The following is a 144,179-nucleotide window of genomic DNA, read 5'->3' as shown; positions in this document are numbered from 1 at the left end:
ACGTAGTCATGTGTGAACAGGGAGTTCAGGGGGGGACTAAGCACGTACCCCTGAGAGGCCCCCGTGTTGAGGGTCAGCAAGGCGGATGTGTTGTTGCCTACCCTCACCACCTTGGGCATATATAGCTGAACCAACATACAGTGTTACCTTCCAAAGGTAAATATGAATTTGTAATTCGACTCAACAAGTTTTTATACGTTTAGCTCACTGTGAGCAAAGTTTGTTGAGTGAACAAACGTTCACACATTAGTTACATTTCTTGTCCTTCTGACGTCTACCTAACTCACAGAATAATGCTGAATAAGCAATTGGTTAAGTTGGCTTTTTTACAGTGTGAGTGTTAGGCTGTTGTGCTGTAGGGGGATCCATTTCTCTAGCGCCTGTTGGGTGTTTGCTCATAACCCCTTGCCTTGTTGAGTGGACAGACGGCTTTCATGGCTGAATTTGCACCGCACCGTACGCTCCCGTGAGGCTATAATAGGGCTCTCTCTCTGCCCCCCACCCATAAAATACACCAATCAAACGACCACTACAACACAGTAGAACTCTGAGAAATCTAATGTCTCTTTGTGAGGTTATTGATCCTTCCTAATTTACAGTTCCAGAACCACCAGTTCCAGAACCATCTACTCATTGTTCTGAGGCTGTAGCAACAGAGAAGTAGGGGCCATATAGGACCAACAATAAAAACACTATTGATTTGGATTGAACGGCTGCACTCTTAAGTAGTGTAAATCGCTAACTGATTAGTGGGCCTATGTGGGGCTAGCCAGGCCAGGCTTGAACATATGGAGAGCAGAGCAGATCTTGCCAAGGTACCACTCACTCTCTGTCGTCGGAGAGTCTCTATCTGTCTCTTTTCTGGAAAGGTAACCTCACTGCCAGGGGTGTACCCATAGCCTTGTTCTAGCTAACACAGTCTCTGTAACTACAGATCACCAGGCAACGGTGTGGACAGCAGATAAACAATGTCACAATGTTTTCATGTGATAACGGCAAATTGGAATTGCAGGGAACATGTTGTTTTTTGCCCGGGCTCCACTGCGAATATCCATTTGCATGAAATGAATATGTGAATGGGGAAGAAAATGGCTGCGCACTCAAGTTAAACTAATTAGCAAGCCCAGCAGGGGGATTTGTTCCACAGCTATCAAGGAAACCTGAGCTGAGCTTTTCATTATGCATTCAATTCCACCACTCCCAGTCTCTATTTGGTTGGATAAAAAACATTTAAGTACTTGAGATGGGGAGAAAAAACAATGCTTGGTGCATTACGTTATAAGTGGTTGTTACATTTAAAAAGAGCCTTGCTTGTTTGTTTTTAATTTTGTCTAAAAGGACACATAATTCAGATGTCACTGACTGTGTTAATGGAGTTTTTCGAAACTGCCAAAATTGAATTACTGTACAGTACTTTGCTATGGTTGTTGCTTAAATTTTTGTTAATGGTGCTTTAATTCTCTGTAATTAGTTTTTAAATAGTGGAATACTCAAACTAGGGCTGCACAATATGGCATGTTCTTAACTCCATTACACAACCCTAACTTAAATTCAATTATTACTACAAAGAAATAAGGACCACGGTCATGAATGCTTTCCTTTATTATGTCTTATGATATTATGTTAACTTAAATTCCCTGAACCACCCACTCATACAGGATCGTACCGATTTAGCACAGTACTGTGTAGATGCAGAAGTGCAATTCCATGGTAACAGAATTAAGCTGAGACTCCGATTCTTCACTTTAAAATGTACACAGTAAATAAATAAATAAATACATTTACTGGAAAAACTGCAGATGCAAAGATTTGGTAATAGCATTATGGTAAAATATCCCTCAGTTTTATTCTGTTACCAAACGTTGTATGTGCACAGTTATTCCTGTAAATGTGTTTTTGTAAAATGTTCAGTGGAAATTGTTAAAGGTTGTCCTTGTGCATAGAGTTATATGGTTTGTTAAACTTTTCAATCAATGGTTTTTGTTTGGTATGCATTTTAAAGAGAAAAATTGTCTCATTGAATTACCCAGAACTACAGTGGCTTGCGAAAGTATTCACCCCCCCAGGAACCTCCAGCGAGACTGAGCCCATGGAGGGGGGCACGACGCACCTTCCCCCAGAGGAACGTCAACGCCGCCGTCAACAGGATCTCTGCTCCTACTGCGGAGAGTCGGACCACCCCTGGAACACCTGTCCCAGAAGGAGAACCAGAGGAGGAAGCGACAGGCCGAGGAGCGCTCCTGCACCTTCCCAGGTAGGCATGGACGTGCCTTGATCCTCTCTGTCCACCCAGCCCGTCCTCCTCCCTGTCACCTTCCCGGACTATCTTGGTCCCCCACTGAGTAGAATCAATGCTACAGTTCCTAATCTGTGCACTTAACTTGGTCTGATCCCTATCAATAACTGAAATCAACGACCTTAGCCAATAGTTTAATATTATTCCCATAGGGGGAAACAACCCTGCCTCTGGCTACTGAGTTTTTATTTTGTCAGTCCCAATACAAAAATCTTGATTGGCTGTCTGAAATCTAGAAATGGTTCTCTAATCAAATGAAAAACCAGCTTTATTTAATTATGTTGCCATTAGTCACTGAAATGTATTGCAGGAGGTTTGGTCTGCCTGGCAAAACAGCATCCTTTAAATCATGTTAAAAACAACTCAGGACTATCTGGTGTGTGACACTAAAAATGTATTGTATGTATTTGCCCTGAAGTGTACAGAGTCAGACAGAGTCTGGAGGAATCCTTCCCTCATGTCACCAACCCCTCCATGTTTAGCGTCCACCTATTTATTGACACACTTAATCATACATTTATATCCCGATTTATTACCCGATTTGTAAATGGGGCACAGACCACAAATTGTATTCTATTGCAATTGGGATTGGCTGTACAGAGTGAGAACCTTGTGTGCCAATAACTATTACCATGTCCTGCAGCGATTTGAAGTAATTGCCCATTTTTCAGTTGTTTATTGTCCAACAATAACATGCCAATGGATTAAGACGAGGCCCAATTAGATTTGGAGGACATTTAAAATGCTCAGTCTTCTTATATTACATGGCTTTGCAAAGAGATGCAGCTCCTGTGCATTGTGCAATAATTTGTTCCAGTGCTGCTCAGTCAGTGATTTGGACAATGTGCCCTCATTTTGTCTTTGACTCTGTGTGATATTGGTTAATGTGTGGGTTTAAATATTCCATAGATTAGTGAACCAGTCAGTATGGTTGCAGTGGCCGTTTCACTGGCATCCCAAATGGCACCCAACTTCCTATAGTGCACTACTTTTGACCAGGACCCATAGGGCTAGTAGTAGTGCACTGTACAGTATAGGGAATAGGGTGCCATTTGGGATGCAACCACTGTATCTAATATTATCTAATATCATCTAACACTATCTAATATTTCAATGAGGTCATTTCTCACCTAAACAACAGTAAAGTGTGTTATTTACATTTACATCATTTAGCAGACGCGCTTATCCAGAGCCACTTACAAATTGGTGCATTCAACTTATGATAGCCAGTGGGACAACCACTTTTTTTTTATGGGGGTTGGGGGATGGAGGGGTAGAAGGATTACTTTTATACTATTCCAGGTATTCCTTAAAGAGGTAGTGTTTCAAGTGTCTCCGGAAGGTGGTCAGTGACTCCGCTGTCCTGGTGTCGTGGGGGAGCTTGTTCCACCATTGGGGTGCCAGAGCAGCAAATAGCTTTGACTGGGCTGAGCGGGACTGTGCTTCCGTAGAGGTAGGGGGGCTAGCAGGCCAGAGGTGGATGAACGTAGTGCCCTCGTTTGGGTGTAGGGTCTGATCAGAGCCTGAAGGTAAGGAGGTGCCGTTCCCCTCACAGCTCCGTAGGCAAGCACCATGGTCTTGTAGTAGATGCAAGCCTCAACTGGAAGCCAGTGGAGTGTGCGGAGGAGCGGGGTGACATGAGAGAACTTGGGAAGGTTGAACACCAGACGGGCTGCAGCATTCTGGATAAGTTGTAGGGGTTTAATGGTACAGGCAGGGAGCCCAGCCAACAGCGAGTTGCAGAAATCCAGACGGGAGATGACAAGTGCATGGATTAGGACCTGTGCCGCTTTCTGTGTGAGGTAGGGTCGTACTCTGCGAATGTTGTAGAGCATGAACCTGCAGGATCGGGTCACCGCTTTGATGTTAGCGGAGAACAACAGGGTGTTGTCCAGGGTCACGCCAAGGTTCTTTGCACTCTGGGAGGAGGACACAATGGAGTTGTCAACACAATGGTGTTATCATCAACTCTTTCAGTATAGAAATAACTGACATGAGGGTTATCAGCATCTCTCCTCTGCTGAAGAGGCACTATCCTCTGCTGGATAATCATCTATCTGGGTTTAAGCTTCTTGTTAACAGGCTTATAGGACAGTGTTGTGATCTAAGCAGTGCATAACAAATGCCAGATCTCTACTTACTATTAGTGCAACTTTAGATTCACAGACAGATCCTCTCTGATCTGTGTATTCATGTTTTGGGCCAGAATTTTTAAAACAAGTATAGTTGTTTATCAATAATCATCAATACATACAGTGCATTCGGAAAGTATTCAGACCCCTTGACTTTTTCCAAATGTTGTTACGTTACAGCCTTATTCAAAAAAAATGTTTTTATCCCCTCATTAATCTACACACAATACCCCATAATGACAAAGAAAAAACATTTATATATGTATTCAGACCCTTTACTCAGTACTTTGTTGAAGCACCTTTGGCAGCGATTTCAGCCTCGAGTCTTCTTGGTTAGGACGCTACAAGCTTGGCACACCTGTATTTGGGGAGTTTCACCCATTCCTCTCTGCAGATCCTCTCAAGCACTGTCAGGTTGGATGCTCAGCTATTTTCAGGTCTCTCCAGAGATGTTTGATTGGATTCAAGTCCGGACTCTGGCTGGGCCACTCAAGGACATTCAGAGACTTGTCCCGAAGCCACTCCTGCATTGTCTTGGCTGTGTGCTTAGGGTTGTTGTGCTGTTGGAAGGTGAACCTTCGCCCCAGTCTGGGGTCTTGAGCTCTCTGGAGCAGGTTTTCATCAAGGATCTCTCTGTACTTCAGGCTCCATTCATCTTTGCCTCAATCCTGACTAGTCTCCCAGTCCCTGCCACTGAAAAACATCCCCACAGCATAATGCTGTTCTTGGTCACCTCCCTGACCAAGGCCCTTCTCCCCCGATTGCTCAGTTTGGCCAGGCGGCCAGCTCTAGGAAGAGTCTTGGTGGTTCAAAACTTCTTCCATTTAAGAATGATGGAGGCCACTGTTCTTGGGGACCTTCTATGCTGCAGAATAATTTTTGTACCCTTCCCCAGATCTGTGCCTCGACACAATCCGTCTCGGAGCTCTACGGACAATTCCCACAGGTGGACACCAATCAAGTTGTAGAAACATCTCAAGGATGATTAATGGAAACAGGATGCACCTGAGCTTAATTTCTAGTCTTATAGAAAAGGGTCTGAATACTTAGGTAAATAAGGTACTTCCTGTTTTATTTTAAATACATTTGCAAAAAAAAAATTAAACCCGTTTTCACTTTGTCATTATGGGGTAGTGTGTGTGGAATGCAGAGGATTGTTTATTTATTTAATCCATTTTAGAATAAGGCTGTAACGTAACAAAATGTGAAAAAAGTCAAGGGGACTAAATACTTTCCGAAGGCACTGTACGTAGTGCATGCCAAATGTAAAAGTTTCAACTTCAGTTGCATTAAGATGATAAGGTTCCTGTTGTATCTAAATGTAATTGTGGTCCTCTGTACCTCGGTCCCAGGAATCGAACGCCAGGGTAGTGGGTTCGATTCCTGGGACCACCCATACACAAAAATGTATGCCCGCATGACTGTAAGTCGCTTTGGATAAAAGCGTCTGCTAAATGGCATATTATTATTTATTATTAATTAAAATGCTGGATCATGTAAGAGTATTATAAAGTTGCCTGCCCTTCATGCACTGTCCTCCCCAGCTCACCTCTCTGTCCTCTGACTGATTGACCCTGTAGTGTGTCACAGTCTCCTGCCCATTGCTGTCTGATATAACGTCTTGTCATGGTGTTGTGGGAACAAAGTTAAATCTCTTAGATAGGTAACTCTTGGTGCCACAGAGTCTGAATGCCAAGGATTCCATTATGTTGAGGGAGCTTACTGGGGTTTATCTTAGAATGATTGATAGATGGAATATACTGACTTGGGGTACAAGGTAATAACATCAGAGTGGGGAGTGCCCACTGATGGTTACCAGATGTTGTTGAAGAAACGTGTAACATGAAGTATATAAACTGAGAGATTTCCTTTGTCCAGTGTTCGGATGACAAGAGGCAAAGCACCTGCCATTTGTTATACGAACCCGGTACGTAAATCAATTAAATACTTTGCATCACCTCTCCATCTAAGTGTTAAATAACTTCTTGCATCATGAATAACTTGATACCAGAGAAACTCGTCATAACACTGTCCTAAAACAGATAGGCTGAGCTGAGCAGAGCTGAGTGTTTGTCATCAGTAATCAGTAATGAGTAATCCAGGCTCTGTCGTAGCCGGCCACGACCGGGAGACCTATGGGGCGGCGCACAATTAGCCCAGCGTCGTCCAGGGTAGGGGAGGGAATGGCCGGCAGGGATGTAGCTCAGTTGGTAGAGCATTGTGTTTGCAACGCAAGGGTTGTGGGTTCGATTCCCAAAGGGGGGTATGAAAAAAAATAAAAAATACTCTAACAATAATGTATGCACTCACTAACTGTAAGTCGCTCTGGATAAGAGCGTCTGCTAAAATGTAAATGTAATGCATGTCACTCCTGGTTTCATCCTGAGTTATCGGAGGTGATGAGATGGCATGGACGTTCCAGCTGCAGCACTAGATATGACTCATATCTATAATGCCCAATTGAAGAGTTTCATTTAAAAAAACTATATACAGTGGGGGAAAAAAGTATTTAGTCAGCCACCAATTGTGCAAGTTCTCCCACTTAAAAAGATGAGAGAGGCCTGTAATTTTCATCATAGGTACACGTCAACTATGACAGACAAAATGAGAAAAAAAAATCCAGGAAATCACCTTGTAGGATTTTTAATGAATTTATTTGCAAATTATGGTGGAAAATAAGTATTTGGTCAATAACAAAAGTTTCTCAATACTTTGTTATATACCCTTTGTTGGCAATGACACAGGTCAAACATTTCTGTAAGTCTTCACAATGTTTTCACACACTGTTGCTGGTATTTTGGCCCATTCCTCCATGCAGATCTCCTCTAGAGCAGTGATGTTATGGGGCTGTCGCTGGGCAACACAGACTTTCAACTCCCTCCAAAGATTTTCTATGGGGTTGAGATCTGGAGATTGGCTAGGCCACTCCAGGACCTTGAAATGCTTCTTACGAAGCCACTCCTTCGTTGCCCGGGCGGTGTGTTTGGGATCATTGTCATGCTGAAAGACCCAGCCACGTTTCATCTTCAATGCCCTTGCTGATGGAAGGAGGTTTTCACTCAAAATCTCACAATACATGGCCCCATTCATTCTTTCCTTTACACGGATCAGTCGTCCTGGTCCCTTTGCAGAAAAACAGCCCCAAAGCATGATGTTTCCACCCCCATGCTTCACAGTAGGTATGGTGTTCTTTGGATGCAACTCAGCATTCTTTGTCCTCCAAACACGACGAGTTTAGTTTTTACCAAAAAGTTCTATTTTGGTTTCATCTGACCATATGACATTCTCCCAATCCTCTTCTGGATCATCCAAATGCACTCTAGCAAACTTCAGACGGGCCTGGACATGTACTGGCTTAAGCAGGGGGACACGTCTGGCACTGCAGGATTTGAGTCCCTGGCGGCGTAGTGTGTTACTGATGGTAGGCTTTGTTACTTTGGTCCCAGCTCTCTGCAGGTCATTCACTAGGTCCCCCCGTGTGGTTCTGGGATTTTTGCTCACCGTTCTTGTGATCATTTTGACCCCACGGGGTGAGATCTTGCATGGAGCCCCAGATCGAGGAAGATTATCAGTGGTCTTGTGTGTCTTCCATTTCCTAATAATTGCTCCCACAGTTGATTTCTTCAAACCAAGCTGCTTACCTATTGCAGATTCAGTCTTCCCAGCCTGGTGCAGGTCTACAATTTTGTTTCTGGTGTCCTTTGACAGCTCTTTGGTCTTGGCCATAGTGGAGTTTGGAGTGTGACTGTTTGAGGTTGTGGACAGGTGTCTTTTATACTGATAACAAGTTCAAACAGGTGCCATTAATACAGGTAACGAGTGGAGGACAGAGGAGCCTCTTAAAGAAGAAGTTACAGGTCTGTGAGAGCCAGAAATCTTGCTTGTTTGTAGGTGACCAAATACTTTTTTTCCACCATAATTTGCAAATAAATTCATAAAAAATCCTACAATGTGATTTTCTGGATTTTTTTTCTCAATTTGTCTGTCATAGTTGACATGTACCTATGATGAAAATTACAGGCCTCTCTCATCTTTTTAAGTGGGAGAACTTGCACAATTGGTGGCTGACTAAATACTTTTTTCCCCCACTGTATACATTTTCTGAAATGTTGGTAAATTAGCTTTAGGTTTTACACTGTCAAATGTATCAAATAACTACATTTTTAATTAAGAAATGAACAAATGATACATTTATGACATCAATATTTAAAAAAATCTATACAGTAAAATGAGATCTATAATGGCTTGCGAAAGTATTCAACCCCCCCCAAAATCAATACTTTGTAGAGCCACCTTTTGTAGAAATTACAGCTGCAAGTCTCTTGGGGTACAGTATGTCTCTATAAGCTTGGCACATCTAGCCACTGGGATTTTTGTCCATTCTTCAAGGCAAAACTGCTCCAGCTCCTTCAAGTTGGATGGGTTCCGTTGGTGTACAGCAATCTTTAAGTCCTACCACAGATTCTCAATTGGATTGAGGTCTAGGCTTTGACTAGGACATTCCAAGACATTTAAATGTTTCCCCTCAAACCACTCGAGTGTTGCTTTAGCAGTATGCTTAGGGTCATTGTCCTGCTGGAAGGTGAACCTCCATCCCAGTCTCAAATCTCTGGAAGACTGAAACAGGTTTCACTCAAGAATTTCCCTGTATTTAGCGCCATCCATCATTCCTTCAATTCTGACTAATTTCCCAGTCCCTGCCGATGAAAAACATCCCCACATCATGATGCTGCCACCACCATGCTTCACTGTGGGGATGTTGTTCTCGGGGTGATGAGAGGTGTTGGGTTTGCACCAGACATAGCGTTTTCCTTGATGGCCAAAAAGCTCAATTTTAGTCTCATCTGACCAGAGTACCTTCTTCCATATGTTTGGGGAGTCTCCCACATGGCTTTTGGCGAACCCCAAACGTGTTTGCTTATGTTTTTCTTTAAGCAATGGCTTTTTTTCTGGCCACTCTTCCGTAAAGCCCAGCTGTGTGGAGTTTATGGCTTAAAGTGGTCCTATGGACAGATACTCCAATCTCCGCTGTGTAGCTTTGCAGCTCCTTCAGGGTTATCTTTGGGCTCTTTGTTGCCTCTCTGATTAATGCCCCCCTTGCCTTTTCCGTGAGTTTTGGTGGTTGGCCTTCTCTTGGCAGGTTTGTTGTGGAGACATATTCTTTCAATTTTTTTTTACAATGGATTTAGTGGTGCTCCGTGGGATGTTCAATGTTTCAGATATTTATTTATAACCCAACCCTGATCTGTACTTCTCCACAACTTTGTCCCTGACCTGTTTGGAGAGCTCCTTGGTCTTCATGGTGCCGCTTGCTTGGTGATGCCCCTTGCTTAGTGGTGTTGCAGACTCTGGGGCCTTTCAGAACAGGTGTATATATACTGAGATCATGTGACAGATCATGTGACACTTAGATTGCACACAGGTGGACTTTATTTAACTAATTATGTGACTTCTGAAGGTAGTTGGTTGCACCAGATCTTATTTAGGGGCTTCATAGCAAAGGGGGTGAATACATATGCACGCACCACTTTCCCATTATTTTTTTCCAGAATTTTTTTAAACAAGTTCTTTTTTTCATTTCACTTCACCAATTTGGACTATTTTGTGTATGTCCATTATATGAAATCCAAATAAAAATCTTTTAAAAATACAGGTTGTAATGCAACAAAATAGGAAAAATGCCAAGGGGGATGAATACTTTTGCAAGGCACTGTACCGTTAGCTGAGTCACTCCTTCGAGTGGTTTCTCCTTCTCTTCTCTCTGTATCATTGAGACTTGTAAAGAAGCTTAAAATGAGAATTGTGTTCCGAGAAATTCTCTAACTCGTCATTTCTATTCACAATATACCCATGGGCTCTCATTCCTTATTGCTCCCTTAACTAGCCATGCGTTTTCAGTGTTTTACTTCAGTGACTAACAATGTCATAGTGAAATTATCCAAATTGTTAAAGACCTTGAGATACACAAGTTAATCCAAAATGGATGAGCGGTTGACTCTCAACTTTCCAATATTATTGTCTTCCAGACAGTCGTATTGCAGAATACAATATTCTGTATGATTGGTCCCAGACAGAGCCTTGCTATTAGTAATGTCTCTCCTCTGTAGAAGTGTCAACAGCTCAATATTCTGTCTATGTCCCAAATGGCACCCTATTCCCTATGAAGTGCACTACTTTTTACAAGTTAAAAATGTTCACTCTACATGGGTGTATGGTTGCTTTAGTTTACCTGTAAGGTGAATGACATTGAAACAGCAAATCCATTTTGTAGAAAACCTAGCTATGTTTATAGCACAAATAACATAAAGCTAACCTGCCACTGGAAATACCACAGTGGAATTGTGACGGTTTACAATGCCCTTTATCCAGTGAGAGAAAAGAAAACAACATTGCATGCACTGTATTTGTGATGTGTCACACCTGCCTTCGCTTTAGCTTCCCCTCCTGTCCAGCTCAGGCGTTTGGCGTCGCCGGCCTTCTAGCTGCTGCCGAACCTGCTGCTGGCAAACGCCCTTCACGCATCAACCCCGGACTTGTCTCGTCATCATTACACACACCTTGTTCCAATCCCCACTCTATCATCGTATATATACTGTACTCCCTCTGTCATTTGTCTTTGTCGGTCATTGTATATGTTGCTTATTTTCCTTAGAGGAATCTCTCCTACTATTTCCTGAGTACTTTATATTTTGTACCGTGGGTTTCGTCCCGCTTTAAGCTATGGTGCTTTAATAAATTCAGTAGTTCTAAACCTATGACTCGTGCCTGGAGCACCTCGGGACTGCCATGGACGAGGTGATCCGGACCGTATGCCAACTGCAGTCTACACCTCCACCTTCCCAGCTCCTCACGGTCGTTCCAGCCACCCCACCACCATCTACAGTGGGGAGAACAAGTATTTTATACACTGCCGATTTTGCAGGTTTTCCTACTTACAAAGCATGTAGAGGTCTGTACTTTTTATCATAGGTACACTTCAACTGTGAGAGACGGAATCTAAAACAAAAATCCAGAAAATCACATTGTATGATTTTTAAGTAATGAATTTGCTTTTTATTGCATGACATAAGTATTTATCACCTACCAACCAGTAAGAATTCCGGCTCTCACAGACCTGTTAGTTTTTCTTTAAGAAGCCCTCCTGTTCTCCACTCATTACCTGTATTAACTGCACCTGTTTGAACTCGTTACCTGTATAAAAGACACCTGTCCACACACTCAATCAAACAGACTCCAACCTCTCCACAATGGCCAAGACCAGAGAGCTGTGTAAGGACATCAGGGATAAAATTGTAGACCTGCACAAGGCTGGGATGGGCTACAGGACAATAGGCAAGCAGCTTGGTGAGAAGGAAACAACTGTTGGCGCAATTATTAGAAAATGGAAGAAGTTCAAGATGGCAGTCAATCACCCTCGGTCTGGGGCTCCATGCAAGATCTCACCTCGTGGGGCATCAATGATCATGAGGAAGGTGAGGGATCAGCCCAGAACTACATGGCAGGACATGGTCAATGACCTGAAGAGAGCTGGGATCACAGTCTCAAAGAAAACCATTAGTAACACACTACGCCGTCATGGATTAAAATCCTGCAGCGCACGCAAGGTCCCCCTGCTCAAGCCAGTGCATGTCCAGGCCCGTCTGAAGTTTGCCAATGACCATCTGGATGATCCAGAGGAGGAATGGGAGAAGGTCATGTGGTCTGATGAGACAAAAATAGAGCTTTTTAGTCTAAACTCCACTCGCCGTGTTTGGAGGAAGAAGAAGGATGAGTACAACCCCAAGAACACCATCCCAACCGTGAAGTATGGAGGTGTAAACATAATTCTTTGGGGATGTTTTTCTGCAAAGGGGACAGGACGACTGCACCGTATTGAGGGGAGGATGGATGGGGCCATGTATCACGAGATCTTGGCCAACAACCTCCTTCTCTCAGTAAGAGCATTGAAGATGGGTCGTTCTGGGTCTTCCAGCATGACAACGACCCGAAACACACAGCAAGGGCAACTAAGGAGTGACTCCGTAAGTAGCATCTCAAGGTCCTGGAGTGGCCTAGCCAGTCTCCAGACCTGAACCCAATAGAAAATCTTTGAAGGGAGCTGAAAGTCCGTATTGCCCAGCGACAGCCCTGAAACCTGAAGGATCTGGAGAAAGTCTGTATGGGCCAAAATCCCTGCTGCAGTGTGTGCAAACCTGGTCAAGACCTACAGGAAACATATGATCTCTGTAATTGCAAACAAAGGTTTCTGTACCAAATATTAAGTTCTGCTTTTCTGATGTATCAAATACTTATGTCATGCAATAAAATGCAAATTAATTACTTAAAAATCATACAATGTGATTTTCTGGATTTTTGTTTTAGATTCCGTCTCTCACAGTTGAAGTGTACCTATGATAAAAATTACAGACCCCTAAATGCTTTGTAAGTAGGAAAACCTGCAAAATCGGCAGTGAATCAAATACTTGTTCTCCCCACTGTATATCACTCGGTCCAATCAGCAACGGCACCCCAGCTCACTGTAGGGTATTTCTCCTGCAGTGTGACCTCCACCTTGCACGTCATGCTGGGACGGCCTCCGAGAGGGACAAGGTGGCCTTGGTGATTTCAGTGCTGACAGGCCGGGCTCTGGAGTGGGCGCACGCCGTTTGGGAGAGGGATGGTCCAGAAGTACAGTCCCATGAGCGCTTCAGTCAACTCTTCCATGCCATTTTTGACCACCCAACAGAGGGCCGAGAGGGAGGTGATTGTCTCCTCCGTCTGCGCCAGGGGTCCAGGACAGCATCTGAGTATGTTCTGGAATGTCTGGTGACTGCGTCCAGACGGTGACTGCGTCCGTTGACGGTTTTCCCCAGCGGGCTACAGGCGGACGTCCAGACCGAGCTGGCCTGTTGCGATGAGGACCTCACACTGGACCAGCTCATCGCCATGGCCATCCACCTGGATAATCTCCTTAGTGCCCGTCGTCGCCCATCCCAGGGGTTCGGGTCTCTCCCAGGAACCTCCATCGAGACTGAGCCCATGGAGTTGGGCATGACGCACCTTCCACCAGAGGAACGTCAATGCCGCCATCAACAGGATCTCTGCTCCTACTGCGGGGAGTCGGACCACCCCTGGAACACCTGTCCCAGAAGGAGAACCAGGCGAGGAAGCGACAGGTCGAGGAGCGCTCCTGCACCTTCCCAGGTAGGCATGGACGTGCCTTGCTCCTCTCTGTCCACCCAGCCCGTCCTCCTCCCTGTCACCTTCCCGGACTATCCTGGTCCCCCACTGAGTCCTGCCCTAGTGGACTCAGGTGCTGCAGGCAATTTCCTAGACCGGTCAGTGGCCTTATCTTTACGCATTCCTCCAGTCCCTTTACAACCCCCTTTCCCAGTCCATGCCCTAGACAACCGTCCCCTAGGATCAGGACTGGTGAGCCAGACCACGATTCCCATTTCCCTCACAGTTGATCACAACAACTATGAACGAATCACGTTCCTCATCTTAGAGTCTCCTGCACACCCCGTAGTTTTAGGTCTCCCATGGTTACAGTCGCATAACCCCAGTATATCATGGACAGAGAGGAGGTTGTTGGGTTGGTCGCAGGAGTGTCAGGGGAGGTGTCTCTCGGTGTCTATCTGTGCCACCTCCGTAGAAAGTCCGGACCAGGCCAGCCATGTCCCTATCCCGGAGGAATACCGGGACCTACAGGTGGCTTTTTGAAGACTCGTGCAACGTGTCTGCCCCCTCATCGCCCATGGGACTGCACTATCGACCTACTACCTGGTTCTACCCTCCCGTGGGGCACATCTACCTTCTCGCATGCAGAGACCGAAGCCATGGAGGTCTACATCCAGGAGGGGCTAGCCCTAGGATTCCTCCGTCCATCCACCTCTCCGGGATCTTCCAGCTTCTTTTTCGTGAAGAATAAGGACGGAGGTCTCCTCCCCTGTATCGATTACCGGACACTGAATAAGGCTACGGTTAAATTTAGTTATCCCCTGCCTCTCATACCCAATGTGATCGAACAGATGCACGGTGCAAAGTACTTTACCAAATTAGATTTACGCAGTGCCTACAACCTGGTGCGCATCAGAGAGGGGGATGAATGGAAAACCTCCTTCAGCACCAGCACCGGTAACTATGAATACAGGGTAATGCCCTACAGCCTGACAATGCACCCTCTGTGTTCCAATCCTTCATTAACGAGGTGTTTAGAGACATGTTGGGTCGCTCTGTAGTGGTGTACATAGAAAACATCTTGGTGTACTCCACTACACGCGAGCAACATGTCTCATGTCAGGTCCATTTTGGAGAGGCTGATAGGGCATCACCTGTACGCCAAGGCAGAGAAGTGCCGTTTCTTCCAGCAGGCGGTCTCCTTCCTGGGCTTTCGGATATCCACCGCAGAAGTGGAGATGGAAGAACAGAGGGTCAGTGCAGTACTGTCGTGGCCTGTTCCCTCCAACATCTAGAAAGTGCAGCGCTTCCTAGGTTTTTCCAACTATTTCAGGCGCTTTATTAGGGGTTTCAGCACAGTGGTGACCCCTCTCACCTCCCTCCTGAAGGGAGGTCCTCGACAGCTGCGCTGGACTGGGGATGCCAACGAAGCCTTTTGTGCGCTAAAGGAACGGTTTACGAACGCACCGGTTCTGGCTCAACCTGACCTGTCTCTGCCCTTCATCGAGGAGGTGGATGCCTCCGAGGTTGGAGTAGGGGTTGTTCTCTCCCAATGTACTGGATCACCGCCTAAACTCCATCCATGCACCTTCTACTCACAGAAGCTGTCTCCCGCGGAGTGGAATTACGACTTGGGGGATCGTGAGTTGTTGGCCGTCAAGAAGGCGCTGAAGGCATGGCGGCACTGGCTGGAGGGTGCTCAACACCCATTCCTTGTCTGGACAGACCAACCAGAACCTGGAGTATATTTGAGCAGCGGAGAGGCTGAACCCGCGTCAGGCCAGGTGGACCCTATTCTTCACCAGGTTTGACTTTATCCTCTCTTACCGGCCGGGATCTAAGAGGACGATGCGTTGTCCCGGGTGCATGACACAGAGGATCGGAGGGAGGAAGTGACAACCATTATTCCCCTGTCCCGCATTGTGGCTCCTGTCGTGTGGAATGTGGACGCGGACATCCGTTGAGCCCTCACCTGCCGACTATCCCGAGGGGCATATCTACGTGCCCTCTGATGTGCGGGACCGTCTGCTCGCCTGGGCACACATAGCACCTGTGTCGGGGCACCCGGGTATAGCCCGTACTATCGACTGTCTCTCCGCCAAGTACTGATGGCCCACCTTGGCCCGGAACGTCCGGGTTTACGTCTCCTCCTGCTCCTCCTGCACACAGAGCAAGACACAGAGACACCTCCCCAATGGCAAACTCCACCCACTGCCGGTTCCACAACGACCATGGTCCCATCTCTCCGTGGACTTTGTCACAGACCTTCCCCCCTCGGAGGGGCACACCATCATCCTGGTCGTTGTGGACCGGTTTTCCAAAGCCTGTCGTTTGATTCCTCTGCCTGGTCTCCCTACGGCCATGCAGACCGCGGAGGCTCTCTTCTCTCACGTCTTCCGGCACTACGGGATCCCGGAGGACATTGTGTCTGAACGTGGTCCTCAGTTCACCTCCCGTGTCTGGAAGGCCTTCATGGAACGACTGGGGGTCACAGTCAGCCTCACCTCCGGGTACCGTCCCCAATCAAATGGGAAGGTGGAAAGGGTAAATCAGGAACTGGGTAGGTACCTTTGTAGTTACTGTCAGGACCGACCGGGGGAGTGGGCTGCATTTCTGCCTTGGGCAGAATACGCACAAAACTCCATCCGTCACTCATCCACTAACCTCACACCATTTCAGTGTGTTCTAGGCTATCAGCCAGCCCTGGCACCGGAGTCAGATCAAGGCTCCTGCCATGGACGATTGGTTCCGGCAGACGGCGCAGGCCGATCGTCACCACAGTGTGGCCCAGGTCTTTCACCCCGGTGACAGGGTCTGGCTTTCTACGAAGGACCTGCCCCTCTGCCTGCCCTGCCGGAAGCTGAGCCCGTGGTTTTTGGGGCCGTTTAAAGTCCTGAGGAGAATCAGTGAGGTGACGTACAGATTACAGCTCCTTGTCAATTAACGTATCTCACCCTCATTTCATGTATCTCTCCTCAGGCCGGTGGCAGCTGGTCCCTTGGCTAGTGCTGGAACCCACAACGCACTGTCCGCCTCCCTTGGACATCGAGGGAGCCCCGGCGTACTCCTTCGCTTTGGCTCCCCCTCCTGTCCAGCTCAGGCGTTCGGCGTCGCCGGCCTTCTAGCTTCTGCCGAACCTGCTGCTGGCAAACGCCCTTCACTCATCAACCCCGGACTTGTCTCGTCATCATTATACACACCTAGTTCTAATCCCCACGCTATCACTGTGTGTATATATATTTATACTCCCTCTGTCATTTGTCTTTGTCGGTCATGTATATGTTGCTTGTTTTCCTGAGAGGAATCTCTCCTACTATTTCCTGAGCACTTTATATTTTGCACTGTGGGTTTCGTCACGCTTTAAGCTCTGGTGCTTTAATAAATTCAGTAGTTCAAAACCTGCGACTGCCTCCTGCCTACTCCTCTACACTTGTGACAATAAGGTATTGTTCTATCATGCTTTTGTATTTACTTTATGTAATCAGTTAATCAATGTTGCTCCAGCCACCAAGACATAAGTTTCCATGGAAAAAAAAGTAAATCTGCTTAAAAGAGACTCAAGGCTGTCACAGTGATAAAAAGATGAGTCAATTCAATTGGATGAAATGAGTTAAGACCGTTAATACGAGCGCTGCTTGGCTGATGAAATGGATTCAGTGTGACTGCTACAGATAATAAGCTTTACTCAATCAGCTTGAGAGTGCATCCAACTGCCATTTCAATTGCTGCTACCTTGCAATACTGATTGAATAGAGCTCTTAGTGTCTATTAGGGACACATACTGTCAGGGAGAACAGCACTGTAATGTAATGTTGTCAAAAGAGACCGCCATAGAGCTGGGATAGAACATTTGAATCTGTTACAATGAGAAAAATGAACTATTTAATGTGGAAAAAATCCTTCAACTATGGTAATTGATTGGTTGGCACTGTCACAAGGTTGTTACTTACCGTGATCAACATTTCTATAATGTTCATGTTCCTAGAAAAGTTGTCTGCAATTCTCATTTCAAACCACATCCAATCACTTTATTGAAGAAAAAAAAATCTAACTCTCTCCAATGACTGTCAATGTGAGATCTTTCAGCCCCAAGCTCTAGTTTAGTAGTCACTAAAATGTAAATGAGAAATTTCTCAAACACAGAATTTGAGGAAATGTTCCTTTCAGAGATTTTGGGGAAATACACTACCTTTCAAAATGTTTAGAACACCTACTCCTTCATATATAATGCAACTTCCACACTGTGAGGCATTTCACTCAAATGGCCAACTGAAAAAAGTCTGTACATCAAAGAATACATAACTTAACATCATGCTTTTAAAGTGTTCTATTTGCTTCAGGCAGAAGGAATTGTTCTACAATTATCTTCCAAATGCTTTGGGAGTCATGAAAACATCACTTTACACAGACAACAAATCCTTGACTTGGATATCCTTCTGTTGTTTCATCTCAGGAGCTTTTAGGTTATTTAAGGATGTTATATGACAGCCTGAATATGAAGTCTTATGAAGACTTAGTGCACTGGAATCCCTGTCATGTCATTATTGATCATGGAGCAATGAAAAAGCACATGGAAAATGGCTGCAATATCTGCTGTCCATCCAAGAGCAGCCAACTATTCCACCAGCAGCCAAACTGTTACCATACTTACTTATTGTGAAATGCTACACCCAATGACATTGTGCAGTACATTATTTAACACCAAATATACAGTATTGGTGTAGCCTATAGCTTTCATACCAATCCACCACCAGAGCTGGTTGTTGTTAAAAAGCCTTGAATCAAGGCAACTCACAGCAGAGGGGCGAAAGGACAAACATTTACTCTGGGAGAGTTCTCTGAATAATTACCTGTGTGTGTGTGTGTGTGTGGTTTCAAATGAAACAATTGAAAAGTGGACAGATTAAAGGAATCCATCCTCCAGCAACCATTAATCAAAGACATTGGAATTAACTTTCAGTTGACTTTCTTACCCTTGGGGCTAAAATAGATGCCATACTGAAAAATGGGGTAAGCAAGCAAACTTGGTTAGTTTCTGTGCTTGGTCTGCTGGTAGGCCATAACAAAAAGAACTTCAGAAAAATGCATTATCTAAAAGCCTGATGGCTAATACAAATGCCAAGTAGTTAGCATAATAGATCCTAAGCACAAGTTACTCTGTTTTTCTGGCCAATATTTGTATTTGGTTAAGGGCTTGTAAGTAAGCATGTGACAAATATAATTAGATTTGATTTTATTCTTGCTTGGCAATGGTAACACTTTATATCACGTTGCTCCTATGTACCTGTATAGAAACACTGTGCTTTACTTACTGTACTATAGGAATATAATTATACATGTAGAGTGTTACTTATGTATTGACCATTGCTATCTACATCATATAGGCCCTTATATTGAATAGTATATTTTGCTACCACACTTTTTAATTCCATTACCACCTTTCCAGTACCATCTTCCAGACATGACAGTGTCCTCCCAGGGGCTGAGGTGGTAAAATGGGGAGCAGAGAGAGAGTGCCAGTGGGAGAGGAGTAGTACTGACCTATTGTTCCCTCTTCTCCCCTGATCTGAGCCCCTGTTGTCCCCCAATGTGTCACTTCTCCTCTCAGTCGTCCGCCAACCGGTGCCCTGCCTGTAGCCTTTTACAGTCACCAACCACCACCCTCCTGCATCCACCTCTCTCTATCTCTCTCTCTTTCTCCATCGCCACACAATTATTTTCTCTGGAAGAACTGCCCACGTCTCTATCTTTAATTACAATCACACAGACGGGGCCTTTAGCAAGAGGAGAACGAGAGATGCACACAGCTTTGATGTCGGCTGGCTCCTGTGCTGTGCCTCCAGTTTATTTTCTCATGTTTTTCTCCAAATGGCATTACTGCTGTCTGGCTAATTCCCAAAGTATATGTTCTCTGTTAAGTAAAGAAGACGTAAGTTAGGATAGGAGAACCGCGGATGTGATTTGGCCTGACACAGTGGCTCCCCAATGCAATGTTCCAAATGTGGATTTTAGTCTGGCCATCCGGGCTGCTCTGATTCCTGGTGCCAATACCTACTTTGCTCTTTTGGTGGATTGATATGGATGCATGCACTATGTTATGCATACAGTGCAGTCAGAAAGTATTCAGACCCCTTGACTTTTTCCACATTTGGTTACGTTACAGCCTTATTCTAAAATGGATTCAATAAAAACAATTCCTCATCAATCTACACACAATACCCCATAATGACAAAGCAAAAACAGGTTTTTAGAAATACCTTATTTACATAAGTATTCAGACCCTTTGCTATGAGAGTCGAAGTTGAGCTCCGGTGCATCCTGTTTCCATTGATCATCCTTGAGATGTTTCTACAACTTGATTATAGTCCACCTGTGGTAAATTCAATTGATTGGACATGATTTGGAAAGTCACACACCTGTCTATATAAGGTCCCACAGTTGACAGTGCATGTCAGAGCAAAAGCCAAGGCATGAGGTCGAAGGAATAGTCCTTAGAGCTACGAGACAGGATTGTGTCGAGGCACAGATCTGGGGAAGGGTACCAAAAAATGTCAGCAGCATTGAAGGTCCCCAAGAACACAGTGGCCTCCTTCATTCTTAAATGGAATAAGTTTGGAACCACCAAGACTCTTCCTAGATCTGGCCGCCCAGCCAAACTGAGCAATCGGAGGAGAGGGGCCTAAGTCAGGGAGGTGACCATGAACCCGATGGTCACTCTGACAGAGCTCCAGAGTTCCTCTATAGAGATGGGAGAACCTTCCAGAAGGACAACCATCTCTGCAGGGCTTAATGGTAGAGTGGCCAGACGGAAGCCATTCCTCAGTAAAAGGCACATGACAACCTGCTTGGAGTTTGCCAAAAGGCACCTAAAGGACTCTCAGACCATAAGAAACAAGAACATCTGGTCTGATGAAACCAAGATTGACTCTTTGGCCTGAATGCCAAGCGTCACATCTGGAGGAAACCTTGCACCATCCCTCCGGTGAAGCATGGTGGTGGCAGCATCATGCTGTGGGTGTGTTTTTCAGTGGCAGGGACTGGGAGACTAGTCAGGATCGAGGGAAAGATGAACGGAGCAAAGTACAGAGAGATCCTTGATGAAAACCTGCTCCAGAGTGCTTAGGACCTCAGACTGGGGCGAAGGTTCACCTTCCAACAGGACAACGACCCTAAGCACATAGCCAAGACAACACAGGAGTGGCTTCGGGACAAGTCTCTGAATGTCCTTGAGTGGCCCAGCCAGAGGCCGGACTTGAACCTGATCGAACATCTCTGGAGAGACCTGAAAATAGCTGTGCAGCGATGCTCCCCATCCAACCTGACAGAGCTTGAGAGGATCTGCAGAGAAGAATGGGAGAAGCTCCACAAATACAGGTGTGCCAAGAAGACTCAAGGCTTTAATCGCTGTCAAAGGTGCTTCAACAAAGTACTGAGTAAAGGGTCTGAATACTTATGTAAATGTGATATTTCATTTTTTATTTTCTATTTTATTACAAAAATGTCTAAAAACCTGTTTTTGCTTTGTGTAGATTGATGAGGGGAAAAAAACAATTTAATCAATTTTAGAATAAGGCTGTAACGTAACAAAATGTGGAAAAAGTCAAGGGGTCTGAATACTTTCCGAATGCACTGTATATACACTATGTGGCCAGTTTATTAGGTACACCCATCTAGTACCGGGTCGGACCCCCCTTTGCCTCCAGAGCAGCCTAAATTCTTCTGGGAACAGAAACGTTGCTCAATTGGTATCAAGGGACCTAACGTGTGCCAAGAAAACATTCCCCACACCATTAGACCACCGCCACAAGCCTGTACCGTTGACACCAGACAGGATGGGGCAATGGATTCATGCTGCTTACGCCAAATCCTGACCCTGCCATCAGCATGACACAACAGTAACTGGGATTCGTCGGACCAGGCAATGTTTTTCCACTCCTCAATTGTCCAGTGTTGGTGATCGCGTGCCCTCTGGAGCAGCTTCTTCTTGTTTTTAGCTGATAGGAGTGGAACCCAGTGTAGTCGTCTGCTGCAATAGTCCATCTGTGACAAGGACCGGAAAGTTATGAATTCCGAGATGCCGTTCTGCACACCACTGTTGTACTGCGCTGTTATTTGCCTGTTTGTGGCCTGCCTGTTAGCTTGCACGATTCTTGCCATTCTCCTTTGACCTCTCATCGACGAGCTGTTTCTCCCACAGGACTACCGCTGACTGGATGTTTTTTGAATGTTGCACCATTCTCGGTAAACCCTAGACACTGTCAAGCGTGAAAAGCCCAGGAAGCCAGCCGTTTCTGAGATACTGGAACCGGCGCACCTGGCACCGATGATCATGCCACACTCAAAGTTACTTAGGTCACTCGTTTTGCCCATTCTAACATTCAATCAAACAGTAACTGAATGCCTCGATGCCTGTCTGCCTCGATGCCTGTCTGCCTGCGTTATATAGAAACTCTGTAGGAGTAAACCATTTTTGTGAATGGGGTGTTTTACCTAATAAACAGACCACTTTGTGTATATATAGTTGTGTGTGTGTGCGCGCGTGCGTGTGCGCACACTAATGTGTGTCTTTCTGTTAACAACATTTATGTTAAGCATGTCAGAGACAATGGCAGCTGGCATGGTCTTTGAGCCACAGATGGGGAAGGTATTGAACATCAACCAACCTGAGCGTGCCACTCCCTGTTGAGAAATGTTTGAATGGGGTTGTTGATCATATACTGCACATGCGCTCAGCTTTCACTATCTGTCATTTACTGTAGCATTCGTCTCCTAAAGCAAACAATGTAGGCAAGCAGCATAGCAGTACAGCACCTGCCGCCTGGCATTAAAATACCACTGTACAGTACACAGAACATCAGGCCCCTGTAGAGCATCTGTTTGTGTGCATCTGATTCCATATGAAAGTAGCTATGTTACAGAAAACCTAAATTAAAGATTTGTCTGTATCTACACCAAGTGCTCTCACTACTGGTGTCCCCCAGGTCTCGGTTCTAGGCCCTCTCCTCTTTCCTCTATACATCAAGTCACTCAGCTTCGTCATTACCTCACATCGTCTCTCCTATCATTGCAATGCGGATGACAGTCAACTGCTTTTCTCCTTCCCCCCCTTCTGATGCCCAGGTAGCGACACGCATCTCTGCGTGCCTGGCAGACATCTCAGCTTGGATGTCAGCCCACCACCTCAAGCTCAACCTTGACAAGACAGAGCTGCTCTTCCTTCTGGGAAAGGCCTGCTCGTTCTTAGACCTCTCCATCACGGTTGACAACTCCACGGTGTCCCCCTGCCAGAGTACAAAGAACCTTGGTGTGACCCTGCACAACACCCTGTTGTTCTCTGTAAACATCAAAGCAGTGACTCGCTCCTGCAGGTTCATGCTCTACAACATCCGTAGAGTGCTTGCCTATGGAGCAGCAAGGGGGAAATGCCCCTCCCTACTTTCAGGCTATGCTCAAACCCTACACCCCAACCAGAGCACTCTGTTCTACCACCACTTATCTCTTGGCCGTCTCACTCCTGCAGTGGGTAGGCTCCCGCACAGCCCAGTCAAAGCTCTTCTCGGTCCTGGCACCCCAATGGTGGAACGAGATTCTCCCTGATGCTAGGACAGCAGAGTCTCTGCCCATATTCCAAAAAAAATTGCATTTTCCTACTGGCACTGACTTTGCTGGAAAAATGTACTTACTACGACTGTGATATGTGGTTGTCCCACCTAGCCATCTTATCTAGCTAAATGACTCAAATGTAGAGACCTTAGCCACAAACACACACACACACACACAAACACTGTACAATAGACCCACATGTGGAATGCACACAATACATGTGACTGTACATTCCAGCAGCCTGGCCAGGACGTCTACAGTAAATTGTTAACTATAATTAGCATTCAGACAGTAAATCATAAACCATGGGAACGTTCACTGTCTCCAGCGACAAACCTACAGAGACCCAATCAATCTGCATACATACAGGAACGGAGCTGGAGTGGCAGTATAGAATAATGATTAGTGTGCACACAGGGATTTAAAACAACAATCTATCTGGCATAATGATGAGGTAATGTGGATAGTCCATTTATCTTTGATAAGATTTTTGATGCAGTGATTCATTCCCTTGGCCAGCTGTTTCATTATTCTTTCTAATTACCTGGACCAATTCTCCTATCAACGCTCACTACACTGGCAAAACATAATTGCTTCTGCCATAAATCAAGAAACATTTCAGGGGAGTCTGGAGAGTTCCCACCCTAGTCATATGGAAAAAGTCAGGTTTATGTTTGTATTGATAAACCCCATCATTCATTTTTATATTATATCCGATTTGTTTAACTACAAACAACAATCAACTCAGTTTCTTCCTCTCGTGTAATATCAGATCAGCAGAGCTTGTCTGATGTTAAATTAATTCAGTTTGACATCATGTGCCATACCTTTGAGCAGCCGTCCAAACAACCAGCTCAGCTCAGGGCCAATGTGTTGTCTTGTTGTCAAACCTTCCTCAAGAGTGTCTGTTTGGTTGAACTTATAAAACAAAGTGCATCTGAGACCAGAGTGGTTAAGAATTATGAATTATGGGTAACGAGAGACTAGTGTACGAAGCTCAGGGAGCACATTGTCTCTTAATGAGGCTTGTTGCTAATAAACACTCTCGCTGCCTCCTTTCAGCATGACTGCATTAGTCTGAGAAAAACAAAACCACCATCAACCCATTTGAAACTTAACAGTCCACTGGGTTATTAATATTGTAATTGACTTTAAAGCATTAGGCAAATCAACGGTCCCAGTTGTACTGAAGGAGAAGTGGCTTGGGCGAATCAAAATGAGCCAAGTTAAGGCAGATAGAACTGGGTCTTAGTTGTTAGCCTGAGGTCAAAGTGATAATATATGAACTTAGTACTGGCACACTCTCAGGGCAGGCACCACTGTACAGGGAGGTATTTTTAAAGGAGACACAGTTTGTGCCTGTATACTTGTACATCTGAGACAAGCACAGTAATTAACCCTGCATTCACTACCAGTTATTGAAATCCCAGACGCACATTATCTGAGTTGGTTGTTTTTTTTGTATTGTGTTAGTTGCTTTCATATACTGTACTCTGACATGTAAAACTGCAGGCCCATATTGGACATATCTACTGTTATAAGTTCTTAACATTGTAGGATGTTGTATATATGGTGTACATTTCTTTAGCATACTGATACATGGGACGCATGCTCAATTACAGTGTATTAAAACATTCCTAATTGTGCTCAACTTGGAAAATGAGGCTCAGTAGCCTCTCTTCTCCATCCTGTCACTTTCACAGGTTTGAGAGAGACGTGCAGAGACACTGTGAGGTGGATGAGTAAGGTGTGTCTGGCAGCCTCCCAGGCTAATACGGCTAAAAGGCCTCAGAGCTAGCTTGTGTCTGGCTAAGCTGTCTTGGGCTGCGTGCAGAATACACAAAACAGGAACCGGTCACAGAGAAAGTTTAGGAGAGGAGGGGAAAGAAGGGGGACGGTAGTACAATAATATACTATAGACATTTTATTCAAATATATATGTTTTAGCTGCTGTAATAGTAAGAGCTGTAGTAGTAGTAATATTCATAATAGCAGCAGTAGTAGTAGTTACAGTAGTAGTAGTAGTAGTAGTAGTAGTAGTAGTAGTAGTCGTCGTCGTCATAGTAGTTGTTGTTGTTGTTGTTTTAGTAGTAGTAGTAGTTGTAGTAGTAGTAGCAGCAGCAGCAGTAATATTGGTATCATAATCGTAGTCATAATCGTGGTAGTAGTAATACTAATATTAATAGTATGAACAGCAGTGGACCAGTGGGCTACTGAATGATTCCCGAAGCCTGTCTGTTTCAGCAGCAGACTTCTCTCTCCACAAACCAAATCAGCATATTTTGAAATGTGATTCATATTCAACAGGAAACCTCATTAAGTTCTGCAGATAAAGCCAATTATTTCAAAACTAAAGGGATAGATAGACGTGTATGAATAACAACCGAGGAGCCAACATGTTACCTAGCGTGTTACCTACTCTGAGCGTTGCAGCATAGACCATGGCCTATCATTATGCAGTTGTGAAGTTCAATAGAGCAATGTCTTTGTTTCTTGTTCATTAACATTACATGTTAAACAATAGTCCATATGTCTTGTTTTATCTCATCTTACATTTGAATTAAATTGAAAATTCACCATTCAGAATGGTTTCAATTAGAATGGCTTCAATTATGTCCCTTCAGTAAAACATCTGCTTGGTTTAGGGGGAAAGGCTGTATGTACAAAGGATGTTGGCCTTCTTGATTTGGAGATTTAAGAAAGTCATGGGACTAATGAGCACCCGTATCAGTTCAGTGTGTTTTGGGGGTATTACCAATGGTGGTAACAGCATTATAAATGCCATCACAAATGTGGGAAAGTTTGAAATGAGAAAGTTCTCCCTGATAAGTCTAAAGCATAAAGCACAAGAACCATAGTTGTAAAATGAAGAATGCACTATGCTAGTTCTTGAATGACTTGGTTTCAGACTAGTTGCCTGAAGAAATAACATGGATTTTAAAAAAGAAAAGCTATCTGTAAAACATTTATCTTAAAATGTCTCATCAAGGAATTTACTCTAGTGCGAGAAAACATTTACAAGCCTTGAGCTCTCCGTACCCATACCATTCAATAAACATTTTACAGTTATAGCCCATATCTAATTGTTTTGGATAGTCAAACAAATCATAAATCTGTACTTGGCTCCTCTGAGGAGAAAGGCCAGGGATGAAAATGTTTCAGAAGGCCTACTTCTGGGTTACTCTAATCAAGAGAAAGTACACAGGGACTGGCTCTGTTGGCTGTAATTTACTAGAATCGTGATTTATTCGGAATCACTGATCAGGCAACAGTTGGTCTCTGGCAGGCAGGGTACACAGTGCTGAGCTTAGATAAGAGGTTCAACTGGCATCTGGGTAGAGGGAACCTCCATTCTGAGGATAATTGTTATGTGTGGTGTACAGAGATGAGGTAGTCATTCAAAAACCATGTTAAACACTATTATTGCATACAGAGTTATTCAATGCAACTTATTATCTGACTTGTTAAGCACATTTTTACTCCTGAAGTTATGTAGGCTTGCGATAGCAAAGGGGTTGAATACTTATTGACACAAAACATTTCATCTTTTCATTTTTTATTAATCTGTAAAAATGTCTAGGAACACAATTCCACTTTGACATTGTGGGGTATTGTGTGTAGATCCATAACACAAAATCACAATTTTATCCATTTGAAATTCAGTCTGTAACACAACAAAATGTGGAAAAAGTCAAGGGGTGTGAATACTTTCTGAAGGCACTGTACATGATATTGCATTGATGGGTGAAGTAGATACATGTTTTTACATTGTAGGCTACTTACACCTGTGATACCTGTTTGCATTTTGTGTAGCCTAACTACATTGAGACATCTCTGAAGAGGTTGACATGAAATCAATTAGCAATCAATTAAGTCATATACCAACAATAATTGACAAACCATGTTCTGGCTGTTGTTATGATTATTGGGAGTATAGTAGCTCAATCAACCTGACTATTCTGTGTGTGATTTATTCTGTTGGTATTAGGAGAATACAATCAATCTCGAAGTCAATGCCAGGTCAAACGTGTTTAATTTATTTGATATTGACTGTTACCCTCTAGCAATGTCCTTACAGGGTTGTTTTTATAGTTTCCTGAGACCTAACAAAAATAAGTTTTGGAATTATCATTTTTTACATCACAGCCGTCTTTGGGGTGAAAACAATATGTGTCAATGAAAAACATTTGAAGAAATACGTTTATTTATTTTTTGTTGTATACAGTGCACAGTAGTGGCCATTAGGACTCGGTTGATAGTAAATATAAAACATTTTACAATACAGTAAATGGGGACAGTAAGTAAAAAAGCATCCTGATGTACATTACAGATAACATTTATTAACAAGCTCTTATTTAATGTGAAACACATTATTACACTTCTCTGAAAACACACCAAACTATTCCTGAGATATTTCCATCAGGACGAATCCTGTGACCACAGCGAAACAAGTGTGGTGGTAGTTGTGATGTTAGCCATTTTGAAGAACCAGAAATAAAAAAGTTTCAAGCTGACAAAAGCCTCACAAAGGTACAACAGGACCTAACACCGTGGCATGTAATGGCCTTTGAGATACGGACCAAAAACTAATGTCCATTAGAGAGGACACAAATTAATTGCTGGGTCTCAGTAGGATATGGCAGTTGTCAGGAGCAATTACATTTGCATACACATGTCCTCTAGAATGTGTTGGCTGACTGGACATAACTACTAATGCTGCAATGGGAAAAACAGTAGCTATGAAACTTACAAGCTCATCAACTCGAGGTACAATAGTCAATACACAAATTGGACATAGCCTAGGGTTCTATAACATATTTTCTAATCATATATTATTATTATGTTATGTTATTGTAATTAAGTGGCCGGATACAGTGCACCGTATGAATTCCAAGAAAGTTGCTTTTTATATTCATGTTTCTTTTATCCCTGAGGCAGCACGTGAATATTAATAATTGTGACTCTAAACGTCACAACGCAATAGCGCTTTCCCTGCACTCTTCCTTAAGAGAGAGAGCCTGAACAGAGAGGGAGAGGGTGGGATGCAAGACAGCATGCGAGAGCTGGCAACAGAGAATGGTTGGCTCGCTCACCATGCAGAGAGGCAGCGCGAGCATCGGTACCGTTTGACAGCATTTGAGGACAAACCCGTTCTGAACTTCTGTCACCACCTCAACGTTCTATTGCGACCAATGGTGGATTGATGGAAGAAACTCGCTGCATAATTGAGGGAGGCATGTGCACATTTCGAAACACATCCGAATCTCTTTCAGGATCAGGACGAATCCTGTGACCACAACGCCTTTGAGATAGGAAATGTCAAAGCAGTGATATTTGATGCTGCTTCGCAAATACGGTATTATGCACTGTTAATGATGGACGAGCTGATTTTGTCCTCGTGACTGAGATTTGACGACTTTCCACATTGCAGTGCACGCAGATATGTTTGGCTGCAGTACATATTCGCTCCTATTTTAGACTATGGTTCGTGTCTGACGTAATTTATTTTTAGTGGACACCACAGAAGACATTCTATTTCTCTCCACCAGCAGTGAGTCTGTAAAGGTATAGGCGTACTGCGTTGATATAAAGAGAAAACATTGTTTTGTCTAGCATGCTTGTCAACCTTCAACTTCTTCAGTACAGCATCTGGATACCACAGTCTGGGAGACCCGAAGCTTGAACAGGATTAGCCCCCCACACCAGCCCTAGAGAAGCGTGCCGCCGGTATCTCAGTGGTGCTGAAAGGACAGCTCCTCGTTCCAGGACTCCCAAAGTTGACTTCCACTAAAAGCGTCTGCTTTCATTGCTACAGAGCCGAAAGGTAGTTAAGTACTCCAAATGGATTATTATTTGGCTTGACGGTGTCAGCCCGACTGTTCTCTTAGGTTACATGGCTGTGGCACGCAAAATAAAAACTTTGCTCACGGTAAACATTTTCGTTTTTGTGGGGATCATTTTGTTCTCAGTGTACTGCAGAATACAGGACCGTTCTGAGGAACTCATTCAGATCGGCAGGATATCAGACCAGAGACTGAGAACCAGGAATGGAAAAGTTTCCAACTTAGTGGACAGGCAGTCTATACTTCAGAGGCTGGAGCGGCTCGAAGACGTTGTCTACAACCAATTAAATGGTATGGAGTATGCTTACTTAACAACATTTAGTATAGCCTTTACTCAAGTATGAGATATTTCGAATTTTCAGTATTAATTGAGGAGTCATATCTCTATAGTTATGGCCATCCTGAGTTACTGTCATTTTACTACAGAGAAACTATAAACAGCCTATGCATGTTACTTTCCCAAATACATTGGACTTGATCAGACAATGGTCAACAAGATAATATGCAACTGGTATATCAGCAATTCAGACGGTGTCAGTCAGTAGGTATAGTTATTTTGTGCAGAGTGAGTCATCCAGTAACGGATGGTGGCTCTTCATGGTGTTACAAACCATTGCCAACAAGTGAATATATTTTTCTAAAGTAGAATAAATGCTACAGTTCCTAATCTGTGCATTTAACTTGGTCTGATCCCTATCAATAATTGAAATCAAAGACCTTAGCCAATAGTTTAATATTATACCCATAGGGGGAAACAACCCTGCCTCTGGCTACTAGTTTTGCTTTTGTCATTCCCTTGGTCCCAATACAATCATCTTGATTGGCTGTCTGAAATCTAAAAGAAGTTCCAATAAAATGGTTCTCTAATCAAATGAAAAACCAGCTTTATTTAATTATGTTGCCATTAATCACTGAAATGTATCTGCCTGGCAAAAAACAGCATCCTTTAAATCATGTAAAAAACAACTCAGGACTCTCAGTATGCTCCATGGTCCTACTCTCTCATGAAACATGAGAGATCCATAGACTGAAAAGTCCAACATTTAATTTGAGAGGTCCTTTAACTATTGTAGAGAATATTGAGCATGCATTACTATGTAACATTTTATACAGTCAATTCCACAATTACAGTAAGAATCATCCATATGTTATCAATAGTATATACAAATCCTATACAAATCCTATGATAAGCAGCCTGTGCCATCACTGATTTGTTAATAGTAGCGGATAATTCCCTCAATCTCCCTATTCAGTCGACATCAACAAAACTCAGCTTTAAGGTGAAAATGTTAACATAAAATCAATTCCATAGAGACAGGTTCTTAAATGATAAGTTGTGTACTCACAGTATCAAACCATCATTGTGATATTTGGCCTTGGTGCCCAGCAAAAGCCCTATTCATGCTGGAACTATTGTATTATGAACAGGATTTTGGTCAAAGTGTTTGTGAAGTCATTTTATTCTTATTTTCAAAAGTTTTCAAGGCCTTTGGAGCAAAGCTAGGAGGCACTGCCTCACCAAATATATAATGCATCCTCTCATTCAGGGGGCTTTATCTGGTGTAAGGGGCCGGGGAGCCACCATATATTTATGTATGTAGGGCAGCAGGTAGCCTAGCGGTTAGAGCACTGGGCCAGAAACCGAAAGGTAGCTGGTTCGAATACCTGAGCTGACAAAGTGAAAACTCTGTCGATGTGCCCTTGAGCAAGGCACTTTACCTTAATTTGCTCCAGGGGTGGTGTACTACTATGGCTGACCCTGTAAAAATAACGTTTCACTGCACCTATCTGGTGTGTGACACTAAAAATGTATTGTATGTATTTGCCCTGAAGTGTACAGAGTCAGACAGAGTCTGGAGGAATCCTTCCCTCCTGTCACCAACCCCTCCATGTTTAGCGTCCACCTATTTATTGACACACTTCATCATACATTTATATCCCGATTTATTACCCGATTTGTAAATGGGGCACAGACCACAAATTGTATTCTATTGCAATTGGGATTGGCTGTACAGAGTGAGAACCTTGTGTGCCAATAACTATTACCATGTCCTGCAGCGATTTGAAGTAATTGCCCATTTTTCAGTTGTTTATTGTCCAACAATGACATGCCAATGGATTAAGACAAGGCCCAATTAGATTTGGAGGACATTTAAAATGCTCAGTCTTCTTATATTACATGGCTTTGAAAAGTGATCCAGCTCTTGTGCATTGTGCGAGCATTTGTTCCTGGGATTTTTGTCCATTCTTCAAGGCAAAACTGCTCCAGCTCCTTCAAGTTGGATGGGTTCCGCTGGTGTACAGAAATCTTTAAGTCATACCACAGACTCTCAATTGGATTGAGGTCTGGGCTTTGACTAGGCCATTCCAAGACATTTAAATGTTTCCCCTTAAGCCACTCAAGTATTGCTTTAGCAGTATGCTTAGGGTCATTGTCCTGCTGGAAGGTGAACCTCCATCCCAGTCTCAAATCTCTGGAAGACTGAAACAGGTTTCCCTCAATAATTTCCCTGTATTTAGCGCCATCCATCATTCCTTACATTCTGACCAGTTTCCCAGTCCCTGCCGATGAAAAACATCATCACCATGTGGGGGTGGTGTTCTCGGGGTGATGAGAGGTGTTGGGTTTGCACCAGACATAGCGTTTTCCTTGATGGCCAAAAAGCTCAATTTTAGTCTCATCTGACCAGAGTTCCTTCTTCCATATGTTTGGGGAGTCTCCCAAATGCCTTTTGGCGAACACATTTGCTTATTTTTTTCTTGAAGCAATGGCTTTTTCTGGCCACTCTTCCATAAAGCCAAGCTCTGTGGAGTGTACGGCTTAAAGTGGTCTTGTGGACAGATACTCCAATCTCCACTGTGGAGCTTTACATCTCCTTCAGGGTTATCTTTGCTCTCTTTGTTGCCTCTCTGATTAATGCCCTCCTTAACTGGTCCGTGAGTTTTGGTGGGCGACCCTCTCTTGGCATGTTTGTTGTGGTGCCATATTCTTTCCATTTTTTAATAATGGATTTAATGGTGCTCCGTGGAATGTTCAAAGTTTCTGATATTTTTTTATAACCCTGATCTGTACTTCTCCACAACTTTGTACATGACCTGTTTGGAGAGCTCATTGGTCTTCATGGTGCCGCTTGCTTGTTGGTACCCCTTTCTTAGTGGTGTTGCAGACTCTGGGGCCTTTCAGAACAGGTGTATATATACTGAGATCATGTGACAGATCATGTGACACTTAGATTGCACACAGGTGGACTTTATTTAACTAATTATGTGACTTCTGAAGGTAATTGGTTGCACCAGATGTTATTTAGGGGCTTCATAGCAAAGGGGGTGAATACATATGCACGCACTACTTTTCCGTTATTTATTTTTTTGAATTTTTTGAAACACGTAATTTTTTTCATTTCACTTCACCAACTTGGACTATTTTGTGTATGACCATTACATGAAATCCAAATAAAAATCAATTTCAATTACAGGTTGTAATGCAAGAAAATAGGAAAAACGCCAATGGGGATGAATACTTTTGCAAGGCACTGTATATGTAAAACATTTTTACATTTTAGTCATTTTAGCAGACGCTCTTATCCAGAGCGACTTACAGTTTTTTTTTTTTTCTTCATACTGGCCCTCCGTGGGAAACGAACCCACAACCCTGGCGTTGCAAACGCCATGCTCTACCAACTGAGCTACATCCCTGTAAAACATTTACATTTTACATTTTAGTAATTTGCATGTGCTCTTATCCAGAGTGACTTACAATAAGTGCATTAATCTTAAGATTGCGAGGTGAGACAACCACATATCACAGTCAAATATACAGGATATGAACATTCCATTTCAACTGAACAATGGATATAAAGTGTTTTGCAAAATAATCTATTAATAAAAAAAATTGAGAACAGTAATATTTTACACACCCATAAAGGTACCAATACGCAATTATTTCTGATGAAAAAACACAAATGTGGAAAATTGGTGGATATAGCGTTTTGTAAATAAACCCTTCAATTATGCTGCAGAAAGCAATGTTGTTAATAAAGCCTGGAGAGAGAGAAATCCTGATGAGGAATTAGAAATGTAATTTTGTCTCATCTCCCATACCCCTACCTTAATAGTATTCATCAGTAATTCTACAATTTATTGGAGTGCCCACAGACAACTCCCCAGCAAATTGGAGTGGGGAAATGAAGCCTGTGGTGGAATTAAACATACAGTGGGGAGAACAAGTATTTGATACACTGCCGATTTTGCAGGTTTTCCTACTTACAAAGCATGTAGAGGTCTGTAATTTTTATCTTAGGTACACTTCAACTGTGAGAGACTGAATCTAAAACAAAAATCCAGAAAATCACATTGTATGATTTTAAAGTAATTAATTTGCATTTTATTGCATGACATAAGTATTTGATACATCAGAAAAGCAGAACTTAATATTTGGTACAGAAATCTTTGTTTGCAATTACAGAGATCATACGTTTCCTGTAGGTCTTGACCAGGTTTGCACACACTGCAGCAGGGATTTTGGCTCATCCCTCCATACAGACCTTCTCCAGATCCTTCAGGTTTCAGGGCTGTCGCTGGGCAATACGGACTTTCAGCTCCCTCCAAAGATTTTGTATTGGGTTCAGGGCTGGAGACTGGCTAGGCCACTCCAGGACCTTGAGATGCTTCTTATGGAGCCACTCCTTAGTTGCCCTGGCTGTGTGTTTCGGGTCGTTGTCATGCTGGAAGACCCAGCCACGACCCATCTTCAATGCTCTTACTGAGGGAAGGAGGTTGTTGGCCAAGATCTCGCGATACATGGCCCCATCCATCCTCCCCTCAATACGGTGCAGTCGTCCTGTCCCCTTTGCAGAAAAGCATCCCCAAAGAATGATGTTTCCACCTCCATGCTTCATGGTTGGGATGGTGTTCTTGGGGTTGTACTCATCCTTCTTCTTCCTCCAAACACGGCGAAGTGGAGTTTAGACCAAAAAGCTCTATTTTTGTCTCATCAGACCACATGACCTTCTCCCATTCCTCCTCTGGATCATCCAGATGGTCATTGGCAAACTTCAGACGGACCTAGACATGCACTGGCTTGAGCAGGGGGACCTTGCGTGCGCTGCAGGATTTTAATCCATGACGGCGTAGTGTGTTACTAATGGTTTTCTTTGAGACTGTGGTCCCAGCTCTCTTCAGGTCATTGACCAGGTCCTGCCGTGTAGTTCTGGGATGATCCCTCACCTTCCTCATGATCATTGATGCCCCACGAGGTGAGATCTTGCATGGAGCCCCAGACCGAGGGTGATTGACCGTCATCTTGAACTTCTTCCATTTTCTAATAATTGCGCCAACAGTTGTTTCCTTCTCACCAAGCTGCTTGCCTATTGTCATGTAGCCCATCCCAGCCTTGTGCAGGTCTACAATTGTATCCCTGATGTCCTTACACAGCTCTCTGGTCTTGGCCATTGTGGAGAGGTTGGAGTCTGTTTGATTGAGTGTGTGGACAGGTGTCTTTTATACAGGTAACGAGTTCAAACAGGTGCAGTTAATACAGGTAATGAGTGGAGAACAGGAGGGCTTCTTAAAGAAAAACTAACAGGTCTGTGAGAGCCGGAATTCTTACTGGTTGGTAGGTGATCAAATACTTATGTCATGCAATAAAATGCAAATTAATTACTTAAAAATCATACAATGTGATTTTCTGGATTTTTGTTTTAGATTCCGTCTCTCACAGTTGAAGTGTACCTATGATAAAAATTACAGACCTCTACATGCTTTGTAAGTAGGAAAACCTGCAAAATTGGCAGTGTATCAAATACTTGTTCTCCCCACTGTATTTTCCAGTAATGATATGTAGATAAGCAATCATCTACCAAACATTTTCAGTAACTGATGATAATCAATTAATCAGTTCCAGTATTTAGGAATCTGAATCCCTGTAATAAATTCATTGCCTCTTCTGACAATCTGCATTCTATCTACAGGATAATGCCACTTTGGGAATAGCTAGAGGTTTCATATGGTGGTTATTTTTGAAATTTAATTTGATGATTCCATACAAAGTCCTGACATGAATCTGTCCTTGCCCTCTTAAATGAGAGGTTAGATCCATGTGAATATATTTCCTTTTCATTAGGAAAGTGTCGTATTTCATGATTTATAGACATATATACTTTACTGTAGATTATAAAGAATATTTGCCTTAGAATTGCTAAAAGGTGCTATTGTGCACTTCTTCTTTTGAAACAGTACTTTCCACTTTCAGACCTTTGCATGTGTTGCTATGCAAGCTTGGATTATTGTGATGGCACATTGGGTCTAGAGATATCACATTGATCATTTCCAAATACAAGTAAAAATAAAAATAAAAATAATATGCCATTTAGCTGACACTTTTATCCAAAGCGACTTACAGTCATGTGTGCATACATTTTTACGTATGGGTGATACCCGCGCAATGCTTTACCAATTGAGCTACAAGTCACCCCTATAAGACCTGATGACCCATTGGTTTGCGTTTTTTGACATGAGCAGCAAATCAAGACTTTATGCATTATAAGTTATGCCTTTCCCCTGTTGTCAATGTTTTATGGATCGCCCACATTGTAGCTTTTAAAACCAACCACAGGGAGTTATTTTCCTCTTCTTGAACAACAGATCACTCGACCACATCCAAGACATCAATATTTATATAATCTCAGCTTCACTTTTGACACGCATAACTCCACTTTTCCTTTAAATCATTCACAAAATGGGGGTGTCTTTTAGTTTGACATCTATCGCATAAAGCCCAAGTTAGACACTTTTTGAATGTTGTTACATTATTTATCACTGTTATGACTTTAATGCATCATTTTGCGGGCGCCTCTATAAAAATGGATTCTGAGGTGAGCGACTGAACATCAAGATGGATATGCACTTGGACATAGTGCACCCAGATTGATGTTTAATGGTAGTCAGCCTTTCTCGTCCCCATATCTGCACAAACACAGATCTGTCCATCTGAGTGCATAGGAACAGTACACCATCCTCGTCTGACTCCCAAATGGCACCCTATTCCCTAAATAGTGCATTACTTTTGAACAGGGCCCATAAAGCTCTGGTCAAAAGTAGTGCACTATGTAGGGAATAGGGTGTCATTTTGGATGCAACCTTTATCTCCCCATAGCGTGCTGCTAACTTCTTAATACAGGGAATAGTGCCTGTGTGTTTACAGTGGAACAACCAGATGTTTCCCTGTAATTATAATTAAGGTGTTTTGCTAATGTGCAGTTTGAAGAATGACACTAGAGGAAGTAAAGGATATTGGGTTGAGGATGTGTCAGTGATACAACATAAATCATCACAATAGGATAGGATTACACACATCTGTAGATATGCTTCTGTTTAGGCTAAAAAGCTTGAAGCTCTTTTTGGTGGTTTTGCCATAGTGAATAAGCAATGTACAGTTTTACCCCAGACACGAAAAGTCCTTTAAAAGCGTCTTATCAGTCAATCTAATAAGCCTGGAAAAATCAAGTGTCCTTGATTCCCCTACCCTTCCTTCCCAGATTTATTCTGCTTTATATTCACAGAACTACATCATGGTAGGCATATTGTCTGCCTTGACTGAACAAGTTAATGTTTCTGCTCATTGTATACAGGTCCAACCCAATGGTACAAGCATAGTGCTCAAACACTGTGGTCAACAGTACAGTAACACGATTAGTCATAGAGGTGCACTGACATTCACAGTCCTGGCCAAACACTGTGGTAGCTGGAGCATATGCCATCATCGTGTGCCCCAATAGTTTGCCCAACCTGATTCACAATATTTTTTACCCTGAATGAGAGTCCAATATATTTCAATGATGAATCGCACAACCATATTATTGTTGTATTTTGTTGACTTGTGTGGGACATCTCTCATTGTTGTAGAAAATGACTTACCTACTCATTGGTTTTAGTGAATGCAATCATTTAATGTTCTATTATGTCTGGAATGTGAATTATATTGAATGGCTTGAGGCTTGTCTAATTTAATAGCTCAAGTAGCTTTACACACTTAGCAATATATACTGTACCAATTCAGAGTGGTTTGTAATAAAACACAATTGAATGTAATATTTCCAATAAGTATTCATCCTTGTAGCGGACTTGTCAGTTTTCATCAAAAGCTAAACCCCTCTATTTGCACTAATAAGTTGTGGCATTGTAAGGATTCCTTGCTTTGCTCTAATCAACAGACTATTCAGCCTCAATAAAAAAATAACATGAAAAGATGAATCAGCAGCAGAGTGAGAAATTGTAGCTACAACAAATGATCCTCTGAGGTATTATCAAAGCCCAATTGTATCGGCAGCAGCAAAACAAAGGCAGCTCCAAACCAATCACCACCAAATCCCTGAGCCGGTTCTGTTTGCTATTGCTGGTTTGATCCTGTGTATAAACAACACAGGATCAAACCAGTACTCTGGACCACACTCACATGATGAGCAGTGATGTAGTGGTAAAAAAAATAGGAAGGTAAACTCTGATCGCCGGTCACAGAGAAAAGAGTAACGCTCCCTATGCTTACAATGGATTTTTCTGCAAAGGTGGGTGAACTGTCACGCAAAATAAAAAAAGGTGGGTAAACTGTGTTTACTTGCATTTACCCTTCCACTACACCACTGATGATGAATAACATTGCTTTAGACGTAGAGTTGCATTGGACCACTGACTAAGCTTTAGCTTAGCGGGCTAATGTGCTCTTCTGTTGTGTAAGATACCCAGGTTCAAACCATGTCAGTCGCACGAGGCCTATGTTAAAATATCTCTTCTCCACTCTGTCAGGCAGCAGCAAACAGCGGACAGACTTCCTGGCTCAATGTGAGTGCATCCGCTCATCCTCTAATGGAATTTTCTTCAACCAGCCAGAAGAAGCAGAGAGTGAGGGGAGAAAAATAACTGACGGACTGTGGAAAACTAAACTGCAGGGATGTTAGGCTGTTTCTGAGTCTCACGCAGAGAGGCACTCCAGATTTCACTTTCTGTTGCTTCTTAGATTACCTCAGTGTTATGAGAGTGGGCAATTGGGATTCAGAATGGGTTCATAACACTACTGAACCCCACCCAGGGTGTCAGATGACACCACTGCATTGTCCCTAATGTGATCCCTCTCGTGAGAGGTGACAGCTTGCAACAGCCAACCGTTCAGCTCCAATGGCAAATCTCTCAGAACCTCAAAGCCCTCTCCCCCAAAACGTTTTGCTTGCAATGGCTTGTGGGAGAATGTGTGACCCTAGATCTTCATTAGTATGGCCTGTTAACTTGCTGTTTCTGTCCATCTATTGAGAAGAGGCAACATGGTTTACCTGTGGAGATCACACTGGAAGTATGACAGGAAGATCAAATTAAGCCCATACAATGTCACTGTGCAGCAGGGTTTAAAATATCCAAACCAGAAACGCTATGAGACTTCATACCTAGACAATGTGCAGCAGAGTCTAAAATATCCAGACGAGAGAAAGAGCTATGAGACTCACTCCATACTCGGTCTCCCGAGTGGCGCAGTGGTCTAAGGCACTGCATTGCAGTGCTAGCTGTGCCACTAGAGATCCTGGTTCGAATCCAGGCTCTGTCGTAGCCGGCCATGACCGGGAGACCCATGGGGTTGCGCACAATTTGCCCAGCGTCGTCCAGGGTGTGGTAGGGAATGGCCGGCGTTATGGTATTATTTTATGTATCATTAAGGCAAATGTAGGGAGAGGTCAAAGGTAAAATAATAATATTAGTAATAAACATGACTATGTTTAAATGAATGTATGTGCTCTGTCGCAGGGGCTCTCAAACTGTGGCCCATGGGCTTGTTATGGACACATGGTATGCATTACCGTAGTTCTTTTTTAAGAAGGGGCCTAGGCCACGCAGCCAATAGAATGATAGAATGAGAGGCTTCATATAGAAAAAAGCATTCATTACCTTTTGGAGTGGACATTGTGTGACAGTTGGACGTTGAAAAGAAGGGTGGTGTAGAACTAAAATAAGTTAGGAATTTGCCATAAGGGGGTAACTATATGCCATGTACGCATGTTTGTGCAGTTGTGTGTGGGTGTATAAAAGGTATGTCTAAGCCAGAGAGAGACAGTCGGCTTTTGTTAATAGATAATAAAAGTCTAATTTTTGGATTCACAGGCTCTAGTTTCTTGTGAGATATGTTTGAGTTGACTACTTTCGAGTCATATATATTTCTACGACAGCGTTTGCAACGCCAGGGTTGTGGGTTCGATTCCCATGGGGGGCCAGTATGATTTATTAATTTTTTTATAATAATGTATGCACTCACTAACTGTAAGTCACTCTGTATAAGAGTGTCTGCTAAATGACTAAAATGTAAATGATACTTTAACGTAAAAGGTAAAAAAAAGAACGAGCCAGGAATGTAAATACAAACCAAAAGTATAATTAAGAGCCAGACTTTGATGTCGTTCTGGAAAGTTCTACATTGATAACAGCAAAATATCACTGTCTGTGATTAAAGACTGAAAACTTCCAAGAGCATTCACTTGATGAGACTGCTGAGATCTCTGAAAATCTAATTTCTGATAACCCATTGTACACATTCCTTTCCCCTTTAAAAATGTCACAGAGAGGGGAACTGTGTTCTAGTCTGCTAAATTCATTGTACTGTGTCATTTTAATAAGAGCATCAGGGTGATTTGTCTGAGACATTCAATCAGATGTCAATTACAATAGTTGGAGACTTCACAGACACAGATTTATTTCTGATGTGTGATCCACTGGTCACAGACATCAATTCAACTTCTATTCCACGTTGGTTCCACGTCATTTCATTAAAATGACATCGAAACAACGTTGATTCAACCTGTGTGTGACCAGTGGGATGACTTAAAGTCACTTAGTGAACGGCCATCGATGTGTAGTTGAAAAGCTGTATTTGTTTGTTGATAGATTTTGTATTATTTACCCAGGCGACCCCTTCCTCTGCAGGGAATTATAACAGTCTAGAGAGCTGCTGTTGTGGCCAGTAGTATCTGTAAAGTATCTTTAAACCTGTCAGTCCCAACCAGTTTCAGTCTAATTCTAATTAGGTTAACCGAAAGCGTATCTAATATGCTTTTCCAAATGAGGAGAATTCCAACAGTGATTTTAGACCTGATATCCTGTAAAATGATCAGTACCAGGGAAATGTAGACTGAGTGTACAAAACATTAAGAACACCTGCCCTTTCCATGACATAGAGTGACGACCAGGTGAATCTAGGTGAATGCTATTATCCCTTATTGATGTCAGTAGTTAAATCCACTTCAATCTGTGTAGATGAAGGGGAGGAGACAGGTTAAAGAATAATTTTAAAGCCTTGAGACGATGGAGACATGGATTGTGTATGTGTGCTATTCAGAGGGTGAATTGGAAAGACAAAATATTTAAGTGTCTTTGAACGGGGTATGGTAGTAGGTGCCAGGCGCATCGGTTTATGTCAAGAACTGCAACGCTGCTGGGTTTTTCACATTCAACAGTTCCCCATGTGTATCAAGAATGGTCCCCCACCCAAAGGACATCCAGCCAACTTGACACAACTGTGGGAAGCATTGGAGTCAACATGGGCCAGCATTCCTGTGGAATGCTTTCGACACCTTGTAGAGTCCATGCCCCGACGAATTGAGGGCAAAGGGGGGGGGGAGGGGTGCTACTCAATATTAGGAAGGTGTTCTTAATGTTTTGTACACTCAGTGTACATATCTCTAATGCAATGCTTGTGCCATAGAAATAGAACTCAGACGTTATAATGTATGTGTATCTCTATGTCTTGCACGCCACTGCTTTTTCTCTGCTGGTCATTCTGCTTTGTCACCTTGAGAAATCCATGTCCAGGTTGGTATTTTCAGCACCTTTAAAGACAGACAGTGTAATGATGCACTCCCCATGATCCTCACAGCCCATGAATGCCAATCAGCTGTCCCTCTGCATGGCCTCTCCTCTCACCTACCACTCTCTGTCTCTTTCTCTGTCTGTCCGTCTCTCTCTGTCTCCCTGTGTGTGTGTGTGTGTGTGTGTGTGTGTGTGTGTGTGTGTGTGTGTGTGTGTGAGCATGTGTCTGTGTTCGTGTGCATTTATGTCTGCGTGCGTGTGTGCCTGCATGTGCATGTCTGTGTGTTTGTCCTCTAGGGCTGGCGAAGCCCATGGGGCTGGTGGAGGGGCCTGGGGGTCTGGGCCAGGGAGGAGCAGCTGCCACTCTGGGGGACAACAGCCATGTTGACGGGGAGGGGAAGTACGAGGAGTACGGCTACAACGCCCAGCTCAGTGACCGCATCTCCCTGGACCGCAGCATCCCAGACTACAGACCCAAAAAGTAGGTTTGACTTTATTTATTTATTCATTTAGTATGTTTTATTATATTTATTTGTGCAGAAGAAAAGAACACTGTCTGTAGGTAACTCTCCAACTAAGGAGCAAGAATAAAAGAGCCAACTGAATTGAGGTAAGAAACCACAGATCTTATAAAACAGTGAGAAACCCAAAATAGGTTTTTAGCCTTGCCTTGTCTCCGTAGCTACAAAGGAAATTGCATAAGACACAAGTAATCCTTACATGAAAAGACATTGTCCCAGACAGCCAGAGATGATGTTGATAGTGGGGCGGCAGGCTAGTTAATAATGCAATAAAAGAAAGAGAGTCCAGCAGTATTTCTTCTGAAAGAGACCGTGGAGACCCCAGCGGGAAGATTAATGGTCTTTTTTAACTGAATCTTATATTTAGAATGTGATACAATGACTGTGAGCAAATAACAAGGCAGGGTTCTTCAATTCCGGTCCTGGAGGGCAGAGACACCTCTGTTTTTCATCCTCTCCTTCTAATCAGGGGCTAATTCAGACCTGGAACACCAGGTGAGTGCAATTAACTACCAGGTAGAAATAAAAAACAAAATGTTTCGGCCCTCCAGGACCGGAATTGAAGAACCCTGTAATAAGGCATGCCACTGGAGTTTAGATCAGCCCGTGTCAGAGAACAAAAACAGACAGACAGAGAGAGACGTCCAGAGAATTCTTTGGGCTTTGCTGGGGATAACAATTAATTTGATCCACATCCACTTTGTAATCCCCTTTCCCTTTCTTTCATACTGGAAAATCAACGAGAGGAGAGAGCGAGAGAGGGAAAGAGTGAAAAGACGGGTTACTAATTAATAACCAGCTGAAAACTGCTTGGTGGAAAATTGGATTTGAGGAAATGGTTCTTTATGAGGAGGATAATGTCTACAGGAAGTCAGTGTTAACGGTTTTATCATGTCTACAGGAACTCAGTGTTGACGGTTTGATCGTGTCTACAGGAAGTCAGTGTTGATGGTTTGATCGTGTCTGCAGGAAGTCAGTGTTAACGGTTTGATCATGTCTACAGGAACTCAGTGTTGATGGTTTGATTATGTCTACAAGAACTCAGTGTTGACGGTTTGATCGTGTCTACAGGAAGTCAGTGTTGATGGTTTGATTGTGCCTACAGGAAGTCAGTGTTGACAGTTTGATCGTGTCTAAAGAAAGTTAGTGTTAAAGGTTTGATTGTGTCTACAGGAAGTCAGTGTTGACAGTTTGATCATGTCTAAAGAAAGTTAGTGTTGAAGTTTGATTGTGTCTACAGGAAGTCAGTGTTGACGGTTTGATCGGGTCTACAGGAAGTCAGTGTAACAGTTTGACCATGTTTACAGGAAGTCAGTATTAACGATTTGATAATGTCTACAGGAAGTCAGTGTTAACGGTTTGATCATGTCTATAAGAACTCAGTGTTGACAGTTTGATCATGTCTACAGGAAGTCAGTGTTGACGGTTTAATCATGTCTACAGGAAATCAGTGTTGACGGTTTGATCATGTTTACAGGAAGTCAGTGTTGACGGTTTGATCATGTCTACAGGAAGTCAGTGTTGACGGTTTGATCATGTTTACAGGAAGTCAGTGTTAACGGTTTGGCTAAACCGTTTATCTCCATGTATTGTTTACTCCCTCGTGATAGATATTCATACCGTCAGTCCTGTGTTTGACACTAATTTAAGGGGCAGCTGTATGTTATGTATACCCTGTGGAAATAATGATTCATGCAGTTCTATGCTGTGTGTGTGTGTGTGTATGTGTGTGTGTGCGTGTGTGCGTGTGTGTGTGCGACGTGTATGTGTGTCTACCTCTATTTCAGAAAAACACAATTGTTCACGGTCCCATTAACAAACATGTGCAGCAAGATATGCCGTTTCTTTGGCTGTAAACAGGTCATTCCAGAGGGTGAACCCCTCCCCAAACAAAAGCAGTTCATAATAACCATATAGACACAGTGTTTGGTGAAGATACAGTGGGCTCCCTACGCATAAAGGAAATCAATATGTTTAGCTTAACATATCCGTGTCTTACTGTTCTGCATATTATTGCACCATGGCTCGAATGAAATAAAACAAACATTGTCCCTGCACTTTGAACGACCTTGTTGAATGTCTACTGATAGAAACAAGACAAGGACTTTGTTATCAAAACATGGGTCCTTGGTGCAGGAAAGGAATAGGGCTATTTTCATACTATGTGGGTGCATGGCATTGCAGATTGGACTGAATTGGGCTGTGCAGAAACACACAAGACACATCTTCAATATACTGATACCATTTCCACACTTCTGAGCCGAGCCAAGCTGATCTGTACTGCATTGGCCTGCTTATGCATCCACCTTGGTTTCTGAAACATTGCTTGAAAGGACAATGTGAAATGAAAATACCTGAGCCAGCAAAGTATAGGATTGGGGTCTGTAGGATAGTGTTGGAAGGGTAACACAAGACACCTCTGGTCTAATGCCATAATTGCACAGGAGTCATGGAGCAGAGAGGTGTTTGACAAACACAAGGAGGCTGGGGGGGATTATTGAATGATCTCTACATCCACACTCCTCATCCCCTCTGTCTCTGTATCCATTGGATATGATATAGATTTTTTCATTTTGTAGGGTTTTAAGACCTACCGCCGATCTATTAATTCTAATTACAGCCCACTATCAGCTCATGGTCAAATTAGGATTTGTCAAGACGGAGCATTTCCCTAACCACTTTTATCCCCATTCACTGTCCAGTGGTCTGAGCTTTATGTTGCCAATCCTTCCAGCGGTGACATTTTCTAACAGTGATCCAGAGGAAGTTAACTAGAGGCTTTATTATCCCAACCAGGAACTGCTGTCACACCACAATATGTTGTCCATCCTAGGTGGCCTTTAGCACAATGCAGCAATAATACGTCTTAGAGAAGGGATGGGCAAATAATAATGATGCACTAGCTAGCACCTGAGGTTCACAGAGGGCAGAAGAGAATAGCATCTGAATGAGAAAGAAAATGAAAAACAGTTCAAGCCTATACCTCACAGTCAATGTGAAAATGCAATGTCCATGCTGTTAGCTCTCTGTTGCTCTCTAGTTTGTCTAGTTTGCCTCTTTAGCCCGTGATGAAAAGTTGTACAATATTTTCTATTTCAATTCATCTATAACATCTGTACTCATTCGTAGCAAGACGTGACAATATTGCTCCGATATTCATTGAGATCAAGCAATGCGACAGATGTTGAGGTTCCCCAAAGACTTGTCTTCCTTCAGCATCTGGGACTAGGAGAACTAGACTATAAAGCAAAAGGAAGGGCACGCGGCTGGGCGCTACCTAATTTCTTAAGCCTCTGATACCCTGGAATGGGATTGCAAGGTCACCGCAGTGGCCATTTGTAAGTAAAATGCTTTCAGCTCAAATGTTTCTCCTACGAAAGCTGAGTTTATCTCCTCAACAGGGCAGCGAAATGACAAGGCAAACTAATGTATTTTTGAGAACAACCTTTTCTATAGGGGTAGAGTTGCTTTCAGATTTCCTGTGCGGCACAGGTTATCTCAGGTTAATGTGAAATTTCAAAGCAAATAACATGGCTGTGAAAAGCAGACGGGCCGGCCAGCGTCACAGGCCGAAGAGGGAGTGTGATGGGAATAAGTCTTAATCTGGTGCTCTGTTTCTGTCACAGATCGTTCTAGGTCAAATTATGAGAGCTTGCCAGTGAGCTTAGTTCCATTACAAACAGATGAGTCGATCGCTCATACTGTTATGGACCTACAAGTCTCCCCGTTCCTGCAGACAGGTACAAATTTAAGGTTGAGCGATGACCTACATTGGATTCAGTAACTAGGGCATTGGAACTACAATATCACTTAACAACCTCGACACTGAATTTGCACATAGACACAACTCAACTGAAGTGATCTGGTTTCTTGCCATGGCCCCTTCTGGCCTACATTTTTCTGGTAACCATATTCATTCACATACGCTAGCCATTAGCCATGACAAATTAAACTAAGCCCAAATAAAACATACATAATTTGATTTGGCATGGTTGTCAGCTTGTGGCTGTCCCCCCACTAAAGGAAAACCATTGCACAAAGATTAACTTGTATTCACTGCCAGATATGGCTTTGTGTTTACGTATAATGCCTGTATGGCTGATTGAAAGAGGCAGTAGAAAAGCTGTGGAAGAGAACAAAATAAACTTGTTGAGAGAAAAGTAATCCTTTTGGAAGGATTTCAGGAATACACTGAAAAGCTTATCAATCAAAACAGTCCTATCTGCTATTATTGAGAGGAAACATGGAACATTCTGTATTGAAAAATAAATAAATAGTATACGTATATAAACTGATATATAACCAATTCCGTTTTTCAATCAAAGAATTTAATTGTAACTGATTTTTTTTTATAGAACTTCACTTTGAACTTGAATAGGGGAATATACTGCAAATAATACATTAACAGTATGACCCATTTAGACAAAATAATATACTGTACAGCTTCAGTTTTAAAGTATTTTGTAGCTCGGTCTTGGAGAGTTGTAGGAGAGAAGGATTGTTCCCCCATTTCAGTCCTTGTCCTGAGAGTGGAGGCTGTAGGATTATGATTTTGATGTTAGTGAGGAGCAAAGATATGAGTGATATTGCATAAGTTATGAACCTAAGCACTCCATGATACACTGTGTCCAGTACCCTAAAGGTACTAGTGTCACCATAGTCCAACACAGATAAAAATGTCCCTTGCACAAGTTCCTTTCTAACTGACATAGAAAAACCTGATTTGTTCCTAAAATATAAACCTAATTTCAGTTTAAACCCAAGTTTTCAATGTGCTATTTAAAATTTAGCTTTTCATTTAACCAGATGCCTAGGTACTTATATGAAGATACTCTTTCAATCAGTTGGCCATTTAAAGATAAAATCTGCAAATGACTCCACTTTTCTTCTTTGAAGACAGAACAATGTACTGAGTCTTTCTGGCATTCAGCACAGTTTCTGAATGGAATCAAAAGCCAGTTGCAAATCCTGAAAAGCCTTCTCAATTTTAGAGGCACAGGAGTAAACAATTGTGTCGTCAGCATACAGGGGGAGTTTTAAACATTTCTACCAACATAATTTATGTACAGTTTAAAAAGGACAGGTCCTAAAATGAACCGTTGAGGGATATACCATGTATAACACCCTTACAGTCTCTCCTCTCCATATTATTGTACATTTCACTACTGTCATTTCCCATTGCTGTGAGGTGAGAAACAGTTAGTGCAGGCCAAACACACACGCACACACACACAGGCCTCATCATTGGTTTGTGCAGAACTAACTAACTGCACAATTCCCAAGTTTAGGTGGGTAGAGAGGACAGGACGCAGGGCCACGCTGGGTTCCATCTGGTGCACACACACACACACACACACACACACACACACACACACACACACACACACACACACACACACACACAGTGGGTCTGAAATGATTGATGAATGAGAAAGTTACACATGGTCAAAGATCATACCCCCAAGACATGCTAACATCCCCTATTATTGGTAATGGTGAAAGGTTAGCATGTCTTGGGGGTATGATCTTTCACCCTCAGCATCTTTCTCACTCATCATTATTCACAGTTCATTCAGGATTATCCTTAATCATGGTAGCATCCACGTTAATATATAAGTATTTAGTGACTCCAAAGTGACACGATACATTATTTACAATTAATTTCTATTGGGCACAAAATAATATGAAACACAACCGAAACAAACTGCAAATGCATCCAACAAGTTTGTCACAAGCTTGATGTTGTCATTGTGTGCTAGGAATATGGGAAGAAATACTGAACTTTTGTAGGGAAACAGTAGGGAAAACGGTGCCACTCTCTGCCCCACGGCCGTTGTTATTGTTTTTGTTTTGTTGACGAAGCAGAGCTGGGGATCCTCACTCATCGTGGTAAAAATAATTGCAGTACATATGCTAATGTTCTATTACGCGTGCAAAAAAACTGTGTTTGTTTGCAGTAATGTCTTTGTTGTTGTAATATCGCAAACGGACAGTAGCAATTTCACCATGAAGGATTCCAGCTTTAAATGACTCATTTTGTTTGTGCCCTCTGCTCTCATCTACTTAGAGCCAAGTCAAGTTAAATTTAGAATTTGTTGTGATGACGTTTTGCCAACACATTTCATTTCAACCAAACGTGAGAACATTGTGAAAAAATAAACACATGTTATTGTGACTAAGTGCTTCATTAACACCTAATTGTGGTGCAATATGATTACACCAGACAAATAGAAGATTAAATAACACCCCACGTCAATTCAACGTCTATTCCACGTTGGCTCAACGTAATTTAATAGAAATGACCAGAGTGTGCCCAGTGGGACAGCACTGTTGAGCATAACAAGCAAGGGAAGCATAAAGAGATTGAATTCAGAAGGAATTGCAGTTGAAATATAATTAGGATGCTGGTGGGGGATGGTTTACAAGATGTTCGTGTGTGCTGGTTGTTGCCATAGGAATCCGTTTCAGTATGACCAGCTTTACCTTTAGATTCCTGCAAAGCTTTATGCTACTGTGAAAGCCCTAGGGAAACGCAATGGGAGGAGTCAAACAGACTATGATGAACAGCATAAAAATATATACAAAATCTAAAACCTAATGTATGGTGCCTGTTTGTGTGCTTGTGTACAGCAGCAACCACAACTGTGGGCGTGTGCTATTCATTCCATTAACTGGGTCATTGAAAACAACAACATGAAATTGGATTGCAATCATGAGAATCACTGCTCCACAGTTCCAGTTACCATGCGTTGGTGTGAGAGGCCTAATCAGTGGCAGCAAGAGCATTTTCTCCAGTTGAGATCCTGGGTTGTCGAGAGAGAGTGGTGGGAGAGGGAGGGAGGAGGGATAGGGAGAGACACAGAGAAAAGGAGGGAGAGAGTGTTGGCTGTGGAGACGAGAGAGAGAGAGAGAGAGAGAGAGAGAGAGAGAGAGAGAGAGAGAGAGAGAGAGAGAGAGAGAGAGAGAGAGAGAGAGAGAGAGAGAGAGAGAGAGAGAGAAGCCCTAGCCCATCAGTGTTGGTGTCATTCCCAGCCCTGTTCTCTACACCTCATCTGCCTCTCACCTCCAGCTAATAGACCTAGCTAGCCAGGAAGGGGCTGCATCTTTCATTTACAGCCAGGCTGCAGCTTTCCCTTGCCACAACCCTCACATTAAAGAGTGTTCCTATTTCCCCTACTTTGCTTTGTCAAAAAACGTTTTGGGACCGGGTAAGCTTTTAGGGGACATCGATATAAAACACTATTCATTCACTAAGCATACATACACAAGTCTTCATACATTTAGCATTTAAATATATTCTGCCTTCTACAATGAATGTTCAGAACATTCAAACAAGACTTGGTTTATTCAAATGAAAAAGGGCAGCTCACTTTTACCGGTTCACTGGCCAAATCCTGAATTGTGTTCCATAATTATAAAACCGTATGATTTGTTTCCTAACAGCTGCAAGCAGTTGACCTACCCAGAGGACCTCCCTCAGATCTCAGTGGTTTTCATCTTTGTGAACGAGGCCTTGTCGGTCATCTTGCGGTCCGTCCACAGCGTGGTCAACCATACCCCTGCACACCTTCTCAAGGAGATCATCCTGGTGGACGACAACAGCGACAGTGGTAAGACTTCTAGTTTAGATGCTTCTTTGGTATAACCATCTAACTGTTCATTCCTTTTGACTGTACTCAATCAAGTTATCAATCAAAAGCCCTTTTTACATCAGCATTTGTCACAGTGCTGCTACTGTTACCTGACCTAGTGTTTTGTTTCCCATATCTCATTCGAATAACCACAATCCCTGTATTACTGCATTACTGCATTTTGTTGTGGCTCATTGCTCCACAAACATTACTTCTCCAATTCATTTTTGTCTCTTTAAAAGTGGCGGGGGGAGTCACAAACAAAGGATTGCATCTGTTTGTGTGTGGGAAAAGTGCCAGAGGAGTCAATTCCCTTATAAAACAAATAAACAGCCATGATCTAATAAGTCAAGTTACACAAAACTTGCTAACTTAAGTGTGATTCTCTCTCTCTCTCTCTCTCTCTCTCTCTCTCTCTCTCTCTCTCTCTCTCTCTCTCTCTCTCTCTCTCTCTCTCTCTCTCTCTCTCTCTCTCTCTCTCTCTCTCTGTGTGTGTGTTGTTTGTGCGTGTGTTCAGAGAAGAGAATGAACGAGGGAAAAGTAGAGAGGAATGGAGAACCCTTGAGGGTGTGCTCTTGAACACTGTTAGTGAGTTTAAAAATAACCAGAAAAAAAGAGAGGCCTCTATCCTCTGGTGAACTGATGTGCAGTGCACAGTCTTCACGGTGATTTGGTCTGCATAGGCCTTTGGTTGCTTCCACACACCTGCATGGCCTGTGGCAGCTGGTCCTCTCAGCCATGACTCCCAGAAGCCTGCCTGTTTCAGAGGAGAGGGACAATGAACTAGATTCCAATCGACACTTGGCCTTCCATCACTTGGCATGGAGCTGGGTTTTAGTCCCAGTGTCCCCCCGGCTGGCGCAGAGTGGAGGCACATAAATAACATACTGAAAGAGGACCAAGTAAGAGTCAACATTGGCCTCCCCGTAGAGGCTCTTAAATAGGCATCAATTTAAACCAAACAAGGTAGGCACAAATGGCAGCCGGGGTAAAATACCAAACCACGTACTCCCCCCTATCCGTCTACGCCATTATTTACTGGTTGTGATTGGTGATGGTAATTTGTGCAGATGTTTAAGCTGTTCTCTCCAGTGACATTAGACTATAAACATGCAGGCTTGGCTACTTGACCTTTTCTTGCTGGCTAGGCCTGTCTCCTCTCATTTGACCGCGGCTCTGAGAAATGACTAGAGGTAAGGCACAGAGGCTCGCTGGGTGCACAATGAATCACACACAGGGAACATCCCACTGGGCACAAACTGGTTGAATCAACGTTGTTTCCACGTCATTTTAATGAAATTACATTGAACCAACGCGGAATAGACGTTGAATTGTCTGTGCCCAGTGGGATGTTTGCCTTGTCTTTGTGACACATATCCTTTAGCTGGGACAGAGAGTGACATTTATTGGTTGCTGAAAGGTTTATTTTCATTCAGGGTTGCTCATTTGCCTTAGTGGGCGCCGGGCGGGCAGGGAAACTAAATGCTTGTTCTACTTGATGAAGTTTAGCTAACAGTGTATATCATACAGTAACAGTCCCAAACACTCATTCATTGTTGCAGCTTACATATTATCAGAAGTACAATGTTTAATAGGCCTGTTGGAATTTCAACTCCAAATATGGCAAGTAAATTAATAACTTAATGGTTCATATAATGAAAATAGCATCCCAGCTAGCACATTTGGTTCCTTGGAAGGTGTGGGAACGTCCGTTTTTGGTTTCCCATTGTTTCTGGGAACGAAGCTGCAAGTTTCCTGACTGGTAAAACGTAAAGTTTTTTTTAACATTCTGAGAACGGAAGAGCAAATTTCACCTGTTCTGGGAATGTTTATTTTTAGGTTGCAGGGGGCTCTGAGAACTTTTTACTATGGTTCCTTGAAAGTTTTCCTGGGAGATGTTATTTATGTTTTGAGAACGGAAGATATAGGTTAGTTGAAGATAATTAATTAACATTCTGAGAACATGTTTGAATAAGACTTTTAATAACACTGTTAGCTAAGGTTAACTGTTTTGAACTCCAAGCACAGATAGGACACATGGAAATTAATTTGTTTAGGCATTAATGCAACATTTCTTGGTGAGATTTGAACCTATGATCTTCTGTTCTCTATCCAAGGAATTTGTCCACTGTGCCACCAGGATGGAGCTAGCATGACATGTATTTTTAACTCCTACAAAACTTTCGATTTTAGTCTATTCAAACAGACTCCATTTCAAAGGAAACAAGCACTCATTCATATTAGGCGTGGCCAATTAGTGGGCGCGGCCAACACACCTGAACACACTTCACAAGATAGAAGATGGAGAGAGTTTGGTTGACACTGAGAACAGAATGTGTATGTTTTTAAATAACATTCTTAGAAAGTTCTTAGAACGTTACTAATGTTTTCTTGTGGTTTTTCTTGAACGTTTTTTTAATGTTTTGAGAACATTAATTTAAATAGAACCATGAGGAAACCTGCAGTAAAACGTTATACTAAAGTACTGTAATTCCCACAGAAGAACGTTGTTTCTTAACGTTCTCAGAACAATTTGAGAAGATTACTTTAAATTGAACCATGAAGAAACCTGTCGGAACCGTTATGCTGAAGTACTGAAATTCCCACCTAAGAAACATATGGTTCTCAGTGCGTTATGTGCTAGCTGGGTATCCTGCACCATTCCCAGAATGTTGTGGGAAGGTTGTATGCAAAATAACCATAGGACAACAACACTCTCACCAAGCTCTAGTAAACATATGGTTCTCAGAACGTTATGTGCTAGCTGGGATCTGTTGAACTGAAGCAAAGTTGAGTACAGCTCATAACATGACATGAGAGCTGAATCCAAATACAAGTGGATTGCAGTTGATCATCAAGAAAAAAAAAGACCAATCTCTCATCTATCTCTCTCTGTCAGTGGTATAGGCTATATAAGTTATGTCATATATGACGTAACCCACTGCCAATTGGCCTTAATCAACATGGCTACACACTGGCCTTCGATCTCTGGTGACCACACAGGGATCATTAGGCAATAGGCATAGTATAGAAGTCATACATCAAACTAAACCACATGATATATGCAGATTAAAATGTGTAAGCCTGTAGACTGATCAAATAAAACCAATGCATGTGAGAAAAATCTATCAGACACAGCAAAAGTCCTCCCACAATCGTACCATTTTGACCCTTTCATCCTATGGCTCCCTATACGGTGAAATATGTGTTTATTCCATATTCACAGTATGATGGATAGTTATTTATTCTTTGCTGTGTTGCACTGTCGATCCCTTTAAAACATAGTCAATGGTCCATAATTCTCCAGTGCTGCGGATGCATTCCAACTTTCTATTTGTTTGCTGAGCATCAGAGCCATGCAATTATTGCGCTTTGTTGGGTTTCATCATCTTTTAGCTGCAGCAATGTAGCCACAGTTTGCACACAGCTCACAAACCATTCTAGTAAACTTAAACATAGACAAACAGAAAAAAAGCCCAGGAAAAACTCCCAGAGAGCCTGGAGTTAAACTAGGGTGTAGAGGTCAGGTCACTGTAGTCTATCGCTACGGCCCAGAGTTTTTCCTGGTCAGATCACATGTTCAGAGAAAAACGTTTGGCCGTACTCATTGGTTGTCTGTAGGGTCATATTGTAGTCAAAGGATGCTTAAAGGCGCAATCAGCGGTTGCTACAGACATTTTTGGACTAATAGATTAATGATATGTACCCATTGATTCTTGAAGAATATAACTTATACTATAAATGCCACATGAGCTTAGTTCAACTGTTGTACCCCATCAGAACCCAAAATATAAGCTTGTTTTACTCCAATGTTTTTAAACAAAGAAAATGTAAACAAACACTATGTTGCCTCAAAACATGGTTAAAACAATACTTTTTATATCATGGATGGTCAATCCTTACATCCATAGCTCTGTCTATGAATTTGAGAGTGGTTACATTTCTCCAGCCCCATCCCGCCGCTTTTTACTGAACCAGGGGTGCGGAGCTTTGTTATTGTTTTCACTGCTGATTGCCGCTTTAATGTTTAATGCCTCAAATCTTATAGGCAGACCAGCTTTACTCATTCTGACAAAAAGTACTGAACAAACCTCCAATGACAGCACCACCTCTATCCGACTGAGACCTACAGATTAGATCCGGTGTTCTTTCAGAGGTTGATTTATGTGCTGAGCAGGTGTCAGCTCCGTGCTTCAGCTCCAGGTGTCAGCTCCAGGCGTCAGCTCCAGGCGTCAGCTCCAGGCGTCAGCTCCTCCAAAAACATTACATGGGCTCAGTCAGTCAGACGGGCCATTTATGGAACTGCTTGTTTACCTCACTGATTTTATTTCCAGGTAAGACAGTGACATGGAAAGAAAGCCAGGCTCATCCCTTGGAGTAGAGTCAAGGGAGAGGGAGATAACGTTTTTACAGTACAGAAAGAATAAGGTCATCTGTGTTGTGCTGGGTCGCTCTAGTTTTACTTCTTCTACGTAACTCATGATGCTGAGCTCTGTTGTGTTCTTTTTGGGGCAATTCATAACCCCATTTTTTTTTTCAGACAAATAATGCTAATTGATTGTTGTATACCAGATTCAAACAACACTTTCTGCATTTGCGGTGAAGTCATAACTTTCAGTGTTTCTGTTTTCCAATATAACTGATTCTCTTTTTCTTGTCTCTCCAGTGGAGCTGAAGTTCAACCTAGACCAGTATGTGAACAAGCGTTACCCAGGCCTGGTAAAGATCGTCCGCAACAGTAAGAGGGAGGGCCTGATCCGAGCCAGGATACACGGCTGGAATGCTGCAACCGCCCCAGTCGTAGGCTTCTTTGATGCCCATGTAGAGTTCAACACTGCCTGGTAAGAACTGTGCTTCATCTTCATACACTCTCTTCATTCTCTATTTCCCTCTTGGGGTCCATGTTGGAGTGCAACGGTTGTAGTCCTACATAATCATCGATGAAATATGCGGGTCGCTCCTTAAGCATTTTGATTAAGCGTCAGCTAAACAGTGCTTACGCTACAAGGAATTCTTACTGAGGCAGCACATTCAGGGAATATGACCTCCATTTTGAAAGAGTTAGAGCAGTTAATAAGCTTTCCCTCATCACTCCTGAACTGTGACTAATGGCCAATAGAAAATACACTGTTTGGATTTCAATGATGTTACGGTACTGTACTGTACTGTCCTGTAAGTCGCTGACATAAGCCAAAGGCACGTTTTAACGGTGGTGGGAGGATAAAATAATAGAGAACAGCTCAAATGTTGTGTTTGCCTCACTGTTCCCACCCTCCTCAGGCCTTAGACTTTAGTCTTATAAGCATCATGGAAATTACTTAAGGGGGTCTCAACCCAATGTCTGGCTGACACCCATGCTTACCACCAAACACATCACTCAAGTGCCTTGTAATTGGCACCTAATTTGAGTCTGTCATCTTGTCAGGCTTTTTAAGATGGAGTGTGTGTGGTGTGTTCCTGGGGAAGCTGGGGGAAGCTGGGTGAGTGCTGGAACCGAAGGTTTTGGTAATAAATTGTTTCTCTGCCTCCCTGGCTGTAGCCCAGTAACTTCACCTAACAAGATACAGCCATTGCTTCATAACTCCAACATCAGACAGAACAGGAAGAGAAGATGACAAATATTTGCTGAATATATTTACTTATCACTTCTATAAAAGTGTGGTTAAAGATCTTGTTCAAGAGTATTGAATACTATCATGTGTTATGAATAGGGCCTAGAGTTTCCCTGGACCAGGAAATTCTAGGGCCTGGAGTAAAGTCACAAGTAAGGTCACATGGTCAGGAAAAACTCCTTGTCCCCTTCCTCCCTAGTTATGAATAAACGACCATGTGATTCCTACACACATTTGACTATAATAAATCAACACATAGCATTAAAGTTAAAAAGGCTCAAGGCCCTCTGTGAGTCTAGACTAGTTCTGACAAAACGAATACAAGGTAATGTACAAATATGAGCACAGATAATCAGACAGTCCATCTACTGTGATATGATCCGCTATACATTCATCACTGCTGACCTTTCGACTTCTGGGCGGAGGTGGATCTCACGTACCTTGACCCTGGCCCAGGAGGGCTTTTAGTGGGAACTTAATGGCCACTCCAAACCAAGCTGTCTCTGCCAGCCAGCCAGCTACATGGGGGAGTTGGTTGGTTGGTTTCATCAGGAGTTGGAGTGGGTGATGATAATTGATTCCCTCGTGGTTCCCTCATCTGTTTCCCCATCTGCTCCTGTTAAAAAATGGATGTGCTTTTCCGTCCCCTCACCACCCTTTCACCTCCATGGGAACCACCCTCATTGTTTCTGATTTTCGCTCTCTTGTTTTACATGCAGGGATCAGTAGGAGTTTCCTTTGATTTAGTTCACCTGCTGCCTTCGTGACTCACACACACACTTCACGTTTCACTTTTTTTTCTAGCGTGGCCTCTTTGTTCGGTACAGCAGCCGTTCATTTGTTTTACATGAGAATACATTATATTTGACATCAGCTTATGAAACATACAACTGTGCCCTTGGATCCGACTTATTCTCTCAAAGAAGCTATACTATGTCAAAAAAAAAGAATGCGATAGATGAGATTAAAAACATCAGGCACTACATCTCTCTAGGAAACAAGGCGCTACAGAGGGTAGGGCGTACGGGCCAGTACATCACTGGGGCTGAGCACCCTGCCATCCATGACCTCTATACCTTAAAATTTGTCAAAGACTTCAGCCACCCAAGGCATAAACTGTTCTCTCTGCTACCGCACGGCAAGCGGTACCGATGCAAGTCTGGAACCAACAGGACCCTAAACAGCTTCTACCCCTAAGCCATAAGACTGCTAAATAGTTAGTTAAATAGTTAACCAAATAGCTACCCAGACTATCTGCATTGACCTTTTGCACTAACTACTGTTTATTATCTATCATGTTGCCTAGTCACTTTATTCCTACCTATATGTACATATCTACCTTAATTATCTCGTACCCCTGCACATCGACTTGGTACTGTTACCCCGTGTATATAGCCAAGTTATCATTACTCATTGTGTATTTATTATTACTTTTATTATTTCATGTCATTACTTTTCTATTATTTCTCTATTTTCTTTCTCTCTGCATTGTTGGGAAGGGCCCATAATGTAAGCATTTCACTGTTAGTCTACACCTGTTGTTTACGAAGCATGTGACAAATACAATTTGATTTAAATTGATTTGTGTTGCATACAGCACATTTTTGCCACTTCAACTGTGAGTGTGCTTATGTGTTTGCACAGAGCTGAGTATATAGATTTCAGTGTGAATAGGAAAAAATATGACACATGTTGAATGTACAGTTGAAGTTGGAAGTTTACATACACTTAGGTTGGAGTCATTAAAACCACTCCACAAATTTCTTGTTAACAAACTATAGTTTGGCAAGTCGGTTAGGACATCTACTTTGTGCATGACACAAGTAACTTTTCCAACAATTGTTTACAGACAGATTATTTCACTTATAATTCACTGTATCACAATTCCAGTGGGTCAGAAGTTTACATACACTAGGTTGACTGTGCCTTTAAACAGCTTGGATAATTCTAGAAATTATGTCATGGCTTTAGAAGCTTCTGGTAGGCTAATTGACATCATTTGAGTCAATTGGAGGTGTACCTGTGGATGTATTTTCAAACTCAGTGCCTCTTTGCTTGACAACATGGGAAAATCAAAAGAAATCAGCCAAGACCTCAGAAACAAATGGTAGACCTCCACAAGTCTGGTTAATCATTGGGAGCAATTTCCAAATGCCTGAAGGTACCACGTTCATCTGTACAAACAATAGTACACAAGTATAAACACCATAGGACCACGCAGCCGTCATACCGCTCAGGAAGGAGACGCGTTCTGTCTACTAGAGATGAACGTACTTTGGTGCGAAAAGTGCAAATCAATCCCAGAACAACAGCAAAGGACCTTGTGAAGATGCTGGAGGAAACAGGTACAAAAGTATCTATATCCGCAGTAAAATGAGTCCTATATCGACATAACCTGAAAGGCCATTCAGCAAGGAAGAAGCCACTGCTCCAAAACCGCCATAAAAAAGCCTGACTACGGTTTGCAACTGCACTTTTTGGAGAAATGTCCTCTGGTCTGATGAAACACAAATAGAACTGTTTGGCCATAATGACCATCGTTATGTTTGGAGGAAAAAGGGGGTTGCTTGCAAGCTGAAGAACACCATCCCAACCATGAAGCACGGGGGTGGCAGCGTCATGCTGTGGGGGTGCTTTGCTGCAGGAGGGACTGGTGCACTTCACAAAATAGATGGCATCATGAGGAAGGAAAATTATGTGGATATATTGAAGCAACATCTCAAGACATCAGTCAGGAAGTTAAAGCTTGGTCGCAAATGGGTCTTCCAAATGGACAATGACCCCAAGCATACTTCCAAAGTTGTGGCAAAATGGCTTAAGGACAACAAAGTCAAGGTATTGGAGTGGCCATCAAGAAGCCCTGACCTCAATCCTATAGACAATTTGTTGGCAGAACTGAAAAAGCGTGTGCGAGCAAGGAGGCCTACAAACCTGACTCAGTTACACCAGCTCTGTCAGGAGGAATGGGCCAAAATTCACCCAACTTATTGTGGGAAGCTTGTGGAAGGCTACCCAAAACGTTTCACCCAAGTTAAATAATTTAAAGGCAATGCTACTAAATACTAATTGAGTGTATGTAAACTTCTGACTCACTGGGAATGTGATGAAATAAATAAAAGCTGAAATAAATCATTCTCTCTACTATTATTCTGACATTTCACATTCTTAAAATAAAGTGGTGATCCTAACTGACCTAAAACAGGGAATTCTTACTAGGATTAAATGTCAGGAATTGTGAAAAACTGAGTTTAAATGTATTTGGCTAAGGTGTATGTAAACTTCCGACTTCAACTTTATAGTATGTGGTATATTGTGCTGCTAGCCCTTATTCAAATACTAGCAGCAACCTTAGATGTGTCCATTCGTTGCAATCACAAGCCCCTCTATTCATCATCATATGAATATGCATTATGGCACATACTTCAGTGATAAGTGAGATGGATTGTTCCCCTGCTTTTTGTCACGAGGCATAGTGAATAACCTTGTTAAAACTACTAATGCATGCAGGCATCCAGTTGAGCCAAGTGAACGTGATGGCATTCTGAAGCCAAGAAACTATCCAGTTGATATTGTTTACCCTTAGTATAGAATTGATTATACACATATGGAATTATAGGATTGTTTGATATAATTGCATCATAGATGTACTTTGACACTTTACATTTCCTTGAACCCATGTTGGTTTATTAAGTATGAATAGTTCACGTTTTAATAGTTTTCACCAGTGGAATGGATGGAACATATTTATGTTCAGTTATACATTCACTCGATGGGTAGATGTTATATCAGTGCATTGCATTATTGTTGCGTCATCTAAACGTACACAATCCTTTCCCTCCCTCCAAAGCCATAACAGTACAACTATACATCCAATGCTGAGAAACAGGGTCATCCATTCCGAGGCGAACATTCTAATTCTGCTAACCTCCATTTTTCTGTAAATACAATTAATATGGTGGAAATACGACAGGGTTGTAATGAGCATCCGTGCCTCTTGAACTCTGAGCACACAGGGGGAGCAGCCTCAGATACATTTATATTTTTGCAATCTCAGGTTATTAATGATTAGTCCATGCGTGTGTGTGTGTGCCTGCTGAGTGTGTGGGGGAGATAAAAGGCTGTGGGTGTTGGATGTAGGCTGCATGGCTGTAATGAAATGCACAGGTCACAACCCCACGCTTTGATGGTGCTGTGATGCTGCTACACCTTGTCATCCCACCGTTTCCCAGGATTCAGATTGAGGTCAGAGAATGGAAAATACGAAAAATAAGAGTGAAAGGAGCAATATGACTGTTCCAACCTCTTCCGAGGACCTATCAACTGGTTTGGATTGTGTGCTTTGCATTTATTGTTCAGAAAATGGAAATATATTTGAACAGGATTCAATGAGGTGCTTATCTTGGATACATTTGTGAACTATACACTTGATTTCCAAAAAATTAAAAAAGGGTAGATAACATCCCATAGACCTTATACTGAGCAGTAAACAATTTTATTGTGCGAAACAGTTTAAAAATCAGACATATTTTGACACTTGTGATCTCTTCTCAAAGCTTGAAAATGTATCACTTTTAGTGGACATAATGAGCTCAGTCTACTTGCTATGCTGTGCAAGTGTACTACAAGTAATATTTTTCATTCAACAGTACTGAGCTTTAGAAACCCTGTGGCCTTTTCACAGCTAAAGTGAAACATGCCTTACCTTTCCTCTTGCTCTGACTGACTGGTCTTGGTTGAGTGTTTATCCATCTTGAATGGAGATAGATGGTGTAACGCTTACACAGTGAGTGCTTCACAACCCACACACTAGGCAGGCATCCAAAAATGCAGAATAGACAGAGATTTATGCTGCTAATACTACAGTACTATCAGCTTTTATCCCTAAGCATATATACCTACCACGTCAAGTGAAAATGATCAAAGTAATATCAAGACATAAATGCTAAATTTAGATAGTATTGCAAGCTCTTAACCTTCCACTATCATGATATTGCCAAAACCTTATTCAGTGGACCTGACACTGTAACTTTAAATTCAGTGTGAATAATGATCCCTACAGATGTAGGATCTTAATTTGAGCCTGTTTGCTAGAGCAGGAAAACATTTTTATTGGGGTTGATACATTTTTTGTAACGGGGATTCTAGGCTGAAATTTCAAAGTGGAAATTACAAACTTCAAAAGCCTGTTTAACCCTCAAATTCACTAAAGGTTTTTAATTTCCTGCATTGCAGGAAGGTTATCCTGCAACAGGGTGAACAATTTAATATCCTACATCTGTACCTTTCATTCAGAACAGTCATTTTTACAGGAGTAGTGTTGCCTAATATGAATATTTTTGCTACAGATTCATGCATTATCTATCCAAAACAGCCATGGAGACAACTGTGTGACTGGATAGTCCAAGATCTATGTACAGTGTGCAGTCTTAATGTGCTACAACATGTGTGTCTCTCTCTCTCTCTCTCTCTCTCTCTCTCTCTCTCTCTCTCTCTCTCTCTCTCTCTCTCTCTCTCTCTCTCTCTCTCTCTCTCTCTCTCTCTCTCTCTCTCTCTCTCTCTCTCTCTCTCTCTCTCTCTCTCTCTCTCTCTCTCTCTCTCTCTCTCTCTCTCTCTCTCTCTCACACACACTCACGCACACACACAAACAAATGTGCATGCACACACACACACATAAAATGCGCTCATAAATGGAAGCTACAGTATGTCACAATGAAATCCCCTCAACTTTCTGCATGGGCAACTCACATGTTCTGGTGCATTACAGATTTCTCGATTGCTAAGACACATTTCTTGAAAGCTGCTCTCCTTTTCTCTTAACTGTGAACACAAAACCCAATTTTCAAGCTACATTCACAAAACCTCAGACTCTTCTTGCAAAACCAAACTTTCACCTCAAAACAGTTCAATCTGTGCTCAAAATTGAACTATGTTGTCAAATCGTGCCCCGAGTCAATCAAAATTAAAAACACTACTGAACAGTCACTAAACACTACGTAGAAAAATAGAAAACACAATGCTCAGGACATGAAGCTGGATAAATAAATGTTTATTGTTCACTGTAGGCTAAATGCATGTTGCAAAACAAAAAAAAAACTGTGCATTTAGCACTTGTACAAAAACACAAAACAGAAATCTTGTGCATTTACATGTAGCACTTGTAAAAACAAACAGAAATCTTATGCGTTTGCCACTTGTGTACAGTAAGCCCATGTAAAAATAAAGTACAAAAATATACAAATAAGTGCATTACTCAGCCACAGCATCATGTCTCCGTACTGGGTCAGGCCACAGGACTTCATCCACATCACAGGCCACATTTTGTCTGGCCAGGCAACGGGGGAAAAAAAACCTGGCATGCCGTATCCAGGCTTGGCATGCCTCCACACCTATGTCACCACAGGCAAGTCCCATGGCTTGCAGGAGATTTACCCTGGTGTAAGGTTGGCGTTCATATACCTTCCACCGCCATGAGGAGAAGAATTCCTCAATGGGGTTTAGGAAAGGGGAGTACGGTGGAAGGCAAAGATGATAAAACCTTGGTTCATATTGTACCACTCTCTAACCTGGAGGGCTCTGTGAAAACTCACATTGTCCCAAACAACAACATAGATGGGATGCTCATCCTGCTGCCCTAACAAAGCATCTCGCATGTGATTGAGGAAAATGAGGAGCTGGTGAGTGTTGTAGGGCCCCAGGTTGGCATGATGGTGGACAACCCCATGATTGCTGATGGCAGCACATAATGTGACATTGCCACCACGCTGCCCAGGAACACCAACAATGGCCCGATGGCCAATCACATTACGGCCTCTCCTTCTCCTTTTGGTGAGATTAAACCCAGCTTCATCCATGTAGATGTATTGATGGGGTCTTTCCATTGCATCCAGTTGAAAAACCCTCTGTAGAAATAGATATAGTTTTGTAAGTGATACGGAAAAAGTGATTTAGGCCACTACAGTAAATCACTACTTAGAGTAATCAACATTGAATGAGTCTGGATATATGCCAACCTGTACATACTGGAATCTTTGCTCTTTGACTCTGTCTGAGTTGCGATCAAAGGGCACTCTGTATAGCTGTTTCATGCGCAGTCTGTTGCGCTTGAGGACACGATCAACAGTAGAGAGGCTGACACTGTTGATACCCTCAAAATTTAAATGGTCCTCAATGATCTTCTGTTGAATTTCGCTCAGTTTAATGGCATTGTTCTCACGGACCATATCAACAATTAGGGTCTCTTGGTGTGGGGAGAACATACCTGTCCTCCCACCCCCATGTGGCAGTCTTTCAATTCTACAAAAAGAGAACATGGAGTTACAAAAAATATACATGGAATACTAGGCCTACAAACAGTTAGACCAACCCTCCATTACAATACTACAGTACATTGGTACAGTGATGTACTGAAACATATATTTACTTACAGTATACTGTGGTACAGTATATAGTATGTCACAGTAATTGCTGTCAACATTTACATACTGTACTATAATGTCAAAAAAAGGTTACCTGTTCTCTTCTCTAAATCTTTGGATTATGGTGGACACAGTGAATCTACTGATGTTTGGTTGTACCCTTTGTCCAACCTCCCTCATGCTCATACCATGGACAAGAACATGGTCAATCACAGTAGCTCTGATTTCATCAGATATTACTGTTCTTTGTCTTCGCTGACCACCTCGACCACCTCGACCTCCTCTCACACGAACTCTTCCTCTCAGATTTCTATCCATTGTAGGGCCTCACAAACCAGTGCTCTCTGAACTGGCTTACTGTATATGTTCCCTCACATCATTAGCCACAAGTGTGATCAATTTTGAGTTGTTGTGTTCAAGTGGTGACACCTGTGCTCTAATTGTGTTTGACTTTTGTCACCTGTGCTCACCATTATGCAGCACGGGTGCATCACAATGAAAATGTGTTGGCAAGTTATGTCTAAACAGGTGAAAAGTGCTTATGGTTTTGCCAAAAGAGTGATTGATTCAATCAGTGGGTTCAGGCAACTGAGCATTTGGTTCAGACAATAGGGTTTAGTGTTTTAGCAATTGAGAAAAACTGTAACCTGCAAACGAATGAAACAGATCCTCACTCAGGGCCTGCAGTTCTGTGGCTGCATGGTTGTGAATGAAGCTAGATCCCATTATCTGATAAATCTGTGTTTCAGAAACTTTCCCAATTCAAGATGTGTCACACAGAAATTCCATTAATCTGGAAGAATAGAGTTGTAATCTCAGAGGCCTGCGTTCTGGGCTCTGTGCAGAGGACAAAGGTAGGACAGATAGGGAGAGGAGCCATCCTCAGAAGATGGCATGTCGACTTAAGTACACACAGATTGAGATCAGGGAATTTATATCCTGCCATATGATGCTCCACGAGGTCGGGAAAATCAATGTTGATCGTAATATTAGACATCTTCCATTGGTTTTGAGTGGGTTAAAAACACGCAGGGCTGTTTATTTTGTTACTTGTAGACATCATTAAATTAATCAAACAATGGCCAAGTAAACAACTCACACAATAATCTGTTTGCCCAAAACGTCTGTACATGTATATGTTGAAAAAGGCTTGAGACCAGACCAGGTAGCAATAAAATGAGAGAAGCTCTAGAAAAACAACGAGACCTATTGACACAATGTATTCACAAGATTACATGAGTCATCACTGAGGGAAAAAATGTTATTTGAATATGAAACCAAATTGAATCTGGACAGATGTGGGTGAATAACTGTCACGGAGATGGTGATATGAAATGATAGGAGGAGAAGAGGGGGGAAATGAAAAACCTCATCAGTCAAACCTGATCCCTCATTGTTTCTGGGGTACCACAGGTGCCTAGTGAGGTAGCTAGTGTTGCGCATGCTGCTAGCTAGCTCTGGGCTGCTACTGTACTGTAGACTCTCAAGGACAGGTGAAGATGAATGACTGGTGGAGTATACTGGAGAAGAGTGGGGTTCTGGGTTCTCAAGGTTAGAGAATTCATACAGGATCCACCAAAAGCAAGATCTCAGCATGTGGTACAGCTACTGTATTCATCATTGTCTATCCATGTTAGGCACATGGCAATATGAAGCTTACAGAAGGCCTACTCATTCTAAGTAGAATTAACTCCATGTAAGATGTATTTGCTGGCTGAGAAATAACATATAATTGTCAATAGATATCTCAGAAATAACTGGGGGATTAGGGCTATATAAACATCCTAGTTTTTAATGAATCTAAATGCAGTCATTTACAATTCAAGTGTTCAGTGACAATAAGTTAGCATTGCAATATTTGTTATCACCCTTCAGTTATTACATTTTATTACTTCATCATTCAAGTTTGACTGTTCAAAACACAAACGGTAAATCATGTTTGTCAGACAATTTGGCTCATCAACACCTTTCTTTACCTGGATACAAACCAACTTTACAACAGCAGATGGGGAGGTCAACCCCTCTCCCACGCAGACTTTTATCCTTTCCATTATACCTTAAAGTAAGTAGAGGCCCATGTCTCTCATATGCCAATCTTTGAGATGGGAAGCTTTTACCAATCCCTCTGCTCTTATTAAATGATTGCTTTTACTTAGTAGTGCTTCTGTCAGTCATTTTTACTGCAAACCCACTTATAGCTCCATTTGGATCCACTCCCCTGCACTCTTTCCACTACCTTGATGCGATAAGGAATACTTCTGCTTTTGGAAGATAAATGGGCTTGGTTTTAAAGAAATAGAGAGAGAATGGGATCGAGAGAGAAAATATGGTGAGAGCGATAGAGGCTGAGAATGGAGAGAGAAGAGGGAGAGGATATTCTTAAGAGTTACGGTAATTATGGATCATAATTGCAGCCTGTCAGATTGAAAATCAAGAGAAATGCAGCTTCTAGGTATGGGTAGTTGCTCTTAAGCTGTACTGAAGCAGACCTCCTAACATTAGACAGATGATCAAAGTAACATGTATAGCCAGGGCTAACAGCATGGCAAATTAATTGACAGCGACCTTTATTCCCCTACCATCTACCCAAGGGTATCAACATGCATGCCATAGGCCAAGGGAGTAGGAAATGAAGGGAACAAACACATACTCTGTAGCCAGCCACTTCAATGACTAGGGGACACCAACACCAAGGCTGCTGCACACAGTTTGATGTACTCTGACACAGAACGTGTCAAGCAAAACACCCTAGAGTAAGCCACTGTTGAAGACTTTGGCAGGCTTTTGGAAAAAGGCTTTTATTGAGAATCCCTGGCAACCCTGTTCATGAGAAATAAAGATATCGAGGGAGCCAACACTGCTTTTTTATTGCTGGCCATATGTATTACATTTATTTCTGTAGTGTTTTAAAGGGATGTTGTACAGTGTCACAGTACAGTAGCTCAACCCTGATGTCTGTCTCTTCTCATATCAAAGGGCGGAGCCTATCTTGACCAGAGTGAAGGAGGACCATACCCGGATCATCCTCCCCGCCATCGACAACATCAAGTTCAACACGTTCGAGGTGCAACAGTACGCCAACGCGGCCCACGGCTACAACTGGGGCCTGTGGTGCATGTACATCATCCCCCCTCAGGAGTGGCTGGACAAGGGTGACGAGACAGCCCCCATCAGGTAACACACCTCACCATAGCTGAGCACCCCCTCCATTATAGATGAGGATGTTTGATGAAATATGGATAGCTAGGTCCCATATATGACTTATTCATGTTTAGAGCCATCAACTATATGGCTGTATGGGTCTTCGGTCCAAGTGTACAGGCCAAACAACTAACAGAGTCAACCTCAAACAAACAAACATTTTGATGAGGAAACCTTGATATTGGGTCAGTAGTGTAACTGCATACAGTGAGCAATGGACTTGACTTTAGTCTACACAACTTTGTTCATTGGTGCTGTATTGTATGGAAGAAATGTTGTCACTGTAATCATAGAATGGATTATTATTACAGTAAATATTCACCTAGGGGCCTCAGGTAAATCATGTTTTATATATTTTTTATATGTTCAGCATTAGTATTATATCATATTTCCTAAATCACACAGAAATAGTCATATATTTCTCCGGACGTGTTTGGCTGGGTCAAGGTCATGGCAACACACAAATCAGGTCATAAAATAGATTTAATTAATTATTCATATAGCCCCTAATGATGTGTCTGAACACTGGAGGTGACTTCTGAACCATGTGCTATGGCCATTTGTCTTCTGGTTGAGGCATTCAAGCATAATTTAGCTTATGATTGTAATTTAACACAATGTCAGGAGCCAACCAACAGAGACAGAAGAGACAATATGAGACTGTTCTGACATCATGGCTATGCTACTTTGCTTATTACTATTTAAATTACAACCGAACCATGCTTTGCCAGTTAGAGACAGAAATGTTAAGCGTTGGAAATAATGTTAAGCAGGGCTCTGTTAAGTGGTGTTACTGTTGCTCCTGAGACAGATTAAACAAACATACAGCAGAACAAGCATGAAAAACTCAACTTTTCTTATTAAATATTGTAAGAGGAGTTATTGGGATTCCTTTTCATATGGACTACAGTAACCCAATTGTTTCTGTTGTAAGATCTTTTATGTAGTTCATGAGATGTAGACATTTTGTCAAAAACAGCAGTGGAATGACTGCAAACATTGCAGGTGCTATTTGCAGTCCTGTTATTGACACTCCAAGCCTCAAGAGGCAGGTGGAGTGTGTTGGCTGTGTGGATCCCTATTGGAAATCATTCCTGTACTTGTTTCCTAAAGCCCTCTGTCCATCAACAATAGACGTAGTGTAGGCCTATGGCTATTCAGAGCTGAGACCGATTGCCTTCGCACTCAGGTGTTTGGGCATCCAAAAATGCATATCCACAACAGTGCCTTCAGAAAGTATTCATGCCCCTTGACTTATTCCATTGTGTTACAGCCTGAATTCAAAATGGATTAAATTATGTTTTCTTCTCACCTATTTACTCACAATACCCCATAATGACAAAGTGAAAACATGTTTTTAAAATGTTTGCAAATGTATCGAAAATGAAATACAGAAATATCTTGTTTACATACGTATTCACACCCCTGAGTGAATGTTAGAATCACCTTTGGCAGTGATTACAGCTGTGAGTATTTCTGGGTACGTCTCTAAGAGCTTTGCACAGCTGTATTGTGCAATATTTTCACATTATTCTTTTTTAAATACTTCAAGGTCTGCCAAGTTGGTTTTTGATCATTGCTAGACAGCCATTTTCAAATCTTGCCATAGATTTCAAGCCAATTTAGGTCAAAACGGTAACTAGGCAACTCAAAACATTCAATGTCGTCTTGGAAAGCAACTCCAGTGTATATTTGGCCTTGTGTTTTAAGTCAATGTCCTGCTGAAAGGTGAATTTATCTCCCAGTGTCTGTCGGAAAGCAGACTGAACCAGGTTTTCCTATAGGATTTTGCCTGTGCTTAGCTCTATTCCGTTTCTTTATATCCTAAAAAAACTCCTTAGTCCTTGTTGATGACAAGCATACCCATAACATGATGGCATGTTGAAAATATGAAGAGTGGTACTCAGTGATGCGTTGTGTTGGATTTGCCCCAAACATAACGCTTTGTATGAAGGACATGAAGTTCATTTCTTTGCCACATTCTTTGAAGTTTTACTTTAGTGCCTTATTGCAAACAGGATGCATGTTTTGGAATATTTTTTATTCTGTAGAGGCTTTCTTCTTTTCCCTCTGTCATTTAGGTTAGTATTGTGGAGTAACTACAGTGTTGTTGATCCATCCTCAGTTTTCTCCTGTCACAGTCATTAAAGTCTGTAACTGTTTTAAAGTCACCATTGGTGAAATCCCTGAGCGGTTTCCTTCCTCTCCAGTACCTGAGTTAGGAAGGACGGCTGTATCTTTGTAGTGACTGGGTGTATTGATACACCATCCAAAGTGTAATTAATAACTTCATCATGCTCAAAGGGATACTCAGTGTTTGCTTTTTTCAATAGGTGCCCTTCTTTGCGAGGCATTGGAAAACCTCCTTGGTCTTGGTGGTGGAATCTGTGTTTGACATTCACTGCTTGACTGAGGGACCTTACAGATAATTGTATGTGTGGGGTACAGAGATGAGGTAGTCATTCAAAAATCATGTTAAACACTATTATTGCACACAAAGTGAGTCCGTACAACTTATTATGTGACTTGTTAAGCACATTTTTACTCCTGAAATTATTTAGGCTTGCCATAACAAAGGGGTTGAATACTTATTGACTCAAGACATTTCAGCTTTTCATGTGTTATTAATTTGTTAAATTTTCTAAAAACATAATTCCACTTTGATATTATGGGGTATTGTGTGTAGGCCAGTGACACACAATCTAAATGAAATCATTTTAAATTCAGGTTGTAACACAACAAAATGTGGTAAAAGTAAAGGTGTGTGAATACTTTCTGAAGGCACTGTAAAAGCAAAAACGTCTCTTTTATAAACTTTGACTGACTGCAAACATCATAACATAAGAAAAGGAGGTGGAAACCAGACAGAGGATGAGAGTGTGTAAGCAGTTTGCTCATTGAAAAAGGGAGCTTTTTGCAAGATATCTATAGAGCAGTGATTGTGCAGATGTTGGTTTGTGTTATTGTGTGCGTGTATGTGTGTGTGTGTGTGTGTATGTGTGTGTGTGTGTGTGTGTGTGTGTGTGTGTGTGTGTATCTTTCTTCCTTACCCCACATAATAATTTCATAAAGCACACTCCATGCAGATTATTTTTTGAAAAAGAAACTACTGCAATTATCGCCTAAAAATATAAAGATGCACAGCATCCTTGATATCCTTAAACAACCTTCTTTTGAATATTAATACAGTGTCTATTAATCATTAAAGAGTTCCCTCTTCATCCTTCCTCTCTAATAACCTCCTCCCACTAACATACAGTATGGCCAGCCGTACAGAACGGCATTCTCCACTGCATGTTAATGTATGGTGTACTAGCTACAGGCACCATGCTGCAGTAGACTACAGCCACCCACTGATCAGATTGAAAATAAGCCTTTTGACTCTGTTTGCCATCGCACATCATGGACTGCTATATTTTTTATATAACATTTTTATGAAGTCTATGTCACAGAGCACTAAATGCAATGGCTAAAGCCAGTAAAAGCAAGCCTAGGGTGACAGTGGCCCGGAAATAAAAACGACTTTAGAAACCTAGAGAGAGCAGGCTGGAGTGGAGAGGAGAGGAGAGTGGCCCATCCTATCCTCCTCAGGCCAGCACAGGCGGCTCTCTCATGGAGGTTTGTGTGTGTGTGTGTGTGTGTGTGTCTGACAGTCTATATTTACTAGAGGACCTTGTCCCCATCATAGCTTCCCCCTCATACCACTTTCAAACGTCCCTAAAGCAATGTTCCTTGAACAGATTTATAGACTCAGTTCTATTGTATTATGGAGATGTCTCTGGAAGTTGGTCCTCTTGATGTTTTAACACAGACACTCATGGAAAAATGCATATCTAAAGATATACTAAACCCTGAGCCTGTGTTATTTTCACAGAATGTAGATTTATCAAAACACATTAATGTATGGGTGCACTTGTACCTCACATGTAGATGTACAATTAAGAGAGAACAATGGTGTTCTGTTTTTTTCTCTTAATAGCAACACATGTAAAATGCATTGTTACTCAGGGGTTTTCCAAGGTTAATCATGCATAGATTTTGAAATTAAATCAAGTCAAGTAAATAGTGTATCGGCCTGCAGTGTAGCCCAAGGTGCAAACTGCCTTGTGTGCAGTGATTATTAACATTATTATGAATCCTGTTGTTTTAGTAAAGGGTCTCCTCAACAGAGTGCACTGTGGGTGCACTAAAGGTTAGTCACTGAAGCTGATCAAGAACGCAGTTTTTAAAAGCCTCTCTCCATCTCTGTCTTTTCATCTAGGACACCAGCTATGATCGGCTGCTCCTTTGTGGTGGACAGAGAATACTTTGGCCAGATTGGCCTCCTTGATCCTGGCATGGAAGTCTATGGGGGCGAGAACATTGAGCTTGGCATGCGCGTGAGTACAACAACACTGATTAATTCTGCTTATTAAATACATCCACATTCTTTTGATGGACACATTTACTTTTGAGAAATTACAAAATGAAGGTACAAAATCATAATCACACAAAAAAAGTAGTTAGAAATGCCATTAGAAGTTGAGGTTGTTAATGTGCCTATTCAGCTAAAGCAAGTGGGATTGGAAAGGAAAGACTGGTATGATGGAACACATTACCAGTAATTACAAATCCAATATTAGGTACAGTGCCGGCTCACTTGGAAAGTCCTGTTGAAATGATTTATTAAGTCTATATTCCCGTCTTTGGAATGGCTCACGATTAAGTTTCCTTATGTTTTGTAGCCTAAGGGTTACAGCTTAAAATACAATACCCAAAGGCGTCAACAGAAAGATGTTAGAAATATGTTTCTCAGATGGGAGGGAAAATCCTTAATGCAAATATTCAGTCAACCCTATGGCTTTAAAGCCCTATACTGAAAATGTAAATCTTTTTGCAGCTGCTTTGAGTTGAATTTAACGCTTCATGTGAGCGGAGGCTTGGTTGAAGAATTGGTTACGTTTAAATTCAGAAAATGTTTCTCCTCAGCCAAGTGGAACCACTCTGAATCTAAACTCACTCTGGGCTTATTGGAATGAGACATGCTTGAAAAATTATCCTTCATTAATGTCATCACATCCAGTTTAACATCTTCAGATTGCTTGAACGGTGCTTCAGAAGGGTTTCTGCAGCCTTTGAAAATGCACTTCAGAGGCGAGAGGCGAGAGGATAGATCTTGGTTGGTTTATTGATAACTCAACCCCTCTGAGGAACCTGGAGGGAATGCTATAGTAGCTGATGGCCGTCTCAAAGTCCTCATCATTCCAAATGGACTAGCATGACATATCCTCATCAATAGCAAGGTTTTCCCCCTGAATAGTAAGAGACATTCAGACAACAAATACATGTTTGTTTCAGGTTTGTTACCAGTGAAGAGTCACATTCTTCATTGAGCCTAATAGTCATTTCAGTGTTCAGTATGCCACCCCTGAATTTCAGTCTTCAAGGTTAAACTCTGTTTTGTTATTCACCGGACCTGACTTTATGCAGCAAACCATGCCACTGAGTGGTCGGTTCATAGAGTAGGAGATTGATTCAGATACGTCCACTAAATAGAGTGTTATAAGAAACCCACTGGAGTGTGTGTTTTATACTGATGTACTCCACTTTCTCATTGTGCTCCATTGAATGACTTGCATCAGGTCTGACATTTGCACAATGCTTACATAAAGTAATTGCACTCTCCTTGATTCATGCAATAGTAACACCAATGTCACAGATGTAGGCATAACAGTCTCTCTTTGTCTTTCACCATAATGCCTATGTAAACTCTAGTACCTTTTCTTCTCTAGTTCTGTCATTGTCAGGAAGATTAAACACATTAACATTAAACAAACATGTTATTCTCTGTTGCAGGGAGTAATTATGTATCTGAGGCCATCTCATAGAGAGAGAGAGAGAGAGAGAGAGAGAGAGAGAGAGAGAGAGAGAGAGAGAGAGAGAGAGAGAGAGAGAGAGAGAGAGAGAGAGAGAGAGAGAGAGAGAGAGAGAGAGAGAGAGAGAGAGAGAGAGAGAGAGAGAGAGAGAGAGAGAGAGAGAGAGAGAGAGAGAGAGAGAGAGAGAGAGAGAGAGAGAGAGAGAGAGAGAGAGAGAGAGAGAGAGAGACAAACATTTTTAACAATTAGCCAGGGCGGCTGCCCAGGACCATTTCACCACGGGAGTGGATGAAACGCCCAGTTCACTGCCAAAGGTTATGGAGTATTTATAATTGACTGTCCATTCGTCCTTCCCTATAACACTCTGTTTAAAAGGTATTCTGGGCTGGCACCAAAGAGCTGGCCTTTTTAGAGGAAGAGAGTGGTTAAATTCAGATAGATAGAGAGGGAGAGAGAGAGAGAGAAACAGGCCACATTGGTCTTCTGTGTGGTAGTGGAGATCTTGGTGAGCAGTATGGGAGGGAATGAAGATCAGAAGTGTATGATCTTATTGGATTTTTTCAATGTACGGTCGGTGATGTTTAAGATGAGGGAAGACGATTTTAAAAAAATGAGTATGGCCTTATTTCTATTACAGCATATTGGATGACTGTCATTCATATTCCATTCACCCAGCTCAATGTAACATCGATAGGTTTAGGCTACTACATGATACTAGAATTTTCCATAAACCCATCATGAGGTTGCTACAACCTAGCCTATGAATGAAAGTTTATAATGTATACTGAACAAAAAATATATATATACAGTACCAGCCAAAGGTTTGGACGCACGTACTCATTCAAGTGTTTTTCTTTATTTGTACTATTTTCTACATTGTAGAATAATATTGAAGACATCAAAACTATGAAATAACACATATGGAATCATGAAGTAACCCAAAAAGTGTTAAACAAATCAAAATATATTTTATATTTGAGATTCTGCAAAGTAGCTACCCTTTGCCTTGATGACAGCTTTGCACACTCTTGGCATTCTCTCAACCAGCTTCATGAGGTAGCCACCTGGAATGCATTTCAATTAACAGGTGTGCCTTGTTAAAAGTTAATTTGTGGAATTTATTTCCTTCTTAATGCGTTTGAGCCAATCAGTTGTGTTGTGACAAGGTAGGGGTGGTATACAGAAGATAGCCCTATTTGGTAAAAGACCAAGTCCATATTATGTCAAGAACAGCTCAAATAAGCAAAGAGAAATGACAGTCCATCATTACTTTAAGACATGAAGGTCAGTCAATCCGGAAAATTTCAAGAACTTTGAACGTTTCTTCAAGTGCAGTCGCTAAAACCATCATGGGTCTCCCAGTCGTGGTCGGCTGCGACACAGCCTGGGATCGAACCCGGGACTGTAATGACGCCTCTAGCACTGCAATGCAGTGCCTTAGACCACTGTGCCACTCGGATGGCCACTGAACAAAAATATTAACGTAACATGTAAAGTGTTGGTCCCAATGTTCATGAGCTGAAATAAAAGATCCCATACGTTTTCCATACGCACAATAACCTTATTTCAAATTTGTTTATGTCCCTGTTAGTGAGCATTTCTTCTTTGCCAAGATAATTCATCCAACTGTGTGGCATATCAAAAAGCTGATTAAACTGCATGATCATTACACAGGTGTACTTTGTGCTGGGGACAATAAAAGGCCACTCTAAAATGTGCAGCTTTGTCACACAACACAATGCCACAGATGTCTCAAGTTTTGAGGGTGCTTGTAATTGGCATGCTGACTGTCATGGGCCTCTCACTCCACCGGGTTACCACCTTAATTTTCTTCCACTCTGCTCACCACTCTCTCTACTCAGCCTAACTAGCTCCACCTGTCCCTGCTCTGCTCTGCTCTAATTACTCTGCCAGCTGCGCTGCATTACCCACTACCTCTCCCAGTATTTAAGGCCCTGTCTTTCAGCTCTCCGGTGTCAGATCGTCTGCAAAGCTCACACCCGGAACCTGTTTGCTCGCGCTTCTGGCTCACCCTGGTTTTGTGACCCCGGACCTGCCTGTTTTTTGGATTCTCTTCTGCCTCAGGAGATCCAGACCTGCTTCTGCCATTACGACTCCTGACTACTCTTCAATCCCGGTAACTCTGACCAGCCTTCTGCCTTGCTACTACGTATTTTGGATTTCCCTTGAACTGTACTGCTGCCTGGTTTCATTCCGCCCTGTTGTGTCTGTGTCTCCCCCCCCCAGGACTTCTGGACCACCCACCACCGGCTTCATAGGACGCATCGCTGCCACTGGGGGGGGCACAGACCCAGCGCATTGGACGGGATCCCTGTTACCCCTGGAGCCTTCATTCACTCCCTACTTCCCTTTTCCCTTAAGTTTAATAAACTTTCTGGTGTGACGCAATTGTGGTCCTCTGGTCGTCTGTCTGAACCGTGACAGTACGATCTGACCATTATGGACTCAGCGCACACTTTCCCCGACATGGAAACCGATGAGCATGAGCAGCAGTTCCAGCAGCAGCAACAACAACTCGCCATGATCATTCAACTCCTCACCAACCTTACCCCAGCCAGTCTGCCCACCAGCCCAGCCCCCGAGTTACCTGCCCCGGTCATTGCAGCCGCTGCTCCGGAACCCGAGATTGGAAACCCCGAGCGGTTCAACGGCGATTCAACCCAGGTCCGGCCATTCCTGACTAGCTGCCGACTTCAGTTCTCCTTGCAGCCAAGGACCTTCGCCACGGAGGGGGCTAAAGTTGGGTATGCCATCACTCACCTGACGGGCCGAGCTCGACTCTGGGGAACAGCAGAGTTCGAACGTCAAACCCCCGCATGTGCAACCTTCGACCTGTTTGCTGAGGAGATGCTGAAGGTGTTTGACCTGGATTCACCCACCGCAGAGGCGTCTCGTGAACTGTTCAGTATTCGACAAGGCAGACGTACAGTCGCAGACCATTCCATCGACTTCCGAACCCTGGCTAGACGAAGTTCTTGGAACACACCATCGTTGGTGGACGCGTTCTTCCATAGTTTGGCTGACTATATCAAGGACGAGTTGGTCTCCCATGAACTGCCTTCCACTCTTGATGAAGCCATCGCACTGACTGTCAGGATCGACAGAAGGATACAGACCCGTCGTCGTGAGAGGGGGCGCCAAGGTCCACCTACTACCGGCATTCGGAGAGATCCGACTGGGCTCCTGTCATCTACTGCCACTCACCCAGGTCAGCTTGATCAGTCTGAGCCTATGGAGATTGGGCGAGCCTCCCTCACTCCTGCAGAGCGCCAGCGCCGCTTCACCTCAAACCTCTGCCTCTATTGTGGAGGTGATGGACATCGTGTGGTAACCTGCCCTTTAAAGGGCCGAAGCTCACCGGGCATAGGGGGAGTCCGGTTGAGTTCAATGACCATCCAGTCCTCCGACCGCAAACCCCTGCTGCAAGTTCACCTCCGCCTCTCTGACTCAACTCACACCCTGGCTGCTCTGGTGGATTCTGGCGCCGAAGCCAACATAATGGACATCAAGCTGGCACGCCAACTGGGACTGGAGAACCTCCGTTTGACACCTCCTATTCCTGCCCGGGCACTGGACGGACACTTACTCGGATCGGTCACTCATGTCACGGCCCCGGTCTCGATGGGTCTGTCCGGAAACCATCAAGAAACTATCCAGTTTCACCTGCTCCCCTCTCCAGGCCAACCCCTCATCCTGGGTTACCCATGGCTCCGCCGGCACAACCCTCAGCTCGACTGGGTGACCGGGGTGATCAGGGAGTGGGGAGAGGACTGCCACCGAACCTGCCTGCTTGCTGCCGCACTACCCCCTCGGCCAGTACCTACTAACTCCGCTCCTGACCTCTCCAATGTCCCAGAATGCTACCATGGTCTCAGAGAGGTGTTTAACAAAGCAAGAGCCACATCTCTGCCCCCTCACCGACCGTACGACTGTGCCATCGACCTCCTCCCTGGAACAGCTCCTCCAAAGGGTCGTCTTTATTCGTTGTCTGCTCCTGAAAGAAGGTCCATGGAGGACTACATCAATGGCTCTCTGTCCGCAGGATTAATCCGTTCATCTTCATCTCCTGCTGGTGCTGGCTTCTTCTTTGTGGGGAAGAAGGACGGATCTCTTCGCCCCTGCATCGACTACAGGGGACTCAACGACATCACAGTGAAGAACCGTTACCCTCTGCCTCTGCTCACCTCTGCTTTTGAGTTGCTCCAGGGAGCCACTGTTTTTACCAAGTTGGATCTCAGAAACGCTTACCACCTAGTGCGGATCCGGGAGGGAGATGAATGGAAAACCGCATTCAATACACCAACAGGCCACTACGAGTATCTGGTTATGCCTTTTGGCCTCACCAATGCTCCTGCTGTGTTCCAGGCTCTAGTGAATGATGTACTGCGGGACATGTTAAACAAGTTTGTCTTCGTTTACCTGGATGACATCTTAATCTACTCCAGAAACCTGTCTGAACACACCCGCCATGTCCAGCAAGTCCTTCATCGTCTTCTGGAGAATTCCCTCTACGCCAAGGCAGAGAAATGTGAGTTTCACGTCAAGACAGTGGCCTTCCTGGGGTACATAGTGGCAGAGGGAAGTATCCAAATGGATCCTGCCAAAGTATCAGCAGTCACTTCATGGCCAGTTCCGGAGAACAGAAAGAAGCTGCAACAGTTTCTGGGGTTTGCTAACTTCTATAGGAAGTTTATCCGGAACTACAGTACCGTTGCTGCCCCTCTCACTGCTCTAACCAGCACCAAGCAACCCTTCACCTGGACCCCAGCAGCCGACAAAGCCTTCAGTACCCTCAAGGTGAGGTTCACCTCCGCTCCCATCCTCCAGATGCCGGATGTGGACCGGCAATTCATTGTGGAGGTGGACGCCTCGGATGTGGGAGTTGGTGCTGTGATTTCTCAGTGGGCTGCGGAGGATAGGAAGCTCCATCCCTGTGCCTTTTTCTCACGTCGGTTGTCCCCCTCTGAGTGCAATTACGACATAGGGAACCGTGAGCTGCTGGCTGTGAAGCTTGCCTTGGAGGAGTGGCGTCACTGGCTGGAGGGGTCCACCATTCCATTTCTCGTTTGGACCGATCATAAGAACTTGGAGTACATCCGCACGGCCAAACGGTTGAACTCCAGGCAGTCCCGCTGGGCCCTGTTCTTCACCAGGTTTAATTTCACTCTGTCATACCGGCCTGGATCACGCAACACCAAGCCAGACGCCCTCTCCCGTCAATTCCAGAAGGATGACACCCCCTCCAAGGACCCTGTGTCGATTCTGCCAAGTCCCTGCATCGTTGCAGCTCTGACCTGGGCTGTTGAGGAACAGGTGCTGGAGGCTCTCCGTAACCAGCCAGGTCCCAGCACTTGCCCAGCTGACCGCCTTTTTGTCCCCGAAGACCTGAGGTCCCAGGTCGTTCAGTGGGGACATGACTCCCGCCTAGCTTGTCACCCTGGCTCCACCCGCACTTACAACCTGCTCGCCCAGAGGTTCTGGTGGCCCTCTCTGAGGAAGGATGTACGGGAATTCGTCCAAGCCTGCCCCATCTGCAACCAACACAAGTCGTCCTGCCAGCCCCCAGCCGGATTGCTGCAGCCCCTGCCTGTGCCCAGACGTCCCTGGTCTCACATCGCCCTTGACTTTGTCACGGGGCTGCCCCCTTCAAGTGGCATGACCGTCATTCTCACCATCGTTGACCGTTTCAGCAAGATGGCACACTTCATTCCCCTCCCCAAGCTCCCAACCGCCAAGGAGACCGCCCAGGTGGTCCTGGAACACGTCTTCCGGATCCACGGACTGCCAAAGGATGTAGTTTCTGACCGTGGTCCACAATTCTCCTCCGCTTTTTGGAAGGAGTTCTGTCACCTGCTGGGAGCCACAGTCAGTCTGACTTCCGGATTCCATCCCCAATCCAATGGGCAGTCAGAGCGGGCTAATCAGGAGCTCGAGAAGGCACTGCGATGCATGACTTCACGCAACCCCCACTCCTGGTCGCAGCAATTGACATGGGTGGAGTACGCACACAATTCTCTGACCTGCTCTGCCATCGGTATGTCCCCTTTCCAATGTGTTTATGGATACCAGCCTCCTCTATTTGCCAGCCAGGAAGAGGAGGTTACTTGCCCATCTGCACTTGCTTTTGCCCGTCGATGTCGCCGCACCTGGTCACAAGCCCGAGCCACACTCCTCAGATCCGTTGCCAGCTACACTACCGGGGCCAACCGTCGGAGAATTCCTGCTCCCACCTACCATGTTGGTCAAAGGGTGTGGTTGTCATCGAAGAACCTGCCACTCAGGGTGGAGTCGCAGAAGCTGGCACCTCGGTTCATTGGCCCATTCCCTATCATAAGAGTGATTAGCCCAACTGCTGTCCGGCTCCAACTGCCTAATTCCCTGAGGGTGCACCCCACTTTCCATGTGTCTAAGATTAAGCCCATCCATGAGAGTCCGCTGGTCCCTGCTGCGCCTGGTCCTCCTCCTCCACGGCTCGTCGATGGTGGTCTGGTTTACACCGTCCGCCGCCTGCTTGGGTAGGGGTCTCCAGTACCTCATTGACTGGGAGGGCTATGGACCTGAGGAAAGGACCTGGGTGCCAGCTAGTCGGATTGTGGATAGGACTCTCATCACCGCTTTCCACCAACGGCATCCTGATCAACCTGCAATCCGTAGGGGCCGCCCCAGAGGGGTCCCTAACCGTCCGGCCCGCTCGGCTTCCTGTCCTGTGCCTGATCCTGTCTCGGGACCTGTCCCATCTCCCGACCACGGCCCTCCGGCTTCCTCCGAGGATGAGGACGTTCACTCGGACCGTTCGGAGGAGTTCTAGCCCTCCTCCGGCTCCCCTCCTCCCGCCCGGCGTGGTGTTGCTCTTGGGACTTCTGGGGCCGTCCCTTGGGGGGGGGGTTCTGTCATGGGCCTCTCACTCCACCGGGTTACCACCTTAATTTTCTTCCACTCTGCTCACCACTCTCTCTACTCAGCCTAACTAGCTCCACCTGTCCCTGCTCTGCTCTGCTCTAATTACTCTGCCAGCTGCGCTGCATTACCCACTACCTCTCCCAGTATTTAAGGCCCTGTCTTTCAGCTCTCCGGTGTCAGATCGTCTGCAAAGCTCACACCCGGAACCTGTTTGCTCGCGCTTCTGGCTCACCCTGGTTTTGTGACCCCGGACCTGCCTGTTTTTTGGATTCTCTTCTGCCTCAGGAGATCCAGACCTGCTTCTGCCATTACGACTCCTGACTACTCTTCAATCCCGGTAACTCTGACCAGCCTTCTGCCTTGCTACTACGTATTTTGGATTTCCCTTGAACTGTACTGCTGCCTGGTTTCATTCCGCCCTGTTGTGTCTGTGTCTCCCCCCCCCAGGACTTCTGGACCACCCACCACCGGCTTCATAGGACGCATCGCTGCCACTGGGGGGGGCACAGACCCAGCGCATTGGACGGGATCCCTGTTACCCCTGGAGCCTTCATTCACTCCCTACTTCCCTTTTCCCTTAAGTTTAATAAACTTTCTGGTGTGACGCAATTGTGGTCCTCTGGTCGTCTGTCTGAACCGTGACAGCTGACTGCAGGATTGTCCACCAGAGCTGTTGCCAGAGAATTGAATGTTCATCATGTGGGCGAGCGGTTTGCTGATGTCAACGTTGTGAACAGAGTGCCCCATGGTGGTGGTGGGGTTATCATATGGGCAGGCATAAGCTACGGACAATGAACACAATTGCATTTTATCGATGGCAATTTGAATGCGAGATCCTGAGGCCCATTGTTCTGCCATTCTTCCGCCGCCATCACCTCATGTTTCAGCATGATAATGCAAATGTTGCAAGGATCTGTACACAATTCCTGGAAGCTGAAAATGTCCCAGTTATTCCATGGCCTGCATACTCACCAGACATATCACCCATTGAGCATGTTTGGGATGCTCTGGAGCGACGTGTACGACAGCGTGTTCCAGTTCTCGCCAATATCCAGCAACTTCGCACAGCCGTTGAAGAGGAGTGGGACAACATTTCACAAGCCACAATCAACAGCCTGATCAACTCTATGCAAAGGAGATGTGTATTGCTGCATGAGGCAAAGGGTGGTGACACCAGATCCTGACTGGTTTTCTGATCCACACCCCTACTTTTTTTGTAGGTATCTGTGACCAACGGAGGCATATCTGTATTCCCAGTCATGTGAGATCCATAGATTATGGCCTAATGAATTTATTTAAATTGACTGATTTCCTTATATGAACTGTAACTCAGTAAAATCTTTGAAATTGTTGCATGTTGCGTTTATATTTTTGTTCAGTATAGATGCACAGGTCGAGAGAAACATGTGAGTAATCAAGGGGTAACTGATTAATTGAATAACATGCAACACCATTGAATGTGACGGGTGTCAGTAAACGTCGGCAAAAATACGTAATTACATTGTTGCCAGCAGCACAGTTACAGTCAACGCTCTAGATAACATGAAAGCAGCCTAACCAGCTCTGCTAGGGTGAATAAAATGGTCAGAGTGAGTTGTTCTCTCATTTGTGTCTGGAAGTAGTTAGTAAGCTAGCCAACTTCAGTCAGTTAACTTGGGTCCTTGACTGCTGTTGTGAGGTCAGAATGCTAGCTCGGATCAACCCTATTCCTTGGCCAGAGCATCCAGTGTGTGCTCTGAATGGTCCGGGAGCAAAACGCTCTGAATTTACGAATGGACAATCTGACAACGCCAGAGCGCACTCAAGGTGCAATCACACCTAAGGTGACAGACAGTGACACATTCAATACCACCTTGCACACTCTTGCCTGCATCTAGCGTATCTAAGGTGTAGTCATTAGTCCAACAGTTGCAAACAAGAGTTTCTATTGGACAAATTCCGGTATGTTTATCCCCGTTTCGTTCCATTTGCTTCCGTTTAAGAAACGTTTTTAAACAGAATTGGCGGAATGAATACACCCCTGATCACACTCAAACACAGTTCACTTTCAAAGCAGCCACATACAAACAACAGGAACATTTTGTTTGTTGTGTAATTCCTTCTCGCATCTATGTGCTCTCCTCCTATCACCTTTTCCCTTCCCTTGTGGACTTCAGTGCACAAAAACATCAGCTGTCTGAAGGCGAAAAAACCTTTCCAAGCCTACATCGTTGTCACCATATTAGCATATTAGTAATGTCATAGTCAACATAGCTACTAGAACTAATGCATTAGTAAACCCATTACAGTATACAGTCAAGCAAGCAGTTTAGCAGTTACACCGGCGGGCCCCCGGTGGCAATACATTAATAAAACCAAAAGCTTACCTTGACTTGAAAGTGTTGGATAGCCATAGCCAGCTAGTTAACATAGAATCCCTGTCTGTTTGAGCCGGGTGTTTGAATAGGCTAAACTAGCTAGCTGCATTCGCTAGCTAAGTGAAAGTGAAAAAAATGCAGCTAAATATAGCTATCTCTTTCTCTCTCAATATCTCTTGCCTCTCCTTCATTTTGTTTATTAATTTGTTCAAAACTATTTACCATTTGTCTTTCTCTCTCTTTGAGTCAACTACTCAGCGCATTTTATGCACTGCAGTGCTAGCTATCTGTAGCTTATGCTTTCAGTACTAGATTAATTCTCTGATCCTTTGATTGGGTGAACAACATGTCAGTTCATGCTGCAAGAGCTCTGATAGGTTGGAGGACGTCCTCCGGAAGTTGTCATAATTACTGTGTAAGTCTATGGAAGGCGGTGAGAACCATGAGCCTCCTAGGTTTTGTATTGAAGTCAATGTACCCAGAGGAGGATGGAAACCAGCTATCCTCCGGCTACACCATGGTGCAACCCTACAGAGTGCTGTTGAGGCTACTATAGACCTTCATTGCAAAATAGTGTGTTTTAATCAATTATTTGGTGATGTGAATATATTCAGTATATATATTTTTATGAAATTCACTGAGGATGATGGTCCTCCCCTTCCTCCCCTGAGGAGCCTCCACTGTACAGTATATATATGTATTTACACTACAGGGAATAGGAGGGGCTTTCATGGAAATGTGGGAGAAATCATAAAGAGAGGAAGACCAGGATTAGAGATATGAGAGAGGTAGTCAATGTGTAAAACAATAAGATACATAGACTATTGATGTTAAAGGAAATGTTTCAGCTGTTTCTTGATAACACAGTTTTCCCATTTATACCAGTACTGTATGTGTACAAATGAGTTAATTTAGCCATGATATTTAATTATGTTGATTCTCGATGCCATTGCAGCTCTTCCAAAATATTAGTGTTAAAGTAGTTTATTTTTGCTGCAGTTCACTGTGACTTATAAATAAGTATAATTTGAAACCCATACCCTGGTGTCAGTGATGAAAATATTGCTTAACATGAGGCTGAGTTTGCAAAGAGAAAAAAATATCAAGAAGGAATAGAAATGATGAATTCTGCCAGAGGTGTCAATACACATTTATTGCGTCATGCATTTTCCATCTCTCACTTATTGTTTGCTGATACAGCATCTCATGTGACCAAAACACTGTCCTTCATTTTCAAGTCCCCTCAGGCATATGTAGCTACAGTATACATACATACAGTGGGGAGAACAAGTATTTGATACACTGCCGATTTTGCAGGTTTTCCTACTTACAAAGCATGTAGAGGTCTGTCATTTTTATCATAGGTACACTTCAACTGTGAGAGACGGAATCTAAAACAAAAATCCAGATAATCACATTGTATGATTTTTAAGTAATTAATGTGCATTTTATTGCATGACATAAGTATTTGATACATCAGAAAAGCAGAACTTAATATTTGGTACAGAAACCTTTGTTTGCAATTACAGAGATCATATGTTTCCTGTTGGTGTTGACCAGGTTTGCACACACTGCAGCAGGGATTTTGGCCCACTCCTCCATACAGACCTTCTCCAGATCCTTCAGGTTTCGGGGCTGTCGCTGGGCAATACGGACTTTCAGCTCCCTCCAAAGATTTTCTATTGGGTTCAGGTCTGGAGACTGGCTAGGTCACTCCAGGACCTTGAGATGCTTCTTACGGAGCCACTCCTTAGTTGCCCTGGCTGTGTGTTTCGAGTCGTTGTCATGCTGGAAAACCCAGCCACGACCCATCTTCAATGCTCTTACTGAGGGAAGGAGGTTGTTGGCCAAGATCTCGCGATACATGGCCCCATCCATCCTCCCCTCAATATGGTGCAGTCGTCCTGTCCCCTTTGCAGAAAAGCATCCCCAAAGAATGATGTTTCCACCTCCATGCTTCACGGTTGGGATGGTGTTCTTGGGATTGTGCTCATCCTTCTTCTTCCTCCAAACACGGCGAGTGGAGTTTAGACCAAAAAGCTCTATTTTTGTCTCATCAGACCACATGACCTTCTCCCCTTCCTCCTCTGGATCATCCAGATGGTCATTGGCAAACTTCAGACGGGCCTGGACATGCACTGGCTTGAGCAGGGGGACCTTGCATGCGCTGCAGGATTTTAATCCATGACGGCGTAGTGTGTTACTAATGGTTTTCTTTGAGACTGTGGTCCCAGCTCTCTTCAGGTCATTGACCAGGTCCTGCCGTGTAGTTCTGGGCTGATCCCTCACCTTCCTCATGATCATTGATGTCCCACGAGGTGAGATCTTGCATGGAGCCCCAGAACGAGGGTGATTGACCGTCATCTTGAACTTCTTCCATTTTCTAATAATTGCGCCAGCAGTTGTTGCCTTCTCACCAAGGTGCTTGCCTATTGTCCTTTAGCCCATCCCAGCCTTGTGCAGGTCTACAATTTTATCCCTGATGTCTTTACATAGCTCTCTGGTCTTGGCCATTGTGGAGAGGTTGGAGTCTGTTTGATTGAGTGTGTGGACAGGTGACTTTTATACAGGTAACGAGTTCAAACAGGTGCAGTTAATACAGGTAATGAGTGGAGAACAGGAGGGCTTCTTAAAGAAAAACTAACAGGTCTGTGAGAGCCAGAATTCTTACTGGTTGGTAGGTGATCAAATACTTATGTCATGCAATAAAATGCAAATTAATTACTTAAAAATCATACAATGTGATTTTCTGGATTTTTGTTTTAGATTCCGTCTCTCACAGTTGAAGTGTACCTATGATAAAAATTACAGACCACTACATGCTTTGTAAGTAGGAAAACCTGCAAAATCGGCAGTGTATCAAATACTTGTTCTCCCCACTGTATATACATACATAACATATCTATCTAGGGGTCAGGGTGACACTGCACATGATGGTATCTTCTAGAAAGGGTTTGTAATGTGTTTTTTTCTCAACTCATCTGTGAGTGATCACACCACGGCCCTTCTCCTGTGATATTCAAGCATTTTTCACATGTATTTGACAAAAGAAAAGTTATAATAATTAGTTTCCTGAAAGCCCATCTACTGTATCCACACGGGCTCTGGTTCATCTCTGGCATATGGTCATTATCTCGCTTCTGTTTGATGGCGAATTAACTTCATTAAAACTCCAGAAACATCAACACAAAATAGAAGAAAGGGGGATCGATCGCTCAACTCAGTTGGGTCCTCTCCTACCCAAAAGATAGGATACACTCCTGCCTCTTCACTTTCAGGGTTTGTTGTTTGGCTGGATATTTTCAGGTACTTAAGGGTAGACAAAGGAACCCACACAGGACAGGGTCTTCATTTCAGCTAAACCTAGGGTATGGCAAAGTTACATAATTTCTACACCATTTTTTTACTCTAAAATGCAATTTGGAGAACAGCAAAAACAAGCAAAATTTACTCCAGCCATTATCACCTTGTTGCCGTAGCTTCATTCACCTCAGTCAATAGAGGATTTAACATTCTACTAACACACCCAGTCAGCACTCGGCAGGCCGGCGTCCCTCCAGAGTGGTCGAGCGCCGTGCGACAGCTTTTTTGCCTATCGCCTCATTCACTGGGCACCCGCGATAGGCTGCTTTGTCAAGTGGCAGCCGTGCTCCTGCCGTTCACGTGCCGTTTTCCTACACAGCCCACCCACCCCTCACCCGCCCTTCTCTCGACCGGAGACACTACAGCTGCCAGTCGGAGGCAAGATGCTTTTTCAGGGACTAGCCAGTGGCGTGCCTACTCCCTTTCGACACTTATTTGTATACATTGTTAGGGCGGAGACATGAGCATCTTGCCATTATATACAGATCTCTGCTCTCCATAAAGCCAGCCAGCCATACAAACAGCCTTCCCTCCCACTCCCCAGTGGTGGAGAAGTACCCAATTGTCATACTTGAGTAAAAGTAAAGATAAATAGAAAATTACTCAAGTAAAAGTGAAAGTCACCCAGTAAAATAGTACTTGATTAAAAGTCTAAAAGTATTTGGTTTTAAATATACTAAAGTATAAAAGTAAATGTAATTGCTAAAATATACTTAAGTATCAAAAGTAAATAATTTCACATTCCTTAGATTAAGCAAACCAGACAGCACAATTTTCTTGTTTTATTATTTTACAGATAGTAAAGTACAGATACCCCAGAAAACGACTTAAGTAGTACTTTAAAGTATTTTTACTTAAGTACTTTACACCACTGCCGCTCCCAGGTGTCTGCATCGTCCTTAAAGTCAGCCCTTTAATCCCGCTAAACTGTATTTGCCCTTTAATCGGGATTGGAATGATTTTAGTAGCCTATTTAAAATTGTTGGTGTTGAGCTAGGGTATGGTGACTGCCATACCCTGGCATACCCAATTGACACCTCTGCCCTTAACTAAGACAGCCTTATTTTCTATAGGTGAACATATTGTAGTGAGGTTGTGTCTTGAAACTTCCGCCATTTCTGCAGTTAAAAAAAAACAGACAAAGATTGGTACATTATTGAACCTGGGTAATGCCAAAGCTTTCAAGTAAAACACTCACTGCTTTGAAGTGTTGTGTTCAGATGCGGTGGCTAGTTTGTGGCAACTGTGCCTCAAACAACAATTGTTTGTTCCTTTTACAACTAAATGCTCATTTTATGCCTGGGAGACCAACTCTCTGCCAAATGGATTGTTAGAGGATAGTTTACTTTATAAAAAACACAACTCATTATGCAGTGGTGGTGGTGGTACATAGTTGTTAGCTACACATTTCAAGATGTTCTCACACTACACACACACACACACACAAGAAAAACAAAATAGTACCAGATAGGGGTTCTTTGGCTTGTAACCATAGCGGAACCCTTTTTGGTGCTATATAGAACCCTATTTTGAAGGTTCAATAAAGAACCATGCTCATAAGGTTCTAAATGGAAACTGAATGGTGCTATAAATGGGTTGGTTGTTCTGCAAGAAAACCTACGCGTGCGCAACCACGGGGTAAAACAGACGGGGTTGGCTTAGATTGTTGACAACATGTAAACTATATTTAATCTCCAATGTTTATTGAAAACATAAATACATTGACATGAAATCAGTCAAAACACCTCAAAACAAGACATGGTATCAAGAACAAGATGAAACTAGCTGAAACGAGTCATTTACGATTCCCCACATGGCAGTTTCTTGTCATTGTTGGTAGCTATCTGGACATCCAGAATCACAACAACACGCAGATGTCTGCCCCATTGAAGCGTGCGCGTCGTTTTCGTGACGTTGTCAGCTAACCCATCCCATCTATAAAGAACTCTTTCTTAAGGTTCTATAAATAACCATTAAAAAAGGTTCTATATAGCACCAAAACAGGTTTCAACCTTTTTTTGGGCTATAGAGAACTCTTTTTATGGTTCTTTATAGAACCTTTACATCTGAAATGGTCTTTGTAGATTATTTTGAAGAACCATACAGGGTTTTTTATTCCGGTCAGCCATTTTACATAGTTAAAATTCCATAGGTGTTATTATTCTGTCAGTGAACCGTTCTCAATTGACACAAAGCCGTATGTGAGTCTTTCACAAGACACCATCACCCGCCATAGTATGATGTGTAATTGCATAACACAAAACATTAGATAAACTGGAATGACACTCTCACTCACGGTTGCACAAAAAGAGCTGTGGTGCGTAAACCATGCCCCAAAATATTATAATGAGCCGCCTCCCCTAAATTTTAATTGTCACTAAAAGAGCAAGGAACCCTTTTGTGAACTGTAAAGAACCATTGAAGAGCTCAAAGGTTTCTTGGTCATTATGTTTCCACATAAAACCATCACCCTTACATTTAACAGACGCTCTTATCCAGAGCGACTTACAGTTAGTGAACACATTTTTTATTTTATTTTATACTGGCCCCCCGTGGGAAACGAACCCACAACCCTGGCGTTGCAAACGCCATGCTCTATCAACTGAGCTACATCCCTGCCAGCCATTCCCTCCCCTACCCTGGACGACTTGTGCGCCGCCCCATGGGTCTCCCGGTCGCGGCCGGCTGCGACAGAGCCTGGATTCGAACCAGGATCTCTAGTGGCACAGTATGCACTGCGATGCAGTGCCTTAGACCACTGCGCCACTCAGGAGTTACCCTTCCCAAAGAACCCTTGATGAACCATCATTTTTTAGTGTGTAACTACAGTTCATGCTGACCACATAATTAAATAGTGTCATATCTCTATGATGTTGACGGTGCCATCACAATGCAGTAGAAACTGGGAAGTATGTACAAAATCATTATATCCGAAGAGGAGAGGGGATCTCTCTCCAGTGGTGTTTGCTTTACTTTGCTTTCCTCCATATCCCCACATCCATAGCAAAGAGAGAGTCATCTTGAAAAGGTCAGCCCTGTCCTTATGAACCCACATTAAGCCTCAGCCATCTGTGGTCACCAGCCATTCCAGTTCCATCCGCGGCTAGCTAAATCACCCTCATGCCCACGTCCATCAGGCAGCAAATGACAAAGCAGCTGACCATATGTGGGCCCACTGAAACAAACAGACCATTTCAAAAAGAATAGGACTGATTTGAGCCACTACATTAGGGAATTTGACCATTAGGCTACTGCGTCACGGTTTGAAGGCAGACATGAAGACTCATGGGAGAAGATGGAGATAGATGATGAGAAATATGTACATTTGTGTGAGATATCAGTACAACAGGAGACCTGGCCTGTGTCGTATATCAAATATCGACTACAGATATTCTGTATCTCTCATGTGGATTTCTTCATCTCCTTTCCGCTCCTCTACTGGCTCATCTCCCCATTACATGAATATAGTCCTTTAACTGAGAATATGTGGGAGGAAAGATCTGTTTTTCATCAATAGGCACAGTGTAAAGGTAACAATGGGTAGACCATTTCAATACATACATTATTTAGAGGGCCTGAATCAATCTGCTGGGGCTTAATGGACTGAGAGGTATTTACTCTATGCTTCATTACAGTAGGTTTTACCTCACTACCTCATCACTAGTCATGGGAGTGAGGACACAGAGAAGAATAGGAACTACAGATATATAGAGCTTTCTTAAAATACAATTTGGGATCTCTTTTAATGCTCCATTCATTCAATGGTTTAAGTTTACAATCTGGCTATCCCAGTTGTATAAGTTATTATTGAAGTAAATAAGTATAAATAGATCAAGAGTTTATTTCTAAAACGCTATATCCACAAATGTTTCACATTTGTGTTTTCATCAGAAATTATTGCTTATGGGTACCTTCATGTGTATGTAAAACATTACTGTTCTCAGATCTTTAATTCGTAGATTTAAAAAAAAAAAAACGTGTTTTTTTGCAAAACGCTATATAGGCCTATCCATTGTTTAGGTGGAAAGGAATGTTTGTATCCTGTATATTTGACTGTGATATGTGATTGTCTCACCTAGCTATTTTAAGAGTAATGCATTTACTGTAAGTTGCTCTAGATAAGAGCATCTGCTAAATTACTAAATTACTAAAATGTCAAATGTAAATGTTTTACATACAGATCTCATATTACTCTATTTAATTATTTGTTTTAAAACATTTTGTGTCTGTCACGGTTTCGGCCGAGGCTGCCTCTCTTCCTTGCTCGGGCAGGCTTCGGCGGTCGTCGTCTCCGGAGTACTAGCTGCCACCGTTGTATGTTTCGATGTTCGTTTGGTTTGGTCTAGATGTGGTACACCTGTTATCGTTTAGCGTTCATTTGTTGTCCTATAAGTTCTCGTTGTGTTTGTCATGTGTTGTGTGTGATTGCGCTTCTGTTGGTTGTCTGTGCTTCGTTGTTTTCCTCCTCTGTTTGGGAGGGTTCTCGCACATGTTAGTGCGCATTTTGTTTTACGCCTGTGTGCGTACTTTCTCGCCTCCAGGCTTTTTGGCTCATGCTATGAGTGATTGTTCACTAAAGTCTTTTGGACTAAGTTTCTGCGTCCTGCGCCTGATTCCTGCACCACACCCACCTACAGCACCTGCTGACAGTGTCTGTGCGCACATATAATTGGACTGGGTTTCTATTGTTTTATAAGGTATGGTGCTGTACCAGAAATCTGCCACTAAATGTTTAAACAGGTCACGTTTTGAAAAGCACAATTATTCCCTAACAATAGCCCATGCAGCTTATTTTCAAGTATTTGAAATCCCTGAATGCCTTTTGGAGATTGACAAGGTTATGTGGGTCTCAATACATACTGTAGCACTCGACAGCCAGAGAGAGAGTTTTTCCCATTCAGGGCCAGAGGGAGTAGCAATTAGGCAGAACTTGTCAGCCACTTATTATCCACATGAGTCATAAACTTCATTAAAGGCCTCTTTCAAGTGTGACTGCACTTGCACCTATCTTTAAACACACATTGACGATGCAATTAAGATCCTTTAAGACGTATTGTTAATTTCATAACCCTCTGTTTTCAGAGTGAAGCTAATTAACCATCCAACTCTGTCTGAAGTCGCCAAAATTACTTAAATAAACTTTGAAAGCACAGACTTGAAATTGGATCATCCTTCTCATTATAGATTTTATTTTTTATTTGTTAGTTTAATTGGGGGGGGGGGGTGTTTGATGGTGTTAGATGTGTTTGACAAGATGGAAATGATTTTGACAGCTAATCTATTGTAACAAAAAATAAAACACTTTGGTACTGAGGAACGCACTGGTATGCCAGACAAACTCACTAAAATTAAGGGGACTGCTGATGAGAAGGCAGGGGATTGAATTGCTTTGCACGTTTTGACAGTAGAGTTGAAAGCGCTGCATCACATCACAGAGACATCCTGATTTGAACTATGCATTTTGGGTATGAGAGAGAGAGAGAGACCTTCAGTTCATTCTGCTTTGAAACATCACTCATCTCATAGGACAGCCCGTTGGGAGGGGTGGTATAGACAAACTGTCTTTGCATTGCAACACATTATGATGATGCTGCCTGGTCATTCTTAACAGCTTAGAGACAATGGTCTGACTAGTTCTGAATGTGTTAACCACGGTGTGTAACATGGATGTGTGTAACATGTAGCGTGTAACATGGATGTGTGTAACATGTAGCGTGTAACATGGATGTGTGTAACATGTAGCGTGTAACATGGATGCTGACAAAAACACCAGTTAGGTGTACACTACCAGTTGAGGGGTGTAGGCCTAATGAATTGTGCTCAAACCAAGGTTTAGCACTCATAGTTTTTTAGTATGGCCCTGTCTGTCTGTTATAGAGGAAATGTTAAGTATTCTACTATTCAAGCTTTGAGGGAAAGATTTTATGCTATCATGCCTTTTTTTGTTCTTGGTATCCGCATACTGAATCAATTGATGTATATGTGATTACATCAGTGGAGTGATTACATCAGTGCTTTGAATGCTATAGGTGTCCACACTGCACGGTGGGAGTTCTCAAATTGAATTAATCTTTAAAGTCACAAAAAAACTAAAAAGGAATATTTATTTCACTTTATAAAGCCAAACAGCTTTATGGGAGAATATATCACTTTGTGGTCAGGATTTCCTGCTATGTCTTTGAAATGGGCAAATCCTTCAGATATTATTTTAAAAGGAAGAGATCTCTCCTGGGAGCAGAGACTCTAGAAGATTTTAATTAAGAACAGAGACAGAGACACACATTCCTAAGACACAACTAAGCACAAACATATAGCTCACAAATGGAAGTATGTCTTTCTTATTTTTAATTGTGAATATTTCCGTTCTGTGTTGTAGTGTTAATCTCTGTAAGGGCTCCGGCAATAAAACTGTTGAGGGATTCACCTGGCTTTGTTTAAAAGGGATAACATATCCAAATCCCTTTAATCCTCCCTCATCCATTGGTTGCTTCGCTCTAACTTGACACACAATTGGTCCCAGAATTGCAGCAGAAATGGAAATGAGGACTCTTACGGCAGTCAGTGTGTCTCCCTCCCAACTATGGGTCAAGAGACACTGGTGGCTTAGGGCAGTCAGTGTGTCTCCCTCCCAACTATGGGTCAGGAGACACTGGTGGCTTAGGGCAGTCAGTGTGTCTCCCTCCCAACTATGGGTCAGGAGACACTGGTGGCTTAGGGTAGTCAGTGTGTCTCCCTCCCAACTATGGGTCAGGAGACACTGGTGGCTTAGGGCAGTCAGTGTGTCTCCCCACCAACTATGGGTCAGGAGACACTGGTGGCTTAGGGCAGTCAGTCTGTCTCCCCCCCAACTATGGGTCAGGAGACACTGGTGGCTTAGGGCAGTCAGCGTGTCTCCCTCCCAACTATGGGTCAGGAGACACTGGTGGCTTAGGGCAGTCAGTGTGTCTCCCCCCCAACTATGGGTCAGGAGACACTGGTGGCTTAGGGCAGTCAGTGTGTCTCCCCCCCAACTATGGGTCAGGAGACACTGGTGGCTTAGGGCAGTCAGTGTGTCTCCCCCCCAACTATGGGTCAGGAGACACTGGTGGCTTAGGGCAGTCAGTGTGTCTCCCCCCCAACTATGGGTCAGGAGACACTGGTGGCTTAGGGCAGTCAGTGTGTCTCCCTCCCAACTATGGGTCAGGAGACACTGGTGGCTCGTGGCTAGTCCCCTTGTGTCATATGGTAGAGCATGGCGTTTGTAATGCCAGGGTTAGTGTGTTAATTTCCGCATAAGACGCTTTGGATAAAAGCATCTGCTAAATGGCATATATTATTATATTATTATTAGTATATAGAAGTAAAACTGAGTTAAAGCTAGAATAATTGGTTTCATTTATTTGAAAGGTCACAAGAATATTCAAAAGATTGTAGGCATTGTAGCTAGTACTGTATATCACAAGGCAAAAAGGGTTTAGGAGCCGCTGTCTTTGAGAAGCTTGACTGTTACCAGACCTTTGATTATGCTAATTGGATACATTTGCTGTATGTGAGAGTGGGGAGAGCTGAATAGATTTTTGAATGTATCAAGTGCTATAACTCAGAAATGTCAATTATGTGCTTTGTGTGATTGTCAATGGGAGAAGGCCATTAGCTAAGCCTAAAGTATAGATTTTCATAATCGTATGGCTTATGGCAAACCTCCCTTTATGTACACATACATACTGTATATAAAGTATGTATACATGATTACTATTCTCAAAAGGTGTGCAATTTGCAGAACAGGGTCATTTTACAGTACATTTAGAGTTGACTGTCAGTGAAGTAGTTATGGAAAATGTATGTTTTTCTTTTGGCAAATGCCCTCCAGTCCCCACTGCTCTCTGAATAACAGACATACACAACATGGAGTTTATAGTAATCAGAGGTCCGCTGGGGTCATGCCTGGGTCCATTGTCCTTAGCTCAGCCATCCATGCTTACAATATGACCAATAAATATTGGAGCTAAACTCTCTGTGACCCTCCAGGCAGCTCCTACATTTACTGGAAGGGACCGACACGGCTCGGCACAGTAGTTACACTGTAAACCCCAATGCATTTTTACTCAAATACTTCTACTAAGTCAATGAAAAATCATTATTATTTAAAATGTTTGTGGTACTGACTCAAAACGAAATGTCACATCAAAACAAATTTTTCAACATCACTTTGCAAGCCAACATAATGTGACTTGCAGGTAGGGTTATAAAATCCCGGTTGGAAGATTCCTGGAAATCTGGGAATTTTCCAACCCTACTTGCAGGCCTGATGTGGCCTTTAAATCACAAGTTTCAGGCCACTGAATTAAGGTAAAGCTGGGCCTCAAAATAAGGCCTTATAAGATATGTAATGTTTTGTCAAATTAGACAGCTGCCAAGCAAGATGAGGCAGAAAATGAAGTCAGCAGGACCTCAGGCAACATTCTGATGATCTCCGACTAAGTCCCAGTGCTGAATGTTCCAACCTTGTCTCCTCTCCTTGTCTCCTTTCCTTTCCTTGTCTCCTTACTTCATGACTTCTGGTAGATTAGAGGGATTAGATGTCAATGTTACTTTCGCTACAGACTCTGAGTAGCAGTGTTCATGAAATAAAGTACATTGGGAAAGAAAGTTTGAAGAACACTAATGTAAGAGATCCTCTGAGTAACAGAACCTTATGTAGACCTTAGATTCTCCTATATGCTGGGTTAGTAGTGATACTGTGGAATGGTGCTGTTTCCAATTCTGTTTACTGCTGTTAATAGTTTTTATGTTTTTTACAGTTTCCTGCATCCCTCTAGGGCTTAGCTCACCGAAATGGTCCTGCGCCAATTAACTAACGCCACACATTGGCAATTATATTAGCAATTAAATTACCTCTACATCAAAGTAAACAGTCTCCTATGTTAGGTGATGCCTCTTAATGATCTCTCTCCTGCTTTTAAAGAGGCATTTATGCAAAGCAGACTTCACTATATATTCAGATGAAACCATAGTAAGATACTTAAAGATGCTTATTTCCTAATCTATTCAGAGGTGAAAAGGTAATGTGTGTGTATGATACTTCTGTGTTGGTCACCAACTTGCTCTGATGCATAGCTGTTGACTCCTATGATGCCATATGAATCAACAACCATATATCAGGGCAAGACACCAACTGTACTTAATATCTTTGAGATAAATGTTATTTTACTGTGGTAGTGAGAAACTTGATTACTGCTGGTACAAAACACTTTTTAACGTGACTTGACAGGCCAGATGATGCACATACAGATCAATTATTGGCTATTTGAGGAGATCAGGCGCAAGCTGTGCTGGCGAGGCCCTCTCAGCATGGCATAAATGGGTTTTCCAAGTAGCCCTGGTCCAATCATCACATCATCATTATGCCTTTTGTGTCCAGCGAAAAAAGGCGTTAGATCTGATTTGTTTTGCTAATGCCCTGGCTGAGACCTCCAAAGACATGAGAGAGTGGCAGCAGCGTCATACGAGTTCCTGGAACAGACGTGACATACATGAGAAGCCAGCAGTCTGCTCCTTCCTCTGCCTGGTACTGGCCTGCTGCACGCCACCTGTTCTCGCTCTGATTGACTAACACTCTCTCTATCTCTTATGCTGCAAAGGACACATTATCACTGATGATTTTGTGTGTTTTAAAAAGGGAACTGACCTGACTCTCCTCAGACTTCATGTTCTGTGATGTCTGTTATCTATTTAATCAATTTTTCCCAAACCTACCCTGTCATAGAGGATTTGTCTAGTCTGATCTGATTAGGCTTTTTCAATGTCATTTAGACTGATTACAAGAATAGACAGAAAGGACAATTTTAGATAAACACACACTGTTAAAACCACACGTCCCAAATGGACGCATACCGACACAACACACACACCATCATGAACAATACACACACGCACACTCACAGACACACACTTTTTCACTCATTATTTGTTGCTGCTACTCTGTTCCTTATTTTACTCTTATTATTATCTATCCTGATGTCTAGTCACTTTACCCTGCCTTCATGTACAGTACATATATACCTCAAATATCTCGTACCTCTGCACATTGATCTGGTACTGGTACTCCCTGTATAGGATATAGCTTCATTCTTGTGTATTTAATTGTATTCCTCTTGTGTTACTATTTATTTATTTTACTCTGCATCGTTGGGAAGGGCTCGTAAGCAAGCATTTCACGGTAAAGTCTACACCATTTGTATTCGGCGCATGTGACAAATAAAATTGGATTTGATTTGATACACCCACTCTGACACACTTGATTCTCCCGTAAGTAAACAAGCATTACCTGTGCAGATCCATCTCTGCAATCACCCAATGCTATCCTACGCAGTTTAAAATTACACATTGAAAATGTACTGACTGTAACAGAGGCCTAGCTAGGAGTTTCTTGTTGAAGCTGATAGGCAAGAGGGTGATGATTTCTGTGCAGACTAAAGATACAGCGTTTATCTGGCAAATCCCTGCTATGATCCAGCTATAACTCTGGTGTGCACATTGACTGAGAATGGAGGAGGAGGGGTAGAGAATATAATGACAAACAACACCACTCATTACCAGATATAGTTCAGGCTATTTGAGATAAAACATCAAAGTTAATGGTGGAGAGTGGATTGAAATTGTGCAGCTAATTGAAGTCCCTGTGTTCTACTTCCGCTAGCTAACTGTTTTATCAACTTTCTGATATACGACTACCCACTGCATGTCCAAACATGTAATATTACACTCTATTTGAGCAGTGGTAGTCAAACATACTCTGCTTTATCTCAGTGTGGTTCTTCTTCTCTCTCGTCACTAAGAGAGTACAGGAAGTCTATACTGCCTGATGCCTTTCACAAGACTGGCTCCAGATTGCAGTTAGTTAGTTATCGTGTGTCTGACACTGGAAATCATGGCTGAAAGATATTGATCTTCAATTTACTTTTAGTGCAAGGAAGGGTGTATTCTAGTAACCAAGCACTGTAATCACACACACAACCCTTGTTTTTTTATCCATTCTGAACAGCATAGAGTATATACAAGTTTATACAACGGGGGGTTCTAATCCTGAATGCTGATTAGTTGAAACCGCATTCCAGCAAGTTCTATTCCACAAGTTACCACCGACTAAATTTATGACGTTAAAATGCCTATTTACTCTTCGAAACGAAGTGCAGCTAGTTTGCAGTCATTCCCGCTTCAGTTTGAAGTGATTGTGTTAGCTGTGTTGTTGGCGAGCTCCTCTGAACACCAGTGTCCTGACGAGTGAACACATTTTCTATGCCAGGCGAAATCGCACCTCATTAGCTCATTGTTATGGATGTATCCAAATAAATGTCACTAGAAAACAGCTTAAACAAATGCAAATGCAGCTACTTTGCTGTTATTCTGGCTGCACTTTTTGACGTGACTGTAAATTAGCCATAGTTGGCTAGCTAGCAAGCAAGGGATAAGAATGTTGCCAGCCAGTATAGCAATGGAACATTTAGAACGAATGACTGGGTCGCATCCATAGATATAGAACAAAAAGACAACGACTGGGTAGCGTCTCTGGCAACCGAACCGATAGAACGAACGACCAGCCGGCTTGGGTAGCAACCCTAGATTTGTGTCGGGACTATATCTTGTGGAAGGATGAAATAGAATGAATAAATAAATAAAAATAACGTTTTTAATGAAAATATGTCAATCAGTATTTGAATATGTTGGTAACCTGTTGTATAAAAGTGATAAAGGAAGAGAAGTGTCAATAGTGTATTACCACTGCATGTTCATCAGTTAAGCGCTTGTGATTTAGTAGAGACAGCATTGAAGATGAGTCTGTGTTTATTTGATTAAGTCTTTGTTTGTTATTTGAAACCTAACCATTGATCAGTAAAATAATAAGTCATCTATTAGTGAATGCAATGTCATCCACAGATGCACAATGAAAGCAAGTCGTTTGAATGTTGTAGCCATGAAGGTGCTATTGGTCAAGTTATGGTAATAGCGCTGATTGATTTCTTAGTCCAGGGTCACTCCACACTTCACTGCTGTTTGCAGCCAATCTGGGTCATTATGGAGGTTGGTTGAGTCAAATGCAACCATTGAGGGTGTGAGATGGAGGAGGGCAAATGGCTTCATAGCTAGGGAATGGATCAGAAGACAAATGTATTCATGCTATGAATGCCTTTATTAACGTTCAATTAAACACTCACTCACATAAACACATCTGAGTGTTACTGTACATGTAAATTTGGGTAACAGTGACTTGATTAATATTTGATGTATTTAATTTCCATGAACATGGCACACCGTACCATATGGCTTGGTGGCTTAGCGGCTCCAACATCTTTCCTCAATGAATTTCACAGACCCACTGATCAGCAATAATTTATTTGGTTTATTTGAATACTTGATTTGACTTCTCATTTTGTTAGCACTCAGCACAGCATACTCTATTAGTATAGTGCTTGTAATACAATCGCTCAAATACCTCTGCGTTATGTGCGGTGAAGTACAAGAAGTTCCAACATAAGCTGCCACAAACTGCTAGGGAAAAGATGGAGGAGTATATGCTCTGCATAGCAGCAGTCGTTTTGGGGTCATACACTTAAAATGGGATGTTTTCCAATACAAGCATTGTTTTTTGTGTCAGTGGAAGGCCCAAGTGAATGCAATGGGTTACAGTTATGCAGCCCTGTCCATCAAAAAGGGTGGAGAACAAACTTTTGACACAATGTATCCTGACTAGGGATCCATCAATCAATTGAATCTGAGCAATGACATTTCTCCTACTGACTCAATTCCCTCTGCTCTGCCTCATTCCCACACTCACTCAGTGGACCAACATGCGTCATTGCACGCAGTTTGGTATGAAACCCCCTTATGTTTGACATAAAGTAGGAGCACAGTGGAAGTCCATGCTAACACAATATATGAAACATTAGTGGTACACCTACAGTAAGTAACGATCATGTAAAGTTTCCTTACTACCCCCTCCAAAACAATGGTGATGTCAATGCTAGTCTAAATTTAGTTTTTTACCTTAGGGAGGTGACTCATCAGTATGTAATTCAAAAACGTATTTGTATTTTGGTACTCTAAATTCGACTGGTGGAGCTCCTGGTTTCTTCAGGGCATTTTTCTGCGGCATGCGGGCAGTTATCTGTGTCCTCTTCTGCTGAGCACGAGGTAACTGTTGGGTTCAGTGGAATGTTAATGGTTTGGAACATCTGTTCTGGATTGTGAAGATTGTCATTAAGAGACTCAGAGTGCTGGTGGCTCTGCAGTTTAAAAGACAGAAGGACTACATTACCATATGATGTCCTCTCTGTCTTTCTGCTCTGCTGTTGGAAATGTTCTCATTTAAGTTCTCTCTCTCTCTACTTGTGACTTTCCTTTTTGTGCTGTAATTTTGTGTCTGGGCAAGTGTTAGCATTAGGTTGGAATTGTTTTCCAATAACCTGGAAGAATTCATTCTCGTAGTCATTGCTGATGATTCTGCCACTATTTTCCTTCCTTGAGTATTGAGTCGGTCATAGTTGAGTGTCACTGCATTTTTCAGGCCCGTAGTCAGTCAATACTTTCTGCAGTGATGGACGTTTTTCTCCAGGATGACATGCATTTACCACCTATTTTTATGTATTACCCCTTATGCACACACAGACACTATTCAGCCACAATCCAGTGTCAGGGTTACTGTGTGTCACAGGAAACTCTCTAGGGACACTCATATTTATGGGCCATTCCCATACAGACCCATTTATCAGGCCTGTTTTCACCCACTTCAGCAGAAAATAATGGCCTGTGGAACCTAATTGCTGCATCAAGCAAACACCCTCCTTCGTAAAAAGATAAACAAGGAGGCAGCTATAACAGCTAGCAGGAAGTCCTGCAGATACAAATGTTTTCTCTGTCTGAACTATTAAACGGTCCTCTAGACTAGGGTTTGACTCTGTCTTCTCTCTGCTGTCTCCTCTCTGCTGTCTCCTCTCTGCTGTCTCCTCTCTGCTGTCTTCTCTCTGCTGTCTCCTCTCTGCTGTCTCCTCTCTGCTGTCTCCTCTCTGCTGTCTTCCCTCTGCTGTCTCCTCTCTGCTGTCTCCTCTTTGCTGTCTCCTCTCTGCTGTCTCCTCTCTGCTGTCTCCTCTCTGCTGTCTCCTCTCTGCTGTCTCCTCTCTGCTGTCTTCCCTCTGCTGTCTCCTCTCTGCTGTCTCCTCTCTGCTGTCTCCTCTCTGCTGTCTTCCCTCTGCTGTCTCCTCTCTGCTGTCTCCTCTCTGCTGTCTTCCCTCTGCTGTCTCCTCTCTGCTGTCTCCTCTCTGCTGTCTTCCCTCTGCTGTCTCCTCTCTGCTGTCTCCTCTCTGCTGTCTCCTCTCTGCTGTCTTCCCTCTGCTGTCTCCTCTCTGCTGTCTCCTCTCTGCTGTCTCCTCTCTGCTGTCTTCCCTCTGCTGTCTCCTCTCTGCTGTCTCCTCTCTGCTGTCTCCTCTCTGCTGTCTCCTCTCTGCTGTCTTCTCTCTGCTGTCTCCTCTCTGCTGTCTCCTCTCTGCTGTCTCCTCTCTGCTGTCTTCCCTCTGCTGTCTCCTCTCTGCTGTCTCCTCTCTGCTGTCTCCTCTCTAGGTGTGGCAGTGTGGGGGGAGCATGGAGGTGCTGCCTTGCGCCAGAGTGGCGCACATCGAGCGGACAAAGAAGCCGTACAACAATGACATTGACTACTACGCCAAGAGGAACGCCCTGCGGGCTGCCGAGGTCTGGATGGACGAGTACAAGTCCCACGTGTACATGGCCTGGAACATCCCCATGAATGTGAGCGTAGCCATAGTCTGTTAGCGCCGGAAACATACGGCCAAGGTCAAGGCTAGTGTGATGATAGAAATATAATGACATTCTATGACAATACAGGGCTTATTTCTATTGATGGTAGAAATAGAATGACATTCTATGACAAGACAGGACTTATTTCTATTGATGGTAGAAATAGAATGACATTCTATGATAAGACAGGGCTTATTTCCATGAGTGTAATAGAGGTGGTTTGGTGAACCAAGCTCGTGAATAACCTTGCCTAAGACCTGAAGACTTGTGTTAGCTAATACCTAAACTTTAGCTCAGCAGGCTAACACAGTATTATGGCGCACAGGAGACCCAGTTTGAACACAGATGGTCACATGGGTCTGTCTGCTCTTTTACCCACCCATCCATCCATCCATTCTCACCACTTGTTCATTCAGACCAGCATCATGTAGAGAGACAGCTATGCCTCAATGGAAATTCAGAATTCAGATTTCATCCCACTCAACTTTCAGAGCAGCTCAGTGAGATCTGAACGACGACGTCTGGCTCTGAGTGGTGGAGCGGAGCGTAGCAGAGAGCTGAAATCAAATGAATGAGGGGGCCTTTCATTTAATCAGAGTACACTTTCATACATATCAGTTTAGACGTAATTGCTTTCAAGAGCCATTGAAATGGGCTTGGAAAATAATAATTTTCAATAATAAATAAAAAACAGCTTAATGGAGAACACTAATTGCTGTACTGCAAATTATCTATGTGTCACAGGGGGCGGGTGACAATGCTTTAAAACACAGCCTGGTAGTAATTGTATGTTTTTCAAAACATTATTGTCAGGAGAAACAAGCTTTGGATTCTGTTTCACTCAAACAAGGCCTCCTGCACAGGAGCACATTAAGGTAACGACCCTAGGGTGGCCAATGCCTCTGTAAATGTGACAGAAAGCTAGGGAGAAGAAGGGAGAGGTACAATGAATGAATGCAGGAGGAGCAGCCTACTGATTGAAGGCCTCCGACAGTAACTAAGACAGCACCCTATAGACAAACTAGCTCATCGCATAACATTCTTGGTCCAATGTAATTACAATCCCAGTGGCATGGTGCTCTATTACCCCTCTGTCCCATGGCGCTGAAGTTATTTTATGTACTGTACAAAACGTATAATGTTATAACTAATCCATCTCCCATTCCCTCCACCACACACACAGAATAATTGGTTATTGGTTACTCTGCTAAGAGGGCAGGGTCTATGATTCACTGTGGTTACCACCATCATGTAGTCCAAATAACATCTCCCAAAAGGAATGCATCTGTTAGCCTAATGTTACAGCTAATTAGAAAGACAGAGGACAATGGCATTATTCACATATATGAAAATATGGTTAATACCCATGGCTGGCTGTAGAGAAGGAAAAGGGAGCTTTTTAAAGAGAAGTTTGCTTAAGGTTTAGAAACAGTCAGTGTGTCTTTTAATGAGGCAGTGCATTTCTGATGTACAGGCCAGGACACAGTGCAGAGCTCAGAGCAGAGCAGAGCAGTTATTAGGCATTTTCCACATAAATCTGGGAAGCCACCTCAACGCACAACACCGGCCGGCACGGCAGGGCCGTGAGCACTCATAATTAAGCAGCTGATTAGAATTTGCACAGCATACTATCATGTCTAATGAAAGAACAATGAGGGTCCCACATGAAAGGCCACCATCCATCCATCTCTAAACCAAATACACTATTCCACTCTCAGGCTCTCTCTTTTCTTTTCCTTTTTTCCACCCTTCCTCCCTCCAGCAGTCTTTCGAGGCCTCCATTTTTCTATTCAATCTACAACAAGTGTAGTCACATGTTGCTTAGCGAAGTAGATAATAAGTAATAGCCTCCTGGATAAATGTTAAATGTGATTTATTTTTCCCGTTGCTACCAGAACCCTGGGGTTGACTATGGGGACGTGTCTGAGCGGGTAGCACTGAGGAAGAGGCTGCAGTGTCAGAGCTTCAGTTGGTACCTGGAGAATGTCTACCCAGAGATGCGCATCTACAACAACACCATCACATATGGGGAGGTGAGACATTCACTGTTCACTATTCCCTATCAATGATAGCGATACAAAAACAAAAGCATGTTTTGAGTAGAATACCTATACTGTATGTAGTGGAATACCTGATTACATTTTCACTTTCAATGACACAATAAAAAATAAAAAAGATTTGAGTGGAATACCTGCAGCCTACTATGTATTTGAAGACACGTTCAACAAATAATACACATTTCAAATTAGTTAATTTGCAAACCCACAAATTCTTGATAATTTGTTAAATTATTTGGCACGCACTTGTCTCTTGCAGTGATTGCAGGGTGTGCTTTGTTATTTTTTCTCTGTATTTGCATAGAAGAGCTTCCATATAAGAAGAAGCAGTGTTTTCTTTAATGTCACGTACAGTACTACGCAAGCTATGTTTACATACTGTATACTCAATCAATCTACCATTGACATTGTATTTCACCGCTTCTGCATTTCAAAGATTACATGTCATCGAAAGGTAAAGGTATCATGTTTCCACAGAAACGCTGCGCTGCTACAAAATTAGATGCAAGAGTATTAATTACACACTTATTTGCTTTTGATGCCGACTTGATTGTTTGGGCTCAGCTGCACAACCCTGCACAGCGGAAAAGATTATGACAGGATGAGAAATTGAGCGCAAGAAGTCAGACAGACAATTCGGAATCATTGTAAAATAAAATACAAGCCTTTAACTTATTGATTTCGACATCAGAGTCGGGGGAGAAAATCAATAAGCATTTCAAGTATATCGTCGGCATATATCAGAATTAAAATAGGCCGCAACTTCATCAAGCAGCACGATGTTGGTGGCCCTGGCCCCATGAATGCTCCTAGCACAGCTTCTTGTAAATGGATTCCTCAAAGCAGTGCCCATTTAGGTGCCACTATTTCAATTCTGCGACAAGTCTTGGAACAGTCACCATGTGTTGCCATAGCGCAGCAGCTGAACCACAGCTGCACCCCCTGCACTGACCAGACCAGCGAAGCCCTCCAGCAAGTGGTGAAGACTGCCCAGTACATCACTGGGACCGTGCTCCCACCCATCCAGGACATCTACTCCAAATGGTGCCTGAGGAAGGCCCACAGCATCATCAAGGACCCCACACACCCCAGCCACAAGCTGTTCACTCCCTTACCGTCTGGCAGACGTTATCGGACCATGTGGTCGGATACCAACAGGCTCAGAGACAGTTTCTATCTACAAGCCATCAGACTGCTGAACACTTGAACTGGACGGACCACCTGCTCTGTTTCTCCGCACCTTAGCACACATACGCTCACTCACGCACAAGCACACACCCACACAGACAAACACACATCCACACACACACAAACACATATACATTCATGCTACACACACATCATAACTGCTGCTACCAGTTTCTTACTATGATTTCTAAATTCTTCACAATTTTAACACTTGCCCCACAATCCCCCCTTCCCCAAAACACGTTTAAATATTGGACAATAAATTCTGCCTTCCTGTATTACACTTATCCTAAAATGTTTATTGTATTCTACTGAGCCATTTACTTTATATTCGTATTCTTGTCTTTTATTATTTCGTATTGTTGCTGCATTGTCGAGAAGGAACCTGCAAGTAAGCATTTTGTTGGACGGTGTATACCATGTGTATCCAATACATACGACTAATAAACCTTAAAACTTTAACCAGACAACACAACATGATAGATCTCTTCATGTAACAGTATTACTTCTCCTCACCCCAACCTGGGCTCGAACCAGGGACCCTCTGAATACATCAACAACTGCCGCCCACAAAGCATCGTTACCTAACGCTCCACAAAAGCTGCAGCGCTTGCAGAGCAAGGGAAACAACTACTTCAAGGTCTCAGAGTGATTGATGTCACTGATTGAAACGCTACTAGCACGCACCGCTAACTAGCTAGTCATTTCACACCGGTTACATTCACAAGGTGGAAATAAAGTGATACACATTAAAATAACATAGTCTTAAAAACACACTTAACCACACTACCATCAGGACTAGGAATCTAGGAGATTGGAGAGGTTTCTTTTGCTTACTTTATCTTAGATTAAGCCTAACAGTCCCGAGACCCCAGCAAAAATTGGCTTTTCATTAATCTGACTTTCATTTAGCTGCATGTTCAGCCCTTATATTTAGCCTCACTATGAAGTGAGGCTAAATATAATTAGAACACAAAATAATTTGACATAAACAGTTGCATTCGTGAATTTTATTGAGAAATGTAAAAATAATAATAAGGTCCGGCAAAGCAAAAACCTGATACAAATTAATTTGTTTGCTCACTGGGAAATTAATATCCAACTATTCAGTGACAACTGTGTGGAGTTTGGAGTTTGTGACAGCAACTATGTGAGCTTATTACAGTATTATATACACAATGTCCTGGGATTTCCTATGATCTTCTATGTAGATGAACCTCTTACCTTCTAATGCTTGTCAGCGTCATAGAGCACAACATGTTACATGTGCGTATCCATGAGATAGCTTTTTATAGTTTATAGCTCAAACTATTCAGACTCTACATATGTTTTTGTAAAAAGACCTGACTCCGGGTCCCTTCGGGATCCGCCCTTGTCTCACAAACACAGACTAATGGTTGGTATCTACGGATGCAGAATAAATAGACTAATCCAATGGTACAACACAGAAGTCTTTAGCTCAAACACACTGTTTTAAAGGGGTCCAAAACATCCTGGCGTTAAAATGGAATCTCTCATCACTGTAGAGTATGTTGTTTGGTGTGTTGCAAGTCAGGAACAGTAAAGTGTCTATTTTTTGGTGTATTGTAGGTCAGGAACAGTAAAGTATATGTGTTGTTTGGTATGTTGCAGTTCAGGAACATTAAAGTGTCTGTGTTCTTTGGTCTGTTGCAGGTCAAGAACAGTAAATTATATGTTGTTTGATGTGTTGCAGGTCAGGAACAGTAAAGTGTCTGTGTTATTTGGTGTATTGCAGGTCAGGAACAGTAAAGTATCTGTGTTGTTTGGTGTGTTGTAAGGAACAGTAAAGTGTCTGTTTGGTGTGTTGCAGGTCAGGAACAATAAAGTTGATGTATTGTTTGGTGTGTTGCAGGTCAGGAACAGTAAAGTGTCAGTGTTGTTTGGTGTGTTGCAGGTCAGGAACAGTAAAGTTTCTGTGTTGTTTGGTGTGTTGCAGGACAGGAACAGTAAAGTGTCTGTGTTGTTTGCTGTCTTGCAGGTCAGAATCAGTAAAAGGTATGTGTTGTTTGGTGTGTTGCAGGTCAGGAACAGTAAGGCCAGTGGCTACTGTCTGGACCAGGGATCAGAGGACGATGACAAAGCCATCCTCTACCCCTGCCACGGGATGTCCTCACAGGTTAGCAGATTTCACTCTCTTTTGTATATTTACAAGTAATGTAAAGACTCTGTTTACAATTTTGGTTGGTTGAACATGAAGATACCTTCTTTCTTTACTAAATAATTTAAGTATTTAAGCATTATTCTTACAGTTGTGACGAGTACTGAGGATATGAAGAGGTAGGACGCAGACGCAGGAATCAACAATGTAAAGGTTTACTTAACACTGAGCAAGAGAACAACAAAGAGCGAGTACACGACATGACACTAACAATCACACACACACAACACAACACTGAACAGTCCAGGGCTATATAGGGGTGGTAATGAGATGATGAGGTGCAGGTGCGCTGGAGGTGATTAGGGTGCGTTGGGTTTCCATTCCGGTGTTGCCGAGGTGGTGAGCTCAGACAGGTGGCTCAGTAGACCGGCGAATCAGAACACCGGAGGGGAGCAATGGGAGGAGATGTGACAGTACATCCCCCGGACGCGCGGCTCCCGCCACAGGACGTCACCAGCCAGAAGGACGACCCCGAGGATGAAGTGCGGGCCGGTCAGGGCGGCGACGGTGGAAGTCCCGAATCAGGTTGGGGTCCAGAACATCCCCAGCCGGAACCCAGCTCCTCTCCTCAGGACTATGCCCCTCCCAGTCCACCAGGTAATGGAGCCATCCCCCACGGAACCTGGAGTCCAGCAGGTCCCTCACCGCATACGCCGGACTCCCATCAATGTCCAGGGGCGGGGGGGGGGGGGGGGGGGGGGGGGGGCGTACCCCGGGGGATGGCATCCGCCAGAGGACCAGGAACCACTGGCCTGAGAAGAGACAAATGAAAAGAGGGTGAGACATGGTAGGGAAGGAGCAGCCGGTACGATACCTCATTTATCCGCCTGAGGACCTTAAACGGCCCCACAAACCGGGGGCTCAGTTTTTTGAAGGGCAGGCGGAGAGAGAGGTTTTTTGTGGACAGCCAGACACGATCACCAGGCTGGAATATATGGGCCTCACTGCTGTGGCGGTCAGCTTGGTCTTTCTGCCGACGAATGGCCCTCTGGAGATGGACATGGGCGGTGTCCGGCCCTGCGGAACCACTCGTCGACAGCGGGCACATCGGTCTGGCTGGGTGTCCAAGGGGCCAAGGCCGGCTGGTACCCCAGGACGCACTGGAAGGGAGTGAGCCCCGTGGAGGAGTGAACGATGGGGTTCTGGTCATATTCTGCCCAGGGAAGAAACCTCGCCCACTCACCCTGCCGGTCCTGACAGTGGCAACGAAGAAACCTCCCCAGCTCCTGGTTCATGCGCTCCACCTGCCCATTCAACTGAGGCCTATACCCGGAAGTGAGGCTGGCCGTGGCCCCGATCTTCTCCAGGAAAGCCTTCCACACTCGGGAGGTGAATTGTGGGCCACGGTCCGAGACGATGTCCTCCGGAAGTCCATAATGCTGAAAGAACTGTTGGAACAGGACCTCAGCGACCTGGAGAGCAGAAGGAAGACCAGTTAGTGGCAAAAAATGGCACGATTTGGAGAACCGATCTACGACCACCAGGACTGTGGTGAAGCCGTCAGAACATGGGAGGTCGGTGACAAAGTCTATGGACAGGTGTGACCAAGGTCGCTGAGGCACTGGGAGAGGAACTAGTTTGCCTTCCGAGGTGTCTTCATTTGGGCACATGCGGAACAGGAGTTGATATAACGGGAAATAGCTGAAAAGCGAGTAAGAAATTGGGCCCACCTGGCTTGACGAGAGTTCATCCGTTTCACTGCCCGTATGTGCTCCAAATACCGGTGGTCAGTGAGATTCCGGAATGGATGGACTGCGCCCTCCAGCCAGTGTCTCCATTCCTCCAGAACGAGGACCACCGCCAACAGCTCCCTGTCTCCAACTCCATAGTTCCTCTCTGCGTGGGTAAGCTTTTTTGTGAAAAAGGCACAGGGATATCTCTGGCTTACCTTGCCGCTGGGAGAGGACCCCACCCACACCCTCCTCAGATGTGTCCACCTCCAGGATGAAAGTACGAGCTGGATCTGTGTGTTTTATGAGGGGTGCTGTGGAGAACCTCTCCTTAAGCCTCTTGAAGTCAGCCTCAGGGTTCCAGGTCAGCTTCTGAGGCCCACCCTTAAGGAGAGAGGTGAGCGGGGCGGCTATGGAGCTGAAGGACCTGATGAAACGCCGGTAGAAATGTGCGAAGCCCAGGAAGCTCTGTAGGCCCTTGATGGTGGTGGGGACTGGCCAAGACCGGACGCCGTCTGTCTTCGCTCTTTCCATGAACACCCCCTGAGGGCTGATCCTGTATCCCAGGAAGGAGATGGCCTGTTGGTGGAATTCGCATTTATCCCCCTTCACCAACAGGTTGTGTTCCCGGAGGCGGAGTAGGGCCGCTCGGACGTCCCTGACGTGCTCCTCGAACGTAGCCGAGTAGATCAGGATATCGTCGATGTACACCACCACCTGTCTACTCAGTATGTCTCGGAACACGTCATTGACGAAGGACTGGAACACGGAAGGTGCGATGGCGAGGTCGTAGGGCATGACGCAGTATTCATAGTGGCCTGAGGTAGTGCTGAATGCCGTCTTCCACTCATCTCCTTCCCGGATTCGGATCAGGTTGTAGGCACTCCTCAGGTCCAACTTGGTAAAGTACCGGGCCCCTCGCAGCTGCTTGATGGCCGACGGAACCAGAGGGAGGTGGTACCGGTACTTGGTGGTGACTGCATTCAGCCCCCGGTAGTCAATGCACGGCCTCAGTCCTCCATCTTTTTTGGCCACGAAGAAGAAGCTGGCGGAGGAAGGAGAGGTAGAGCGTCTGATGAACCCCTGTTTCAGGGTCTCTGCCACATACTTCTCCATGGCCTCAGTCTCCGCTATGGAAATGGAGTAAATGTGACTCGTGGCAGGGTGTTGTCCCTCCAGCAGGTCAATGGCACAGTCCCCGGGCCTGTGAGGAGGGAGACACTTAGCCTTGGAGGCAGAGAAGACATCGGAGAGATCTGCGTACTGACGTGGAATGTTGGGCAGAGGGCCGACTCCAGATTCTCCACTGACGTGGAACAACAAACCACCGGCAGGCAGGTCCTCCGGCATGAGGGGGACCAGGCTGTGATCCTCTTGGTGATCCAGTTGATGGTGGGGTTGTGTAGTCTGAGCCAGGGCAATCCCAAGACGATTCGGTGAAGGGGTGACGTGATGATTGTGGAAGGACAGCTCCTCATGGTGCTCCGGTAGTGTGGGAATGGTGATGGTGATGGGGAGAGTGACGTGCATAATGGTGCCTGATCCGAGTGGTTTATTGTCCAGCGAGGTGACGTGTAACGGAGAAGGCAGTGGCACGGTGGGCAACCCCCATTCAGAGACCAGCTCCCTATTGATAAGGTTCCCCGCTGATCCGGAATCTATCATTGCCGTGGAATGCGAAGAGAAGGAAGAACCATTCACCATTAGGGGAACTAAAAACAATGGTTTGGTGACAGGTGATGACGGAACACTCACGGAGCGGCGACGGGAGTCATACCACCTAGATAGGGAGCCGCCAGGAGATCTGTGGTCCGTGGTGTTGTAGGGGGTGCTGCCCACCTCCATGGGTGAGGACTCGGAGGCAGGGTGGCTTCCATAGCTCAGATGGGGTGAGCGTCGAGGCTCCGGGTGGTGTTGGGAACGCCGTCGGTCTCTCAACATGTCGCCGAGATGACGCTATCAAGGTCCATCTCGTCGTCCCGACATGCGAGTTCCGTCGTAATGTCCTCCAGTAAGCCTCTCCTAAAGGCCATGCTCAGAGCACACTCATTCCAGCCAGAAGACGCTGCCACAGTGCGAAAGCTCAGGGCGTACTCGAACGCGGCCTCCTCTCCCTGGTGTAGCCGGGGGAGACGCTCACCCCCGTCCTTTCCCTCCATGAGATGATCGAACACCGCCCTGAACCGATCGAGGAAGGTGGAGTAGGGAAGTGCCGCGGCCTCACCTCCTTCCCAGACTGCCGTGGCCCAATCCAGCGCCTTTTCCTTCAGTAGCGAAATCACCAGCCCTATCCTGGCTTAGTCCGATGGAGATGCCCCACGCTGACGCTCCAGATACCATGAAACCTGTAGCAGGAAGCCTCTACATTTCGTCATTTTCCCGTCATAGCACTCCAGCAGGGCGAGGGTCCCTCAGACTTTGGTGATAGCACAGGGGGAGGTGGACTAGGGGCACTCAACGCTCACTGAGGTAGAACCGGAGCGATAGTCAGTTTATGCAGCGTTTGGAGCACTTTCTGCATGGAGGTGTTCAGCTGGGCAATGTGCTGCTGGTGCTGGTCGAGGCGCTGGGAAACTCTAGGAGGATTACCTGCTGCATCCATCTTCGTGAGGTATGTGATTCTGTGACGAGTACTGAGGATACGAAGAGATAGGACGCAGACGCAGGAATGAACAATGTAAAGGTTTACTTAACACTGACAAGATAACAACAAAGAGCACGTACCCGACATGACACTAACAATCACTCACAACACAAGAGTGAACAGTCCAGGGCTATATAGGGGTGGTGATGCGATGATGAGGTGCAGGTGCGCTGGAGGTGATTAGGGTGCGTTGGGTTTCCATTCCGGTGTTGCCGAGGTGGTGCGCTCAGACCGGTGGCTCAGTAGACCGGCGAATCAGAGCGCCGGAGGGGAGCAACGGGAGGAGACGTGACAACAGTATGCAGTGTAATGCCTTTGTATGACACTAATCTCAATATTGACAGCCAAGCAAAATCTACAAATCACTTTTCATTTTGGGGAAAAAAGCTCTGAATTGTGAATGTATTTAGCTAAATCTGTTTTTAAGAAATCTCGACACTGCAAATTCCTCCTGGAGTGGAAGTATAATGAACAAAAATATAAACGCAACATGTAACATTTTGGTCCCATGTTTCATGAGCTGAAATAAAATATCCTAGAAATTTTCCATACGCACAAAAAGCTTATTTCTCTCAAATTTTGTGGACAAATTTGTTTACATCCCTGTTAGTGAGCATTTTTCCTTTGCCAAGATAATCCATCCACCTGACAGGTGTTGCATATCAAGAAGCTGATTAAAAAGCATGATCATTACACAGGTGCACCTTGTGCTGGAGACAATATAATGCCAATTTTGTCACACAACACAATGCCTGTGTAAGTTTTGAGGGAGCGTGCAATTTGCATGATGACTGCAGGAATGTCCACCAGAGCTGTTGCCAGAGAATGTAATGTTAATTTCTCTACCATGAGCAACTTCCAACGTGGTTTTAGTGTATTTGGCAGTACATCAAAATGGCCTCACAACTGCAAACCATGTGTAACCACACCAGCCCAAGACCTCCACATCCGGCTTCTTCACCTGCAGGATCATCTGAGACCAGCCACCCGGACAGCTGATGAAACTGAGGAGTATTTCTGTCTGTAATAAAGCCCTTTTCTGGGGATAAACTCATTCTGATTGGCTGCCTAGTCATGTGGAATCCATAGATTAGGGCTTAATACATTTATTTCAATGGACTGATTTCCTTATATGAACTGTAACTTAGTAAAATCATTGAAATTGTTGCATGTTGGGTTTATAATTTTTTTCAATATAATTCATAAGCCGATAGATTTTTGCTTTCTCATTTGTTTGTTCTAATATTCTAATCAATGGCCTCCCTGGTAGTTCCATCATAACATGTTCACTAGGTGCTGACCTGTGTGTGCGTGGGCCAAAGGGTCTTTGCGACTATTTTTGTACGCATGCAATCATGCAAATATTATTAATGGCTCATTTTTCCCCCTCCGGATGCGGAGTGACATATTTATTATCAGTCGCATTCTGAATATAAAATATTTGCAGTGTTGGCTGGCTCTTTTTTCCTTCTATCCTCCGGAGAGAGCTCAGTGCAGTCCAGTAAAGATACACTGAGTCTTTAATCCTACCCTCAGAGGAAATAAACAAATAACTATATTACTAAGATACTACACAGGATCCAATTCCATTTTTGGAGCCGTTTTGATTTTACTGAACCTTTCCTATTATGTATGAAAAATGTAATTGTGCGGAATAAATCTTTATTAGTCTCTCTGTTTCCCCCATGCCTCTTGTAAGGAGGTTTAAACCCAGGATGACAATGGCTCACCTTGTCCATTTGGGCTAATCCTAATATAGGGAATAGCAGAGGATGGGGATTCCAGGGCCAGTGTCACCCCACTCAACCCCCTAGCTCATACCAGCAGGAATCCCAGCTATGTGTGGTGTACATAGAGTAGTGGACGGCGTATGTTGCTCGGCGTATGTATGCTAAGAGGCCTTTTACGTCCCCAGCCAAGGGATCTGTAGTAGTCAGGGGCTGCGTCCCAAATGGCATAGGGTGCCATTCCCATAGGGAATAGGGTGCCATTTTGGAAACAAACAGGGTGTTTCACATCACACGCAGGTCTCCCGCTGCTGCTCAGCCCCCATAAGGAGATAATGTGTTCAGTCCAGGGATACTGTACTGTATGGTGGGCCTGCCTACCTGGGCCATACATGTAACATAATAATAATAATAATAATAATAATAATAATAATAATAATAATAATAATAATAATAATAATAATAATAATCTCAAAGACCCTCTTAAAACAACAAAACAAAACATTTCAGTTAGCCTATTGACAGTTCTGGGTGGAATACCTACCATGGTCATCAACAGAGGCAGGTGCAAGTCCAACAGGTCACATCCTGTGTCCGATCTGCTCTCCATACGCACCTTCTCACCCACGCCGTCCACGTCTCTTCCGACTGAGGCCCAGATGAAGGGTTGTGGCTCAGATGAAGGGTTGAGCAGGGTGGAAACGATGGTCAGAAGTCAGGTCACCTTTTGCCATCTCCAGTCGTAGACACCTTCGTGAATTCCTCCGAAAAACATGTAGCATCCACCTGCGTGAAGCCATGCAGCCACTAAGCTTAGAGTGCATGAAGCTCACTATAATCAAAAGGTATAGTCCACTTTGGAATAAACCATTGGGGAAAGACTTGAGTGATCCTATGCCATCTTCAACAGTCTCCAAGCCTCTGCCATCTCTTGTTGTTTCAAGTAAAAACATAGCTAGCTTCCCAGTTCAGTTGGTAAAATAACTGACTTGCCAGTCTTGCACTGGCGTGGATCAATATGTATACAATAAAACGTAATTAGCTAACAATTCTTTTTTAAAGATTCTGTCAAAAAACACCTAAAACTATTAAAATATGTACAGTATGTACAGAGCTGTCTGCCTAGGCGACCACCAGGCATCATAGCAACCACGGAAAGCCTGCATGGCTCCTTTTAAAGGGCAATTCCACCACTTGTCTAACTAATTTCATTATCTCCAGCACAATACCAGTGTCTACATATGTGAAAACAGCACATCAACCCCAAACTGTGTGATGTAATAGGGAGTTGTAGTTTCCAATAGGCCAATATTCGACATATTTTAGTGTCCCGAAAATGTGGTAATTAACTACAATGACAATAATCATAGTCTACTTGTCTGGTCTGTGTGGGGCAGACACGGTGCCAGAGAGAAGAGACAGAAGAACGCGGGATAGAGAGCAGTTGTTTCGCAAGGTATCTCTACCTGGAAATACATTATCTAAGTGATTGATAGTTGGTATTCAGCAGTCATAAAAATATGCCCTATTTACTTTGAAGAACTACTCAAATAGTGATTTTGTCAGACAGCATAGGCAGCAGCTCTATAGAAATGGGATGATAGGCCTAAAACAAATGTAATATACACAAAATCTGAAATATTTTATTAAAGTAAAGTTCTGTGAATAAATTATGGTTAATAAGTGATAAGCAGTAATGGCCATTCACTACCATCATGTGACTTTTATTAATTGTTTTATTCTGTCTTGTAACAGCATTCTATCAACAAAATGCATAGTGCATTTAATGTCTAAAAAAAGTATCGAAACCGAAACCTTTATACTTTTTTTCTAGTCGAATCGAAACCAAACATTTACATTTACATTTTAGTCATTTAGCAGACGCTCTTATCCAGAGCGACTTACAGGAGCAATTAGGGTTAAGTGCCTTGCTCAAGGGCACATCGACAGATTTTTCACCTAGTCAGCTCGGGGATTAGAACCAGCGACCTTTCGGTTACTGGCACAACGCTCTTAACCACTAAGCTACCAACCTCAAAAAGCACTAATCTATCAGCACTGACCCGTGACATCATCAAAGGTTTTTTTTAAACAGTTATTTTCAAACACTGTGAGATTTGTGGTGACGTTGGGAGCAAGAAAATACTCTCACTTTAGCTAGAAACTCGATGCAGGTTTGGAAAATCACAGTTTTTTTGTACTTTTAAACTGATCCTGTGATGTCACAGAGAAGCATTTTTTAGGACCTTTCTTCTTATCTTTTTAACCACAGGTCAGAGAAACGCGTTGTTTTCACATATGTAGACACTGGTTTGGTGCTGGATATATTGAATATGAGGTCGAAAAGTGGTGGAATTGCCCTTTAAGGCATGTGGCGTACAGTACAGCAATCTCAGAGTGGCACATTGCAGCTCCGTGGTAGAGATTACAATAGCAAGAAGTCTCCCTCTGAAATACTTCCTCCTATACAATAACACACAAACATCATATTTACTGTACTGTACCCCAGCCTAGTGTTAATGAGCCAATTAGTTAACTCATGATTAGCCTGACCCAAAGAGGCTCCCTCCCAAACTTTACTGCGCCAAGTAATTGAGCATCAGGCTCTAATATTTTGAAAACAGATTGATTGGCTTGGCAGAATAATTTCCTTATGGTGGCTAATTATTTGTTATAGTCAGATTTTAACTGCATTAGGAAATAAAGGCTTAACAGGGATTATATTGCTGGACTGTATACAGTTCTCATTTCCACTACTGATAAATCAGTTTATGACGCCAGTTACTACACATTACACAACCCCTAAACACCAGGATGGAAAGTCAGTTTGAGGTCATTTGAAAGAAGAAAAAACAAGAGTGAAATGAATGAATGACAAATTAAATCACTTAATCGTTTAAGATCTATTCGCCTTGCTGCCAGGCAGGAACCCATGTTCAAACAGGGTTATAGTGATTAATACAGAATGGAAAAACAGCTATCACTTTGTGATACAAATAGGGCTGTGGCGGTCATGACATTTTGTCAGACGGTAACTGTCAAGCAAATAACTACCGTTCTCATGGTAATTGACCGTTAATAACATAAACACGTTTAGCATCTCCGGGCAGTGATGCGGACCTTTGAAACATCAACATTTAAAAAAGTATACTAAACATTTTATTTTTATTTTTTTATGCCATTTAGCAGACGCTTTTATCCAAAGCGACTTACAGTCATGCATGCATACATTTTGGTGTATGGGTGGTCCCGGGGATCGAACCCACTACCCTGGCGTTACAAGCGCCGTGCTCTACCAGCTGAGCTACAGAGGACCACACTAAATCAATTTAATATAACCTACACCATCACAATAAATCCATTATTTTAGGCAGGTCTAAAGAAACAAAATGATATGAAGAAAATGTAGCCTATTTCAGAAGAACAAAAAAGCATATTCTGAGTTATCCTTTTGTTAGGCCCTGATCTGGCTATGCCATATGGCTGTGAGCTACACCAGTAAATTTAGCAGATAAAATTTGCTTATAATTCCTGTGGCATTATTTTATAGTAAGAAGAGCACAATTGAACGTAGCTGAATAAAATAGAAAGGATATTTTCTACAAATGATTTCTGAGGGAGTATGCACATGCAGCTATTCTGTGTTAAGTGGTTAACAAAGTGATAATATGAAACAGGTCCTCCAACAGTGCCTTTAGAAAGTATTCATACCCCTTGACTTATTCCACATTTTGTTGTGTTACAGCCTGACTTCAAAATGGATTAAATATATTTTTTCTCACCCATTTACACACAATACCCCAAAACGGCAAAGTGAGTTTAGAAATGTTTGCAAATTTATTTAAAATGAAAAACAGAAATATCTCATTTACATAAGTATTCACACCCCTGAGTCAATAAATATTAGAATCACCTTTGGCTGTGATTACAGCTGTGAGTCTTTCTGAATAAGTCTCTAAGAGCTTTGCACACCTGGATTGTACAATATTTGCACATTATACAATGGGTGGGTCTAATCCTGGATGCTGATTGGTTAAAACCGCATTCCAGCCGGAGTCTATTCCACAAGTTACCACCGGCTAAAACTATGATGTTGAAATGCCTATTTGCTCTGTTCCATCTCACTGCACAATCCACTGTCTCATCAGCCCAGCCAGGCAATTTATAAACTTGATCTCCACTATAAAAAGCATCTAGACATTATCTCCAATTTTCTTTTAGACTAGCATTTGGTTTTCAACAGCGGAGATTTGTATAAACCTTGCTGTCTGTCTTTCCAACATTTGCCACATTGTTTCAATATTGAAATTCGATCTCCAGCTGTCCCATTGTAATGAACATGTTGGGAGTCGGGACAAGACAGACAGGCAGACAGCTTTTCTCAGCCAGTCGAAAACATGAATCAGCTGGCATAATTTTTATGGATATATACAAATAAATGTCAATAGAAAACAGGTAAAACGAAACGAAATGCAGCTAGTTTGCAGTCTTTCCAGCTTCAGTTTGAAGTGATTGTGTTAGCTGTGTTGTTGGCTAACTTAGCTCCTCTGAACAACAGTGTCCTGACGAGCACATTTTCTATGCCAGGCGAAATCGCGCATCATTAGCTCATTATTATGGATGTATCCAAATAAATGTCACTAGAAAACAGCTTAAACAAATGCAGATGCAGCTACTTTGCTGTTATTCTGGCTGCACTGTTTGACGTGACTGTAAGTTAGCCGTAGTTTGCTAGCTAGCAAGCAAGGGATAAGAACATTTCAAACCAGTATGGCAATAGAACATTTAGAATGAACAACTGGGTCGCGTCCATAGATACAGAACTAAAGTACTTAGTCTCGGGCCTGACAACACCCGTGCCAATATATCCTCCAAACACCAGCTTCTCGGGCATTATCAATTAATTATTCTTTTTTAAATTCTTCAATCTCTGTCAAGTTGGTTGTTGATCATTGCTAGACAGCCATTTTCAAGTCTTGCCATAGATTTTCAATTTCAGTCAAAACTGTAACTAGGCCATACAGGAACATTCAATGTCATCTTGGTAAGCAATTAAATTGTGCATTTGGCCTTGTGTTTAGGTTATTTTCCCACTGAAAGGTGAATTTGTCTCCCAGTGTCTGTTGGAAAGCAAACTGAACCAGGTTTTCCTCTAGGATTTTGTCTGTGCTTAGCTCTATTCTGTTTCCTTTTATCCTAAAACCTTTGTCCTTGCCGATGACAAAGATACCCATAACATTATGCAGCCACCAACCATGCTTGATAATATGAACAGTGGTACTCAGTGATGTGTTGTGTTGGATTTGGCGCAAACATAGCACTTTATATTCAGGACATTAAGTTAATTTCTTTGCCACATTTTTTGCAGTTTTACTTTAGTGCCTTATTGCAAACAGGATGCATGTTTTAGAACATTTGTATTTTGTACAGGCGTCCTTGTTTTCACTGTCATTTAGGTTAATATTGTGGAGTAACTACAATGTTGTTGATCCATCCTCAGTTTTCTCCTATCACAGCCATTAAACTCTGTAACAGTTTTAAAGTCACCATTGACCTCATGGTGAAATCCCTGAGCGGTTTCCTTCCTCTCCGGTAACAGAGTTAGGAAGGACACCTTTATCTTTGTAGTGACTGGGTGTATTGATACACCATCCAAAGTGTAATTAATACCATGCTCAAAGGGATATTCAATGTCTGCTTTTTTATTTTTACCCATCTACCAATAGGTGCCCTTCTTTGCTAGCCATTGGAAAACCTCCCTGATCTTTGTGGTTGAATCTGTATTTGAAATTCACTGCTCGACTGAGGGACCTTACAGATAATTGTATGTGGGGTACAGAGATGAGCTAGTCATTCAAAAATAATGTTAAACACTATTATTGCACACAGAGTGAGTCCATGCAACTTATTATGTGAGTTGTTAAGTACATTTCCACTCCTGAATTGATTTAGGCTCACAATAACAAAGGGGTTGAGTACTTATTGACTCAAGACATTTCAGCGTTTCATTTGTTATACATTTGTAAAAATTTATAAAAACATAATTCCACTTTGACATTATGGGGTATTGTGTGTCACAAAATCATAATTGAATCAATATTAAATTCAGGCTGTAACACAACAACGTGGAAAAAGTAAAAGGGTGTTCATACTTTCTGTATGAGTTATTTATGCAACTTTAGTTGTGATACAAACCTTAGCCTATATGTTTTGATTTCTAGTACATTCTAAAGCTACATGATGCGACTCTGATGATGGTTTGAAAAAAGTTGCATGAAAGGCATGTGCTCTGCTCTGTTTCTTGTGCAGGCTGCACAGACTTCATCAAATCAATTCAAATTGTATTTGTCACATGCGCTGAATACAACAGGTGTAGACCTTACCTTGAAATGCTTACTTAAAGTCACCATTGGTCATCATATCAGTCTCTCATTCACAATTTGACAAGCACTTGATAATATTCTCACCCATCAGACTATTTTCTATTTAATCTGGTCTTTACATATAGCCTACTAATACATGTGTGAAAATTTGTTTGTACATGTGGGAAAAAATACATGCACTTGAATAACTAATGGAGGATGCTTTTCCCGCTGTTCATTTTCATGCCAGCCAGGTAGGCTACTACGGTTGTAAAGCGAAGTAATGTGCTCAATAGGCTATTAGTAGGCGTAGCCTATAGAAAGCTGATGGGATCCTCCTCTTTTTAATAAAGGCCATCAAAACTGTTTTCTCACGGAATTGCATAGCATAGGCAATATACAGTGGGGAGAACAAGTATTTGATACACTGCCGATTTTGCAGGTTTTCCTACTTACAAAGCATGTAGAGGTCTGTAATTTTTATCATAGGTACACTTCAACTGTGAGAGATGGAATCTAAAACAAAAATCCAGAAAATCACATTGCATTTTATTGCATGACATAAGTATTTGATACATCGGAAAAGCAGAACTTAATATTTGGTACAGAAACCTTTGTTTGCAATTACAGAGATCATACGTTTCCTGTAGGTCTTGACCAGGATTGCACACACTGCAGCAGGGATTTTGGCCCACTCCTCCATACAGACCTTCTCCAGATCCTTCAGGTTTCGGGGCTGTCGCTGGGCAATATGGACTTTCAGCTCCCTCCAAAGATTTTCTATTGGGTTCAGGTCTGGAGACTGGCTAGGCCACTCCAGGACCTTGATATGCTTCTTACGGAGCCACTCCTTAGTTGCCCTGGCTGTGTGTTTCGGGTCGTTGTCATGCTGGAAGACCCAGCCACGACCCATCTTCAATGCTCTTACTGAGGGAAGGAGGTTGTTGGCCAAGATCTCGAGATACATGGCCCCATCCATCCTCCCCTCAATACGGTGCAGTCGTCCTGTCCCCTTTGCAGAAAAGCATCCCCAAAGAATGACGTTTCCACCTCCATGCTTCACGGTTGGGATGGTGTTCTTGGGGTTGTACTCATCCTTCTTCTTCCTCCAAACACGGCGAGTGGAGTTTAGACCAAAAAGCTATATTTTTGTCTCATCAGACCACATGACCTTCTCCCATTCCTCCTCTGGATCATCCAGATGGTCATTGGCAAACTTCAGACGGGCCTGGACATGCACTGGCTTGAGCAGGGGGACCTTGCGTGCGCTGCAGGATTTTAATCCATGACGGCGGAGTGTGTTACTAATGGTTTTCTTTGAGACTGTGGTCCCAGCTCTCTTCAGGTCATTGACCAGGTCCTGCCGTGTAGTTCTGGGCTGATCCCTCACCTTCCTCATGATCATTGATGCCCCACGAGGTGAGATCTCGCATGGAGCCCCAGACCGAGGGTGATTGACCGTCATCTTGAACTTCTTCCATTTTCTAATAATTGCGCCAACAGTTGTTGCCTTCTCACTAAGCTGCTTGCCTATTGTCCTGTAACCCATCCAAGCCTTGTGCAGGTCTACAATTTTATCCCTGATGTCCTTACACAGCTCTCTGGTCTTGGCCATTGTGGAGAGGTTGGAGTCTGTTTGATTGAGTGTGTGGACAGGTGTCTTTTATACAGGTAATGAGTTCAAACAGGTGCAGTTAATACAGGTAATGAGTGGAGAACAGGAGGGCTTCTTAAAGAAAAACTAACAGGTCTGTGAGAGCCGGAATTCTTACTGGTTGGTAGGTGATCAAATACTTATGTCATGCAATAAAATGCAAATTAATTACTTAAAAATCATACAATGTGATTTTCTGGATTTTTGTTTTAGATTCCGTCTCTCACAGTTGAAGTGTACCTATGATAAAAATGACAGACCTCTACATGCTTTGTAAGTAGGAAAACCTGCAAAATCAGCAGTGTATCAAATACTTGTTCTCCCCACTGTATGTTGCGCAACATGGGCTCATAGGAACACATTTGATTCCATGCATCAACCAGCTATGAGGAGCTGGATCTCGCTGCGCAACAGGTGATCCTATTCCGCTCAGACTCTTAATACCAGGTCTCTGATGAAGTTTTTGATTTTATATTCTATACTATTTGCATTGATGTCAGAGTGATTAGAGGGACAATAGAGCGCTGAGTACCAGGCCATTAGCGACTTTCTATTAGCAAGTTTGGTAGGCTACTAATGACCATCAGCGGCATCAGAGCGCAGTTTTGGAGAAGCCTACAGTAGTTGTGACTCAACTGTCAGGTGGAATTTGACTGGTCATGATTCGTGACTGCCGGTAATATGATCACCTTAACAGCCCTAGACACAGAAAAATATTAACGTTACTGCTCCAGGATCTTCATTGGACACTTGTTTTCAGCATGCAAAATATTTGTTTAATCTTTCTTAGTATTTGAAACACTCTCTTGGTATTTCAATAGAAATAGTGAAAAGGCAATCAGCCACAGGACTTTCACCAAGCCCAAGGTAGTAAAAGCTGAAAAGTCTGGACAAGTAAGTGGTGAACCCATTCCAAATGTTTAATGTGTTCCAAATTGGTGTCTCTTTATCTGTCTCTTTATAAGTGCAGCACTCTGTACAAAGAGCACTCTGTCACCTTCAGTCAGAGCTACAGTACAGCCTACTGTCCCCACATGAGCTGGCTGGTATATTGTTTATCCAGCTCTGAGTATTTAGTTGAAGGGAGTGGTAACAGAAAATATCAACCTGCAGCAGCAGCCATTCATTCAGATGCAAGGCTCACATAATGGTACATTTATGCCGGGTCATCAACAGTATGGGTTCAAAAGCATTCCGTTACATTGATCGACTCTGACCTCCTCTTGTTCTGGTTCATACAGTTACCTCCGTTACAACACCCCCGCTTACCTGGATGACTGGGGAACAAAGGGGAAGAACAGAATATCACAATGTGTCAAGTTGGGCTGTATTGAAGACCCCCCTATCTTTGTCATCTCATTTCTGTGAGAGGATCAGTGAAATTAATAATGTATTTTATTTCTACTGTATCCTTAAGTAACAGATACGACACACAGACACACACCCTTTCTTGTATTGGATTGAATGACCAGGGATTATGTCTGGTTGAAAAAATCTTTAGCATTAATAAACTATGCCTCTGTCTGTATTATAATGTCCTAGGACAGTAACATAGCTAATAGACTTAGCAGCTCCATAGATTTCGATATCTTAGAGTTGGATGATGAAAATACCTTCTGGTGCACTACTTGCCAATTTTATTTGCAGCATTTACTAAAATGTACAGCATTTTGGATCCATGATTATTTTTGCTATAATCAAATTAACTGCCTTATGTTCATCTCTGTTTTTCAGCTTGCCCGTTACTCAACAGAGGGCCTGCTGCAGTTAGGACCCCTAGGGTCGACCACCTTCCTGCCCGATACAAAATGTCTTATTGACGATGGAAGAGAGCGCACGCCCAGTTTGAAAAAATGTGACTCTGTTTCGCGGGTTTCGCAGAGGCTGTGGGATTTTACACAGGTAAAAACAAAACACAAATTGATTCAAATACAATAATTGATCAATGTTTCTGAAAAGAGCCTCTGGCTTCTTCAAAATAACTGAGTCATGTAATACATACCTATTGAGGTAAATAAATTGTTCTCTATAATAGTATGAGCCTTGAGTTAAATGTGAGATGAAATGTGGTTGCTGCTGGTAAAGGTCCCTTCACTGTAGAAGAGTATGCAAAATCCCACTGAGTCATAGCAAAATACCACTTTCATTCAGTGCATTTGCATTCACAACTGTCACATGGCCGAAGGAATACAAGGAATAGCAATGTGGTTTCTACTTTGAAGTGTGCCTGTATTGAGTCGGTAATAGTAACACTATTTAAACATAATACCTACCATCAGGAATATAGAGAGTGATTTGAGGTTACACAAAGTTATTTGGAACAATGTGTTCTTTTTCAATATCAGTGTTTTTGATAGGATCCTTTTGCGTCTTGTTTTGCAGAATGGTCCAATCATCAGCAGGGACACTGGACGGTGCCTTGAGGTGGAGATGTTGAAAGATGCCAACTTTGGCCTTCGACTGGTGGTGCAAAGGTGTTCTGGTCAAAAGTGGATGATTCGGAACTGGATAAAGCATCCGAGGCATTGAGGCAAGACATTACCTCTGAGAAAATAATATAATTTCAGTCTTGGAAGACAAACCCATGGACAGACAGTCAGAGAGCATTTCATATGAGATTGATATAGGCCCTGGGACTGATGAGATGAGGAGTTCACAGTGTGTGGATTCTTCTATGGACTGTGTGCACTGAGCCCTCCCCTTAGGGCAAAGAGCTTTCAACTGCTGAATATTCAGAAGAATATGATCAATATACAGTATGTGTTCCACTGAGCTGGGGGTCAAATGTGGAGACCATACCATAGGCTTACAGTGAGCTATACAGTACTGTTTGAAATACTCTACATTTCATACAGAACATCCACCTACATGTACAAAAGGAATAATAAGACACTTGAATGAAACTCCCAATGTGGTTCAACACTGACAATGACAAGTATTGTGTTTTTGGTATAAAGCCAATCCCAGGAATCTTTGCAGGTTGCAGCGAGTAATTTTGTTGATTCCTTTGAGCAGATCAAAAGATGCAATTGCTTACCAGTCGCCATATCAACGTGTAATTACTTCAGGCTATCATTTGGATAATTTCTTTGGACATTTAACTATCCTGATAAGATATTTAATACGATTCAAAAAGCAGTTCATCTTCCCGATGAACAGATAAGAATGCAAAGCAACTACTATTCTCACAAATAAAAAAATGATATTATTTTATCTTTTACTTTTGACTTTATTGCTTGCCACTAATTATCAGAGCAATAACGTGCCTTTTTACATCCTTATGCTTCATCTGACAAGGGAATGTCAATTCCACAAGCATGTACAAATTGTTTTCAAGTAATTAATATATAAACCAATGTAAAGATGTCTAAATAATAGTAATATATTGTAAAATAGAAATTGGTATCAGTCCTCCAAGAACAGTTAGGATAATAAAATGTTTTTATGGTGAACCACTGAGTATGTTAAAAAAACTGCATTAATTCAAGAATTCTATATTCTAAACCATTGTGTACAGAGCCAGGCAGTGTACATATTGGAACATTTCAAGATTTCTAAAGATGTTCCTTACCCATAATGATGTTCACTGCATGTTACATGGAAGCCAGGGCCTATTTTTACAGATGTAAAGCCAGATGCGGGTGGTTGTTTGACTTTGACAGCGTAAGCCCACTTACCTGCCTTTGTTGTGTTTCCACTTACAGCCTTCTACTGGATTCTGGCCTCGCAACACTCTAATCGTTAAAACCCACCTACAGGATAACAGGTCTTCACAAAGTACTGGAAGTGTTCCAATTTATTACGCTCAGCAAGAAACTCCTTCCCCACTGTATTTTCTGATGCCCAGCCAAAAAGTTCACATCTTTGAAGATAAATAACTCTCTCTAAACCTTTTTGGTGCTCATATTTTGTGTCTTTCATTTATTTCTACTGAATGGTCAAAATGTAGGGAATTGCGATTGCGATTGCTGTGACACGTGTGCCAATAACATTTTCTTGACAAAGGGATGATATTTTTTAAGCTGTTGAATGTTACTTGCAAGAAATGTCCTTGAATATCATCTAGTGGATTACTATTAAACGGTTGAATATGAGACAAAAGCTATTGTGCTCCTCCTAGCAGAGACCAAAGCGGACCGACAGGGTATGCATTACACGTTTCATTCTCGTTCACATGCCGGATAGACAGATAGTGTGACAGTGAGTGATGAGCCGGGTGGCAGAGGGGTGGTAGAAAGGGGAGCGGTGTGGGGGCGAGAGGTGCAGGTGGACAAGGACACATAGCTCTCATGGGAAGGGGACCTGGTAGTTTCTCATTGTCATGCTGACAACAGTATTTTTATGCCTGGGTCCCAGCCAACAGGGAGAGGTGACTTCATTATTCAGACAGACGAAAGGAGCACTCTCTGACAAATGAAGGGGGAAGGGTGAGTCACACAGAATCTCATAGGAACCATTGAGAAATACAGTCAGTCGCACTGCTGTGAGATTCTGAGAGACTTGGTTTTTGGAACATTGCAAACTGTTTGCCTATAAACTGTGTTCCGTTGTCTGATCACATATACGTAGGCAGCTCGTTACTGCAATCAGATAATTATTCTACAGAAACATTGATGGCAATTACTGGGATGTACAAGAAAGACGAGAGCACTGAAGCATGTAGTTTAATGAGGGTTCAAAATAAACATAAGCCCAATGTATGCTGTAGATATAGGATACTTTGAAGATATGTAAAATAAATAAAATATCCCATTGGTCTACAATTGAAAGCCCCAAAACATTCATTATAATCCATCCATTATCTATTCCGTTGTATCTTAACTCTTAATTAATTAAGAATAATAGTTCAGTTCCAGAAACACTCTGTGCAATTCCTGACTATTTGTCAGAGGTAACTTTATGGTGAATTTGAATAGGTCGCGTCTAACATATTAATGTTAATGTTTATGAGCCCCCTGAGATAAAATGATCATTTCCCCATCCAATATTCCCCATCTTTTACTGTCTCAATCTGGCCTAACCAAAATGCACATCTTTCTGGGCACCAATACACTAAAACTAAATACAGTAATACATGGACAGCACATTAAAACATTTTAGCTTTTTGAAATAAATTGAATCCTACCCTGAAATTTGTGTAACGACTTAAAATCTGCATAGCTACAGTATATACATGTATTATAGATCACAATTTTGTTATTCTTTTACCAATCAATGGAAGAGAGAACGTTCTTTCTTAAACTTCTACAGCATGAGTTTTTGTACAATACCGTCAGCAGTCATCAACTACAGAGACGTTTTTATCAGTAAACTACTACAGCTACATCCTTAGCAATGCCCAAACGTTGCCATCACAATGTTATCTCAAGAGAAGAAATAGACATGTCCGATATGGATGGTAGCCTCAGACTTTACAGAAGACAACACGTCGCCAATGTTATGTTGAAAGAACACTTGGCCCCTAAGCCCATAATTGAGTGGTGACTTGCTGATGTGTTTGATAGTGATCAAACACTATCCTTACTATTTGTAGAATAATAGTGAAGACATCAAAACTATGAAATAACACATATGGAATCATGTAGAAACCAAACAAGTGTTAAACAAATCAAAATTTATTTTATATTTTATGTTCTTCAAAGTAGCCACCCTTTGCCTTCATGACAGCTTTGCCCTTGAATGAGTAGGCATTCTATCAACCAGCTTCACCTGGAATACATTTCCAACAGTCTTGAAGGAGTTCCCACATATGCTGAGCACTTGTTGGCTCCTTTTCCTTCACTCTGTGGTCCAACTCATCCCAAACCATCTCAATTGGGTTGTCGGGTGATTGTTGAGGCCAGGTCATCTGATGCAGCACTTTATCACTCTCCTTCTTGGTCAAATAGCCCTTACACAGCCTGGAGGTGTGTTTTGGGTAATTGTCCTTTTGAAAAACAAATGAGAGTCCCACTAAGTGCAAATCTTATGGGATGGCAGAATGCTGTGGTAGCCATAATGATTAAGTGTGCCTTGAATTCTAAATAAATCACTGACAGTTTCACCAGCAAAGCACCCCCACACCATCACACCACCTCCTCCATGCTTCACGGTGGGAACCACACATGCGGAGATCATCCATTCACCTACTTGGTTGGAACCAAAAATCTCAAATTTGGAATCATCAGACCTCGTGTTTCTTGGCCCAAGCAAGTCTCTTATTATTATTATTGGTGTCCTTTAGTAGTGGTTTCTTTGCAGCAATTTGCACGCAGTCTCCTCTGAACAGTTGATGTTGCGATGTGTCTGTTTTTTTTGTCTTAAAAAAAAGGGGGTAGATGAGCTTTAATATTGCAGATAGATTTTAACTTCCATCAATGTAATTGTCTGCATCACTTCCAATCCCCCATATATATTTTTTGAAAACATATACCGTTGAAGTCGGAAGTTTACATTCACCTTAGCCAAATACATTTAAACTCAGTTTTTCACAATTCCTGACATTTAATCCTAGTAAAAATTCCCTGTTTTAGGTCAGTTAGGATCACCACTTTATTTTAAGAATGTGAAATGTCAGAATAATAGTAGAGAGAATGATTTATTTCAGCTTTTATTTCTTTCATCACATTCCCAGTGGGTCAGAAGTTTACATACACTCAATTAGTATTTGGTAGCATTGCCTTTAAATTGTTTAACTTGAGTCAAACGTTTCGGGTAGCCTTCCACAAGCTTCCCACAATAAGTTGGGTGACTTTTGGCCCATTCCTTCTGACAGAACTGGTGTAACTGAGTCAGGTTTGTAGGCCTCCTTCCTCGCACACGCTTTTTCAGTTCTGCCCACACATTTTCTATAGGATTGAGGTCAGGGCTTTGTGATGGCCACTCCAATACCTTGACTTTGTTGTCCTTAAGCCATTTTGCCACAACTTTGGAATTATGCTTGGGGTCATTGTCCATTTGGAAGACCCATTTGCGACCAAGCTTTAACTTCCTGACTGATGTCTTGAGATGTTGCTTCAATATAGCCACATAATTTTCCTTCCTCATGATGCCATCTATTTTGTGAAGTGCACCAGTCCCTCCTGCAGCAAAGCACTCTCACAGCATGATGCTGCCACCCCCGTGCTTCACGGTTGGGATGGTGTTCTTCGGCTTGCAAGCTCCCCCTTTTTTCTCCAAACATAACAATGGTTATTATGGCCAAACAATTCTATTTTTGGTTCATCAGACCAGAGGACATTTCTCCAAAAAGTACGATCTTTGTCCCCATGTGCAGTTGCAAACCGTAGTCTGGCTTTTTTATGGTGGTTTTGGAGCAGTGACTTCTTCCTTGCTGAGCGGCCTTTCAAGTTATGTCGATATAGGACTCATTTTACTGTGGATATAGATACTCTTGTACCTGTTTCCTCCAGCATCTTCACAAGGTCCTTTGCTGTTGTTCTGGGATTGATTTGCACTTTTCGCAGCAAAGTAAGTTCATCTCTAGGAGACAGAACGCGTCTCCTTCCTGAGCGGTATGACGGCTGCATGGTCCCATGGTGTTTATACTTGCGTACTATTGTTTGTACAGATGAACGTAGTACCTTCAGGCGTTTGGAAATTTCCTGAAATCCAAGGATGAGCCAGACTTGTGGAGGTCTACAATTTTTTTTCTGAGGTCTTGCCTGATTTCTTTTGATTTTCCCATGATGTCAAGCAAAGAGGGACTGAGTTTGAAGGTAGGCCTTGAAATACATCCACAGGTACACCTCCAATTGACTCAAATTATGTAAATTAGCCTATCAGAAGCTTCTTAAACCATTACATAATTTTCTGGAATGTTCTAAGCTGTTTAAAGGCACAGTCAACTTAGTGTATGTAAACTTCTGACCCACTGGAATTGTGAGACAGTGAATTATAAGTAATCTGTCTGTAAACAATTGTTGGAAAAATTACTTGTGTCATGCACAAAGTAGATGTCCTAACCGACTTACCAAAATTATAATTTGTTAACAAGAAAATTGTGGAGTGTTTGAAAAACGAGTTTTAATGACTCCAACCTGAGTGTATGTAAACTTCCAACTTCAACTGTATACAGTACCAGTCAAAAGTTTGGACACACCTACTCATTCAAGGGTTTTTCTTTATTTAAAAAAAAAAAAAATTCTACATTGTAGAATAATAGTGAAGACATCAACATTATGAAATAACACATATGGAATCATGTAGTAACCCAAAAAGTGTTAAACAAATCAAAATATATTTTATATTTGAGATTCTTCAAATAGCCACCCTTTGCCTTGATGACAGCTTTGCACACTCTTGGCATTCTCTCAATCAACTTCATAAGGGAGTAGACGTGTCCAAACTTTTGACCGGTACTGTACTTTTGTATATATAGTGTATTTGTAAAAAAATTGACAAACTACACTGAACAAATATCTAAACGCAACATGCAACAATTTTAAAGAAAAACCCTTGAATGAGTAGGTGTGTCCAAACTTTTGACTGGTACTGTATGTGGACACGACTTCAAATTAGTGGATTCAGCTATTTCAGCCACACCTGTTTCTGACAGGTGTATAAAATCTAGCATACAGCTATGCAATCTCCATAGACAAACATTGGCAGTAGAATGGCCCTTACTGAAGAGCTCAGTGACTTTCAATGTGGCACCGTCATAGGATGCCACCTTTCCAAAAAGTCAGTTGGTCAAATTCCTGCCCTTGTAGAGCTGCCCCGGTAAACTGTAAGTGCTGTTATTGTGAAGTGGAAACGTCTAGGAGCAACAACTGCTCAGCCGCGAAGTAGTAGGCCACACAAGCGTACAGAACGCAACGTAAAAGACTTAAAAATCATCTGTCCTCAGTTGCAACACTCATTACCGAGTTCCAAACTGCCTCTGGAAGCAACGTCAGCACAAGAACTGTTCGTCGGGATCTTCACAAAATGGGTTTCCATGGCCGAGCAGCCGCACACAAGCCTAAGATCACCATGCGCAATGCCAAGCGTCAGCTGGAGTGGTGTAAAGCTTGCCTCCATTGGACTCTGGTGCAGTGGAAACGCATTCTCTGGAGTGATGAATCACGCTTCACCTTCTGGCAGTCCGACGGACTAATCTGGGTTTCCCCGCAGCAATGTTCCAACATCTAGTGGAAAGCCTTCCCAGAAGAGTGGAGGCTGTTATAGCAGGAAAGGGGGGACCAACTCCATAATAATGGCAAAGATTTTGGAATGAGATGTTCGACGAGCAGGTGTCCACATACTTTTGGTTATGCAATGTATGATTCTACAGGGACAGATACAAAAAGCAGAGCAGGCAAAGCTCCTTGTCTTAAGAGCAAATGTTAATCCACTTCAGGACACTCTAAGCTTTGTTTAAATGCCAGTCAGAGATTAGGCTGAGAGAAAGTGAAAATTAAGGATTAGGGAACCAGTTTCAACAGATGTGGCTCATATTAGGATGAGGAGAGAGCAGACTTTGATTTGTCAGAACATTTCTGAACAACTATTGTTGGAATGTCTTTGTAAAATAATTTGACTGCTTCTTGGCTCTACTAAATATATATTCGTTACCTAGATTTGGGCATAATCTAAGAATATTTTCCCTAACACTTTATTATATTGTACTATGGCTTTCAAACTGGTATCATGCTGCCAGTAAATGTTAGTTATAAAACCAAGGACATGAATTTCAAGTCAGTGACTCATTTCTCTTCCTATATTATCGTTATTGTCGCAGTGTCAATTTGACCAAGGGTGCCACTTATAGGCTATTTTCATTTGCAATAATGATATCCGCCTTGACTTGAGGCCACAATGTACTCTCCACGGCCATGTGAATGCAAATGGTTCTCGCTTTATCTCACTCAACAATCAACTATGTCTGTTCTAATCTATGCAGACCCCCACGCCCTTGATTCAGTTTGTAGAAGGGAAATTTGCACAGCACACATAAGTGACAAAGTCAGCCATTATACATACTCCTGTCTCTGTAATGACATGAGTCCACAGACATGGGCGGTGTGTTCAATAGGGCGATATGGGCGACGCACTGCCAAACGGGAAAAGGAAGGGATTTTTTTTCTAATCAATTATATCATGGCAACAGTAGTTCAGTGTTCACGTCTGATCTGCCAGCCACTAAATGTCCAATCAGGCTAAAGTCGTGCTTCAAATGTCCCCGCCCGTTTTGGGGCGATTTCAGTCAGGTTGAAAATCGCCCAGAAGTCTCTCATAGCCTCTAATGTAAAATATTTTTTTTTCAAATTTCTGAGCTTTCAATACATTCTCTATGGGTGTCTGAGGGCTTGCACTTACGCGCTTTCGTCATACGTAACGTAACGTAACCATGAACGGCAGACAGCAACGCTTGGACAGCGACTGGTGTAACCGACATGCACCATCTTTCAGAAAAGATTAAGAAAAATGAGCTGTCAAAGACCCACATTGATAGCTGTTTGAGATTGTCTGCTTTGGTGAGAGTGAATATTGCCACTCAACTGGATGAGGGATACAGGCTAGCTGTCCGCCGCCACAACGATGAGGTTAGCAACAGCAGAGTCGTGAACACTGTCTACGAGAATCGAGACGACCTCATAGAATGTTTTGAAGCCATCCGGACGGGTTCATTGGGTTCATTTGACCAGCCCACCGTACCAGAAGCTACAGAATAAGGACATCGATGCTGTCTTTATCAAACGTGCCCTCGACAGCTTCGCAAGCAGTGTGCAGGCCATAAGGTAAGATAAAGATTAAACAATATCATTCGATCTTTCTCAAAGCAGAGCTTTATTTGAAAATGTATGCATGAAAGGAGACTGCATTTGTGTTTGAAATTACATTATTGTCATTATATATGGCCAGTGGTGTAATCTATCTTATTTTATATACTATGTGTACTGTACAGTGGTGCTCATAAGTGTATGAACACATTCTAAAGCTGACTAAAAAGAGGAATAAAAAAATTAAAAAATCATCTTTTGGAAATTGATCTTAATGACTTAATTAAAAAAGTTGGAAAATCCAACCTTTAAGGACACCAATTTTCTTTTCTTTTTTATTCCTCTTTTTAGTCAACTTTAGCATGGGATCATAAGCTTATGAGCACCACTGTATACTGTGCTGAACATCCAGGCTATGTGAGACACAAAGGCTAACTTAAACACTAAAGACTTTATGCATCCCTGCCCATTTTAAGTGGAACTGAAGTATTTGTACTATACATGGATACATTGCATATACCTGTGCATCACATAGACAACAATACTGTACAAAGCCAACAAACACATTGGTCTGTTTGCCTTCAGGGACTCCTCTCAACAGCAGCTGCAAGAAGCAACAGGAGCCAAAAGACCCAGAACAGCTTTGAGAGAAGAGGAGAAGCAGAGGCTGTCTGAAGAGGTCTGCAACACCATCCTGGATCACACCAAAGAAAGGTTCTCTTTCTCTGGCCACCTTGTGAGTGCTACCTTACTGCAAGCAGACATGTTTGAAAGGTACTGCCATTCAAAAAAATAAAAAATCTGTTCATGTTCATTTTTACAAATCTATACAATTGGCCAGAATATGGTTGTTCATATTTACAAATCTATACAATTGGCCAGAATATGGTTGTTCATTTTTACAAAGCCATACATATTGTTTATGCAGTGTTGAGGAATGTGAAAGAACACCCTTGATTATTTTTACTGTGATAACTTATTTTGCTTTTGTAAGCCAACACTTTTGAGATCAGTCAATAAATGCTTCTGGTATTGACTTATATGCTGCCCCTGTCTTCATGTTGTTGCTGGACATATATTTTTAAAAATGTGTGTAGGTCACCTAAATCATCAGAAAAATTGCCCCTCCTGAGAATTTTTTCAGGAGCCGCCACTGTCCACAGACAACAAGGAGTTCCACTTTAGTGTGGAAGGAATTATAGCCTTCTACTACTACTAGGAGACAGAGAAGATGACTAGTATCCTCAAGGACTTTCCTGGGGAGAGCGATGGAGAGTTTTTCTTGCTCTTATATAACCTCTGCAATCAGCCGTATGAGGCGAACTCGATGTGCTAAAATACATCACCCGCAGCTTCTCTCTGATGGAAAATCAACATTTAATCACCATTTATGTGCTGCACCTGGAAGATGATTATCATTAGGGGAAAGTAGCCCATTGTTTAAAAAGGGACTATGTGGACTAATGCATACCAATGTATTACCTCCTATACTCAGGAAACACACAGGTAATGGGGAGGATTTAATAACACAAAGCACAGTCTGTCCATATAATCAAAACAGATTTTTCAGGTGTAACGTTACCCATGTAATTTATTTTTGTCTGAACAGTATCTTCAAAAACGTAAGCAATTAATAGCTCAATCAAATCCTCATCAGCAAGCAAATTATTATATGTGATGATGTGGAAATAAATTGTTAGCTATCATTGACAGGCAGATTTTGTTGTGCTGAATGGCTCACTGCATGAAACTAACAATTTCAGTTTTCAAATATGCCTTATATTGTTGCCTATGAACAGTTTGCTATCCCTTCGCTATAAGCTGTCCCATAATTGGAAAATAGCACTGTTTATCATTGTTCACATTGTACCCACTCTAGCAGCCATGTCATATCGCTGTAATCTGAAATGACACATGCCATATTTTGCTTTTACATAACAACTGTGCATTATTATTGGAAGGAGCCTGCTTCCTGCAGTACATTTCCTTGTCTCCTCATTTGAAAAGGGCAAATCTAAGTTTGGAGGAGAAATAATGCAATATTAATGATATTGTTGCCTGCCACTGTCCTGGTTTACATTTAATGAAAAATATCACCAACCTCAGACAATATTGCAAAACCTTTCTTTGTTCTTTCATTCTTAGATTAAGATGCAATGTGTGTGTACCAAATGGCAAGCTATTACCTATTTAGTCCATTACTTTTGACCAGAAGCCTATGAGCTATGGGTCCTGGTCAAAAGTAGTGCACTGTACAGTATAGGCAATAGGGTGCTATTTGGGATGCAATACATGTATTCCAGTTCCACTCAGTGTAAAACGGCACATGGATTCAGATCAGAGTGTTTTTTACAGGTTGGTCTGTGATTCCTCTGCCTTCCTCTCTTTTCCATCTTGCCAAAGACCTCTCAATAACATGCAAGGTGCCATCCTGTATCAACAGGACTTTAAATTGTTTTCTGTGTTTGATTGATGATGAGATGAAGAAGCAAACATGGTCTCATGCTCTCAGGGGCTGGGGCTGTATCTATATTGTGAGATGGGACGTACTTTATTTAGGAGTGTCCCAAACTAAACTATAAGTCTCCTTGACTTAAAGGCTGTTTTATATACACTGCTCAAAAAAATGAAGGGAACACTTAAACAACACAATGTAACTCCAAGTCAATCACACTTCTGTGAAATCAAACTGTCCACTTAGGAAGCAACACTGATTGACAATAAATGTCACATGCTGTTGTGCAAATGGAATAGACAACAGGTGGAAATTATAGGCAATTAGCAAGACACCCACAATAAAGGACTGGTTTTGCAGGTGGTGACCACAGACCACTTCTCAGTTCCTATGCTTCCTGGCTGATGTTTTGGTCACTTTTGAATGCTGGCGGTGCTTTCACTCTAGTGGTAGCATGAGACGGAGTCTACAACCCACACAAGTGGCTCAGGTAGTGCAGCTCATCCAGGATGGCACATCAATGCGAGCTGTGGCAAGAAGGTTTGCTGTGTCTGTCAGCGTAGTGTCCAGAGCATGGAGGCGCTACCAGGAGACAGGCCAGTACATCAGGAGACGTGGAGGAGGCCGTAGGAGGGGAACAACCCAGCAGCAGGACTGCTACCTCCGCCTTTGTGCAAGGAGGAGCAGGAGGAGCACTGCCAGAGCCCTGCAAAATGACCTCCAGCAGGCCACAAATGTGCATGTGTCTGCTCAAACGGTCAGAAACAGACTCCATGAGAGTGGTATGAGGGCCTGACGTCCACAGGTGGGGGTTGTGCTTACAGCCCAACACCGTGCAGGACGTTTGGCATTTGCCAGAGAACACCAAGATTGGCAAATTCGCCACTGGCGCCCTGTGCTCTTCACAGATGAAAGCAGGTTCACACTGAGCATGTGACAGACGTGACAGAGTCTGGAGACGCCGTGGAGAACGTTCTGCTGCCTGCAACATCCTCCAGCATGACCGGTTTGGCGGTGGGTCAGTCATGGTGTGGGGTGGAATTTCTTTGGGAGGCCGCAAAGCCCTCCATGTGCTCGCCAGAGGTAGCCTGACTGCCATTAGGTACCGAGATGAGATCCTTAGACCCCTTGTGAGACCATATGCTGGTGCGGTTGGCCCTGGGTTCCTCCTAATGCAAGACAATGCTAGACCTCATGTGGCTGGAGTGTGTCAGCAGTTCCTGCAAGAGGAAAGCATTGATGCTATGGACCGCCCGTTCCCCAGACCTGAATCCAATTGAGCACATCTGGGACATCATGTCTCGCTCCATCCACCAACGCCACGTTGCACCACAGACTGTCCAGGAGTTGGCGGATGCTTTAGTCCAGGTCTGGGAGGAGATCCCTCAGGAGACCATCCACCACCTCATCAGGAGCATGCCCAGGCATTGTAGGGAGGTCATACAGGCACGTGGAGGCCACACACACTACTGAGCCTCATTTTGACTTGTTTTAAGGACATTACATCAAAGTTGGATCAGCCTGTAGTGTGGTTTTCCACTTTAATTTTGAGGGTGACTCCAAATCCAGACCTCCATGGGTTGATAAATTTGATTTCCATTGATAATTTTGTGTGATTTTGTTGTCAGCACATTCAACTAGGTAAAGAAAAAAGTATTTAATAAGATTATTTCATTCATTCAGATCTAGGATGTGTTATTTTAGTGTTCCCTTTATTTTTTTGAGCAGTGTATATTTCCACACGGTTGGAATAATACTGTGAAATTGTGAAAATTATGATAATGCCCTTTTAGTGTAAGAACTGTTTGAAAAGAAAGCCTGAAATGTCAGCCTGTTTTGGTGGAATGGAGTTTTGGCCTGTCTGGTGACATCACCAGGAGGTAAATTAGTTAATAGACCAATAGAGTTCCAAACTTCTCTGCCAATAACTGCTAATTTTCAGTTTTCCCCTTCCCCACTCACACCACTCCCAGACAGTCCTAGCAAAATTCTTGCTTGAGAAATTGCTCTTTGCTAATTAGCTATTTTTGTTTCTATTTGACCATTTTCATTGAAAACAATCACTTTAAGGTACATAATTGTTACCCAGAAACGATTTGATATTGAGATAAAAACAACTGCATTGGACATAATTTTCTCATAGTGGTTTTCTGTTTATAGTTTCTCCTGTTAGGTGCTGGTACTGTTTTCCCCCTGCCTGAAAGTCGTGATTAAAAGCACCATGCATTTCCTTTCATTAATAGAAGGATGTAGCAGGGTCTATTGTGACTTCCTAGTTCATTTTTCCTTCCTCCATCAAGTTATCAAGGCTCAGGCTAAGACCCAGATGCAGACACAGGAAGCAGATAGTACTAGTCTATTACATAACAAGGGGCAGCCAACAGGTAAGTCCAGGCAGGCAAAGAGTCGTAATCCAAATCAGAGTCAGGCAGGTACAGGACGGCAGGCAGGATCAGAACAGGCAGAAAGGTCAGTGCTGGGAAGCCTAGGAAAAACAAAAACTAGAGCACAGGAAACATGGGAACACGCTGGTGGGACAAGACGAACTGGCAACAGACAAACAGAAAATGCAGGTATAAATACACAGGAGATAATGGGGACAAATGGGAGACACCTGGTGGGGGTGGAGACAAGCACAGGACAGGTGAAACAGATCAGGATGTGACAGAAATCTTCAATCAGGGCTAGGAGTCTAACTAGTCCCCAAGAACAATTAATCAAAATTATGCAATTTTGCCCGTGTAGTAAATACAATATTTTTTTAACCAATTGTATGCACTGGTGCTGGTAATTAATTGTGTTTTGTCAAAGGAGTGTGTACAACAACAGTGTTTTAATTTGGGATACTCAGGCACTGTCATTAATCATTCCAGTGTATTGTATATCTACAGTACCTTGTTTTTTATTCACTCCCCCCTGTATATGCCACAGATTGTTTTTGTGTTATCTTTATTTATTTTCTGGCAGAAGTACCTCAGGTTTCTAAGGGAAAATAAACAGGCCATCTTATCCCCAGTGCATCATTCAGAACATCAGAGCTTGTGAAGTATGAGAGAGGTGGTATAGCAAGTCAGCAGTAGATTTTACCCTACTGTATGTGTGGTGAGTAACTAGGACAGTGCAATGATTCTAAAACATAAGTACTGTAAAATCATACGGTAACCAACCACCAGATTCAACTTGAGCACTAGTAAATAAGGTCCAGTTATTCTCCATGTCATACTGACAAACATTACTCAGAGTCAGTCCTTTTAAGTTACAAAGAGACAATAGCAGTCTTAACAGCTCTGTTTCACAGTGTTTGATTCACAGGGTCTGACAAGAGTCAGTGTTGTCGTGGTGTCCGGGAGATGGAACATCAGCCATGGTCTCACAGATCAGAGCCGAGGGATCCCTCCTGCTTGCCTTGCAGTCAAACATCCCCACTCACCAGCCAGAAGGCACAATGTGTGCAGGGTGTTAGAAAATACAGGGGAATTTCACTGCTACTTCTCACAAGGGAGCACTTTACTTCAATGACCAGTGATGACAAAACCAAGACACTTTGCTCTTTGGTGTGAATGTGGGACATACACACATGTGTTTACGCACAACTGGGAGATTAAATAGGCCATTATCAGACTTATTCCAATGATTGAACTTTACCGACAGTACACCCACAATACAAATGCCCAAACAATACAAAGGGAACAATACAAAAACAATAAAAACATTTGACTCAATTTCCATATTCTGAAAATGTCAAATCTAAAACAGGTTAACCATCCCTCCATTGTCAAGGTTGAGCAATAATTCTCACAAGATTGCTTCCACCGTCTGATAATATATTGGAAATTTTTTTCATTACATGGTTAGGAAAAATAAATCAGACATAAAAAGCATGTAAGCAACTGTGTTATGACATAGAAACATATTTGCCACAACTCTGTATTACTTGGCGTTTTCCAATTTTTCTGCATTACAACCTGTAATTTAAATGGATTTTTATTTGGATCTCATGTAATGGACATACACAAAATAGTCCAAATTGGTGAAGTGAAATGACCAAAAGTAAAATAAAATAAAATAACGGAAAAGTGGTGCGTGCATATGTATTCACCCCCTTTGCTATGAAGACCCTAAAGAAGATCTGGTGCAACCAATTACCTTCAGAAGTCACATAATTAGTTAAATAAAGTCCACCTGTGTGCAATCTAAGTGTCACATGATCTGTCACATGATCTCAGTAAGTATATATACACCTGTTCTGAAAGGCCCCAGAGTCGGCAACACCACTAAGCAAGGGGCACCACCAAGCAATCGGCACCATGAAGACCAATGAGCTCTCCAAACAGGTCAGGGACAAAGTTGTGGAGAAGTAGAGATCAGGGTTGGGTTATAAAAAAAATATCAGATTTTTGCCCATTCTTCAAGGCAAGACTGCTCCAGCTCCTTCACGTTGGATGTATTCCGCTTGTGTACAGCAATCTTTAAATCAGACCACAGATTCTCAATTGGATTGAGGTCTGGGCTTTGACTAGGCCATTCCAAGACATTTAAATGTTTCCCCTTAAACCACTCGAGTGTTGCTTTAGCAGTATGCTTAGGGTCATTGTCCTGCTGGAAGGTGAACCTCCGTCCCAGTCTCAAATCTCTGGAAGACTGAAACAGGTTTCCTTCAAGAATTTCCATTTATTTAGCGCCATCCATCATTCCTTCAATTCTGACCAGTTTCCCAGTCCCTGACGATGAAAAACATCCCCACAGCATGATGCTGCCACCACCATGCTTCACTGTGGGGATGGTGTTCTTGGGGTGATGAGAGGTGTTGGGTTTGCACCAGACATAGCATTTTCCTTGATGGCCAAAAAGCTCAATTTTAGTCTCATCTGACCAGAGTATGTTCCATATGTTTGGTGAGTCTCCCACATGGTGCCATATTCTTTCCATTTTTTAATAATGGATTTAATGGTGCTCCGTGGGATGTTCAAAGTTTCTGATATTTTTTTATAACCCAAGCCTGATCTGTACTTCTCCACAACTTTGTCCCTGACCTGTTTGGAGAGCTCCTTGGTCTTCATGGTGCCGATTGCTTGGTGGTGCCCCTTGCTTAGTGGTGTTGCAGACTCTGGGGCCTTTCAGAACAGGTGTATATATACTGAGATCATGTGACACATAGATTGCACACAGGTGGACTTTATTTAACAAATTATGTGACTTCTGAAGGTAATTGGTTGCACCAGATCTTATTTAGGGGCTTCATAGCAAAGGGGGTGAATACATACGCACGCACCACTTTTCCGTTATTTATCTTTTAGAATTTTTTTAAACAAGTTATTTTTTTAATTTCACTTCACCAATTTGGACTATTTTGTGTATGTTCATTACATGAAATCCAAATAAAAATAAATGTAAATTACAGGTTGTAATGCAAAAAAATTAGAAAAACGCCAAGGGGGATGAATACTTTTGCAAGGCACTGTAGATGATTGTGTGATATTTATAATGCAGATATGGCTAGTTGCTCTCATCAGCTTGTCATTATATCATACTGATAAGGTCACTTACTCCTCTTTGTGGTCTTAAACCCTTCATTGGAAAACTAATCATGAGTTTTTCTCCTGTGGTTTTACAGAAAATACTTTTATTGGAAGCAATACCTCGTAATTTTCTGTACTGTAAAATAAAGCACAACCATTTTATTTTCTAGAATTACTGCAGCGCTACCTCAATCAATCAATCAAATGTATTTATAAAGCCCTTTTTACATCAGGTTACCTAAAGCATGGAGATAGCACACAACCAACTCCATGAAACTTCCATGGGAATTTAGGGGTCTACTTTTGTCTTCCATGTGCTAGCAGGGTAAATAGATCCCTTTATTAAAAACCATACAGTTGATGGCCGAAGTGCACTCCACTCAAAAGGAGTACGAGTAGCATTCACAGGCTGAGGACTAAGAGGCTGATGGGGAAAAAAACATGTCCTATCTCAGCACTCAAAACCTTTAGGCACAGTTCATTAACTGTATGTTAGGGTTAATAGAGAGGGGGTAATACATTAACAAGATATACAGTATGCAGCCCAGAACCAAAACATTTAATGAGCTGCTTGTTGGAGAAGTGAGCAGTTGTGATGTGAAGGGAGTTTGGGTTTTGAATAATTCCTACATCTATACTGTAATCCTTCGAGACCTTCTATTCATACATAAGCCTTGAAAATGTTATCCATCCAAGTAAAAGTTTGAGACAACAACCCACTGGGCACACACTGATTGAACCAATGTGGAATAAACGTTGAATTGATGTCTGTGCCCAGAGGGAAATGCATTTATGAGCACACAGTTCTATTTCATCCTTCAGCTTTTTCAATGAGGAAATGAATAGGGTGACCTTTTCAAACAATTACTGTACTGTACTGTTTGTAAATTGGATCAGGAAGTATAGGTGACTAGTTGATTTAATGGCGTACCGTCCTCATGTAGTGTTGGCATTGGAAGGCTGTGTGGATTGGACAGGGCTGAGGGAGGAAGACATGGCTGCTACCTGCTGACTGCTTTGGTTGTATATCAACACTCTCTGCAATGCCCTTCACAAGCCTATACATTCTAGGCTCTGCTATTATAGTGTTGCACATTTTTTTAATGGAGGATGAAATAAAGCTTAGCATTCTTTTTACAAAATGTCATCATCTACACACATCATTCATCTCCTTCAGGATTTCTAACTAATCTCCATATCATAGGCTACTTTGATGAATACACAGACTAAAATATATACAAACAGATAAAGTACACAGAAAACATCACAGAGTCAAATGCCAGTTGGACCACCAAGTTACTAGGCCACACTTGATCTAACCCAATTCCTATACCTACCCCAGCAAAATGATTTATGGTACAAGTGGACAGAGGAAAGGGAGGGAGCTAACTGAGCTGCCCACTGTTGTGCCACAGGACACATGAAACACTGATGCACCTGATAGATTGGTGAGAGCACCAGAGGGGTTTGGGTGATTGAAGGACAAGGGCTGAGAGAGCTCTTACACCCGGCCGGCACACAGCGTCTGTATAAGGTATGAGATACCTCTCAGAAAAGGCTTATGAGAGGATACTCAGTGGAGAGGGGGAGATTGGTTTTAAGGATAAACCCATGGTGGGTGGCCACAATTAGGTTTGTGTCAGCAGTAACCAGTAAGGTTAATGTTCAAACATACTGTGGTCTCGACTGATTTTGTTTTGTGTAATTGTTGTGTATTACTAATTTGTAATGTAATTTATAAATTGTCCAATGCTTTCTTTGTAATCTTTCAATGTCAATGTAAATATGTCCCCATTCATACCTCCCTCAGTGTGACACTCTGGCTCCAGGACTTTTGTATTTGAGCCAGGGTGTATTGTGTTTTGTTGGGTTTTGGGTGATTTTCTATGGTTGCATTTCTGTCACGTTTATTTCTAGGTTTGGTCATTGACTCCCAATCGGAGGTAACGAGTGTCAGCTGTCGGCTCGTTATCTCTGATTGGGAGCCATATTTATACTGTGTGTTTTCTCTTGGGTGTTGTGGGTTTTTGTTCCAGGTTCAGTATTTTGTCACTGTTGGACTTCACTTTCGTCTTTTGTTTTGTATTGACGTGCTTGTCTAATTAAAGTCATCATGTTCTCTCAACGCGCTGCGTATTGGTCCGCTTCCTCAGACGATCGTGACAGAAAAACCCACCATAAGAGGACCAAGCAGCGTGTCAAGCGGCAACAGGACCCAGCTCCAAAGGATTCTTGGACATGGGAGGAGATACTGGCTGGAAAGGGTCCTTGGGCACAACCGGGAGACTATCGCCGCCCTCGTGAAGAGCTGGAGGCAGCTAAAGCCGAGAGGAGGTGGTATGAGGAGGCAGCACGGAGTCGAGGCTGGAAGCCCGTGGGTACTACCCAAAAATTTATTGGGGGGGGGCTAAAAGGGAGTGTGGCGAAGTCAGGTAGGAGACCTGCGCCTACTCCCTGGACTTACCGTGGAGAGCGAGAGTACGGGCAGACACCGTGTTACGCAGTAGAGCGCATGGTGTCTCCTGTACGCAGGCATAGCCCGGTTCGACACATTCCAGCTCCACGTATCGGCCGGGTTAGAGTGAGCATTGAGCCAGATGTCATGAAGCCGGCCCAACGCATCCGGCTACCAGTGCGTCTGCTCGGGCCGGCGTACATGGCACCAGCCTTACGCATGGTGTTCCCGGTTCGCCCACATAGGCCGGTGCGGGTTATTCCACCTCCCCGTACTGGTCGGGCGACGGGGAGCATCAACCCGGGTAAGGTTGGGCAGGCTCAGTGCTCAAGGGGGCCAGTAAGCCTGCACGGTCCGGTATTTCCGGCGCCACCTCCCCGCTCCAGCCCAGTACCACCAGTGCCTACACCACGCACCAAGCCTCCTGTGTGTTCCCCGAGTCCTGTGCGTCCTGTTGCTGCTCTCCGCACTAGGCGTTATGTGAGTCCCCAGGGTCCAGCATGCCCTGTTCCGGCTCTCCGCACTAGGCGTTATGTGAGTCCCCAGGGTCCAGCATGCCCTGTTCCGGCTCTCCGCACTAGGCGTTATGTGCGTTCCCAGGGTCCAGCATGCCCTGTTGCTTCTCCCCGCACTAGCCCTGAGATGCGCGTCCTCAGCCCGGTACCTCCAGTTCCGGCACCACGCTTCAGGCCTACGGTGCGCCTCAGACGGCCAGAGTCTGCCGTCTGCCCAACGGGGCCTGAACTGCCCGTCTGCCCAAAGGCGCTTAAGCCGCCCGTCTGCCATGAGCCGTCAGAGCCGTCCGCCAGACCGGAGCCGCTAGAGCCTTCTGCCAGACAGGATCAGCCAGAGCCTTCCGCCAGACAGGATCAGCCAGAGCCTTCCGCCAGACAGGATCAGCCAGAGCCTTCTGCCAGACAGGATCAGCCAGATCCGTCAGCCGGCCATGAGCAGCCAGATCCGTCAGCCAGCCATGAGCAGCCAGATCCTTCAGCCAGCCATGAGCAGCCAGATCCGTCGGCCAGCCATGAGCAGCCAGATCCGTCGGCCAGCCATGAGCAGCCAGATCCGTCAGCCATCCATGAGCAGCCAGATCCGTCAGCCAGCCATGAGCAGCCAGATCCTTCAGCCAGCCATGAGCCGTCCAGCCAGGATCCGCCAGAGCCGTCCAGCCAGGATCCGCCAGAGCCAGCCAGCCAGGATCCGCCATTGAGTCCGGTGCTGTCCCTTAGCCCGGTGCTGCCCCTTATCCTGGTGCTGCCCCTTAGTCCGGTACTGCCCCTTAGTCCGGTGCTGCCCCTTAGTCCGGTGCTGCCCTTTAGTCCGGTGCCGCCCCTTAATCCAGTGGGGTTTAGTTGGGGGGTGGTCATGTGGAGGAGGCTACGGAGGCGGGTAGTGACTAAGGTGGGGTGGGGACCACGACCAGGGCCAGAACCGCCACCGTGGACAGACGCCCACCCAGACCCTCCCCTAGACTGTATGCTGGTGCGCCCGGAGTTCGCACCTTTAGGGGGGGGTACTGTGACACTCTGGCTCCAGGACTTTTGTATTTGAGCCAGGGTGTATTGTGTTTTGTTGGGTTTTGGGTGATTTTCTATGGTTGCATTTCTGTCACGTTTATTTCTAGGTTTGGTCATTGACTCCCAATCGGAGGTAACGAGTGTCAGCTGTCGGCTCGTTATCTCTGATTGGGAGCCATATTTATACTGTGTGTTTTCTCTTGGGTGTTGTGGGTTTTTGTTCCAGGTTCAGTATTTTGTCACTGTTGGACTTCACTTTCGTCTTTTGTTTTGTATTGACGTGCTTGTCTAATTAAAGTCATCATGTTCACTCAACGCGCTGCGTATTGGTCCGCTTCCTCAGACGATCGTGACACTCAGCACAGTATATTTAATGTAAATTGAAACCATATCTCACACAAAAGCTTTAAGATCAGGCATTGATTTTCCTTGGAGTCAGTAATGAAACCATTTCAATAATTCCCTGATGCGTCAGAACTAACCAGGAGAAGCTCAAAGAACACAAATATCACTGCCATTAAAGCGCAACTGAAGGCAAACAACTTCTCTGATAGAAAACAGCCTATTAGTCAGGAACATTTATTCTAGTGTGGAAATTGACTACAAAGTGTAAACAGGATAATTTTTGTCTTAAATTCAGTCTTGTCCAAAACTGAGTTTTGTGAGTTCGTCATGACTTACTTGAGGGTTGGGTTTTGATTTCAACAATGCCCACTTGCCCACTAACATGGCATACACAGCTGCAGTGATTGCGTTTATCCAATCCAACTGTCAAGTCTCCTCCCGTTGCTCCCCACCGGCGCTCTGAATCGCCGGTCTACTGAGCCACCGGTCTGAGCACACCACCTCGGCAACACCGGAATGGAAACCCAACGCACCCTAATCCCCTCCAGCGCACCTGCACCTCATCATCTCATCACCACCCCTATTTAGCCCTGGACTGTTCTGGATGATGTTGTGTGTGATTGTTTAGCTTCATGTCGTTTACTCTATCGTTGTTATTTCTCTTGATCATTGTTAAGTAAACCTTGACCTTGTTAATTCATGCGTCTGCGTCCTTCCTCTTCGTATACTCAGTACTCGTCACAGAATCACACACCAAACGAAAATGGATGTAGCAGGAGTTTCCCAGTGCCTCGACCAGCACCAGCAGCACCTTGCCCAGTTGAACGCCGCCATGCAGGAAGTACTCCAAACTCTGCTAAATCTGCCCAGCGCTCCGGTTCCACCTCAGGGAGCGGCGAGTGCCCCCAATCCACCTGTTCCCGTGCTATCACCCACTTCTGCGGGAACCCTCGCCCTACCGGAGCGCTATGACGGTAAAACTACTAAATGTAGCGGCTTTCTGCTACAGGTTTTACTTTATCTGGCGCGTCAGTCTGGGGCACATCCATCTGACCAAGCCAGGATAGCGCTGGTGATTTCGCTCCTTAAAGGAAAGGGGCTGGATTGGGCAACGACAGTCTGGGAAGGAGAGGAGGCAGTGACGCTTCCCTACCCCACCTTCATCGCTCGGTTCAGGGCGGTGTTTGATCATCCCACGGAGGGAAAGGACGGGGATGAGCGTCTACTCCATCAACAACAGGGAGAGGGGCCTGCGTCTGAGTACGCTCTGAGCTTTCGCACGGTGGCGGCGTCTTCCGGCTGGAATGAGTGTGCTCTGCACACGGTTTTCAGGAGAAGCTTATGGGAGGACATCAAGATGGAACTCGCATGTCGGGACTACGAGATGGACCTACGAGATACCCTCATCATCCATCTTGACGACATGTTGAGAGAGAGACGGCGTTCCCAACACCTCCCGGAGCCTCGACGCTCACCCCATCTGAGCTATGGAAGCCGCCCTGCTTCCGAGTCCTCACCCATGGAGGTGGGCAGCACCCCCTACACCACGGACCACAGATCTCCTGGTGGCTCCCTATCTAGGCGGTATGACTCCCGTCGCCGCTCTGTGAGTGTTACGTCAGCTCCTATCACCAAACCATTGTTTTTAGTTCCCATAACGGTGACTGGGTATTCCTTCTCTTCCATTTCTACTGCAATGATAGATTCCGGATCAGCGGGGAACCTTATAGATAGGAAGCTGGTCTCTGAATGGGGGTTGCCCACCGTGCCACTGCCATCTCCGATACAAGTCACCTCACTGGACAATAAACCCCTTGGAGCAGGCATCATTACGCACGTCACTCTCCCCATCACCATCACCATTCCCACAGTACCGGAACACCACGAGGAGCTGTCATTCCACATCGTCACGTCACCCCTTCACTGGATCGTCTTCGGATTGCCCTGGCTCAGACTACACAACCCCACCATCAATTGGAGCACCAAGAGGATCAGAGCCAGGTGGTTAGTTGTTCCACGTCAGTGTAGAATCTGGTGTCCGCCCTCCAGCCCAACATTCCACGTGAGTACGCAGATCTCTCCGATGTCTTCTCTTCATTAAAGGCTACGTGTCTCCCTCCTCACAGGTCCTGGGACTGTGCCATTGACCTGCTGGAGGGACAACATTTACCCCCTTTCGCATTTACCCCCTTTCCATGGCGGAGACTGAGACCGTGCATTGATTACAGGGGGCTGAATGCAGTCACCACCAAGTACCGGTACCCCCTCCCTCTGGTTCTGTCGGCCATCGAGCAGCTCCGAGGGGCCTGGTACTTTACCAAGTTGGACCTGAGGAGTGCCTACAACCTGATCCGAATCCGGGAAGGAGACGAGTGGAAGACGGCATTCAGCACTACCTCAGGCCACTATGAATACTGCGTCATGGCCTGCGGCCACACCAACGCACCTTCTGTGTTCCAGTCCTTCGTCAATGATGTGTTCCGGGACATGCTGAGTAGACAGGTGATGGTGTACATCGACGATTTCCTGATATACTCGGCTATGTTCGAGGAGCACGTCAGGGACGTCCGAGCTGTCCTACTCCACCTCCGGGAACACAGCCTGTTGGTGAAGGGGGAGAAATGCTCCATAGCCGCCCCGCTCACCTCTCTCCTTAAGGGTGGGCCTCAGAAGTTGGCCTGGAACCCAGAGGCTGACGCTGCCTTCAAGACGCTGAAGGAGAGGTTCACCACAGCGCCCATCCTAAAACACCCAGATCCTTCTCGTCCTTTCATCCTGGAGGTGGATGCATCGGAGGAGGGAGTGGGTGCGGTCCTCTCCCAGTGGCATGGTGAGCCAGAGAACATTTATCCCTGTGCCTTTTTCTCTAAAAGGCATACCCCCGCAGAGAGGAACTATGGAGTTGGAGACAGGGAGCAGTTGGCGGTGGTCCTCGCTCTGGAGAAATGTAGACACTGGCTGGAGGGCGCAGTCCATCCATTCCGGATTCTTACTGACCACTGGAATTTGGAGCACATATGGGCAGCGAAACAGATGAACTCTCGTCAAGCCAGGTGGGCCCAATTTCTCACTCGCTTCCAATTCATTCTACCACCCAGGATCCCAGAATGTGAAGGCCGACGCACTCTCCAGGATGCACCATACCAGAGAAAGGAAGGATCTGGGGGGTCCTATCCTGCCCTCGTCTC

The 144,179-nt window shown here is 43.3% G+C and overlaps 1 protein-coding gene across 1 annotated transcript; it reads left to right on the top strand.

Annotated features, from left to right (window-relative positions):
- Window positions 1-29,083: 29,083 nt before the first annotated feature.
- Window positions 29,084-120,544, top strand: LOC311141373 (polypeptide N-acetylgalactosaminyltransferase 9-like; the record flags this gene model as incomplete). The annotated part of the gene is made up of 11 exons (XM_084176675.1): window positions 29,084-29,324; window positions 41,169-41,352; window positions 48,836-49,002; window positions 53,690-53,864; window positions 65,027-65,224; window positions 69,513-69,630; window positions 98,340-98,525; window positions 100,430-100,567; window positions 103,821-103,916; window positions 119,750-119,917; window positions 120,398-120,544. 11 exons carry the CDS (start codon window positions 29,084-29,086, stop codon window positions 120,542-120,544), a joined length of 1,818 nt encoding a protein of 605 aa, XP_084032801.1.
- Between the last annotated feature and the right edge of the window lie 23,635 nt (window positions 120,545-144,179).

The sequence above is a fragment of the Coregonus lavaretus genome, assembly GCF_964263955.1.
Source record: "Coregonus lavaretus genome assembly, chromosome: 14".
NCBI lineage: Eukaryota > Metazoa > Chordata > Actinopteri > Salmoniformes > Salmonidae > Coregonus > Coregonus lavaretus.
Note: the sequence above shows the minus strand (reverse complement) of the source record. Positions and strands in the feature narration are given on the sequence as shown.